Source organism: Trichosurus vulpecula, chromosome 4 (assembly GCF_011100635.1).
Source record: "Trichosurus vulpecula isolate mTriVul1 chromosome 4, mTriVul1.pri, whole genome shotgun sequence".
Lineage (NCBI taxonomy): Eukaryota > Metazoa > Chordata > Mammalia > Diprotodontia > Phalangeridae > Trichosurus > Trichosurus vulpecula.
This window is the reverse complement of record NC_050576.1, coordinates 152,915,764-153,059,942: the sequence shown is the minus strand read 5'-3', so window position 1 is coordinate 153,059,942 and position 144,179 is coordinate 152,915,764. Positions and strand designations below refer to the sequence as shown.

Here is a 144,179-nt window from a genome sequence, read left to right as displayed (position 1 = left end):
GGGTTAAGCAACTTGCCAATGGTCACCCAGCTAGTAAGTGTCTGATGCAACATTTGCACTCAGGTCCTCCTGACTCTAAGGTCATCTCTCTATCCACTGTGCCACCTAGCTGCCCATTTTCCTCTTAGTGTATAATAATATACTGTGTTGAATTGCACTATAATTGTTTTATATGTGGCATTCTTGTTTTATTTGTTAGACTGTAAGCACCCTGAGGTCAGAGATCATGTCATAGGTCTCTTTCATCTCCCACAGTGTTGGGCACATGGTAGTTACTAAGAAATCCTTGTTAATTAATTGATTCATTGTTCAAAAAAGTAGAAGACTGACTCTCAGATTTGGCACACTGGGTTTATGAATCATTCTGACACAGTGGAGAGAAAGTTAGTTTGAGTCATGAATACTTGAGTTCAAATCCCATCTCTGCCACATCCAGGTGCAAGTTATTTCACCTCTCAGCACCCCAGCCAACTCTCTAAGACATACAAGTTGCAAGGAATATTCTGATCCACACTGGTGAAGGTAGTTTCTTACTTCATTGGGAGCTCCCTAGATAGGTGATGAGTCTAGAACTTCCCCTCCCCCACCAATGTGCAGAATATTCTGGGTTCTTCTTTACAAAGTCTCCCTTCAAAGTACTTTTGAACAAAAACATTTAAATCCTATTAAAAACTCACATTTAGCTACCCTAAACTTATTTGTATTTATTCTGTTGTCTCCTCCAGAGGGTAGGGATTGTTTAATTTTTTTATATCCCCTGAACCTAACACAGGGTCCAACCTCTATTAGGCACTTAAGTAAGGATAGTTCATTGAGGATCATCTTTTACTTTGCTCCTAAATGAAAGGGAATGGGATGTGTATGGAGTAGGGGGAGAGCTGCTCCCTTCACTTAGTCTATAATAACATTCTTATCCAACTTGCACCACACAAACTTTCATGGTCCGTGCAAGAGCTCTTGGAAGAAAAAGGGAAAACAGCAAGCAGAGATTAGCAGAATGAAGAAGGATCTCTTCTGCATGGGAACATGAATGGGTGACTGATGTGGCTGGTAAGCCAGATGGTGTGACAAGTGGATGCAAGCTCACCATAGGAGGTGATGGTCGGGTTCTGTGATGGGTGTCTATTTCTTCTTCACTAAGTACAGATCAGAGATGACAGAGCTCCACTCTAGGATGGTGCTGAAGAGGTCAGGGAACTATGTTTTTTAGGGGTGCTCGAGAGCCCAAAATACCAGCATGCCGGGTCCTGCTCAAAAGAATTCGATCCAAGCCTTCTCACAGCCAAAGAGAGACAAAGTTATTACAGGTTGGCCATAATGGGTTGTCTTAAGAAACCTCACCCTTTTTGACACTCCTTTTCACAAGTGGGCCAGATCTGAGGTATGTGGAATCTGAGCACCTTCATGGAGGCAAGATTGTGGGAGGGATTTAGGGTGGTCCTGAGGTGATGGGAGGAGGGTTTTAGGGTCTTGAGGAGCAGTCTAAGGAGGAGCTTGATGGGACTGGGATGAGGTCAGACTCCAGGAACCAAGAGAATGGGATTAAGGGTGGGAAATAGCTGAAGGTTACCTGGAGATAACAGATGACGTAGGGCTAGGCTAGTTTAAGGGTAACAGATTTGGGCATAGACACTTTGATAGCATCAAGGGTGGAAACTAGCCAGACAATGGAGGTTAGAGTAACCTAGCCTAGAGATTTGGGCCTCTAATGAAAGGCTTATGGCCTTAGGCAAATGCCTCATCTAGTGGGAAGATTCAAGGGGAGTTCAAGGGGGCTCCCGCAATCTAAACATCATCAGTGGGAAGAGGTGATTCCTCATCTCCCCTCTGAGGCGCAGCCCCTGGTGACAGAGATAGACCTGAGCAAAATCGAGTCATGTTCACATTTGATGTTTTTTCCATCTCCTCTTTCTGAATCTCACTTCCACCTTTTGCATTGCCCCTTACCCTGATTCCTTTTAAGTAGGTGGTGAAGTGGATAGAATACTGGGCCTCAGAGTCTTGTTTTCCTTAGTTCAAATGTGGCTTCAGACATTTTCTAGCTGTGTGACCTTGGGCAAGTCACTTAACCCGTTGGTTTCAGTTTCCTTATCTACAAAATGAACTGGAGAAGGAAATGGCAGACCACTCCAATACCTCTGCCAAGAAAACCCCAAATGGGTTCACAAAAAGTCAGACAGGACTGAAAGACAACACCCTCGAAGACCACTTAGGTCTTCATGTGAACATCTGGCTAAGTAAAGTTTCTCACAGGGGCATAGCAGCCACACCTATCACGCCCAGGAGGAAAATCTAGCTCCCAAATAACTACTTCCTTCATTCAGGTGCTGACTTCAAGTAGCCAGTCACAAAGGAAAGTGGGCTGGTTAAACTACTTCAAACTCAGGTGTGAAGAACGGGTGGGCCAACTTAATGCCTATCGAACTGGGAGCTAAGGCTTAATTAGTCACCCTCTTAGCAATATTTGCATTTGGAGATAAAGTACCTCAGTTGCCCAGATTTCAACAAGCCTATCAGAGGTGTTAGAGCTATGGGTGGTTGTTTTAAGAACTAGGATCACTATCTCTTTTCAGGCATGCTGCCTTAGGGTAAGTCACTTGTCTGATCACTGCAGGGTCTGAGGGATCCAGTTACAGAATCCTAGTTAGTAACAAGAGCAGCTAGATATGAGGGTGGGGGAGGGGTCATTATATCGGGTATACCAAGGTCATGGCTAAGAAGCAACATATGCTTTAAATTATAACAAGAGTGAGAGAGATAAAGAAGGTAGCCCCTCAATGAAACCTTACTCATAAATCCAGTTTGCTTCCCATTATTCCATAAGCCCCTGCCTCACTAGCAGAATATGCCGATTAGTAGATAGATGGTAATCTATCATTTTCATCTGCAGGAAAGCAATTTTAGGCATTTATTAATTAAAAAAAAAAAACCACTTCTCTGGCTTGCACACATGAAGCCAAACACTCAGAGCCAGAGTTAAATGCCCCTAAACATTGACTTATCATCATTCCCTGTGAGTTGATAAGGTCAAGTTTGATCAGGTAGTCTTTGCCCTCCCTCCTCCAAATCTAATCACTCAGGACTTCAGCCCTCCATCCTTCAGCAACTTTGAAGGCCTTCTTCACCTCCAATTCTATTTTTATAGTTTACAATTCAAGGTTCAGATCAGACTAAAGTTCAGGTGAGTTATTCTCATCATTAGAGTTCAGTTGAGACCCTCTTAATGAGTAGGGTAAATTCTCAGACAATGAAGATTTACCCCAGTATGTAATGCTTTGTTTCCTTCTCAGCTCTCTCCTAGGATTATGTTTCTACTTCACATATGCACCTATCATATTTTACTTTCTATTAAATTAATTTGTGTACTTTAAAAAATCCAGATCTGTGACTTGGTATAAGGAATTCCCAGTGAGGAAATTCTTTAATTATCCTGCAATTTATAGTCTTAGGAATTGCCTAGAACACTGAGAGGTGAAGTGACTTTTTGGTGATCACACAGCCAGGGGTGTCAGAGTCAGGACTTGAACCCAAGTCTTCCTGACTTACAGTCTGCCTTCACTATGCAATGCTGTCTCTCTGTACATATTTTGACTAAATCATAAACTCATTGTGAGCAGGAATGGGGACTTAATTATTTTTCTACCTTCCTCTCCACCTAGCACAGTGCCTGGCCCAGGTAGGCTCTCCTTAACATTTGTTAAATGTTGAATAAATATGTATGAGGGTGGGTACTTCACTTCTGCCTCAGTTCCTCTAATCACAGAATTCTGAGACGCTTTAATTGAATCAATTGGATGTCTACTTTTACAGTATCTCTCATATCTTTCCCTTTCTTTGTACTCAAACAACCACAACCTTAATTCAGACTCTCATCACTCCTCACCTGTATGAAGGAATTAATAAACATTTATTAAGGGCCTACTGTGTGCCAGGCACTATGCTATTTCAATAGCTTTTTAACTAGTCCCTCTTCTTCAAGTCTCTCCCCACTCCAATCCATCCTCCACTTATCTGCAGAAGATGATTTTTCTATAAGTGCAGGTGTGGCCATGTCACTCCCCTGATCAATGAATTCCAGTGGCTTCCTATTACCTCCAGAATCAACTATAAACATCTTGGCTTGGCAAGCAAAGCTCTTTGTAATTGATTCTTTTCTACTTTTCCCACTCTTCCTATGCTGTACTATTCTCCATGTAATCTAGGACTCAAACACACTGGCCAACTTGCCATTCCTCGAACGCACCCACCATCTTCCATGTCAGTGCCTTTGCACTGGCTGTCCCCTCTCCTCTGCCCCTTTCTTTTCCTGGCCTCCTTCATGATTCAGTTCAAGTTACATCTTCTTCAGGAGGCTTTTCCTGGTCTCCCTAGCTACTAATGCCTTCTGCTCTCAGATTACCTCCCATTTACCCTGTGTAGGCATACTGTATACTTTTCTGCCTACTTGGTTATTTACTGATTGTTTCCCCATTAGAGGGGAAATTTACTGATTTATGGAAATTTACTGTTTCTCCTTTGAGGGCAGGGACTAGGTATTTGCCTTTCTTTGTTGGCCCAGCACCTAATAGTACACATAGTAAGTGCTTAATAAATGCTCGTTTTGACTGACTGGATGACCTCCTCTGTGAAACCTTCCCTGACCCTTAAAGTATATAATTCTAATTTGTGGGTATGTTGTATCTTCTCAGTAGAATGTAGGCTCCTTGAAGGTAGAAACTATTTTTTGTTTTGTCTTTATAACCTTTCCTACCCGTAACATCTAGCATTAGTGACTTGTGCGTTGGAGGCACTCAATAAATGTCAGAGTTGGAGTTAATTTGATTGAATGTGACCTGGCCAGGGATGTGCTAGTGCCAGCTCTGAAGAGCCAATTGTTTATATATATTCTATTTAATATTTTAGTTTTCAACACTGATTTCCACAAGATTTTCTCCCCATTTCTACCCTCCCCCCCCATTCCGAGATGGCATATATTCTGATTGCCTCTTTCACCAGTCAGCCCTCTCCTCTTTCACCCCACTCCCCCCACCATACCCTTTCCCCTTACTTTCTTGTATGCCCCATTCCCTATATATCTTGTTTCCCAGCTGCAAAAAAACTTTTTTTTATTTTTTTAAGCTTCTGCTTTTAAAAATTTGAGTTCCAAATTCTCTCCCCTCTTCCCTTCCCACTCACCCTCCCTAGGAAGGCAAGCAATTCAACATAGATCACACTTGTAAAACACTTCCACAATGCTCATGTTGTGAAAGGCTAACTATATTTCCTTCCATCCTATCCTGTCCCCCTTTATTCAGTTTTCTCCCTTGACCCTGTCCCTTTTCAAAGGTGTTTGCTTTTGATTACCTCCTCCCCCTATCTGCCCTCCCTTCTTTCCCCTCTTTTAATCCCCTTCTTCTTACTTTCCTGTGGAGTAAGATACCCAATTGAGCATGTATGTTATTCCCTCCTCAAGTTGGATCCCATGAGAGTATGATTCACTTATTTCCCTTTACCTGCCCCCTCTTCCCTTCCAACAGAACTGCTTTTTCTTGCCACTTTAATGTGAGATAATTTACCCCATTCTATCTCTCCTTTTCTCCCTCTCTCAATATATTCCTCTCTCGCTCCTTAAATTTATTTCATTTTTTTAGATATCATCCCATCATATTCAATTCATCCTGTGCCCTGTCTATATTCCTTTCAACTCCCCTAATACTGAGAAAGATCTCATGAATTACATACATCATCTTTCCATGTAGGAATGTAAACATAGCAGTTCAACTTTATTAAGTCCCTTATGAATTCTCTTTCTTGTTTACCTTTTCACCCTTCTCTTGATTTTTGTATTTGAAAGTCAAATTTTTTATTCAGCTCTGGTCTTTTCATTGAAAAAGCTTGAAAGTCCTCTATTTTATTGAAAATCCATATTTTGTCATGGAGCATTATACTCAGTTTTGCTGGGTAGGTGATTCTTGGTTTTAATCCTAGTTCCTTTGATCTCCAGAATATCATATTCCAAGCCCTTCAATCCCTTAATGTAGAAGCTGCTAGATCTTGTATTATCCTGACTGTGTTTCCACAATACTCAAATTGTTTCTTTCTGGCTGCTTGCAGTATTTTCTCCTTTACCTAGAAACTCTGGAATTTGGTGACAATATTCCTAGGAGTTTTCTTTTGGGGATCTTTTTCAAGAGGTGATCAGTGGATTCTTTCTATTTTACCCTCTGGTTCTAGAATATCAGGGCAGTTTTCTTTGATAATTTCTTGAAAGATGATATCTAGACTCTTTTTTTGATCATGGTTTTTAGATAGTCCAATAATTTTTAAATTATCTTTCCTGGATCTGTTCTCCAGGTCAGTGGTTTTTCCAATGAGATATTTCACATTGTCTTCAATTTTTTCATTCCTTTGGTTCTGTTTTATAATATCTTGGTTTCTTATAAAGTCACTAGCTTCTACTTGCTCCAATCTAATTTTTAAGGCAGTATTTTCTTCAGTGGTATTTTGGACCTCCTTTTCCATTTGGCTAATTCTGCATTTCAAGGCATTAGTCTTCTTATTTGCTTTTTAGAGCTCTTTTGCTATTTGGGTTAGACTATTCTTTAAGGTGTTATTTTCTTCAGTATTTCTTTGGGTCTCCTTTAGCAAGTCATTGACTTGTTTTTCATGGTTTTCTTGCATCACTCTCATTTCTCATCCCAATTTTTCCTCTACTTCTCTTACTTGCTTTTCCAAATCCTTTTTGAGCTCTTCCATGACCTGAGCCCAATTCATATTTTTCTTGGAGTCTTTTGATGTAGGCTCTTTGACCTTGTTGACTTCTTCTGGCTGTATGTTTTGATCTTCTTTGTCACCAAAAAAGGAATCTAGAGTTTGAGTTTGAGTCTGAGTTCATTTTCTCTGCCTGTTCATGTTCCCAGTCACCTACTTGACCCTTGAGCTTTTTGTCAGGGTATGACTGCTTGTAGAGTACAGAGTACTTTGTCCCAAGCTTTAGGGTCCCAGCACTGCTGTTTTCAGAGCTACTTCTACTCCATTATCACCCAAGGCTCTGTCACTGCAGCCTCCTCCTCCCCCAAGAACCGCCAACCAGGACTGCAATACAGATCCAAGCAGGGCACAGCAAGAGAATCTGCCCTTGTGCCCACAAGGCACTCCTTGCACCCCTGCTCTGATCTGCTGCTAGATTCCTCCCACCGTGTGAGCCAGGGTCTTAGGAAGCAGCTGATGCTGGAGTTCTGGGAGCAGCCTCAGGAGCTTCCTGCTGCTGCTACCACCACCACTGCACCACCTCCTCCACCCCCAGAGCTGGAGGCCAGACAGCTCTGAACTCGACCCCATAGTTTTCCCCTAACCTGCTCTTTGGTGTTTGTGGGTTGAGAAGTCTGGTAACTGCCACAGCTCACTGTTTCACAGCCCCAAGGCCTGTTCTGGCTGGCTGATTCCAGGTCTGGTCTGTCCCAGGGTGGCCCACACTGGGCTGCCCTCTGCTCTCAGCACCCTTCCCACAACAATCCAGGCTCTCCTGGGCTGGAGACCTGTTTCCCTCTGCCATTTCGTGGGTTCTGCAACTCTAGAATTTGTTCAGAGCCATTTTTTACAGGTGTATGGAGGGATTTTGGGGAGAGCTTAAACAAGTCTCTGCTTTCCAGTCACCATCTTGGCTACGCCCCCCATATCCAGGCCACGCATCATCTTTAGATCACTCCCATCATTCATAGCCTTCACTCCTACACAGGTGCTAAACAAAGGTCAGAAGAGCTCATTGTTAAATTTTCATTGTGAGCATTTACATGTTAGATCAACAAACTTACAAATCAAGGCTTGATTTGCTGTTTTGCTTATTGTCTAGACCCTTGATGTCTAACTCAAATGGAAACAGAGGCCACCAACCCCTCCCTATATAAGGATTCTTGCAGAAAACCACATATTAACAATATTTATGCTTTATTCTATTTTCATTTATTTTGAAAATATTTCCCAATTATATTTTAACCTGTTTTTTGCCACTGTTTGGCATTTCTGCTTTAGACTTAAGAGAGTGATGGAAACAATGTTAATAATGCAGATTAAACTTTAAAATGTGTCATACATATATTTTGGAGGCACAGTTCATTATAAAACATTTATACACACACACACACACACACACACACACACACACATACACACCTTGGGCCCAGGCTGACTCTGAAAGAAGTCATTCTAAAGGAGACTGAACTCTAAAAGAGCTCCTGTTACCACCTATCCCCCTCCACCAGTGCATAGCAAGGAACAGCAGCAATTCATAAACTTTTTGGTCCCTTTACACTCTTAAGAATTATTGGAGGTCCCCCAAAAGTTTTTGTTTATGTGGGTTAGTTTTATTAATATCTACCACATTAGATATTAGAGCATCAGTATTATTATGAAAATAGTTTTGATTAGATGGATCCCCTGAAAGGGTTTTGGGGATCCCCAGGGTTTTATGACCACACTAAAAATTGCTGGCATGGGAGGTCTAAAGCTGTAAGAGCATTCATCTAAAGCACAAAAAGTGGGAAGAGGATGTGCAAAGAAATTTGTGGTATTAGTGACCTTGAGACCAAGCATAGAAGGAGAACTTCAGCGACTGATAGCAGAGGAAGTTTCAGGAATGGTCTGTGACTGTGGATATAGAACTAGCTGTGATTGAGGGTAAGAGAAACAGCTGGAACACCTGAAAGGGGGGAGAGGGAGGAGAGGAGGTCTTGGGGAGGATGAAGTTAGTTCTCTGTCATGTAGGTCCTTTCTACCCAAATGACCGAAGAGGAGGCAAGAAGCTGCCCAGAGAGCCTTCTGGCAGTGACTCAAAGCATCCCTTCCTCTGATCTTCCTGGAGGTGGGTTAGAAAGCAGCAGCACAAAGTAGCCATCCCTTCAGTATCTTTAGAGAAGGAGTTTCTCAATGGGGGTTTGACAGTCTACTTAAGCGCCTCTCAGTAACATCCCTCCAAGAACTGCTAGCATGAAAAACAGTTCACTTAACACATTTATTAAGTGTCTATTATGTGCTAGGTACTGTGCTAAGTGCTGGGGATACAAAAAATGCATAAAACAATCTCAGTCTATGAGGAGCTCATACTCTGATAGAGAAGATGACAGGCAAATAACTGTGTATCATTGAGCTATGGGCAGGATAAAGAGGAAGCTTTCAACAGAGGGAAGGCACTACAATGAATGGGGATTCAGACAGCCTTCCTGGAGAAGGCAGGATTTCATCTGGCACTTGAAGGAAGCCAGGGAAGCTAGAAGGCACAGTTGAGGACAGAGAGCATTCCACACATAGCAGAGCCAGAGGAAATGTCTAGAGTTGAGGAACTTGAAGAAGGCCAGTGCCACTGGATGGCAAAGTACATAGTGGTAGGTAATGTGTTAGAAGAGTGGAAAGGCAAGCAGTGGGAATAAGTTATGAAGGGCTTTAAATGACAGAGGATTTTATGTTTGATTCTCTAAGTGCTAGGGAGCCACTAGAGTTTATTGAGTGAGATGTACGTGTGTGTGTGTGAGAGAGAGAGAGAGAGAGAGAGAGAGAGAGAGAGAGAGAGAGATGTGGTCAAGTTACATTTTAGGAAAATGATTGACAACTGAATGCAAGTTGGATAGGAGTCAGTGGAGACTTGTGGCAGACAGACTTGCTGGTAGGTGATTGCAATAGTCCAGGTGTGAGGAGATGAGGGCATGTGCCAGGTTGTCAGAGGCGATATATTGCAAAGGCAACATCAACAGGCCTTGGCAACAGTTTGAATATAGAGAATAAGAATTAGTGAGGAGTCAAGGATGCTGCTTAGGTTGTAGAGCCTGGGGGACTGGGAGGATGGTGATGCCCTTGACAGAAATAGTAGAATTTGAAAGCAGGGATAATTTAGGCAGAAAGATAATGAGTCCAGTTTTGGAGTTTTACATTTAAGATATGTACAGGATATCCAGTTTGAGTGTCTATAGGCATTTGGAGATGTGAAATTGGAGATCAGCAGAGAGGTTTGGGTTGGATAACAGATTTGAGAATCATCAGCACACAGATGAATCCTGAGCTGATGAGACCATCAAGGAAAGTAATATAGAGGGATAAGAGAAGAGGGCCCAGAACAGAGCCCTGTGGGACACCCATAGTTAATAGGCACAACCAGGATGAAAATCCTGGAAAAGAGATAGAGGAGCAGTCAGATAGGTAGGAGGAGAACTAGGAGTGTATTGTCCCAAAAGGCTGGGGAGAAGAGAGCATCAAGGAGAAGAAAGTGATTATTAAAGTGATTTAGCATTTCTGAAAATCACTGTAATACAGGACTGCAAAAGGAAAATTGATAGAATCAAAGGAGGAATCCAGTCCAAATGCTTTGTTCTTTTTGTCCATTAGCAAAAGAGTGTGTGGGGAAAAGCAGTTTTATTTTCCGCTGGTTTATCAAAGACATATTTTATGATGTGTTTCCTTATTAATTATGTTTTGTTAGTACTCTTCAATTGTATGTTTGACTTCTGGTGATTTGTCTGAACTGAAAGTAGGTGCTGAGTTAAATAAGGGAAGGAGTAGACTACATTTCTCCGCCCCCATCCCCACCCTGCCACTGAACCCAGTAGCATAAAGACCCTCAGAGTGGAAGAGAGATAACCTCATTACATATAGTATATATTTGTATATGAAAATTGTAGCAAATATTATTTTATGAGCATATCTAGGTGTATTATAAGATTCTTGCTTTCAAACTGAGTCTGTTTCATCTTTAATAATAATAATGATGATGGTAATAGCTAGCATTTATAATCACAAAAACCCTGTGAGATAGATGCTATTATTATTAACCCATTATACAGATGAGAAAACTGAGACTGAGAAAGGTTAAATGACTTTCCCAGGGTCACACAGCTAGTAAGTGTTTGTGGCAGGAGTTGAACTCAGGTCTTCCTGGCTCCAGACAGCTAGGTGGCAAAGCGGATAAAGTGCCAGGCCTGAAGTTAAGAAGACTCATCTTCCTGAGTTCAAATCTGGCCTCAGACACTTACTAGCTGTGTGGCCCCGGGCAGGTCACTTAACTTTGTTTGCCTTAGTTTCCTCATCTTTAAGATTGGTGGTAATAATGCTCAGTGGATCTCTTAGGGCTGTTTCCAGTCAGTCTATAAATATTTATTAAGTGTCTCTTATGTATCATACACTGTGCTAGGGACTGGGGGATACAGAGAAAGATAGACTCCCTATTTTCATTGAGCTCACAATTTAATGGGGTAAAACAACACATAAAAAGAAGCTGAAAAGCCAGGAAGGGAAGGGTGCCCCAATACATGGTGAAGTCCAGGGGAATGTAGCCATGGGAAATGATGAGATGGATCCCCTGGGTGCCCTACTTAAACAGGATCTGGGAAGAGTCCTTCACTGTCCAACCTTCACCCTGTCCCTCATCCAGTATATTTTCCTCAATGTTATCACCAATTATTAATGCCTCAATACTACTTAACCTGTTAATATTTCCTTGATATCACTAATAACTAACTAACATCAGTTAGCTTTTACAAAGGGATACATACATGCATACACTGAAAAGATACAGCAAGAACCAAAATAAAACCACCTTTGGAACCGAGGGTAGCATCTCCCATCTACACATCCCATCTTCCCCTGGGGAAAGTAGTAGTGATTGTAAAACATTTCTATCACCAGGTTCACTACTGGGTGTGCATTAGCTGACTGGTGAATCACTTTCTTGCTTCTAGGACGTAGTGGGTATCTTGGCTGCTGGGTTGATAAACTGCTGGACTGTCATTGCTTCTCAAGGTGAGCTCATTCCTGGGCTTGACTCCTGGATCTCTGTTGACTCTTCTGATCTTTTGAAGCTCGCAGGATCATAGATTGGTATGTTCCACCTCCAAAATCTCTTTTATCTAAGAACAGGAAAGAAGAAACACAAAAGAACAAAGGAAACGTGTCTTCAGAGCCCCATGTCAGCTTGTGTATGGAGGGTACACCACTGACACTAGCTATTTCTCCACCCAGAGGCTTATAGCAGTTATTGTCTTACTCACCATCTGGAAAGAGGGAGAGAGAGGGTGAGTTCCTCTGCTGGAGCCTTTTGTACACACGTTATTCTGATGCCCACAGACAATTAAAATGTTTTTCTTTTAAGCAGACAGGAAACAGTTATAGCAAACCAGTACATGCTCCAAAGTCCATGCCCCCATCATCAATCCTCCTTTTTTAAATGTTTTATGGCTACCTCTTGCTGTCACGTCACAGTCATTGTATATGGTATTCTCCTAGTTGTCCATCCTTCACTATGTAACAGTTCATCTACGACTTTCATTATTTCTCTGAATTCTTCATGTTGATCTTTTTTTTTGCTGCACAATAATATTCCGTTGCATTCCTATGCCATACTTCATTGGGCCATCATCCATTTAATTGACAATCACTTTGTTTCTAGAAAGTGCTACTATGAACATTTATGGGCCATTTCTCTCTGTCATTTTCCACCTTGGAGGCATATATACCCATAGTGGAATCTCTGGGTCAAAGGGCATGAGCATTTTAGTCACTTTACTCATACAATTCCACATTTCTTTCCAAAATAGCTGTACCAATCCACAGCTTCCATGAACCTTGTATTACGATGCCTGTCTTCTCATAAACCCGCCAGTATTGACTATTTCAAACATTCATCATCGTCATCTTTGCCAATTTACTAAATATAAGGTGAAGCCTCAGTGTTGTTTTCATTTATTCTTCTTAATATTAGTGATTTAAAGCATTTAAAAATATGGTTATTGAAAATTTGTAATTATTGTATTTGTATTTTTGTATTGTATTTATTGTATTTGTATTAAATTTGTATTTATTGGAGAATGGTCCTTGTTGTACTTTAAATGCAGAACATGTGCTTTAATTTCTTAATGGATTTGGGCATTAATTTTTTTTAAAAAAATGTTTTACATTTTAGCTCTTAAGATTTTGACATTCCCCCCTTTCCATAGCAAAGTTGAATATTACCAAGGAGCAAAGCAGTCATCACTATGAAGACAGGAGTATTGAAGAAATTTTTTAGGGGTGCTTATACTTCCCCCAAAATTTTCTATGCCCCACTAAAGTTAATGTCAAATCTTTTTTTCTTTAGTACCTAAACCCCCTCAATATAATGTTTATTCAAATCATTCAAACACTGTCATTCAGTATTGCTGGCTGACTGATTCCTCAGAGAAATTGACATCATGAAGCCCCAAACTTTTAATCCCTCTCCAAAGTGCATCTGAAAATGTACTTTCATATTATGTAAACCAAGTACCTGAAAAAAGACAAACCCAAATAATTCTTTCCCTTCTTATTTTATGGTTGCATTTTCCACTCTGAAGAGTGGAAATACACAGATGCTTAATCTATTTATAAACATGATAAATGATGTCCCGATGGCTTTGCTAGGTAGATAATACACTGCCATAAATTCAGTCAAGAGGAAATAGATACCCAGTCCTGGTCCTACTGCCCAGTGTAGGTATCATTTACACTATAATCGCAGTGGGCCAATAGCCCAAACACTCCTGAAGCAAAATGGGAGCAGTCATGGTGGGAGTAGGAAAATTAGGTCCCTGAGGACCCCACCTGGGTGAATTTGGAAACACCTGGTTTTGTAGCAGCATATTAATGCAAGAAAGTGTGTGTGCATGTGTGTGTGTGCATGCATGTGTGTGTGTGTGTGTGTGTGAGAGAGAGAGAGACAGAGAGACAGACAGACAGAGACAGAGAGACAGAGACAGAGAGACCTCTGTCTTCTGTTTTCTTTGTATATTGTGTTTCTTCCCCAAAGAAGATTATGTATTTTATTTTTAAAAATAGTAGTAAAACAGAGCTTGCCTTCTTATGGTCATTTTATACTTTTAGGATAACAGAGACTTATCACTAAAGAAACAAGACAGGGGACCATCCCACTCCTAGGTCAAAGGAAGAGACTTTTCTGATCATTAGCTCTTCATAAAAAAGGTGTGTGTATGTGTGTGTGTGTGTGTGTGTGTGTGTGTGTGTGTGTGTGTGTGTGTGTGTGTGTGTGTTAAAGCTAGGTTTGGCACAAAAGGAAAAACAAGGAAAGGATAGATCTGCTGCTTGGGGAAGTTTTGTCACTTACTGACTACAAAACCCCAAGCAAGTCACAGCCTTTCTTGGCTTCAGTTTCTTTAACTATAAAATGAAGAGGTTAAATTAGACAATCTTAAAGTCTACCTTTTATCTCTAAAACAATGATTCTAAGATATGATATGTAACTCAAGTTTGTATAGGGGATACTGAGGCTCATTGGCAGTGGTGAATGCAAAAGGTTTTTGATGCCCATCATTCTCTTGGTTCCAAATTGCTCCCTAGACTTCTAAGTTAGCACCAGAAGGAGTAGGCTCAGGTCTACATAAGGCAACACTGCTGCACGTGTGGGACAGCTGGTTAGGTGTTCAAAAGCTTCTTCCCATTTCCCATCACATTGATTTCCAAATGGATTTTATGGGTTTAAGTGAAGCTGAATTTTTTTTTGTCCTTCAGCTTTTGGTTCTTTTTAATTTTCTATCCTTGAGTGAGATCATTGGATAGTGAGAGCAGCAAAGGTCTTCCCAAATTTGTGGTGGTAAGTGCTCAATCCCAGAAAAGTCCTTAACTCTTCTAGGTGCTTTCAACATGGTCAGCAGAGGAGTATGTGATCTTTGAATTGGTGCTTACTCCTCCCTAACTTAAATCCAATTCACTTGCATGTCATGGTATCACCTCCCTGATGTCACGGTCTCTTTGAGAATGAAGGTCAAATAACAATGACAACTCCTTGCTGAAATAACTATGTGGTCCGCAGACTTGAAAGAGACTCTGCAAAACTGGCATTTGCCAATTGACAGCATTAGAACAGCTTCTTCTGTAACTCAAAAACCTGTGGAACTGAACGTTGTAAACTAAAAATAAAATAATAAAAATTTTTTTAAAAAGAGAACAGATTCTTCTAAATGGTCTAACACTTTTATACCTATTTTCTTATTTTAATCTGTGGTCCTTTCAAAGACAATTATGTCTTCCAAGTACAGCAGTACTTCCATGGGATTCATGTTGCTAACTCCCTTCTCTATAAGATTTTGAAAAATAGCACCTGCTCCTGAGATGTCTTGAGGCATATATATGAATAGAAAAATCCTGCTGAGCAGATGAATGCTATTTTCTTTTTTTCAGTCAGTCAATAAATATTAAGCACCTACTATGTGCCAGGCATCATGTGAAGTGCTACCATCAGAATCTGGTGGTAACCACCGTATAAACCCCAAACAAGATCTAGCCATCCAACATTGTCTACAAAACATTAGTTCACAGCCTCATGGATTCCTGGCTTTCCAATTGAGTCCTCTTGTTCAAAGTCTAGGAGTCTACACACACCCCAATCTTCTGTATTCTTTTGTATTTCTGCTATAATAGGTGGTGTCATTTCCCTTTTTGGGGTCAATATGATGGCTGTGAGATGGAACTCCAGAGTTGTTTTAATTTGCATTTCCCCAATTATTAGTGATTTGGAGCATTTTTAATGAGGTCATTGATAGCTTGGACTTCTTCCTTTCAGAACCACTTGTTCATATCTTTGACCATTTATCTATTGGGGAGTGATTCTTGGTTTTATAAACTTGAGTGAGTACAAAATGTATTTTGGATATGAGACTTTTATCAGAGAAATTATCCAAACATTTTTCCTAGATACCCATTTCCCTTTTAATTTTAACTGCATTAGTTATGTTTGTGCAAAAACCTTTTAAATTTTATATGATCAAAATTGTCCATCTTTTCTCTTGTAATCATTTCTATGCCTTGTTTGCTTATGAACTCTTTTGTTATTGTTCAGTCCTGTCTGACTCTTCGTGACCCCATAGATCATACTGTCCCTGGGGTTTTCTTGGCAAAGATAGTGAAATAGTTTGCCATTTCCTTCTCAGGTAGATTAAGGCAAATAGAAGTTAAGTGACTTGCCCCGGATCTAGATAAGTATCTGAAAACAGATATGAACTCAGGTCTTCCTGATTCTGCACCTAGCACTCTATCCACTGAGCCACCAAGCTGACTCCTCACGAACTCTACCATTATCCATGGATCAGAAAGGCAATTTCTTTATTGATCTCCTATTTTTTTTAATGCAGTTATGTATTTTAAAGAAGAGATACAGCATGGCACAGAGGATAGTGTACCAGCTTGAGAACAAGGAAGATCAGAGATCAAGGCTTGTCTCTGACACTTACTAGCCACATAACCATCAGCAAGTTATTTAACAGCTCTATAATCCAGGAAAATCTCTTTGGCTGTGTTACAGACTAGTTATTACTTGCCACAATCACGGCAGTTTTCACCCTGCAAATTAACCATAACAAGGAAATGACTTATTTAAAAAAAAAAGAAAAGAAAAGAAATGTAACAATTTACAAAGAACATTTTACATCCAGTGCTGTAGTGAGATAAATGCTATTTATGGTGGTCAATCTGATATCACTTCACATATTCAGGCAAAGAAATCTCAGTTAGCTAGGTCTGAAGTTTCTAGTGTTTTGCTGAAGACTATAAAAACTTATTCTGTTAAAATGTAGCATGTGGCAAAAGAAATTGTAGTTGATGATAACACTGTCGAAGACAATCCCAATTCCAGATCTTTAGATTATACCTCAGAGCTAATTTCTGTTTTATTTGAAACTAAATTTCATTAGCACAGACAAAAGTAGAAGCCATCTTGAAGTATTCATGCTTCAGAGGTTCAAAAGTTTTTCCACAGGAAATGAATGAAACGTGGTGTCTAGTTATAAGGATTGTTTCTTTTAACCACAAAAGAAAGGAAGGAAGGAAGGAAAGAAGGAAGGAAGGAAGGAAGGAAGGAAGGGAGGGAGGGAGGGAGGAAGGAAGGGAGGGAGGAAGGGAGGAAGGAAGGGAGGGAGGGAGGAAGGAAGGAAGGAGGGAAGGAAGGAAGAAAGGAAGGAAGGTTGGGATGGAGGGAGGGAGGCAGGGAGAGAGGAAGCAAGGAATGGGGAAGAAAGAAAGAAAAGAAAAAAGTTGTCCTATCTTCATGGATATTTTCGTGGAGCTAATGGTGAAATTCTTGAACTTGGTGTACTGCCAGGTGAGACAAGTAACCAATTAACAGAATATGCTTTCTACTAGTTTAGATGCCTCAGACTTGTAAAATTGTCTTCCTATCAGTTGATAACTTGAATACTAACTTCAATGATTCAGGCCAAACCTCTTTTGGAAGATGTTGAATAACTAGCAGAATATTGATGGGGATCAGCCACACATTTGCAACAGTTGTATTAATCATGCATTGAATGTTCTTTCAGTTAATGTGGGAGTTATAAAAAAAATTTCAATTTTTTTCTCATATTTTTCTGGAAATCACTTTGTGACTTATCATAGAGGAACACAGACACATTCTGTTGTAATGAAACACAGGCTTTGTGAGAATGATGCCTGCTTTTGGAAGACTATATTCATGTTTCAAATTGTGCCACAAGCTTTAAAAAAGTTTACTGATGTATTTTGTTCTTATATCACTTTCATTTGCCAATATATCAATCCTCTCTTCCCCTCCCAGGGAGTCATGCCTTATAATGAATAATAAAAAAGAAAGAGGAAAAAACCTTTTAAGTAAAACTAACAAAAATATCAGCCAAAGCTGACAGTTTATCCTCTGTTCACAGCTATAATCCTCCATCTCTAAAAGGAAAGGTCAGAAGTACATTTTATTAGCTTTTCCTTGTTGCCAATCATGGTCATTATAATTACATAGTATTCAATTTTGGTTTCATTTATCATTGTTCTTTCCATTTCTATTATTGTAGTAATTTGTGCATTTTGTAGTCATGGTTCTGCTTACTTTACTCTGTATCAGTTCAAATAAGTCTTCTTTGAATTCTACATATTTATTGTTTCTTAAGATACCATAATATTCCATCACATTCATAGTGTTGTCTGACTCTTTGTTGATCCCATTTGGGGTTTTCTTGGCAAAGATACTAAAGTGGTTTGCCATTTCCTTCTCCAGCTCATTGTACAGAAGATGAAACTAAGGCAAACAGGGTTAAGTGACTTGCCCGGGGTCACACAGCTATTACATGTCTGATGCCAGATTTAAACTCACAAAGTTGAGTCTTACTGATTCCAGGCCTGGTACTCTATCCCTTGGCCTACCTAGCTGCCCTTTTCATATTCATATACTATAATTCATTTAGCCATTCTTCACTTAATAAGCATCTCCTCCTTCTACACCTCCCTCCCTCCCCCGCCCCACCCCAGCCAAGTTCTTCACTCCTATGCAAAATGTGGCTATAAACATTTTAGTGTACCTGGGAACTTTCTATTGCTGACATCCTTAGGGTATGTGCCTTGCATGGGACTTCCAGGTCAAAGGGTGTAGGACTTCGATCTTTTTCTTAGCATTATTTCAAATTGTTTTCTAGAGGGGGTCCTATTGGGGGAACAATTTCCAGCTTAGTCTATTAGCATGCTTGTTTTCCCACAATGCCTCCAACACTGACTATTCCTATCTTTTGTTCTCTTTATCAATTTGTAGACTGTGAGATGAAACCTCAGAGCTGCTTTGACTTCCATTTTGTTTATTGTTGGTGATTCAAAGTAATCTTTTATACTTAGGTTGAAGTTGACAGTTGTATCGGTTGAAGTTGCCGCTGTTATTTTTATTGACATATTTTGTTTTAACAGAGCAGACAAGTATAAACCAACTCACAAAGCAAAAACAAAGTCTATTCTCCCAAGAACTGTTAAAGTAGAACAATCCCAGTGAGTGATTCTGACTGATCAAACAACCACATACTTCTCTAATTTGTCCTTTTCTATAACAAAGTAACACTGGGTGCATTCATTTCAACCAATACCAATTCAATGTATTAAACTTGAGTTTTGTTGCCATTTTATGTTGTCTTGATTTACATTAAGATATTCATACATACACAGATATATATGTATATTTTGTGTATGCTTTCTTCACTCCACACCACTTTAAATGTCTTCTCGTTTTTATTTCAGTTCTTCATATTTGTCATTCTTTGTTGCAACAATGTATTCCATGTAGTCTTCACCAAGCATTTAAAGGTTTACTGTGTACCAGGTAATGTGCCAAATTCTGGAGATACAAAGGAAGATATATAAAGAATCAGGAACATTCAAGACATATGCAGGATATTTGGAAGGTAATCTCAGAGGGAAGGAACTAGCAGTGGGCAGTGGGAGTGAGGGAAAGGCCTACTGGAGAAGGTAAATTTTGAGCTATGTCTTTTTTAAGAATTTTCTTTTTCTTATGCTTAATAGTATTGTGTTTTTTTTCCAATTGCATGTAAAGATAATTTTCGACATTCATTTTTGTAAGATTTTGAGTTCTAAATTTTTCTTCCTCCCTCTCTTCCCTCTCCTCTCTCCCTTTCCCAAGACAGCAAGCAATCTGATATAGGTTATACGTGGACGGTCTGTTAAACATATTTTTACATTAGTCATGTTATGAAAGAACCACAAAAAAAAAATAGCATGCTTCAATCTGCATTCAGACTCCATAGTTCTTTCTCTGGATGGTGATAGCATTTTCCATCATGAGTCTTTTGGAATTATCTTATAGATCATTGTATTTCTGAGAAGAGCTAAGTGTATCAAAGCTGGTCATTGAACAATATTGTTGTACAATGTTCTCCCGGTTCTGCTTACTTCACGCAGTATCAGTTCATTTAAGTCTTTCCAGGTTTTTCTGAAATCTGTCTGCTTATCATTTCTTATAGCACAATAGTATTCCATTACATTCATATACCACAACTTGTTCAGCCATTCCCTAATTGATGGGCATCCCCTCAATTTCCAATTCTTTGTCATCATTGAGCTATGTCTTGAAGGAAGCCAGGGAAGCTAAGAGGCAGAGGTGAGGGGGAGGAGCATTCCAGGCATGGGGGACAGTCAGTAAAGAGGTACAGAGGAGGGAGATGGGAGATGGAGTTTTGTGTGTCAGGAAGTAAACAAGTGCAGTTGGAACACTGAGTACACGGAGGAGAGTGAAATGTAAAAGGACTGGAAAGGTAGGAAAAGCCAGGTTAAAAAAGGCTTTAAAAGCTTGATAACCTCTATCAATTAACCTGGAATCTATTGGGGGTGGTGGTGATGGGAATCCAAACAACATACCTTGAATAGAATTATTTGGAGAGGACTTAGAATCTTTTTTTGAAAGTACTCTTCTTACTTTGTCCTATAATATTCTTTTTAAGTGATCTTTGAGTTTAAATCTAGCCTCAACCCTCTTTGCCTCAGTTTCCTCATCTGTAAAATGAGCTGGAGAAGGAATTGGCCAATCTCTCCAGCATCTTTGCCAAGAAAACCCCAAATGGGGTCACAAAGAGTCATATGTGGCTGAAATGACGGAATAGCAACAGTTCTTAAATCACTGAAGAATGAAAAATAGCTAACTAAATGAGACATTTTGAAAGTTTCTGAAAGTATTTCTTTTGCTAAGTCTGTATACTTTGAAAGCTTTTCCTTCCATGCATTCTGAAAATTTCAGATACTCAGAATGACATCTGTTTGTAACTCACATTGTCAAGGAGATGAGATGTGTCAGCAGATGCCACCCCAGAATCCACCAACTAGTGATTTTTTGGAACTGGAAGTTTTGGGATTGCTTTGTGAAGATTTCTAGGAGAAAGATGCTAGAAGGAACGGAGCCAAGTTGGAAATTAGAGTTAGGGAGATATTCTCTATCTTGATACCATGTGGATGGGTATTGATGTATCTAGTATCTTGTCCTCCAACTTTCTCCCCCGAAAGAGATTAAAAAAAAAAAACACCTTTGGTCACAATTGCTATTATGGCAGTAGATGAGTTTTTTGCTACATTCACATGGACCATATTTGGTGAGATTATCCAAGGTCCCCACCAGAGGCGTTTTCCATCACCCGTGACCTGGAGAGCCTGGGAAGTGAGCTATTCCCATTAACTGAGTAGTAACTCTTTTGAATTGCCTAGACTAGTCTTCAGCCCCTTGGGGACGGAGCAGGGTGGGGCTAGGAATCTAAAGCAGGAAAGGCCAGTTTCTGCAACTGTTTGCTGGGCTCAAGGTTGAGAGAATAAATACAGAAACTATCCCTCCCTCTTTTGCCCTCTGTTCTTCCTTTTCTATCATTTATTTAACTCTTTATATAAACAAACTAGCAACCACTAATCTTAGTTATGTGGTTATTATTAGCAGCATGGATTGAGGTTTGCAGGAAACTTATGAGTCTAGGTGGGGCAACTAGGTGGTACAGTGGAGAAAGTGCTAGGCCTGGAGTCAGGAAGACTCATCTTCCTAAGTTCAAATCTAGCCTCAGAAACTTACTAGCTGTGTGACCCTGGACAAGTCACTTAACTCAGTTTGCCTAAATTTCTTCATCTGTAAAATAAACTGGAGAAGGAAATGACAAATCACATGAGTCTAGGTATAAAGTGAGAGATAAATTCTTCCTCTGCATGGCAACAAAGACAAAGGTAATAAATCTGACTGAGCTTACAAACACATTCCAGGCAATTTGCAATAGTGTTCCTTTGCCAGTTCAAGCTGATAAGCAGGTGTGATTTTAAGCAGAGATAAAATAATATAAAGTGAGTCAAAACACCTGCATGTAGAATAAACGTGCAAGACAGCTCTGACCTAGGATAGGGAGGTGTATTATATTGTGTACCATGTGGGACCCTTTTGGGTTCCTTGCAAGTGCTTATGTGACTATCTCCCCTTTTTCTAATATACCACCCAGTCATAGTTCCGTGTTTCCTACCCTTATTTCAGGTAGTAATTACTGGGGGGATGGCCAGCATCACTCTGACAGTTTACATGCAAATAAGGATTTATACAAGAGGATAACCTAGACCACCTGCCTTGACCAAGGGTAACCTTTAGGTGCCCCCAGCCATTGTGAGCTTAATAGGATGGTTCTTCAACCTCTATCCCCTCTACAAGTGATCTCTATCACTTCTGTATCTGCTTCCCCATTGAGAACTTTCACTCCATAAAACTATTCACTTACATAATAAAATGTTGTCATTAGATTTTTATGTATCAATGCTATGTCCAAGGCAACTTTAAATGGCAGTTCTGTCTATAATGTTGCTTCAGTTGCATCCTAGTTTATTTGTTGAATTCTCAAGAATATTTTGAGGATTTATATTTGTAGTATGGGAATTTATCACTTTTGAATTTAGAAAGGGCAGCTAGGTAGCTCAGTGGATAAAGTACCAGGCCTGAAGTCAGAAAGATTCATCTCCATGAGGTCAAATCCACCCTCAGACATTAGCTGTGTGACCTTAGGCAAGGCACTTAAGCCTGTTTGTCTCAATTTCTTCCTCTGAAAAATGAGCTAGAAGAGGAAATGGCAAACCATTTCAGTATCTTTGCCAAGAAAATGGGTTCATGAAGAGTCAGACATGACTGAAAGGACTAAACAACAAAGTTTAAAAAGGATAGTGAGTTTCTGGTATGTAATTCTAGTAAACTGGATGTAGCTCTCTAGGTACTCAGTAAATGCTAAAGTCTTGCAACCATTAGTGATATGTTGTACAGTTTCTGCCACTTCATTATACAATCTTTATTAAATTATAAGTCCAGGCTTGTTAAAGGTAATCTTTCTGTAATTTCTGGCAGCAACGATCTTGAACAAATCCTTCCATTTCTAGAAACAAATTTGAACAATTAAACCATTTGTCCATTGTGGTTTTGTCAACATGTTCTTTGAGTTTATATAAATATTGACCACGACTCCTGGATTTCATCTGTTTCACAGACTCCATCCCAAGATGAACCATGTTTGGTTCATTCAACAAATCCTGTGGCATATGCCTGCTGTCAAGTTTTACTATTTCTTTGTGAAGTCTGTTGTTGCAAAGGTATTTCTAGAAATTTTTTACCTGTTGGTTGTTTGGCCTGAGAACATCCATCAGTCCTCTTCCTCTTTTTTGTCAAGGAACAGCATGTTAATCTTTCCTTAGCCCTGTGTTTCATTAACACTGTAAGGGATTTTCCCCCTGTTGCTTTTCATTTTACCATACTAAAAGTATACATCATTTCTGATACTGAGCAGGTGTAAATGGTTTTAAATGTATTTTTTCTGTTGTGCCTCAGGGGTACAGTTAATCTCTTAAGCAACACAGCCTCAATTTGCTTCTTGCTAGCCTCCAGGATGTACGTGCCTTTTGTCTGAAGTTGACCAAGACATTTTATCATCTTCATCCATTATTTCAGTCTGACCTCGGTACTTAAGCTCAGTACCTTCAGCCTCTATCCTTCCTGGGTGACCATTGAGAATTTTATATTTATGGAGTTTAAATAACATTTTGCAATTGTCAGAGAAATTTTCCATGAGATAAAGTAGCTGTTTCATGTGACTTTCAGTGGATATTGTCCATATGTATCAAATGATTATTGTGATATTTTGGTATGATTCCTCTTTGACTTGAAAGTCATTCTCAATTCTGTTCAGAAGTGGAGATCATAAATTTGAGGCTTGGCAGCCCCACTGCAGGCTTAAGCTGTCTCCTTGCATGATGCCACATTTTATGTCGTTTAATCATGACAATATTATATTGATAGCATGTTTTAAATAGAAAACAGTTTTTCCATGTGGACATAAAATACTTTAGTGCTTTGTCAGATACTTGAGTGCCAGAAGTTGTGTTTTGTGCTCTGATGTATGATAAAGCTACATCCCAAGGGCATATAAAGAAAAGAACAAGGCTTATTGCTTTGATTTTGCAAAAGAGCATGGCTTATTTGAATTTATAAATTTGTCCTTGAGGTTGCAAAGGTTTACAAAGAACTTTAAATGATGAATAAAAAATGTGAAAGGTGTAACCTGAGACCCAAGACCCCACAAATGCCCTTGGTTCACATGGACCAGATCTGATCCTGGTGACTGACACATAAGAGTCATTTTCTCTCTCTTGTTTATTGCTCACAACTTCAAGATTATTTTAATTATGTTAATAGTATATCTTGGGTGTAGGTTTCCCCAAATGTAATTAACAATGTCTCCACCTCCTCCAAGTCACTCCAGGTAATAGATGCATAACAGATATGCAGCAGCTTTTGTTACTCCCCAACATAATGCATAAGATGTAGATGATTCATAGGAGCCCAATGAACGATACAGAAAAATGTAAGGCACTCAAAGAGCCCATTTAGAATCCTGCAAAGTAAACATACTTTGGGAATACTACTAAATAAGTAATTTCCTTAATTCCCTTCCCTTTGTACCTGCCAAGTTTGAACAGCTCACTGAAATAGTGGAGAAGGGTGGTAAGGTCCTGATCTTCGGCCCTCCTCTGCCCATGGTGTGGCTCAGTTTTCCAGCTGTGAAGAGGAATCCAAATAATATTTTGATATTGTTGGAGAAAGTTTCCATGAGATGAAGTAGCTGTTGACTTTGATTTTCAGCAGGGCCTATAACCTGATGTCATCCATACATAGCATGCAATTAATGTGCTATCTTGGTATGACTTTCTCTTTAACTTGAAAACCATCCTCAATTCTGTTCAGAAGTGGAGATAATGAATTCTCCAGTTGGTGATCCTCTTCTGTCTATAAGAAATCCAATATTAAAGGCATCTCCCTTTAGGAGATGGATGCCTGAATTTTTAAGCTTTTGATTAGCCATCTGGTTTTCCCATGGAAAAGTATATTCTTGGAATCTCATCTCTCAGGCCATGTACAAGCATTTATCTATGTATTTATTATTTGCTCTCTAAACCAGATGTGTCCAAAACATTGCCTGCAACACTCATGAAAATGCCCAAACCAAATTAAAATGTAATCGGATATTTGACAAAATGAATTAAAATACAATAAAACAGCCAATATTACATTTTAAAACTAAGTCAATATTCAGACCACAAGAATTCTTATGCACATTTTAGTGACACCTATTTTTATTTGAATTTGATACCACTGTGGAGCTCATCAGCTCTCATGGGTTCAATATGCTTATAACTTCTAGACTTATATATAAAGTCCAAGAATCTCTCTTGAGTTCCAGCCCCACATCTCCAACTTGCCTACTGAACAATTTGAATAATTCACCATATAGACATCCCAAATTTACCTAGAACAGAACTCTTTAACTTCTTTCCTCTCCCCCCAAAAAACCCCACCTGTTTTCTGACCTTCTTCATATTTACTATCTCCCATGCCTGGAAAGTTCTCCCTCCTCATCCCTACATTCTGGCTTCCCTGACTTCATTCAATCCCAGCTAAAATCTCACCTTCTAGAGGAAGTTTTTTTGATCCTCCTTATTTCTAGTGTCTTCCATCAGTTGATAATTTCTAATTTCTCCTGTATATAGTATTTTCCTATATAGTTGTATGAATGTTGGCTCCCTGTTAGATTGTAAGTTCCTTGAGATCTGGGCCTAGTTTCTACTTTTCTCTGTATCTCTGTAGCTCTTAGTAAAGTGTTTGACACACAGCAGGAACTTGAGAAATGTTTATTAACGGATTGGCTGACTTTCCTATTACTACTAGGGCACTGTTATCCTCTTAGTCACCTAGGTTTGCAACCTCAGTGTCATCATTGACTCCACACTCTCATTCACCCTATATAACCAATCAGTTGTTAAATCTTGTCAGTTCTACTTTCACAATATCCCTTATATATGTCACCTTCACTGACACAGCCAACACCCTAGTTTAGGCCATCAGTTTTCTCCTAGACCAGAGGTTCCCAAACTAATTTGCCTACCACCCCCTTTTAAAAAAATTACTCAGAATCCCCTTGGAAATCTACTTTCTTTAACCCTTTAATGTTATTTTTTTTAAAAAATGCATCATTTCAAAAAATATATAAAATATATTTTTAAAAAATGATACATCTTAAATTTAATAATTTATTGTAAATTTGTGGATTTTTTCTTGCACTGAAATTTTGGTGATAAAATATTGCATCGTGTAACCATATAGAATCACATTATAAACAAGTCATTACACCCACAAATTCCTGCTGACGCATACTGGACTTTCCGATGATGTGAGACACGTTCACCTGCCAACACTCCTTGTTAAGACCACTGATCGATTATAACTTGCATTTTGTGTGTTTATTTGGAAAATAATGTAATCACTATAACTTTAACTCTGTTACACAACAGATGAAACGTATTTGAATGGTTTTTCAAAATTTTCTTTTCTTCCCTTCTTTCCTTATGCTTCCACTGCCCCCTTATTTTTATTCAACTCTCCCTAATTGCACCCGAGGCTACTATTGCCCCCCCCCATTCATTCTAGCACCCCCAGGGGGCTGTATTGCCCACTTTGGGAACCTCCTTGCTTCATTTCCTCCCACTATAATCTATCCTCTACTTAGCTTCCAAAGTGATTTTACTAATATCATGGCCCTATTCTTTATTACCGTAAGATCAACCATAAACTCCATCTTTGGCATTCAAATTTCCTTACAATTTGGTCCATTCCTACCTTCCCATGCTTATACTTTATCCCCATGCAGGCACTCTCTGATCTAGCCATACTGACCTATTTGCTGTTCCTCACAAATGAATGTCCATGTCTTTACACTGGCTGTTCCCTATGTATAGGATGCTCTTCCTCCTTACCTCTATTATGTATTAGACTCCTTGGCTTACTGCATAACTCATATCAAAGGTCACCTTTTGCAGGGGAACTTTCCTGTCCCCTCCAGCTGCTATAGACCTCCCCCCAAGTTTACCATCTATATATTCCATATGTATCATCTATGAATTATGTATATGTATAAATATACATATATGACTTATGTATCATATATGTATGGTGTGTGTGTATATATGTGTATGTGTTGCCTCCTCAATTAAAATCTTAGGTCCTTGAAGGGGGGGGATTATTTTGCTTTTTCCATGTATCCCTACTACTTAGCACAATATCTGGCACATAGAAAGTGTTTGATTAATTCTTGTTGATGGCTTAGTTTCAACAGGAACTCTATCAGTACCCTGACTGCTGCCATTTCTTGGGTAGGGGAAGTCTGATCTCAACAATCTAGACTCTGAACTATGTTTAAACAAGGAAATTTTAGCAGAAGGCAGCCAGGAACTTGAGGTCCAAGAACTCCTATTAGGCCACCTCATTGCCACTTAACTGCTCCTCCTGCAGTCCAGAAGAAGGTGCAAGGGGAAAGGTGAAGAGCAGTCCTGAACAAAAGAGTGAGCCTCAATTCACTTTATATTCAATTTATATTCAATTCGCACCATGAGTAGAGTTGTGATTCCCTCATGAAAGGTTTATCAAACTGACTGTCCGTCACTAAATCATCTTGGAAAGGACCACAGTTACTGGGTGCTAGTCAAAGGAGTTCCCCATAGCCTTTCAGCAAAGTACCAGCATGCACACTACCCTCCATAAGAAGGTGTCCCTTGGATGCTTCCCTACAAAGTTCATATTCATAATCTTATCAAGCTGATCTCACCTGACTAATCGTGTCCCTTACAAATAGCAAACCAGAACCTTTATAAACTGCCTCATTTTCAAAATGGATTGTTTATATTGAAAATTTCAAAGTATGATCCCTTAGGTACTCTGTTGAACAGGGTTCATCTTTCACTATAATACAAAAAGTCCATGAGACAAATGTTATCTCAACGTTAAGCTGTGTTAAGTGTTAACATGGTATTAAGCTAAGTGTGAACTAAGCACTTAATAAATCAGTACTGAATTGAATTTAACCACATTTTCCCTTTCCCACACCAGTTCTAAAATAAAATTCTATTATATTGTGTTTGTTCCATTTTTAGTAGACTATGTCACTAACCAGCATTCAACTGATCATTTAATCCTTATCCTCTCCTCTCCTGTAGAGAGATTACATAGAAGCAGAGGTTCTTATGAAACAACACAGCTCTGCAGCAGAAGATGGTGGAAAATAAAAGATTGGCATTTGCCCAGGTTTCAAGATCCATCACTGGCCCTCAGGGTTGCATACTCACCATCATTTCAAAATTTCTCTACTCAGTATCAGCACCATTTCCTCTGAATGGTTTTGTTGGCCCATCTATCTATTGCTTGGATAATGGTAATATATCTGAGGATTTACCCTCCCCCCTGCCCCAGTGATTTCATTGGTTTATTGGTAAAGGGAACTCCTGGGCAAGGAAACTCCTTTTACATGCAAGTCAGTGTTTTCTCTGAAATTCGTATATGTTTCAGCGAAACTTATACATACACACACACACAGACATATACATGCACATATAGGTATATTATATATGAACTTGTATACACACATACATACATAACACATGCAACAGGGAGAAGAGAGAGTAGAGGGCTCTACATATGTATGTAATGAGGCCCACGTGTAGTGAGGGGTGCTCTCCTTGTGTGTGTGGCTCCAAGGGAGGCACAATAGACACCTTTAACCTCTTCCTCCCCTACCCTCCTCCCAGGGATACTATTATTCCTGCCAGGAGGGGAAGCAGAATGTTGGGGCCAGAGGCCCCCAGTCTGCTCTCCTCAGAGAAAGGGGGTACTAGGGTGGAAGCATGTCTATCTGCTCCCTTAAATATTGTTCATTTAAGGAATATGATCAGATTCTATTTAACTTTTGAATACTTTATCATTTTGGGAGGAAGGGGGACAACAACTCTATATCCAAAGCTTGACCTTTTTCCACCTAATACCAGTTCCACAATGAACACATAGAGAACAGGGTAAGAAATCATTTATTCAAATCACAGCAAAACAAATTGGAAAAGGAATACATAGGAGAATGGGCCACTAGGTGTCACAGGAGATGAGTGCTGGGACTGGAGTTAGGAAGACTCATCTTTCTGAGTTCAAATCTGGCTTTGGACACTTACCAGCTGTGTGACCCTGTTTGCCTTGGTTTCCTCATCTGTAAAGTAAGCTGGAGAAGGAAATGGCAAATCACTCCAGTATCTTTGCCAAGAAAACCCCAAATGGGGTCATGAAGAGCCAGACAGGACTAAAATGACTGAACAACAAGGACAACAAACACATAGGAGAATATACACCAGACAACATAGAGTGAAGGGACTTTCCCTTTGGGAGCAAACTAACAGCTCAAGAAAGAGAGCGGGTTCTGGATCTTGCCCAAGGGGAAACTCCCCAAAGTCTCTAGAGTAACAAACTGGGAATGATGGAGACTGCCCACTCCTCCCCTGTCATCCCAGAAAATTTTCCTTCAGCAACCTGAAGTAAGGTTGGCCTCTTCTGTCTTCTCTCTAAAAGCTGAAAACCAACTCAATACTCAAAGAAAACTTGAAGGTTGATCAGTCCCAAAGGAGGAACTGGCTCCAGAGTCCCCCAAAAGGTGACTAGCTAGGCAAAACTCTTGCCTCTCAACAACTCTGCTCTGCCCCATTCATAGGGCAGGGCCTTTAACTCCTTGAGTAAGGAGAGAGAGTCCCATAACAATGGGTTTTGGGACAGAGGTTAGCAGTTTAGAACCTTGAGGAGTTCAGTAACTTGCCCATATTCATAGAACCAGTAGTATCCAAGGTAGGACTGGAATCCAGATCTTCCTGGGTTAATTACAATAACTGACATTTATATAGGGCTCACTTTAAAGTCTGAAAAGTGTTTTACACATATTATCTCATCTGAGCCTCTCAACAACCCTAAAGAGTCAATAGTATTGTTTTCCCTATTTCATAGGTCAACAAACTGAAGTTCAGAAAGGCTATGACTTTCCCCATGGAATAATTATCTGAGAAGGAATTTGAACCTTACTCTAAGTCCAATATACTTTCCACTAATACACTTTTCACTGTGTCATGACAATATGTTATTAAGGAGTAGTCTACTGAATTTTCTCTGTGAATCTATATTGGATGGGACCTCTTAGATCTCAGATCAGATTTTTTTCTCTTATGGGTAGAAACAGAAGGCACTGAATTTTGTAAATATGAATCATAGAATAACAGAATTTCATAGTTGGAAGGAATCTGAGAGAACTTGAAGATTAACCCTTAAAGACAGCTATATGGCTGAGGGCTATGGGTTGTATAGGGGGAGGGGCGGTTTCTCACTCAGGCATGTCCATTGGTTACCTATTTCTGATGTCACAAGCAAAGAGATTACAAGGGCACAGCCTAATCAGGCTCCCCAGGAAGGTCTCATTACATATAGCATGGGGCTAGAAGTTTCCAGTACGGATGATTATAGTATAAATAGTTCTAGGAGGGAAGATTTCAGAAAAGGGGCAGGGAGGGTGAGCCAGGCTGAGGAATAGGCATATCATTTATGAGCCTTATGGGTATCAGGGAAGCCCTCCAAATCAGAGGTTTTTGATCCTACCACAACTTGTGTGTGAGAAGTGAGTCTGTAAACATCAACCCGGCCATGTATGTATACCTGGAGAAGAAGGTATATGTGAAGAAGATATATAGTCAAGTAGTGAGACTGAGGATAACAAATGGACAGAGTCATGCTGGCATCCATGAAGCACTGTCAAAAAGCCAGAGAAAGGCTGCCAGGATGTTGGGTGAATCCGCTATATGGTATTTACAGAAAGACATAGTAAAGAACCTCACATGAAATTTCTATGAACTGTTTGAACAGAGGGAGAGTCCACACTGATGTACTAATGTAAGTAAATATCTTCTTATGGCTTTAGCACACTCTTCCAATCTGCTGAAATCTTATGGGATATTACTCAGTCATATAAAGAAAGGATAAATAGGGAGCAATATCCAAAAGAAGATAATAAGGAGGCAGCTAGGTGGCTCAGAGTATTGGACCTAGAGTCAGAAGGACCTGAGTTCAAACTCATCCTCAGACACTTAATAGCTGTGTGACTCTGGGAAAGTCACTTAACCCTGTTTGCCTCAATTTCCTCATCTGTCAAATGGGCTGGAGATGGAAATGGCAAGCCACTCCTATCTTTGCCAAGAAAAACCCAAAATGGCATCACAAAGAATCAGGCATGACTGAAATGACTGAACAACAGCAACAACAAATTATCATTTACTTCTGAAAACCACATCTTGCCCATCAAGAAATCATGGGATACTTTTTGTCAAATGCCTTGCTGCACTCTAAATATTACTAGTTATGGCATTTTTCTCATTTATTAGTCTAGCGACTTTGTTAACAAAGAAAAGGAAATGATGTAAGTGTTCATATGAGTTGCTTAGCACTTGGATATCATTGCTAGATGGATATGAAGTAAAGACGATATCCACACAACCTCAGAACTATGGGGAAGTCCATAAAAGTCCTCTCTGTGGTAGATTTTTATGTTGCTTTCATAAATGCAAAAAGTTTTATTTGAGACCCCAGAATTAAAAGTTATACCACTGATTTAAAGGTCTAGTTGTTATATGCCCTGCCATTGCAGTCTTGGTCAAAGCTGGCAGTGTGGTCTAGTAAAAAGAACACTGAATTTGGAATCAGAGGAAGTAGGTGTGAAGTCCTGGATTTGTTATTTGCATCTGTGACCTTGAATGTTACTAAATCTGTCTGAGTTTCAGTTACCTCACCTATAAAATGACTGGATTGGAGTAGATTATTTCTTCTAGTTCTAAAATTATGACATGCTGTTAAGGAGGGAAGAGAAGGGAACAAGTTTTTATTAAGCACCTACTATGCTACTGTGCTAAGTACTTTACAGATATCTCGTTTAGTCAGGATAGTTTTTATTTCAACTAGTGTCCTCAAAGATACCTGTTGAGAATTTTTAAAATAAGTTTTCTTTCTTACTTGTGGTTGACTCCTCATCATCAACAACAAATCCATATTGAGTACATATTGTGTGCTTGGCAAGTTCCCCTGAGATTAATTTTTGGCATATTCTATAGATGAACCTGATAAAAATGTCTTACACTTTCTGTCTATCTTATAGAATTTGTTGGGGAGTGGCCCACACTGGTGGATACCAGCACCTATAACAGAATGGAAGTAGGTGAAGGCTAGTAGGGGATTTTTGCCATCCAAAGGTTGAAAAGGCAGGCTGAGTTCTGAGTCTGCACTGGTCTCATCTACTCCAAAGTCTCATTCAGTATAGGAATCCCTAATACAATATCCCTTGTAGGTAAGTATCTAGTGTCCTTCTGAACTTACAAGGAAGCCAATTCCATTGTTGGATGATGGTACAATATACGTTTTCACCAAAAATTCTTTTGTCCCTCTGACATTTTAGTGCCTACTATGGTAAGCAGTAAGCACTAATACTTTGTAGTAGGGAGAAGTAGTGCTTGGGGAGTTATAAAGTTTAGATAAGATGCAGCTCCTTAACCTGTATCCAGATTTACTTAACAATATTGTCATTTAGCTTTCATTGCTACACCAAGAAATCATCGTGGATTATAGTAGGAGGATAGTAGAGGCAAGTGAAACAAACATAGGTAATTGTAATACATAACCTTATTGTTAATTAGTTGATGTGAAATTTGTAAAACAGGGAACTATTATTAGTTTAGAGGAGGAAGGTCATTAACGACAGAGTATCCAAGAGGGCTATTGGAAGAAGTGATTTTTGAGTTGGACTCTATAGGATGGTTAGGAGTTTAAGAGGCAAAGTGGGGTGGGGGATAGGAAGGAAAGATTCCAAGCATAGGGAACTGCATGAGCAAAGATAAAGAGGTGGGAAACTGAAGGGGTACTAAGCTCAACTTCATTATTTCTGTCAGAGGCACTACCTTTTACCTAGGCTCCCATATATGACCTGAACAACTATTCAGTTTTGATGGACCACCGAATATGTAGCATAATAATAGCTAAATTTTATGTAGAGCCTTAAAGTTTACAAAACACTATATGTATATTTTCTTATTTGATCCTTCCAACAACCATTCAAGGTAGATGTTATTGTCCTCTTTTTATTAGCAGCTGTAGGGAAGATAGATTGAAGCTTAGAGACTATGAGGTGGGAAGACCTGTTGGAACATTATTGAAATAGTCTCTCTGGGCATGAGGGTGCGTATGAGGCTAATGGGAAGTGAGGAGACTCTAATGCAAGAGATATTGCAAAGGGAGAATTGGCAAGAGTTGGTCACAGGTTTAATAGAAAGGTAGAGGAGAGAAAATTGTTATAGATAATACTAAGATTTTCAGAAGGCAGAAAGAATTAAGAGTAAAGGGTGGCAGTTACAAAAAGGTAAGTTTAGGCTTGTTTGCTAGTTTCCTAACAATTAGAGGTATCCTAAGGTGGAACTGGCTGCTTTTAGAGGTAGTAATCTCCCCTCCCTGGGTGGTCTTCCAGCAGAGGTTAGATGGTTACTTATGTATGTTATAGAGGGAATTCTTTTTCAGGAATTATTTGGAGTAGATAGCCACTGAGGTCCCTTCCAACCTTGAAATTCTGTAATTATGATTTCAAATTGTGGTGCCAATAGAAATAATGACATTAGGAGGATCAAGTTTAAGGGGAAAGGTAAGATTTAGTATGTTGAATTTGGGTTGACAGTGAAGTGCAAAGTGGTCAAGGACCCAGCAAAGGAGAAAGTGATGCTTCTTTACCTAGGAAGTTAAGGGAGGAAATAGTAGGAGGTAGGGATGGGGGGTGAGGGTGGAAGAGGTGGTGGTGATGATGCTCAGCAGGGTCAAACACTACATAGAGAATGAGGCCTGAAAAAAAGATACTGAATTTCCTGATTAGGAGGTCATTAATAATACTGCAGTTATAATGGAGTATAGGATGTAGAGTAGGTGAGTGGGGGTGAGTAGAAGCCGGATTGTCCCTGTAGGGAATAAGATAGAGAGTCAATAACAGAAAAACATTGAATAGCTGCAAGGGCCCTGCTGAGTTTACATGTCATGCATTTGTAGCTAATATGAATAACTTATATTTATACAGGTATTTAAAGTAATAACCCGATGAGGTAGATTGTATAATTATTAGCCACATTGTTCAAATGAGTCTCAGATATTAAATGATGACCATAGCTAATAAGCTGGAAGCTGGGATTTGAATTTGTCTCCTGGCTCCAGGCTTAGGGTTCTTTAAAAAAAAAAACAGTCTTTTAATTCTATGCTGCTAAATACAGTGTTGTGATATAGTGGAAACAGTGCTAGATTTGGAATTAGAGGATCTTGCTTCAAATCATGGCTCTCCCACTACTATCTGTGTGACCTTGGACAAGTCACTTAGCCTCTCTGGGTCTCAGTTTCCTCAACTGTAAATTGAAGGAATTGGATTAGGTGACCTAGAAGGTCCAATCCATCTGTGATCTATGAATTTTTGTCACTTGAGGCCTCCCTCTTCTGTACTTCTTCAATTTAACTTTTGAGCCTAAAAGTATGAATTTACATTGCTCTATGTTAAACTTCATTACCTTGTTTTAAGTCTTGCATTCCAGCCCGCCAAAGTCATTTGGACCTTCCATTCTGTCATCTATATCATTAACTATGTCTACCAACTTGGTGACGTTCATAGGTTTGGTAAGACTTCTATTTCTTCATTCATTAATAAAGTCATAGTGAAACTAAAATCAAGATATTTCAACTTACAGCATTTAGTGTATATACTACTACAGGAAAGCTCATCCCAAATTGATTGATTTTCATTGTCCCCCTCCCCCCGCCCCATCTCAGTTGCTGAAATGAAAAAGGGCAGATGATCAGAGAGATCAATTGTTAATTTGTCCATCTGTTAAACACATACAAAGGCTGGTCTATGACCAGTTATCCCTTTACAAAATGAGAAGTCTCTCCAGTGGAATTAGGTGGGGAGTTTGCACTGGCTGAAGATTGGCCATGCTCTTGGCCACCTTTAGAAAGCAAGCTTGCTAGCTCTGAGAGTCATTTGAGGTCAGAAATAGTTTTGCAGAAAGACTGTTCCTCTACCAGATGGCAGCAGGGAAGAGGGGACTTCTCTCCCCATCCCCCATTGGCCATGGCAGCAGAACTACTCACCTATTAAGAGACACATTATCCAGCATAAAGAGAAGACAGTTGAGCCAATGGAGACAGCTTCATTAAGTATAAACCCTGGCAGCAGATAATAGAGTCAACTATGGATTTAAGGGAGAATTAGCTCTGGGTGTTGAGAGTTGAGTTGCAGAAAGAAGGCCCAGAGTTGCCAGCTGCACAAATCAGCAAAGACAATGAAGCTGCCAGGTGGGGATTAACATGAAAATAATACCATTAGAAGACAAAGGACATTGGGACAATATATGCAGTTCTGGAGGTATGAATTAATTACCTTTGTCACGTGTATTCCCTGTTTGCTTCACTACTAGTACACTCTAAGTTTGTGCCCACTCTTCTTAATGGCACTGTGTATATTTATGTAGGATAATGAAACTGTGTTTATGTGTGCAATGTTATATAGCTACTATTCTTACTATACCTTTGTTTTAAACTAATTGTATCTCCTGGTTGATTCTTAAAAGGTAAGTACACCAGGGTGGGGGTTCCTGAGCTTTGAGAAAGTAGATCCACAAAGTCATCTTTCCCTTTTATATTAGTACATTTTGGAGAAGGAGTAGATACATCAGTGAACCTATTAAATAAAAGAAAAATCATGAAGTCAGCCTGATGTGACTTGGTTTTAATTCATGCTAAGTTTTAATTCTTACTACAACTGTTTCTAAATGCTCATAAATAACATAGTCCAGAATTTTCTTATTGATCAATAACAAGTTTACTTATATTTCTAGTTTGCAATCTTTACTGTAGTTTCTAGAAGAATTTTTTCTTTTAAAAAAATTGGAGCATTTACCCATTTACAGTCTAGTTTCAATCAATAAAGATTTATTAAGTGCCTATAAAAGAATAATGGCTCAGGTGATTAAAAAGTATCTAAAAATTAAAGCGCTGGGTACAAGCATATTGTTTACCTGTTCCATTTGCTGGGGGGAGAGGAGGAAGCATCTCTGCTTAGTATTTTAAGAGACTCTAAAAACCACCAAAAAAAATTTCTTGAGCACCCACTCTGGGTACCATGCAAAATACTAGGTACAAAAAAGAACTTGAAGATCATCTGGTCACTACTGTCTCAGAGCTTTTACTCAAATGGTGGTGGGGGCACAGACATGTAAACACAGTTAAAAAGTATAACTATATTCATAATCAATAACAACTGAGCACAGAATTACAGCTTTGCACAATGGAACCTCCCAACAACTTGGTGAGATGGTAGTGGAAAGGGTGTGGAATTTGGAATCACTGGACTTGGATTCTAATCTAGAATCTGCTACTTACTCCCTGGGTCATTCTAGGTCCATTACTTGAGCTCCCAAGGCCTCAATTTTCCTTATCAATGAAATAAAAGGACAGAACTACATCATTTCTAAGAACAAAGAACAGAGCTATATCTTTTTTTATTTTAAATTTTATCATCCTATAGGGTAGCGGGCAGAATAACCACCACTATCTTAGAAAAAGGAAAATTGTAATGAAGTGATTGTGGAACACTATATGGAAATCCTCTTTTATAGTTTCCTTTCTTTGTAATGGTTGCTTGCATTACTGTTTCAAGTTACCTTAAAAAAAAATCAGCCTTGAGCTTTGAAACTGTTAAGACAAAGTAGCCTTGTATACTTTTATATAACGATTGAAACAATATAACACTAAACAGCCAGGGAATACAGTATTATGAAGAAGTAGGTTTTCACCTGGCTGAGATGGCTCAGTATTACTGCTTTAGTGATCTTTGAATTCCTTAATAAAATGGTAATGATGATACCATTGACTTGGGAGCAGAGAACAAGTAGTTTTGAATGTAATACTGAAACAAAACAAAAAAAAAGACTAATTGTCTTAGTCAATAAGCATTTTATTAATTGCCTTCTACATGTAAAGTACTTTGCTAAGTGTTGGGGATACAAAGAAAGGCAAAAACAGACCCTCAAGGTGTGTTCACATTCTAATGAAAACAAGATCTATATAAGATAAAGATATTCTCAAAGAGGAGACACTAGCATTAATGAGGATCAAGAAGAACTTTTTGCAGAAGGTGGGATTTTAAAGGTGAACATGAGAAGGGACAGCAATCCAGGTAAGGGGATAGTCAATGAAAAGGCCCAAAGTTGGGAAATGAAGGAAATGTGCTAAAAACATCAAGGAAAGCAATGTCATTGGGTCATAGAGTACTTGACAAAGTGTGAGAAGACTAGAAAAGTTAGAGGGAGCCGGGTTATGAAGGGATTTAAAAGCCAAATAGAGAATTTTATATTTGCATATTTAGCTTGGAAGTATGAGGACGACATTGAATTGAGCAGGGGTGGGTGATATGGTCAGATCTGCACTTTGGGAAGATCATTTTGATAGTTGAATGGAGAATAGATTGGAAGGGGGAGAGCCTTGAGGCAGAGAGATCCACCTGCAGGCTATTGAAAGAACCCAGGTGTGAAATAATAAGGACCAGTGGTGGTTGTTGCCTTTAGAGAGGACATGTATATGAAAAATGTTAAGAAGTTAGAATTGGCAGAACAGATTAGATATTGTGGGGTGGAGGAGTATGAGGAGTTGAGGGTGACACCTTGGTTATAAGCCTGGATTTGTGGGAGGATAGGGGTGTCACCCACAGTAATAGGGAAGTTAAGAGGTGAGGGTTTTTGGAGAAAGAGAATTCATTCTGTTTTGGACATGTTGAGTTTAAGATGTGTAGGGAATATTTGGTTGGAGAGGTCTAATAGACAGCTGGAGATATGAGACTAAAGGTGAGGAGGGGATTTGGAGCTCAATAAATAGAGCTGAGAATCGCTTGCATGGACATGATAATTGAATCCATGGGTACTGAGATTAACAAATCAAATAATATAGAGGGAGGAGAGAAGTGAGCTCAGGACAGAGCCGTTGGTTAGCCTCCACTGCCTGGATAAAGACTTAGAAAAGGAGACTGAGAAGAAAGTGGTCAGAGAGGAAGGAGGAGGACCAGAAATGACCTGTATCAGTGAAATCCTAGAAAGAAGACATATCAAGGAGAAGAGGGTAGTTGACAGTGTCACAGGATGCAAAGTGGTCAAGAAGGGTGAAGGTTGAGAAAAGTCCCTTAGATTCAGAAATTAAAAGATCAACACTAACTTTGGAGAAAGCAAGTTCAGTTTGTAAGAGATGCCGTGAATGGGAATGGAGAAGAGATATCAGAGTTCTAGAATGAATCTGCAGTCAGTATTGACTCAACTTAGGTGAAGTAAGCTGAACCTGAAGTCAGGAGAACCTATTTTAATCACACCCCTGACACATTAGCAGTGTGGTATGGGCCAGAACACTAGTTTCCTCATCTGTAAAATGAGGGAGGTGGATTAGAATCTGATGGAATACAATGATTGGTTGAGCTCTAAGGTCCCTTCCATCTCCTCTGAGCTGAGTATTAACTATTTTACAGCTAAGAAAACTCAGAGATTTCGGGTCAGTGACCTGCTCAAGGTCTCACAGCAGGTTCAGTGGCAGAGCTAAGAGGGAGACACAGAATTCCTCACTCCCAATCCTATTCTCTTTCACTGGACTAGGTACTGCAAATCGACATGGAGTAGCACCTCTGGCACACTACTACTAAAATAGGGCTCTGGCCCTATTTTAGGCGGTTACCTAACTCAAAACAGACAAGGTGCTTTTAAATATTTGCACTGAGGAGCTAAGAGAAGGACACTCTCCTAGTCCTGTCATTCACTGAGCCGGCATCATCTAGGTGACTGAGGGAAGGGGTTCTAGTAAGGATGCAGGCAGAGCCGGGAGCTCTCTTTATGGGGTACCCTGGAAGAAGAGGTCAGTGGCCCAGAGCTGGGGCTCCCTGGAATACCATAGAAATATCCATCTCCATATTTCCTGAGCAAACCAGCCATGGATTCACTGCCACCCCCAAAGAGGACGGCAAGGGTGGGGGGTTGGAGGGGGTTGGGGGAAACGTGTGGAAGGAGGCGTTTGTTCCGGGAGGGATTTAGGCGGCGCTTTCGCTTCTAATCTGCTTCGAGAACATCTGCCACCGCTCCACTTGTCGGTGACATCTTGCTATGGTGGAAAGGTTTGGAGGACTGGTTGCTGCGGGGATCCGCCGCTGTTACCACCCAGTTCACTCTGCCTTTGGCAAGAGGGGCTGAGCTCGAGTCGCAGGAAGGGAGAAGATCCAGAAGGGCTCGGGCGAAGAAGGTAAAATGCACTCCCCCTCCAAAGCCTCCCCCAAACCTAAACCCCCCGATCCCATCCCCCACCCCCGCCCAAATAACCATGCCCCACATACCACATCCAAGACCCCTCTGGCCTCCGAGACAAATTTTCTCAGAACCCCGCCGGACACCTGTCTCCCAGAGGTATCAACCGCCTCCCAGTTCCCACCACCCAACCCTGCCACCTCCTCACCCCACCGGGTTTTATGTCACCCCTCCCCCAAGATCCATCTGGGGCATCACCCTCTCGCATCTTCCCTCCAGGCATTCTCTTCACCATAGAATGTTCCTTACCCAAAGCAGCTCCCTTCTCAGGTGGAAGTGACAGCCACCCTCTTCTCCGCTTCCCTGTTTCCTCCCACTCTTCCCTCTCCTTGCTTCCTCCTCCGTACCCAGAAACCCTGACCTTTTCCTCCCCTTCCGTAGATATGTCCTATGCCAGTGAGGTGCCCTTCCTTTCCCCCTCCCTCCCTGCCTCCATTCTCCCCAGCTCCTCCTTTACCCGGGTCAGAGGCGGCCCGGGCAGCCTGCTATAGCCCAGGGTGGCGAACGTCTTTTCCTAGCTCTTCTTCCACTCTGGGGCTCCTCCCCTAGGCCTACTCCGCCATGTCCTCCTCCCCCAGGCCCCGGCCCCGGCCCAGTCCAGCCCTGGTCCCCGCCTCTCCGGGGCGGGGCCCTGCACTTTTAAATGTAGCGGCGGGAGATGGTGGCGAGTCGATCTGGGGGAGGGGCTGATCTGTGCCCAATTGGGACTGGAACTTCACCTTTGGTCCTGGGGGCGGGGGTGCGTCGCAGGTGGACTAAGAGAGCGAGAAAGCGGCTGCCACAAAAAGCTCACCCTGGAATAAACCTGAGGAGGAGGAAGAGGAGGGAGGAGGAGAAGGAAGGAAGGCAGCGGCCTGGGGCCTGCCCGCCCCGCCCCGCTGGCTCTGGTCAGGCCAGGACCATGCATTCGGGGAGCAAGGTGAAGAGCGAGTACATGAAGCGCTACAAAGATCCCAAGTGGGACACGTGTGGCCCGTGCTACCGGGAGCTGCTGCACTATCGCCTGAGCCGGCGGCTCTTGGAGCAGACTCACAACCCCTGGTTATGGGACGGTTGGGGGCCGTCCAGCAACTCAGACGATTCCTCGTCTTCCGGGGGTGGCGGGGCCTCCACGCCGCAGGGCCCCCAGGAAGCTTCGGCCTGGTCTCCACCTCCGACCCCACCCAAGCCCCTAGGAGAGGGAGCGGAGCCGGGAGTGGAGGAGAAGGAGGCCGAAGTCTCTGAGGATGAGGACGCTGCCAGCCTCCCAGGTAAGTGGTTGGTTGGCTCACTCTGGACGAGTGCGCCAACCTTGTCTTGGAAGTTTGGTTGGGTACGCTCATGTTTATCAAGTTGCTGTCTGAGATCCGGGCCGAAGGGTGAGAGGACTTCCCCCGCCCCCCTCCTTACTGCCTTCTCCCTCCCACTATACTCACTCAATCCCTCCAGGACCCCAAACTCATACTCCAACCCCGCTCACCCCCAAGTCCAGTCCCCGCCTCACACTACTTGTTAAGTAGGGGTGCACCCTTGATGAGGAAAATAGGGCGATCAGCTGTCCTCTCTTGTTGCACTAGTAAGGCTGCTGTGCATTGGCGTTTTATTAATTTGGTTGTTGCTTGGCTACCTTCACTAACCTCCTCCGCTGCTATGTTCCTAAAGAACAATAAGAAATTTATTTAAACAGGTCGTTTTGTTCCTTGATCTCTCTCTGTGTTAATGGTTCTGGAGCCTGATTATGAAAAAATATTTTTCTTTATGTCTTGTTTTTTCTTACATCGCCTCCTTTCCAAATATGTCCCTTCCTCTTCTCCTACTCAGACTCATTCCTTGTTGCAGAGAATACAAAAGAAGCGGAGCGAGGGGGGGTGGGGTGGGGGAAGGGGGAACAAAACTGAACTACACTCTACCAAGTCTATAAACAATGATCCACATCCATAAATCTCCATCTCTGCAAAGAAGGGAGAGAGGGTGCGTTGTCTCGTTTCTTCAGGCCAAGCTTGATCATTTATAAAATTACACAGAATTTAGTTTGTCATTGTGAATGTTTTTCTGGTTTTGCTTTGTTTTTAGTTAGCTCATATGCTGTTTCCCCATGCTTCTTTGAATTCTTCATATTCATGTTTCCTAAGGGCCCCAAAATACTACATTAATACGCCACTGATTTGTTTAGCCCTCCCTAATAGATGGGCATTGTTTACTTCCCTAATAGATGGGCATTTATCATTTATCATTACTTGGCGAAGGGCTTTACATGCCGATCAAAAACTGTTCTCTACCCCAAAGGTAAGAGGGAGCCGCTGAAGCTTACTGAGTAAGGGAATGACCTGTGTTTTAGCAATATTAATTTGGCACCTTGGAGAGAGAGGGGATGGGCTGGAGGCCAGGGAGATCGTTAGGAGGATATTGAAATAATCTGGATGGCAGATGATGGATGCAGAGAGGAAGAGGAGGGTCGGGAGAAATGTTGTGGAGAAAGAATCCGCAAGACTTAGTACTTTATTAGATTTAAGGCATAGAGTCAGGAATGATTATTAGATTGCTTACCTGGAAGGAGGTGTAATAATCCACAGAAATGGGGAAGTTAGGTCAAAAACCTTGCTTACAGTTTAGAATAGTGATATTTATGCTTTTCTTTCTTTTGTTTTTTCTTTCGCCCTCCCTCTCTTCCTTTTTACTTTCTCTCTTTTCTAATTTACTCACTTCACTAATGTCATTGGGAGGAAATACTGAATATATTTTCTGCCTGTTTGCTTGTTTTAGGGTAATTGAAGAGAGGAAGGAAGCCTGCTCTCCTGCCTCCTATTTATTTAACAGTTTGAACCATACCATTTTGCGTTGGAATTCAAACCACACCATTTTGCATTGGATTATATTTTTTGTATTGTTCTCTAATAATTTGCTATGTAATTACAGATGAGAATGTTAAGGTCTAAAGAATACAAGTGACTTGTCCAGGGTCAGAGTTAGCATAGCTTGCAACAGAAACCAGGTCTCATGACATTTAAAACCATGTTGTTTGTGTTCAACCAAGAACTCAACCAGATTTTAAACTCCTTAAGGGCAATGACTGATGTCCCCTCCCATTCATATCTCTGGACAGAGAGCTTGAGGCTTGTCACAAGTCCAAGGCTGATTAAATGCCATGTATTTGGGACTGACTGCATTTGTTTTCATTGCTAACAATTCAAAAGAATATAGATGAGCATAAGATCACCTTTGATCTTGAGAAACACACTTTGGAAATCTGAATTTATGTTATAGGTAATTTTGCAAAATTATATTTAATATAAGGCAGCTCTTGGTGAAGTACAAAGAACATTAATCTAAATGTCACGTTTCTATTCCAAGTTATGCTAACTCTGTGACCTTAGGCAAATCAGTTAAACTCTTTGACCTTAACTTTCTCATCTGTAGTAAGAGCATTAGCTTAGATCAGTGTTCTGCCAAGTAGGAGCCAGCTTGAAACCTAGGAGTGTGCGATCAACTAATTGCACAACAGGAAGATGATTTACATCTAATCCTCTCTGCAATAGATAGTTACAGGCTTTGTGACACAACCACATCTACCCTCACTCATTACCACCCGACTCACCCCCAGTCTGCTCCCACCTTCGAAGGCTCACAACCTTCTCCCTTATGGGTTGTGGTGGCCCCTCAGGCTTAAGGTTGTAACTTAAGCCCCATCTGGGCACCTAGAATGAGCACTAGCTGCACAGGTGACTTTAGGAAAATTCCACTCTCCCCACCTCCAGTACCCCAGCATACCCCAAGGAAAACAAATAGAGGTGCTTATTCAAAAAAGCCTAGAGGTTAAATAGGCCTCTAAGCTATACCTTTTAGTCTTAACAGTCTACAAACAGTGTTAACATAATGTAAGAAACCAGCAGGTAAAAAGCCATCATGTAGTGAGTGACACTAGTGAGGCAGATGGAGGCTTTGGGCAAGGATGGGTTTTGTGCTAAATTCTTTTTTTTTTTTTTGTGCTAAATTCTGAAGACCAAATATATTAAATAATCTACATTCTCTGAGTGGCACTTCACAGCATATATTCACAATCTAATTTTGGTAAGCATAAGCTTACCTAGATAAAGACTCACACTTCTTTATTAACTATAATTGGAGAGGGCACATGTCTTGCCTTCCCTCCTCAAGGATCTTCAGTGACTTCCTGTTGCCTCTAGGCAGCTAGGTGAAGTAGGAGATAGAATTCTGGCCTTTGAGTCAGGAAGACCTGAATTCAAATCCAGACTCACACCTTACTAGTTGTATGACTGGGCAAATCACTTAACCCCCTGTTTGCCTCAGTTTCCTTAACTGTAAAATGGAGATGCAGTACCTGCATCAATAGAGTTGTGAGAATCAAATGATATACTATTTTAAAGTGCTTAGCACAGTGCCTGGTACTACATAAATGCTTATTTCCTTCCCCATATAAGATAAAATTACAAATTCTTCATCCTGGCATAAAAAGCTTTCTCCAACCTGGCCCTAACTTATCTTTCCCTCCTGTTTTCGTATTATTCCTGTTTAAGCCAAGCTCTGGCCTACTAGGTGTTTTTCAAACTCAACACTCCCATTTCCAGCTTCCAAGTGTAGTAGGCTTGCTCCTCATGCTAGAATCCTTATTTTCCTTCAAATTTAGCTTATGTACCACTTCTTCCAGGAAGTCTCTCCTGATTCTGATTCCTACCACTGTTAGTGCGCTGTCCCCTCTAAAATTATGTTGTATTTGTTTGTTTGCATGTGTGTTCTTTTCTCTCGTTAGACTGTAAGTTCCTTGAGAGCAAACTGATTGGATGTGTGGGATGATTAAGAGTGAACATTGGAGAGTGACTCAACTGAGGTTTAGGGCCTGGATGGCTAAAAGGATGGTAGTGTTCTTGACATATATGGTTACAGGGAAGTTTGGAAAAGGTGTGGATTTGGATGGGAGGGAATAGTGTACTTTGCTTTGAACATGTGTTTGAAATGTCTTTGGGATGGCTAGTTCCAGATGTCCAACATGCAGTTGGTGATGATGGGAGACTGGAGCTCAGGAGAAAGAACAAGTTTGGCTATCCAGATCTGGGAGTCATTTGCACAGAGATGACCATTGAAGCCATGGAAGCTGATCAGGTCAACAAATTGAGAGAGCATTGAGGGGAAAAAAGGAAGAGGGCCCAGAATAGAGCCATGAGCCACACCTATAATTAGTGGGTGTGGCACGGAAGATGATCCTGAAAAGGAGATTTGAGAATGAATGGTCAGAAAGGAAGGGAATTAGGAGACTGTGGTGCTGGGAAAACACAGAGAGGACACAGTATGTTCAGGAGGAGAGGGTGGTGAATAGTATCAGATGCTGCTACAGAGAAGCCAAAAAGGATGATAATTGAGAAGAAGCCTTTAGATTGGGTAATTGAGAAAGCATTGATGACTTTGGAGATCATTAATAATGAGGTCAAAAGTAAGATTGCAGAAGGTTTAGAAGAGATGAAGTAATGACTTTCTAAGGAGTCGAGGTGAGAAACAGGAGAGAGAGGTATAGGAGGATAGCTAGCAGGGGTAATGGGATCTAGGAAGTCGTTTTTTTTCCTTTCCAGTTTTTGGAATAAGAGGGAGGAGGATCATTTTGTATGGAATACTCATGTTTGTATTAGCAACTTTTGTCTTTGCCCATGTCGGTCACAACGTCAACTTATTAATGTTTAGAGCTTGTCTTTTAAGATAGACTTGAGTGAGAGAATTATCTTGTTTGTCTTTTAAAATTGTAATTTTTATTATTGCTTTGTTATTGAATTTTACTGTGTTTGTCTTAAAGCTGTTTTTAGCAAAAGATGATCTATAAAAATTGTTAAATATTGAGAAAAGAATTCCCCTGTGTAAATTGGATCCACAAATCCTCTAGCTGTTTTCTGTTCTCATTCCAAAAGAAAATGTGTGGGTTGCTCAGAATTGAATGTAGAACATTTTGCCCTTTAGTTTTTCAGCCTTGGGACTGAATCTCACACTCTAAAATTCTCTGTTCCTATGGGACCAGCTAGTACATAAGCATGTTTCTAAGCTTAGTGTCAGTTCAGTTCAACGTACACTTAAGTGCCTACTATGGTCAAGGTGGTTGTTGGGGACACAGTATTTCAGAATAAATCTTTGTCCTCAAGATACTGAGTCTATTGGGGAAAGGGGTAGGGTGGAATATGAAAAGCATGTATACAAGTTGTTGTGAATACAGGTTAGAATGCAAATTTGAGTTGGGAAAAATGCTTTAAAAATTGGAAGAGGGAGACATTGCTTTAATTTTGAATACTACAGGTGTTTTGGAAGGTTTCACAGAAAAAGTAGCACCTGTGTGAGACCTTGAAGGAAGGGAGGGATTAAAAAAACCCCACCAGAGATGGCAAGGAGTCTTATTTCAAACATAGGAAATGATGTGAGCAACAGCAGAAAGAAGGTAAGAGACAGATGGAGAATAGTCCAGTTTGACCTAAAGCTGCATCAGGTAGGTTTGAGTCATATTGTGTAGGACTCTGGATCACCAGGATCAGTATTTTCAACCAAATATGGTATTGATACCAAATATGGTAGGCATTAGGGGGACTCACTGAAAGTAGAGGACCAAGAAGATTATAATGGTGCATTAGGAAAATTACCCAGGCACATATGGAGGATGGACTCTAGGGAGGAAGGCCAGCTAGGATACTCTTCGAGGAATCTAGGTGAGAAGAGCTTAAGGCCTCAGCTGTGGGGATTGCAGTGAGAATGGATGTCTATATAGGGTGTCCCTTTATACCGCCGTTAAGAGACTGAATACTCATTTGGATACACAACGTACCCAATCCCTCATACTCCATTTATTGGAAAATGCTCTGTTATGTAGCTTAGTAGCATTTAGACACAGGATAAACTTTCAACCTGGTATCTTTATTTGGGGAATTCACAGTGGGTTAGTTGAGGTAGTAACCATGGAAATGCATCTATTATTATGATTTGAACAGTTGTAAAACTAAGGAACCAGCAAACCTATGTAAATTTCATTCAGTGATCTTGCAGGAGGAGGATTGAAACTGCAATTAATTTTGTTTTTAATATTTTAAGATGCTAAATAGGTATAAAAGTTTTTTTCTGAAAAAGGGCATTAAAATCAGACATGCTTTTCCTTGAGCAATATCAATATTGATCATGAAGAGTAATTCCTTTCTGGTTTTGTTTTATTTGTATTTGCAAGTGGAATAGCAGTGGGCTGCTTCAATAGAAAAAGCACTGGACTTGGAAGTCAGAAGCCCTGGGTATCAATTCTAGCTCTGATGTTGTGACCATGGGAGATTTGTCTTTTTCCTAAGCTCTGGTTTGCTCATTTGTAAAATGAGAATACTCTAATGTCCATCTACTACTGCACAGGTGTTGTTGTTAGCAAAGTGTTTTTGTAAACTGCAAGTGGTAACTATCTAAATGTGAGCTATTATTGTTTTATACTGGGCTGAGACTTCCCTGTTTCTATCTTGGGTGCCACCATTCAGCCAGTCTTCCATGTTAGAAATACAATACAATATACATATTATATAGGTTTTTGTTTTCTCCTCCTCTTCACCAACCCTCTCCCCTAATCATATTTCTTATTCTACTATATTTTTCTCATCCATTTTTACTGCTACTGCCTTGATTCAGAACTTCATTACTACCTTCATTTTTCAGTAGTCTTCCAACACATTGCCTTCATTTTCTCTCACTTTTAACTCATTCATCTTATATATAGATTTGAGCATGTCCCCTCTGCTTAAAATTCCTTGCTCTTTGGTGACTCCTCATTGCCTTAAATCCATAGCCTAGCATTCAAGGTTCTCCATGACTGTGGTATATAGATTTCAGATTACTTCTCCCCACCATGTATGCTCCAGCCAAACTAGGCTTGTGCTGTCTCTCTTCTGCCTTGGTTCGTATGTTCCCTAAGTCTGTCATGTCCTCCCTATCATCTGTTTGTTGAAGTCCTATCCTTCTTTTAGGACCCAGAACAAATACTATTTCCTCTAGAAGTCTTGCTTGATCCCCGATTTCTTCCCCTCCTTGATTCTCAAACTTGGCTTTCTATCTTTCTTTGTGTACTTTATGTATCATTTTGTATTCTAGCGATTTGTGTATGTTATGTAACCCACTCCCTACTAGATTGTGAGCTCCATGATGACAGTGGGACGGTCTTGTTTTTCTTTGTATCTCTCCTAAACCCTCTAGCATAAGTAGATGGTGCATAATAAATAAATGCTTATTTTAGTTGTTGAAGTTTATTTCATTTCCAGGATTGGGAGTCTAGTTCTCATCCAACATTCATTCTTGCCAGTTCCCTGCATTTAATTCAGAGATTAATACTCCAAACACATCGAATTTATATTATTTGAATATTATTTGAACATACTATTCTATCAGTATATTCCTCAAGTTTTTTTTTCTTTTAAAAGTGAGACAAGCTGGTGTAAAAAATTTTTTAAAATTCTAAATAGCTGTATTTCTTCCCCCCGCATTAACACATTTATTTTCTCTCTCCTACATTTCCTCTCCTCTAGTAAATAACAAAAAAACCAAACCTAAAACCCTTATATCAAGTGCATGTTCAGTCAAGTGAAACTTATTCCATCATTGGCTACGTCCGAACGTGCAAGCCTCATTATTCTGTATTTTGAGTCTGTCATCTGTATGTCAGGAGATGGATACTGTGCTTTATCTTCAGTCCTTTAGAAGTGTGGTTTGTCTTGCATCAAAGTTCTAAAATCTTTCAAAGTTACTTTTCTTTATAATATCATTGTATAAATGGCTCTTTTGGTTCTTCACTTTGCATCACTAAATTTCTTTTTCTAAGAGAAGGTATGAATCTAGCTAAAGTTAACTCAAATAGCTACTTGTTAAGTCACTGGTATACATATTTTTCATCAGATATATACATTTACATGTAATCAATAGGCACAGTGGATAGAGTGCTGGGTCTGGAGTCAGGAAGACCTAAGTTCAAATCAAGCTCCAGATACTTTACTAGCTGTATGACCTTGGGCAAGTCACTTAACTTGTTTATCTCAGTTTCTTCAATTGTATCATAATTGGATTATAATAGCACTTACCTTTTGGGATTGTTGTAAGGATCAAATGAGATAAAATTTGTAAAGTGTCTAGCATAGTGCCTGGCACATAGCAGGCACTGCACAAATGCTAACTGTTATTTTCCTTTTTCTTTAGATCCCTAATTATGATTTTTTTTCCTTTTTAAAGAAACACTTGGAAAAGATGCACAAGAAAAAAGTAAACAGCAGAAGGAAGCAAAAGAACAACAGATAGAAGTGAAAGATACTACTGAGCATCCTCGCCAACGTGCCTTGCTTGCTAAAGCAGATAAGAAACCAGCTAAAAGTCCTCAGAGACCAAGTAAAACAAAGGAAATCAAACATCCATTTGCTCTTTATGGCTGGGGAGAAAAACAGACAGATACTGGGAGCCAGAAAACACATAATGTATGTGCTTCCGCTTCGGCACAACAGGTAAGTTCCTTTGGGTGCTGAGCTCACTTTTCACCTCATCTGGAGGAGGGAGAGGCTGACAACATTTATACCATCAAGCACTGCTTTCCATCCAGCATCCTGGACATTCCCACATTAATCTTTTTGGGTCTTGGGATGCAGCTGGATGAGGCAGGCCAGCAAAGTCCAGGGCCCCAAAGGATGTATGTATAAAGTCTGTATAGCAAAGACTCCTAGTTAAGAAGTCAGTTAATAATTCAGATTTATGCAGTGATTTAAGGTTTGTAGTTTCTTCCCAACAACTCTGTGGGGTTAGGTAGAACAAGAATTATTTTTCCCACTTTAGAGGTGAGGAAACTGAGATTCCCAAGAGATAAGGTGGACTTGGCCATAGTCAATACAGCTAATGAGTTGGGATTCAAGCCTGGGTCTCCTGATTTTGAGTTCATTTTCTTTCTGCTCTACCACATTATTTCTTCCCTTTCTCTTATGCAGTCGGCATAGGAAAAGGATACAGCAATATCAGAAATCAAGGAAAGAAAAGACTCTCTAGGGTTCAGGAAAAAAACCCCACAGGTTATGGATTCCAGGTAGGAAGGCCCGATTAGAATCTGCAGTAGCATAAGCAAGAAGGGCCAAACAAACTGGAATGAGTATTGGAAGAGCACTGTTGACTCCAGAGCATAGAGAGTGAGATTCTCTGCTTTGATTTTATTCTCCTTCCTGAACATAGATAGTCCAAAGGCAGGCAACAAGTGTGTGTACGTAAGAACAGAGAGACCTTTGTAGGTTTCAGGAGCGCCTTATTAGAGGATGGTCTGAAATATAAACTTTCTAAAGATTCAGTTACAGGTAGGTAGTAGCATGTTGTGAAGCTGTCATTGGTGTCACAAAATGGTGGATTTCTTTTATCTCTTTTTGCCCATTTTTTTTTGACCAAGGGGTGGAGATGAAAAGGTGAAGTGTGTGTGTGTGTGTGTGTGCGTGTGTGTGTGCACGTGCATGTGTGCGCGCGCACTTTGTTTCTTACAAAACCAGCAACTATTGTTGTAGACACTGGGAACAGAACCTCCTAGGATATTAATTCTCTCTTTCAGCTTTGCTAAGCTAGCTATCTTGTATGTTGAATCTTTGTGTCACAATGAGAAATAGTATTTTAAATCTCATATCCCAGTAGGCACTGAAACTCATGTAGAACCCTTTTTAGTTTTTGCTTAAATGTCCAGTATCATCATACTCATTTAACCTCTCCTTATATATTATAGCTAAAGTGCAGATATCCTTATGCATTTATAATATATACTGTGACGTCACTAATGCTCACATGTAGTCTAATGCAGGGGGTGTATAAATTGCCATAGTAGAATATTTTCAATACTATTTCCACTAAGCTTCAAGGTAAACACATATGAGGAGAGCTTAAAATTCAGCTTCCTTTACATAGGTCAGCTAGAATTCAATAAATGAGCTTGGTATTGAATTTAACCCTTGAGTGGCAGGGGAAATCATGGAAGAATACTTCTTTTAGGGATCAAGAAAGATGAAGAGTCACATAAACTATATAAATAGAAGAAACCCATATTTCAGATTTTAGCCTGGCAATATAAAAGATTTATTCAAGGAAAAAGCACTTATTTTCTAATGCCTAGTGGTCCAAGAAATGGTATGATTTATTTATTTTTAACTCTGAGTGAACTAACACACTCAGGCATTATTCCCCACCATAGGGCACTAGTCTCGCCATTTCCTGACTTTCTTCATCTTACCTATACTGCTTATAGGCTTTTAAGCCATCTTCCTAATACACATCTCGTCACTCCCCAACTCAGAAAACTTCCCTGGCTCCTCATAACCCACAGAGTAAAACCTCAACTCCTTTACCTGACACTTTATTCCTCTGTGATTAGGCTCTGACCTCATCTTTCCATCCTTCTCCCCATTTCCCCTGCTTCTCTCCTCCAACAAATGTATACCCTTTTCTAGCTATTCCAATACAGCTAAGTGGCACAGTGAATAGAGGGCCAGGCCTGGAGTCAGGGGTTCATCTTCCTCAGATACTTACTAGCTGTGTGGCCTTGGGCAAGTCACTTAACCCTGTTTTCCTCAGTTTCCTCATCTCTAAAATGAGTTGAAGGAAATGGCCAACCACTCACTCCAGTATCATTGCCAAGAAAATCCCAAATGGGGTCACAAAGAGTCAGAAAATGACTGAATAAAAGCTATGCCAATCTCATTGTCTTCAGACAAGCTCAATTTCATTCAAGGGAGGTAAAAAAGATAAAGTGGGTTGACACTGCATTTTGAGAAACACTAATTCTAGGCCATACTTAACCGGAATAGATTCCTTAATTCATCTAATTTTAGCAGAATGTGCTAGAGAAGGAAGTTCTAAAACACTGTAGCATGAGCACTGGCTTTGGAGTCAATGCTCCTGGGTTCAGATCCTGGCTCTGCCACTTTCATGTGCCCTTGTCCAAGTTACTTTACCTCCCTGGGAGGGCTTTAGTTTCTCCTGGAAATGAGGGAGTTGGACTAAATTGTCTCTCTGGGTACAAAAGCTATAATCTTCCTGGGGTGGTTTCTGGGCTGTTCTGCACTAAAGAGTCTATGAAACTATATATATATATATATATATATATTTTTTTTTTTTTGACTTTAATGCTTTACAAAGTCCATTACTTCCTGATAACTTTCCTGTAGAACCTTCTGTCATTGCAAAGAAAAATAAATAAGTAAAACAAACTAATATATCGATTATACCTGACAGTGAGTATATGCTGGATTCCATAGCTGGAGTCCACCATCTCTGAGAGGAGGGAGATAGGTTTCATCATTAGCCTTTTGGAATCAGACAGGTAACTTTATAGGTGGTACAGTGGATAGAGCACTAGACCTAGAGACAGGAAGACCTGAATTCAAACCTGGCCTCAGACACTTGCTAGCTGTGTGACTTTGGGAAAGTCAGTCCCTTAACCTCTGTTTGCCTCAGTTTCCTCATCTGCAGAATAGGGATAATAATAGCACCTATCTCTCAAGGTTGTGAGGATCAAATGAGATACTGATTGTAAAGTACTTAGCAAATGCCAGACATACTATTTAAAGGTGAGCTATTATTATTATCTGCATTATGTCCTTTACTGTTGCTTCCCTTTACATTCTTGTAGTCATTGTATATCGTGTTATCTTGGTTCTGCTTTCTTCAAAGTTACATATTCTCTCTAGCCATTAGAATCCCTGTGTGCTTCATGCATCATTATTAACAACTAGGATTCCTTTCAGTTCTGAAATTCTCTGAATTCATTATAAGACTGACAAATGGGTACAATAACTGCTTAGCAGTTCTATCATAAGTTCACCAAGTTTTTAGTTGCATCTCTAAAAATTGGGCCTGTGAAAATAAGAAATTCTTTGAGTTTTTTGGACTCGACCTATAATTTTATGCATGTGGGGAACTGCCAATGAGGAAACTCCATCTACCAAAGTGATAGGTACCTCCTTTGCAGGTGCCTTAATCTTAGAGAATTTTCTAGAGCACTGAGAAGAGGTTAAGTGACTTGCCTAATGTTATATAGCCAGTACATGTCAGAGGTTACACTTGAACCCCAGGTCTTTGTGACTCTGAGGCTGCCTCTTTTTTTTTAAATGCCTCCTAATTTCTTTCCTTAATTCATTAACTATTTTTTCTTTTCTTGTTTGGTTTAGACCCATGATTTCTTTAGTGGGGAGTATTCTTGGCATGGGAACTCCCTTCACTAATGCAGACCAGCATATTTCTTCTTCAACTTTAAAATAGTCTTAGAGAGATGCTAGTGACCCTGAGAAAAGAGGTTAAATGATTTCCTTGTCCATTGCTACATAACCAGTATATTCCAAAGTCAGGACTGTCCACTACCTTGTGATGCTTTTCCTTCCATTTGTTAAATGCATTTAAATCCTTATTTGACTTTCTTTGTTCTATTTCGTGAATAAGTAGGCTGGCTTCAAGAAAAAAACATAATCTTGACTAAAATGGTATTTTGTCAATGCGAAGACAATTTGATTTATGATACTTTATTTTTTTAAACCTTCCCAGATTCATGAGTCAGCATTACGAGCCAAGAATAGAAGACAAGTGGAAAAAAGGAAACTGGTCATTCAGAGGCAAAGAGCCTATTCTGTTGATGTGCAGAAACCCAGAAGGATCAAGCCTTCCTCTGCAGATAATCCATGGATGACAGAATACATGAGATGCTATTCAGCAAGAGCTTGATGAAAGAAAAATGTACTTAGATAACCTCATTAAAAACAACAGGACATTGGTTTATGAAACCAAATGATTATGTACATTTTTGTTTAGGGGGTTCCCAAGAGTGCTTTTTAAATGTACTCTGGTGACCTACCTCCATAGTAGGGCAGATAGCTGAAGCCATAGACATTTGAAATTATTCATGATGATCATTCCCTAAGTCTTTGGTATTCTTGAGTTTTTGAAGCATCTTAATCTTTGGAGAAAATGACAGCAAATGACTTTTAAGTGGCAGGTTTTTAAGATGCTTAGTAATCAGTATTTCATAACTGTAGAAGGAGCCCATTCTCTTTCTCTCTTGAACATCAGCAAACCCTGTAGAAAGTAAGATGGTTCCATTTTGTACCTAACAAAAGCCTATTTTCAATTATGTGAAATTTTACCCAGTGGAAGAGCTAATAGCAAAAGAGTAGTCATTTGTGATAGCTGTTCTTCTGATCCCTACCAGCTTGTGAAACAAGTTCTGGTAAAAGTTGAACTTACCTCATTTCTTTACCAGTTCATTTACCTTTTCATGTGGACAGTAACATTCGACATTTTTCTAGGGCTGAATTTCACTTTTTTTTTTTTTCCTACTGGTCTGGGCACTTACTATTTAATGCTCCAAATGCATTCCAATTGAGAGATAGATATCCATGCAATAAATATTTTAGGGTAAGACTGAAGTTTCTTTGAGTCAAAGACTGTCACAAGTTCAGTTTTCTGCTGTAGAACTTTTTCTCTCAGAGCACACTCCCAGTGATTTAAGACCTGGTGGCCCTATTTTAATAACGTATTTTGTCACTTGTGTACCCGTTGGCTTTTAAGAATAAATGGGCTTCAGAGCAGTAAATTTTCGAATTTGTACTCAAACTTAGAATAAATTTGTAAGTATTGAGGTTTTGGGACTTATCAGGAATGGGCATCTTGTAGAAATTATGTCGGGACATCAGGGGTATAGCCTCATTTTTACTTTCATTGCTTTCCTTTCCAAAACTAATTTAACAAGTAAACTTTAGCTTTATGCAGTGTTCCTCAGACTTACTAATTCACTGGCATTCCTCATTTGATATTCTTATACCAGGACATAGGCTCTGGGAATGAGTGTATGTTTCCCTGTATATGTGTAAGAATTCAAGGAGAATTTTCTCTCTCTTGCGCTCCAAAATGTCCTTAAAATATTCAGCTGAGTCTGAACATGGCTTCTTTCTCCATTTATTAGGGATGGGGACCTGATTGTGGGATCTGATTCTGAAGATCCTTAATGGAAAAAGGAAAAATCTTGCATTTGTAGCTGTAGCAGCCACATGAACAAAAATTATGTGTTATTATAACAGGTGCTTTTAGATGTGAGACTAAACATTCCCAAGTTTTTATTCTCAGTCTATGAAACAGTGCATACAACTGTAGTGTATATATCTACTCTTCATACTATTTTTTTCCCTATCTTCACCTGGTCTTTAAATGTGTTCTACTTGTTCAGTTATAGATATATTAAACTTTGAAAACTGATTTCTAAATAGTAATAGCCTTTCTACTTAGTGTGATTTTTGACCTTTATATGGTTTTGAAGTTCATTCTTTTGTTCAGAGAGCCATCTGTTCTACTCATTGAACCAAATGATAGGAGTTAAATGAAATCTCTTTATTCCATATTTCACCACCAAAAGCAAATCACCAAATGCATGCCAGCACTTCTGGTGATAATCCTTAAGTCATCATTAGTTTATTAAGCTGTAGACACTGGAAGTACAAGATGTCCAAATGAATGTGGCAATGAGTGGTAGTTGTGTAAATGGATATAAAATTCAGTGTTCTCAAATTCTCACCTGGTTGGATTTAGTAATCAAGCTTAAACTTTTCATATTGCAGCTGACAATCAGAAAGTGGCACTGTGAAGTAAGGTAAGTTTTAAATGTCTATAAATAGCCTTAGAAAATTCATTTTCAATCCAATATTCTTTAAAAACCAGCCTTTTTCTAGTTTAGAAAACTGACTTGCATGTAACTAACTTAATACTCCAGACAAACCCATAGAAAGCCAAAGGCTGAAAATGGTCAAAACAATTTTGTTCAAAAACAAATGGGAGTATAACATAAGTAAGGTTTTAATCCTATTTTTTGATATATATAGATAACTTACATTGATTTCTTTAAAAGTGACTATAATAATCTTGTCACATTTTTTTAAAGGTGTGGGAGAGGGACACTGATTTAACTCTCCTTTCATTAGATTACAACCTATGAAATTTCTTAGGCTGTGAAACAATTCTGTTATCATTCAATTTTTTCCTTTCTTATAAGCAAATATAATTTCTCATAATGCTGTTACAAGTTCTCTGTGATAACTTATTAGAAAATAAGGTAGTATAAATTATTTTATATGGAAGAAGTTTGAGACTGAGAATATGATCTTTTAAAATCTAGAATGAAAAGGCATTTAAATAATGAAATGTGGCTATGAGATTTCTCCTTCCTCAATTTTAGCTTTAATATCTTAGTTAAAATCTTTTGCCATGAATATGCTCCTTCCCTTCTGCCAAGCTCTTTTTTCCTTCACCTTCAAAGTAGTAATAGAATTTTGAAACTGATGGCAACTGTTTGTGTAAATAAAAGTGACTATTGGGGCAGCTAGGTGGCGCAGTAAGTAGAGCACCAGCCCTGGAGTCAGCAGGACCTGAGTTCAGATCTGGCCTCAGACACTTGACACATGTACTAGCTGTGTGACCTTGGGCAAGTCACTTAATCCCAATTGCCCTGCCAAAAAACAAACAACAACAACAAAAAACAAAAGTAACTATTTCCCTCTCTCCACATCCATTAACATTTATTTAAAACAACAACCCAATAAGGTATTAAAAACAGCAGCAACAAACTTCTCATTTAGAAGGTTGTACTTCTGGCACTTCTCTTTTTAGAAATGTTTATGTACTACTTTTCCTATTGCTTTGTTATTTTTCTTGTCCAGTATGTTAATGAATTATATGAAATTTATGCCCTTAATGAAAATACTAATGAATAGAAGACTCAATGGTGTCTTTAACTTGTTTGAAGGTAGAATTACAGACTCAGGATGCTCTATATTGAATCTTCTTAGGTTATATGTACTTGAATTAGATCCAAAATCAGTTGCTAAAACTAGAAGGAGATAGTAGTAGTGTGCCTTGCATGGGACCACTTCCCTGTCTTGGACAACTAAGTCATGTCAAGGAAAGGTTCAGAGTAATGGCACAGCTACTGCAAATTATGAGTGTCTGAAAGGAACTGATCTTGCATAACTTTCCTTAAAAAATAAGTCTTACTACGTTATTTCCTCCCAACTTCTAAGCTGTACCAATTCAAACTCTTGGAGAGCTAGGAACAAAAATTCCTGGTGAAGTGTTGTGATACAGTCATATTTATATGTGCCCAGAGTGTTAATGGACAAAAATAGACACACAAAGTACATGTCAGAAGTGAAAACTTTGTTTAGTGGAATATTTCAGTGAAAAATAAGAGTTTTGCATTTCATTAGATTTAAAAACACACAGAGTGAAATGTGTTTACATAGCTTAAATCTCTAGTTTGCTTGTGTCAAACTGCCAATCTAATACAACCTGTATAAAGACTTTGTTATAATTTGTCTCTGGCACCAGATAAACTGTGTAAAAGAAATTAGCATGCTTGCTTCAAACTTGTGCTTTTGAAAATTGATTTGCTATTGTTTTAAAAATGACACAGGATGATAGCACATTTAAATGCATGACTATGCTCAATATCAAACCATATATGGGAAGTACTGTCTAGATTTAAGACCAACCATGAACCCCCTTAACACTTGTAGAAGAATGTGGGCAGTTCTAGATTCCAAATGGTTATTTTTCTATAATCTATACAGCTTGGAACTTGTTCATGGAATGAAAACATTCTAAGCCCCAATACTCTTTCTAGGAAAGAAAAAATAAATGCTTATACATACTAAACAAGAGGCCTTTTGAATAATTTTATTGTTGGTAATATTGACAAAAAGCTCTTAGCTATTTTAAGGGTACTCCAAGGATATTTATGAACATAACTTCCCATTTCAATTTCAGTAGACCATGCATTGAATGTGGTCTTCTAATGAACAAAACCAGGGTTGGGGAAAATTGCCCCAAGTTGATATCTATGTATATTTCAGCACTGCATTCACTTTAAATTCTAAGAAGTGTAGGCTAGACTAATCATAAAGTTCTGGCAATGTGAATTTCAGGTTTTACTTTTCTAAGAGAATAGTATGTATTGTTTTGAGCTTCTCCAATGTTGTATTTACTTGTACAAATGTGAGTAAAATTAATACCTACAGGTAAAGAAATTATAATTTTGTGAAAAACAATTCTGAGTTGGTGTGCAAATAGTTGGATATTAAATTCCGATCCTTTTTAAAGGATAAAGCTTGTTTATTGATGTTTTATTTTTTATACAACACAATCCTTGACTGCTTTACACCAGTCTTCTTGGCTCTCATCCTTCTCTCCAATTGAATCTGTATAATAGGGCTGTTTGTCTCTGAAGGCTTCATTAGACTATGGAGAAAGATTTTTAAAATCTACTTTCCATATGGAAAGACTTTAGACTTCACACCAATGCAACCCACCCATACCTTCCTATTCTGGGCAATCTTTATGCAACTTCTTACCTGAATCCCCTACAGAGGAACTAGTCAGTATATTTCTTTCCCCTTTAGATATGAGCTTCAGATGTACATGGGTTACACGAGTGAGTTTGTTTTCTACTTTTTTATTTGCCTTTGATTTGCTTCTCTCCCCCACCTCCTTTCCTGGCAGTATACATTTTAAAATGATTTTTTAAAATTAAAAAATTACCCAATTAACAAAAGTTGATTTTCTCTCACCACTGGCAGGGGGCAGGAGGAAACAGAAAAAAAAAACCAACACCCTAGTAACATATAAACAGTTACGCGGAAAAAGAAAATCCCACATTGGCCATGTCTAAAAAATCCATGTCTCTTTCTTCACCCTTTAGTCCCATGACCTCTCTCAGGATGTGAGTAGTGTATTTCATTATTGGTTTTATGGAATCATGACTGGCCACTGTTATCTATCGGTTCTTATGACTTCCACACTTGTTTTTACAGTGCTGTTATTGCACACGTTGTTCTCCTGGTTCTTCTCACTTCACTCTGCGCTGGGTCATACCAGTCTCCTGGTTTTTCTGAAACTTTGCTCTTTATCATTTCTTATGGCACAATAGTATTCCATTACATTCACATACATAATTGCATTCTCCAATTTATGGGCACTCTTTATTTGGAAACCCCTTCAGTTCTTTGCTATACAAAAAAGTTGCTCTATTTTTGTATATATGGGTCCCTTTCCTCTTTCTTTGATCTCTTTGGGGGTATAGGCCTTCTAGTAGTATTGCTGGGTCAAAGGGGATGCACAGTTGAGTAACTTTTGGGGAATAGTTCTAAACCGTTGTTCTAGAGAGTATATTTCTTGCCATCATTTTTAAGACCTGGGTAATGAAGCAGCAGATATTGAGTGCTTATTTATTAGGTACCTATTAAATGCTGGGGATGCATAAAATCAAGACAGACATAGACCCTGTTCTTGAGGGGCTTGTATAATAAGGAAGATAAGACAAAGCTGATACAGGGTGGAATATAAGTCCAGGAAAGGTACTATGAGAAACTGGAGAAGGGAGAGATTACTTTCAGCATGAGGAGAGCAGGCCAGTGGCAGATTTGTGTGGAAGTCTTTTGGCACCTGAATTTTGCCCTAAATTAGAAAATGGGATATTGTTAACAGGCAGAGACGGGATGGGGTTGGACACAGGGAACCTCTTTCAGGCATGGGAGGCAAACAGACATACAGAAGGGAGAAGACAGGAAAAGAATGTGAGAACACTGGGCAGCTGAGTTTGGTTAGAGCAGAGTACTTGACAGGGAATAGTAACAAAAGGCAGGTTGGGGCCAGACTGGAATGCTTTTAACATTCTCCATATAGGATAGTTTATGCTTTATTCAGCAGACAATGAGGATTTTTGAGGAGAGGAGTGGCTGGATCAGTGTAATATTGATTTAGGAGGATTATTCCAACCAAAATGTAAAGTGATGGATTGGGGAGAGGAGAAGGCTTCATCAAAAACAGGTCATGCCAGGCTAAATTAATTTCCTTTTTCATTTAAAAACTCAATAGACTAGTAATCAGTGGAATGTTTCAAATATGGCTTACCTAGTTTTGGGAAAGCATTTAATACAATCTGGTAAACCATTCTTGGGAACATGATTGACAGGTGTAGTATGGAGTTTGGAATTGGTTGGATGGCAGGATGTCCATAGTAGCCATTAATGGTTTGATGTCACCTTGAAAGGAAGTCTCTAGTAGAGTCTCAGGGATGTGTAGTTGGTTTTGTGCTCTTCAACACTTTTATTGATGATTTGGCTAAATGTCCAACCGGCATCCTTATCACACTTACAAGTCACAAAAAGCTGGGAGAGAGAGCTAATCCACTGGATGAAAGTCAGGATCCAAAATGATCTCAACCTTAGGCTAAAATAATAAAATTCAATAAAGAAAAATGTGAAGTCTTGCACGTGAGTTAAAATCCCCTTTTATATATTAAGATGAGGGAAACATGCCTAGCACATTATCTGAAAAACATTTCAGGTAGTGGACTACAAGCTCAGTATTAATCAGTAAGATGAAATGGCAATCAAAAAAGCTAATATAATCCTAAACCCCGTTAAGAGAATACATAGACTAGAATGATGGTGATATTCCTATGATACTCTATCCTACTCGGATACATGAAAGTTAATGTTTAGTTCTTGGTCCTGCATTTTAGGAAAGATACCAATGAGCTCATAGGATTTCTACATAGGATAATCTATAATTTAGGGCTGGAAGGGATCTTACATACCATCAAATTTGACACATTTTTAAAAGTACAGATTTTTTTGGGGAAATCTTTTGTTTTTACATGGTCTATAATAATGACTGCAGGTTCCACTTGTATCCCCCTATTATCCCAACCCCCCAACATCACACTTTATAACAAAGATTTTTTTTTAAGAAAAAAATTCAGTAAAACCAATAAACACATTGAAAAATTCTATATCCATGGACCCCTTTTTCTACAAAGGAGTGGGGGTGGGGGAAGGAGGTATCTTCTTGTCTTTCTTCTTTGGGGCCAAGCTTGGTCTTTTTAATTTTACAATGTTCAGTTTCAGTTGTTTTTGTGGTGCTTTCCATTTACATCATCGTTATGTATATTGTTTTCCTGGCTCTGCTTACTTCACTTTGCATCAGTTCATGTAGGTACTTCTTTGCTTCTCTATTCATTATGTTCATTGTTTCACTGTAATACTGCATTCCATTAATGTAACATAATTTGTTTAGCCATTTCCCGGTCCATGGCTATCTTTGTTTCCCATTCTTTGTTACAACAACAAAAAAATGCTACTATACATATTTTGGTGTATATGCCATTTTTTTATATATGAGGAAACTGTGGCACAGAGAGGTTAAGTGACTTTTCCCTTGTCCCATAGCTTGTAAACTTTTTTTTAAATTTTCTTTTTGGAGTGGGGGAAGGCAGGGCAATTGGGGTTAAGTAACTTGCCCAAGGTCACACAGCTAGTAAGTGTGTCAAGTGTGTCAAGGCTGGATTTGAACTCAGGTCCTCTTGACTCCAGGGCTGGTGTTCTACTCACTGCGCCACCTAGCTGCCCCCTGCTTGTAAATTTCTAAGGAAAGATTTGAACTCAGGTTTCCCAGAAGAGGATGATCAAAATGGTGAGGAGCCTCATGCCATGTGGATTAATTAAGGGAACAGAGGATACTTAGCTTGGCTAAGAGAAGACTTGGGGTAGGGGGGAGGTCTCACAACTATAGCTCAGAGGCTTCAAGTCAGGAAAAACTCATTATTCTAGACTGAGGTTCAACCCTGTGTCCTAATTAAAATTTGCATATCCCTGCTAATCCTAGTATCCATCATTGCCCTCCTCCTGCACACATTGTATAAACATGCACCAAGAGGCACTTATGATTGAGAAAAAGTTTTTTTTTAAAATATGGAAACATGATCCAAAATTAGAAACAGCTTAAATAGGGAAAATAGTATACAAGTAATGTCTTCAAACTTCAGTTAGGAATTAAAAGCTTTTGCACCTTTTTGCTTAACAAGGATTACCAAGAACAGTCCCTAGTCTCAGAATCTTTACAATAAACGGTCAGACTACTCTTGTGCAACTGTCTCTCTGCTTTACTTCTCCCTCAGTTCCACCTTTCCTTCTCAATCACAGACTTTCAAAACTTGCTAGAATAGTGGAACATTCATCCTACCTTCTGAATATTTGAACTTTCTCTTGCAAATGCAAACTCTTTCCCTTTTTGACTGCAACTATTAAAATCGTCTTGAAGATCCCCTTCTCCCATTGGAGGCACATACTTCTCCCATGAGAATGCTCTTCAGTGCGACTTCCTCCTATTAGCTTAAGCCCCCTCCCTTTCATGACTCCAGTTTTGAGCCCCTCATTCTGCCACCTCTCCCACTCTCCTGTAATCCCTTCTTCTTGCTGGGACTTTGCTATTCATCCATGTACTTAATAAGGGCATGTCACTTATGCCCTTCTGTCCTCTATCTCCCCTCTTCTGATTTATGTACCCAAAGCAATTAAACTGAGAACTGACTGAAAACAGGTTTTTAAGTATCAAGAAAGTAAAGTATCATATAACCAAGACATCAGAACACCTACAAACTATATACATCTGAAAAGGGGAGTAAATTGAAATTTTATGGAAAGCAAAGTAGGAGCTGAAGTTCATCTATATCTATCATGATGAATAATTCTTGATTTTTAGGAATGCTTTAATAGTAAAATATTTCCAATTACTGTTCTAGAATCATGCTGCTCTATCTTCACAGCAGTCATGATGTTTGGTTGACCATCCTAAAGGATACTCAAACTTGAGGATGAGGCACCATTTCCTAAAATTGACAACTACTTCTCCCCATGTTTGCAGGACTACTTTAAAATTAATTGAGGGACTAAAATAATATTCACTGATGATAGATCTTAACACTATTTTTGTTTACTCCTTAACTGAACATTACTCAGAATAGGCTCAACTTATTCTAAGATTAGTAATTCTTGAACAAACTCCAGAGGGGCATTTAGGTCTTTAAAGATATTCAAGGTTTTCTGTCAAATGAATTTTTGATCATTTTCAGATAGATCAAAGAAGTTAAAAAATAAGAAATATTAATAGCTACTAGCTATATACTGAGAAACCATATACAAACCAAAAAGTATTGGGGGTGGTGTAGATTTAGAAAATCTAGGAAACCCCCCACCCCCACCCCATCACTGTGTTGTTCTATTTGACTCTAGTGACCCGACTTGGGGTTTTCTTGGCAGAAATACTTGAGTGGTTTGCCATTTCCTTCTCCAGCTTATTTTACAGATGAAGAAACTGAAGTAAACAGGGTTAAGTTACTTGCCCAGAGTCACATAACTAGTAAGTATCTAAGGCCAGGTTTAAACTCATGTCTTCCTCCATGGCCTCCAGGCCCAGTGTTCTATCCACCTAGCTACCTCTCAACATTGTAGACTTTAAATATGAGGATACAGTTCAATCTTGTTGGTTTAAACACTTATCTAAGATCTAAATAGACCTTTTAGAATAAAATGAACACAGAAAGTTTGACAATTTTCTTTCTGCTTTCATAATTATTATGAGTTTGATTCAATTTAAAAAATCTTCCCATAGGTCAGTATAAGTACCCTTCCCTACCCTGTCTTCTCACAAACCACACAACACCCACGCTGACCTTGCACTGTTATCCAATAAGTCATTAAGGAAAGCTTTTATTCTCACAACTAGGTTATGACAGAAGAACTGGCTTCCCGCCACCCCCCTCCCCCAATTCTGCTGGGAGTTCATGTTGGTACTGGAAGTTCATTATATGTTTTGTCTTTCCAGGTATGTACAGAAAGCAGCAAGGTTTTAACACCTGATAAGGTAAAAAATATGCACAGTGGAAGATAAGGAATAGGCTTAGATAATAAGTCAAATGGAAATCAAAAGGACTTTCCCTTTTAGAGGACTTCTATCTTTGTTTGTACAGGCTGTCTCCAAATTCCTTTAAATGGCATTGCATACTTCTAAGTTCATTCCTGAGCTATTCTGTTGTACTTCCCTCCCCCTCCCCCTACTGTGTGGACCCCTGAAATCTCAGGCACTAAAAGATCATCTAGTTTAGGATGACTTAGTAGAGAACAGATGGACAAGATTTTTTTGAAAGAGAATGAGTGCTATAGAATATCCAGATAAATGCTATCATTACTGTTAATATTTGGATGACAAATTATTGATGCAAATGCAACTTTAGGTGGTTTGAAGATGGCAATCTATGGGGAAATGAACTGTCAACTCTCCCCTTCTCCCCCCTAACAAGGGATATCATTGAAACACACCAATTCCAAGACCTGCTGAACCCTGCTGGGCGTGCTGGAAGAGCAGAGTGGAAGAACACACTGGCCTAGATCAGGAGAGGGAACGTGCAGAAGTTGGCGGGGACAAGGGAAAGAGGTGGGGATGGATGTAGGGGTGTACCAAACCCCACCTGGAACCTGGCTAAATAGTTCTAATTCCTTCAATCTATACTCTTATGGGCAGGCTCCTGTTGCATCCTCTCTGGGTCTTGGTGTCTCATTCCAAGAGTAGGGGTGGACCATGTGATCCCTTTTAACCCTAAATCTATTAATCCTATGACTCAGGCATCAGAGAAGCTAGTACTGTTGATTATTGATATGAATAAATGGAATGGACTGGATTTCATACGCTGATCAGAACCCAATGGCTCTGTTACTAGCAGTCTTGAATTATCCAGGACACTGCTAATGTCACATGAGGCAATATATTAGAGAAACAAAGCTTGAAAGTCTCTGATTTGGAGGCCACCTTTCAACTCAAGATACTGCCTGTTAACATATGCATGCTATTTGGGATCCTTAAATGGACAAGGGAATTTCTATGACAGTGTTCTAAACTGCTGTAGGAGGAGGTGAGCTCAGACAAACTATGCTTGCCATCAGAACCTCCTTATTAACTCCCTGACCACTTTATTCCAGAAACAGCCCCCCTGTTACTGAAATGGGATTGTTTTCACAAATGAATTTTGCTTGAGTACCCAATAAATCACTTTCTCCCTTTGGTATTATACCTTTTTTGAAAAAATTCATTTTGCAGAATTCACTTCCATTAGTGTTGCATAATCAGCATATTTGCTATAATACATAAAGTAGCAATTTTGCAACGAAGGGTTACTTTACTATATTCACTATAACATATACAATAGCATTTGGCAATGAAGGGTTACTTTATTATTTTTTCCAGCTGAGTGACTGGAAATCTGAGACTGCCTTTCTGAACACAAAGGGCAATAGCAGCTATAAATGTATATTTGTACAGTATATCATGAAAAATAGATCATACATAAATTAGGTATTTAGTTCTTGCTCTTTGGAACTAATAATCTAAGCCATGAAAACTGAGGGGGGAAAAGGTTCTGTGCCATATTGCTCTACATAAATCATGCTGCTTTTTAATTGAGTCAAATAACAAAGTATACTTTCTTCCTACATGATGAAGGTAGAAACGTACTATATAAAATGCCTAGTTACACAATTTATTGCAGGTCCAATCATGGTTTCTAAAATTCAACTGAATATATCAAAAGCTTGATACATTTATCCATAAGATTGATGTCATAGTCTTGAAAAACTTAGGTGTTTCAGGCTGTCTTTCTCTTCCAACAAGCAGTCCAGACACTTTTCTTCCTCCTGTTTTTTAATAGTAATAGTAACCAGGATCATGATGATAACAATAATAGTAATTAATATTTATGTAGTCCTTTAAAGTTTTCAAAGAGCCTTTACATGATATTTCACTTGGTCTTCACAACTTATAGGTACTACTATTATCCCTTTTACAGATGAGGTAACTGAAGCTGAGAGGTTAAGTGAAGCCCCTCCCTTCTGACCTGATCCTTTTCCGAAACCCCCTAGATTTGGATCATTGAGTTTTGGACACTTCCATTCTGGAACTTCCTGTTTCCTGACTAATTTAGTCCCTTCCTGCCCATGGATAACCACGGAGCTTCACCTATGTCCCTTCTCCGTAGAATAACTAAGCTGCCCTGAAGCATGGAGTAGACCCAGGCCTCCTAGCAAGAGTTTAGTGCTTCAGTTCCCAAATTATTCTTGGCAGCTGAATGTGAATTACCAGCTCTAGGTAGTTCATAGCTTCAATATTAGATCATGCTACGTTCCACATTCTCAAATGTTTGATGTTTTTGTTGTCTTGCACTTTTCCCTAGGCCATTAAGTTCTTAAATTTTCCCATTTGTGAAGTTGTAGCTTTGCAAAATGGGGTTGCTGTGATAAAAAGTACCATGAGAAAATCAATGTGGAACAGGAAATAAGGATGGTGGTGTCCTAACTCTAAGGTTTAAGAAGCTGTGTAGTGCCCAATAGGTACACACATCTACTTAGTAAGTAACTGTGGTTAATGAAATAAAACATTTCTTTCATTTTATGTGTATTTTTTCCCCAAATAGCTACTAAGTTGTTAGGACATAAATATCATTTGGCCCTATCTAAAAAACAGAACGGTGAGGTGTTTATTTTGGCCTAAGAGTATCCTGAAAAAATTTATTTAGAATCTAAGGATACAATGAAACCAGAAAGTTTGGGGACTTCTGGCTTAGTGCAATGATGGGCTAAGAGCAGCCTTTGTAAAAACTAATTGGACTCTGTCCTTTCATGGCTTCAAGGCCATTGTGGCCTGTGATCCAGACTCCCTGGTGACATCTCTGATTATATTATTCTCTTATCTTGCTTTCAAGAGAACCATACTAGGCCCAATGCGAGTGTGTGTGTGTGTGTGTGTGTGTGTGTGTGTTGGGGTGAGGGGGAAGTTTTACAGACTGCCTTAGTTTTGAAGAGTTTTGAGGCTGGATATTCCTTCTCTTGATGCCCCTTCCATGCTCCCTTGGAGTCCTCTAGTTAAGCCACTAGGTCTTTTCTTAAATGAGAAAAATAAATGGTTGTATAGCTTTCAGCATTGACTAGATTGCCCAATTCCTGGCAATGGACCTCAGCAACATGGGTCTGCCTTTTCTCTGCCACTAACTATTTGGTATTTGTAAAAATTAAATCTAAGCTGCTAAATAAATGATACATTTAACTTTTAAAAATTAAAATGGTTAGTAACTGTGGTATAGTAGAAAGAACAGGGGGTTTGCAATCAGAGGACCTGGGTTCAAATCCCATCTCTGATGCTTATTGTGTACTTGGGGAAGTCACTTAACCTTCCCAGGCCTCAGTTTCCTCATCTGTAAAATGAGCGAGTCAGGCCTCTGAGGTTCCTTCCAATTCTAGATTTATAAACCTATGACTAAAACTGGATAGAAGAAAAAAAGCTGTTTGAGATGTTGGAAAGTTTTTTTTTTTAAATTTACCATAATGCACATTTTCTTCCTACTCAAAGGGTAAGCAACAAAATGACTTAACTCCTACCATCTTGTTTTTTTTTCCTTAAGCTAGAGATGACAAAGTAGTATAGGCAGGGGCCAGTTCATTGCAATAACTTTATTGGCAAGACATCATACAAGAGTGTTGTTGCCAAAGTTAACACACTAAATGCAGCTGGCTAGAACAGGAATGAGTTTGTATAGAGAGATAAGAATCTGCCCCTATCACTGGAAAAATGGCCTGCAACATGGTCACAAGCAAATACTTACCTTTACAAAATAAAAATTTGTCTCTTAGACAACTTCAGCATTGGGCAGCTTTAAAATTCAAGGACTACACACACACACATGTACATGTATACACATATCCATATAGATATGTATGTATCCATCCATAAAGATATGTATATATGTATGTATACATCCATCCATATAGATATGTATTTTTGATAAATGGTTTCTATAGCAATTCTGATGTGCAAAACTGGTTAATAAACCCCTCTTAAAAAATTTTAAAGACCAATCAAACAAAAGCAGATATCTACACAACTACCTAAGGTGGCTTAGGCATCTCAATTAGAGATAATTTTAAACTAGGAGATCATTTAAAAACCTCTAAGGTTTTTGGTGATTTGGTTTATTCAAAACCTAAAAGATTAACTTCAGTTGATTCACCCATAAGCTTCCATTTTAAAAGAATAATGGAGAATTGCTTTACAAGGAAAAAAAAACAAAGAAACAGTGACTTGGAAAGAAGAATGATGTTTATACTTTCATACTGGGTCAGAAATTTGTTGAAAAAAGTTTCTATTTATCACAACTATGAAGATTCCCAAGCTAAGATTGCTTTAATGGTAAAAGAAAAAATATGACTACATATGGGTCAAATCTGAAAAGAACGATTAAAAAATGTGTGATCAACCTGATTATATTTTAAAAAATTACTTAGTGTAACTCAATTGGGTATCTTACTCCACAGGAAAATAAGGGGAAGGGGATAAAAAAGGGGGAACAATAGAAGGGAGGGCAGATGGGGGAGGAGGTAATCTAAGGCAAACACTTTTGAAAAGGGACAGGGTCAACGAAGAAAACTGAATTAAGGGAGACAGGATAGGATGGAAGGAAATATAGTTAGCCTTTCACAACATGAGCATTGTGGAAGTGTTTTACATAATGATACATGTGTGATCTATGATGAATTACTTGCTTTCTTAGGGAGGGTGGGTAGGAAGGGAAGAGGGGAGAGAATTTGGAACTCCAATTTTTAAAAGCAGATGCTCAAAAAAAAAGTTGTTTGCATGCAACTGGGAAACAAGATATATAGGGAATGGGGCATAGAAATCTATCCTGCCCTACAAGAAAGTAAGGGGAAAGGGGATGGAGGCGGGGAGTGGGGTGACAGAAGGGAGGGCTGACTGGGGAAAGAGGCAATCAGAATATATGTCATCTTGGAATGGGGGGGAGGGTAGAAATGGGGAGAAAATTTGCAACTCAAAATCTTGTGGAAATCAGTGTTGAAAACTAAAACATTAAATAAAAATGATAAAATTAAAAAAAATTAGTGTAACGATTTCATTAAAACATGGGGTTAAGAAGCCATCATTGCTGTCACTATAGTGGTTTGAAGAGGCAGTACCACTTTGTTTGACATGATGCAGGCATTATGGTATATGGTTCAGAGGCCTCGGCAATGAGTCGTTACACTGGTATCTAGCCCAGGTGAAGAGAGGGAGGAGCTCTGTAGCTTTGGGTAAGTCATTTCACTTGTCTGGGTCTCAGTGTCCTCATCTATAAAATGAAAGGGTTGGATGAGATGAGAGTTGTCAAACGCATGGATGGCTACAAATAATTGGGAAATATTTAACAAAATAAGTGGAAATCCACAAATGTTATGTGGTTTCCTAAGTCAATATGTGGCTCAGCAGGGATGTTTCTATTTGAGATTGACACACCTGAACCAGATGGTTGTTACAGTGGTCTGGAGCCAGGAAGGCCTGGCTTCCAATTTTATCACAGACACATAACTATTTGACCCTATCAATTAGCTTCCATGTGCCTCACTTCCCTCATCTTTAACAATTGGGGATTGGACTCCATTACCTCCAAGGTCACTTCCAGCTCTAAATCCTATGGTGTCAGTGACATTTTTGGCCTCTGTCTCAATGTAGAAGCCTGTTATTTCTAATTGAGTGTGTAAAACATCCCAAATTGAGATCTGGATTAATGTCACTCAAAAAGTGCCATAAACTATAAGGAGGGTGCATATATTCAATTAAGACACAGTAGATGTGTAGTGGAGAAGCAGTGCTGGGTGGTAGAGAGGGAGCTGGTCTTGGATTCAACCCCTAACTCTGGCACACTGGCCACTCAAGCCTGGTCAGAGGTGGTCAAGTTCCCCACCTAGAGATTCCTACACTGACAACATCATAGATCTGGTCCATTAAAATTAAAAATAAATTCAAAATGTACAAATGTGAAATTAAGGTTATCTTCCCAAGAATCTCATTTCATATTTTATAAGAGATGCCATTCTAAACGTTAAAAGTCCTGGTCTAATTGTAAATAGAAGCTCTTAAAAAAAAGGGGAGGGGCCCTTCTATGTGAGGTAGTAGATTCCCCGTTAATGGAAGTACTCAAGCAGAGGTTCTCTGGGAGGGAGAAAATGGAGGGATATATCGAAGAAATTAGGTGACATAAAGCAAGAGATATCAATAAAATGTACTTTTGAAAATGATTTATTTAGCGCTATAAGCAGATTTAATTTTTTTATTTCATCAGTTCTCTCTAAATGACGGTATGGAAATTGTGAAGTGAAGAATCAAACCCATAAATGGGTCGAACTTCACAGAATATTTGGAGCACTTAACTGATTGGATTAACAACTTCATTTTCCCTCCCCTTCTCTTCCTAAGACCTCCTAATTGAACATACTAGGCTTATTTTGAAGCTTATTTCTCAAAACCTTAAACAATTTGTGGAAGGAAGATAAGTTGAAGTTAACAAAAGGAGACTGTTATTTCAGTGAAATGTGGCTTTTTTGTGCTGCCTTTGCAGCCTTAGTCTTCAGAAGACTTTTTTTTTTTTTTTTTTTTTTTTTTACTCAGTGGATAAATGTAAGATGCCTCTTAAAAGGACTCAGCTATTCTTTCAGTGTTTTTCCTGCATTGGGGCCAGTGCTCAGAAGAACAAAATACATGGATGGCTGTTTCAATACTATTCAAAATTCATAAAGCTCTCTAGGATTGAAATAAACATGGCATGTTTTAGTGTAGGTCAGAATAAAGGAAAGGAATATTTATGGCCTTGAAAGCCTGACAAACTGAGTACCTACACAGTGGCAATCGTAGAATCTGAACAAATATTTTTGTGAATCTAATATGATGTGACTGAACTCTTGCCTTCAACTGGCTAAATAAGCACATGTTCAAGATATATGCATACCATTACAAAATATCTTTATAAATAAAAATATACAGTAATTACAACAGACAGGAGACACATGAAAACATTCTAACAATTAAGAATACTACTTATTATACAGGAGTTAGGGGAAAAGTCTCTTTAGGCAAAAATGGCATTCACTAAAAATGTAAATGCCTTAAATACAAAACATTTGAACCACGTAGGTTTCCATGAAACATGATACTATTTAATTATTGGGCCAGCAATATGGATACTGTATACTTTTTAAAAAGAATTTTTTTCAGTTCAAAGACCGAAAATATCAGTCTTTTATAATAGCAAGATAAGGGAGGAGGAAGTATTTTAGTTCTTAGCTTTGTAATGATTGCATTAGAAAAAATTCCTATCTAGGTGACTTTATATCAATAAGCAGTATCAATAAACCTTAGAGGGAGGATGTTGAGAGCTTAGAAACTCAGCCACATCCCCCTCACTGTAACTGTGGCAGGACCATTGTTTGGATGAATTCCTTTGCTAGATGTTAATCCAATGTTTAGAGTTACAGAGTAACCAAGGAGAATGTACAGCTGTGTGTATGAGAATAGTTACATTAGCAAAAAGATACTTATTGGTACAGAATGAGTCCAGAATTCATATGAATCTTTTGAACTAGGCAGAAAATAGATGCCGTATATTGCAGTATGAAATAAATCATCTGAGTTTCTAATTCCGGCATCTAAATGCTGGAATACCCCTGTATAAAAATATTGGTTTCCTTACCTAGATTTCTAAGAGTCTAAATATATCCTCTGTGACAACTACATACTTCTTGGAAGCAAAACTACAAGATTCCTATATTAATATTCTTTTATTTTACCAATGAAGAAGTAAATTTTAAAAATTAATCCACAATCCTAATTCAAACAGACCTCAGAATTTTTTTTCCTAGCAAGTATTCTAAAATTTCAATTCTCCTACCATTCAAATAATCCAAAGGGGCTAAAAAAAACCCAAATGCTTCTTGATAGTTTCATAATCAGTATTTGGTTACTAGAATAAGGAACTCAGAACAATTTCTCTCTCCTACTCCTACTTCCCAGAAGCAAGAGTCCTTAGTGAAAATCACCCTAGCTTAGTTTGCCAGAAACTTTCATTGTTGCAAAGAGGCACATAGTAGCCATGGGTTAGCAATACAGTCAATCTACTTTCCACCTCAAAGTTTTAAGTTTAATCAAAATTAAAAGCTCTTGGTTGGCTTTTTTTTTTCATGTTGACATAAGATCTTGTCAAATACATGTATAATTCCATGCAAAAAAGCTACCTAAAAATTAATGAATCCAAGTTAACAGATCATTCAAAAGTGAACGGTTAAAGGAAAAGAATATTTTGAGTGAAATGTATTTTCTTAAATTGTGAAGAAAAATATTAAATTGAGAATCTCATTCAGCATGTGGATTTTTCAAAATAAGATACGGAAGGCACTAACTAAAACAAATACACACTGACTCCTTCACCAAAATCACCATTCATTTGTTTAGCCTCATCCTCTATCTCAGCTCATTAGTGAATCAGCACAGTGGGTGGCTTTTAATGAAAGATCAAGTGAGATGAACTGAGTTGTTCCTATTAATCACTTACAAGAAGGAAAAGTCACCAGAGAAGGAAAGAACAAGAAATATATAAGATGAAGAATACTGTTTGTACTTTTAGTATCAGATTTAAATAATATTGCATTTAACTATAAAGAAACATTCCACTGAATATATATCTATATAAGCATATATGCACAGATAGATTCCTTTAAAGTAATGGTATATTAAAATGTTAGAACAATTTTTTGAAATTGAAAATATAATTTACACTTTGATAATGCTATGTGAATTAAAAATCACAGAAATGTGATAATTGCAATAAGGCATCTTAGACAGCTTGAACTCATGTATGTTTGTATCATGTAGTTTTGACTCATACCTGAGATAAAGAGATAACTCATCATACACCATTACTATAATTTTTAAATGCATGCCATTTGAGAAATAAACTAGAAGAATGGATAGTTTCTGGGGAAACTATCTAAAAATTTCTTTAAATTAGCCCAATGTAATAGTTTTTGAAAGAATAGTCATGAAATAACAATATAACAGAGTAGGGACATTGATGCTATGATGTTGATTAAACAAACAAACCTCCAAACCAAGTAAATGATCCAGATTCTAGTCATCAAGGTAGATGGAAAAAAGAACAGCCTGGAACCATAAATCAAGAGTTCTGAAGATCCAAGGTCAAAAGAATTTTTTCAAAGGAGCATATAATATTTTTGTTTCGTATATTTGGCTAAGTGTGGAAAATACTTCAAAAACCAGCAGAAACCTGTATAGGTGCATTTTCAATGGAAAAATTATTTTCCAATTTTATTTTCTTATATTAGTGAACTTTAAAGTAATGACCTCGTTGTATTTCAAGTGTAAATCACGTAAACATTGTGTAGCATGTGGCAAAAAAAAAAATTAAATAGGAAATGCACTGATCATCAATGCCAGTGGCTTTGAATTTCAGGTCATAAATATAACCAAATGTGCAATACAACACAAACATGATGATAAAAAGCACTCCTCACAATTAACAAATTTTAGTTCATATGATTAAAAAAATTAAACTGCATTTAGTGCAACATTCTATTCTATCGTACATCATATATACCATGCTTTGGAAACTTACTGCACTACAGTATATACAGGCAGGATACAGCAATGTTTAAATGAAAAGTGAAAGGGAAAATGTGGAACAGAAAATTTTTACATCTATGTATACATCTAATTGTATTGTCCATTGAATTAGATTTATTATATAATCTGCTGTGCCATATTGACTATCTTGCATAACACCTTGAAGTACTTTTATTTTTCCCCCAGCAATGGTCTACTTCAGACACAGAGTGGAAAGATCGTGATAAAAACGGCAGAACCTCGAAGCTTCATCAGTTGCTTCTCAAATATCATTTGTATATAGAGCTAGAAAACATTAAGAACAAAACAAATCATGACTAAGCATTTTACAGAAGATTTTGGTTAGCATGTGTCCCATACTAAGTAAGAACTTAGTATGAAGAAACAATTTGTGGCCAACAGCAAAGAAAAAATGGAAAACTTTTGACAAAAAAAATTACATGATTTCCATTTAAAACAATATAAACAAGATTTCTTTTTGCTAAGGAGATTTGATCTTATCAGATTTTCATTAGCCCATGAAAGAGATAAAAGTAAATTTGTGTTTTATCAATGACAGCAATACCAAATTGGCTTAAGTAGGTTTTTTCAGAAGAATCTATGACTTGGAATTAAAACAAAAAGTTTCACTGTTTAATGAAAATCACAAAAACCTCTAAAGTTTTGGTATAGTATGTAGGAACATAAAATGTTAATGGTAAGTTTCCAGGACAAAGCATATCAAGGAAGATTCCTACCTCCCCCCCCCCCCCCGCTTTTTTCACTTAGGGAAACGAACAAACAGGCAGATAAATTTCCCACACATTTACAACATATTTCTATCAGAATAGGATCACAGTATCACAGATACAGAGCTGGAAGGGATCTCAGAGGTCACTTAGTTTGATCCCCTCATTCAAAAGCTGAGGAAGGTGAGGTGCAGTTGAAATAATTTGCTAACGGTAGTAAGTGGCAGAGGTGGGATTCCCTGAGGGTCTCTGGCACCAAGTTCTCTACCATATGACCCCTTCTTTTTCACAATCTAGCTGTAGAAGTTATTACATACTCATGAGCAGTAAACTACATAAAGAGCTATGTAGCTTGCAAATAGACTGAAGTTAAAACATCAAAAGAATGAGCAAAGTTATCTTCTTGCCAAAGCCTACCTTAGGTTTATAGTGTCCAAAATTTTAACAGCCACACTCTTGAGCACTTTGGGCTTGTGCGCGACGTGGTGATCTGAGCTGTCTTAAGGCAGCATCTCCATATTGAATACCTGAGCCCATTCTTTCTGGATCCAGTTCACCTGGGGATCAACCAATATTTGTTTGAAAAATCCTTCAAAATGCAATCTGTCTGTATCTTAATATTGCAGATACAAAGGTGATAAGCAACACAGTCCCTCATACACTTTATAAACTATGAAGAGTTGGGAAGAAACATGTATGCAAATAATTATTATACAAACTAGAATATGACTGAATGCATAATGGCATAAAAGAGTCCAGGAGGAAGGGATCACTTCGAGGTCGGGAGAGAAGAGAGAATAATTTAGGAAGGCTTTATAGAAAGGGTATCATCTGAGCTAGGCCATGAAAGAATAATAGGATTTCAACAGGCACAGATGTGAGGGGAATCCATTTCAAGCAGTATGTGGAAATGTATGGTGGTGGGAGAAGGTGGGATGAAATCAAAGAATGACAAATGGTTTGATTTTGCTAGTGCTACTTTGAAATCACACAGGAGGAGAGAGTTGGAGGCAAACTGTGGAGAGTCTTGAATGTCAGTTTAAGGAGGCTCTATTTTACTTCTTAGCCAATGGAGAGCCACTGAAGATTTTTGAGGAAGTTGAAAATGATGAGATCTGTATATTAGAAAGATTACTTTGGCAACTATAACAAGGATGGATTAGAGAGGGAAGGAACTGGAGGCAAGGAGATCAGTTAACAAACAACTGTAAAATCCCCGGCAAGAGGTAATTTGGTCTTGAAATAGTTATGGTATTGACAGTGGGAGATGAAATTAGTTCCAGATACAAGAAGTATCGTGGAAGTAAAACCAGTAGTATTCTAAGGCAGCTGATTAGACAGGGGTCAAAGAGAAGGAGGAAGGGAAGCAGGGAAAGGAAGAAAGACTGAGAGAAAGAGAGGGGAAGAAAGGGGGAGAGATAATGGCTGATGGAACAAGGTCTCTCACATAAAAGGAATAACACTGGTAAATTATGTTTCTGTAATGACTTACCCACTTAACATTTTATCAATAATACTTAAGAACCTTAGATTTTATCTTTACATTTACATACAGAGGTGGTAGCAAAATTCCATTTAATCTTCCAGAAGGAATTAATTTTCAGAGGTGTCTTCAGATAACAAACTTACATGATCTAAGAATAGACTAGTAAAGCAATAAATTATCCTATACAAAATTTCATGTTATGTGTTCAAAGCCATTTAGCGTTAAACTAACATAAGTGCTTACTTTTATAATATGAATGACTAAGATTCAAAATACACGTACACACTAATATTCTACACATTAATAACTCTAGATACATTTCTGGTTTTAAGACTTATTTATAAAAGCTGACTGCATATATATGGGTAGTTTTAATTACAAAGACTGAATAGGAAATCTATTAAAAATACCAGTTTAAAAGACAATCATGCTTTTATGGAAAATGAATATAGATTGAGTAGGCTAAATTTGAATTATTTTTAACTTGATTTGACTGAAGCAACAAATAATGATCAATAAGTTGGTCTATAACACAGTAGGGCAGCCTTATAGGTTAGAAGTTAGAGCTGAAGTGATATATCTATATGTATATATTTATACACATCCACACGCACTCACACTCACACATATACGTAGAATGGCCTCCAGTTAGAAACTGCTCCAATCATACAGAATATGCAACTATTAAACAAAAGGGTTTCCTGACATTGTTTTCCTGCCACAAAATTGCCATACATGACAACTAGTTTTAACAGAATCAGTCCTGATGAGAGAAGAATATAGAAAGTTATTTTCTTCTTCTATCCAACAAGTCTGGCTCTGATTGAAGCAAAAAAAAAAAAAAAACAAAAAAAAAAACCAAAGATTTCGATGGCCTACAATGTCATTACTTTATTTTTAATTTTAAAGTTAAATATTTTTCCAGTGAACAAAATTTTATTTTCTACCTTCCTGTCCCCTATTTAAAAAAAAAGAAAGAAAAATAAAACCTTTCTGAGATCTACATAGTAAAAGAAACAAATTCCCGTATCAGCCATGTCCAAAACATGTTTCATTCTGCACCCTGAATCTATCACCTGTCTGTAGGTGGGTTGTATAATGCTAGTATTTTGCTAATAGCATTACTAATCTCCACAGTTGAGGGGGTTTATTCTCTCTTGACCATAGTTGAAAGCCTTAAGGCACTATAAGAACTGAAAAGTTACTGGGATCAAAATCCTACACATTTCACCAATGAATGGCAATTTCTGTTTGATAGCCCAGGTGGGTATAGTTTGCCTAAATTTCTCCTGAAAATACTAATAAGCAATACTTGTCATATAATATATATGTAACATATATACATACATATAACACATACACATAATAAATAACTCTCTGTAAGGGAAGAGTTATAGAGCCAAATTCATCAAATATTTAATTAACAGAAAATTTTTTTACCTGATTCAATTTTATTGAGTATTTTTCTTGCACACTGAACAAAGGCTTCTTCTACATTCTCCCCTGTTAATGCGCTTGTTTCCAAAAACATAAGTTCTATATTTGATGTAACAAAAACAAAATACAAACCCCAAATTAGAATAATGTCAGTGGCTGAGCCAATATCAAATTTGCATGTGATATTCTCTGAAAAAAGAACAAGAGAAAGATAATTTTCTGGCCTAACATTTAGATTGTCCAAGGATAAAAAAATTTTTAATGAAATTTACATTTCTTTGCTATTTTATTATGAATGTCAAAATCACTATCACCTTAGTTTAGAACATAAGAATTTGTTGACAAAATTTTCTAACAAGTTATACTAGTTTCACAGTCTGGCCCACCTGAAGTTACTAAGCAACAACATGGTCAAAATTACCAAATAACTTAACTTGTATAATTTAAACTTGTTTTTCCTTTAGGTCTTGTATAAGAGAATGCTGAAAGTACAGAGTTAGGTACAAATAGTTTTTATTTCTGAAGGTATACTTTTCATAGATTCATTATTTCACCATTAAAGGTTGTTTCAAAGGTCTTTTCATTTATTCTGTTTGTAGTTAGTGGATTGTGAAAAGGTGAAGAGACCTCGTGTAGTGGAAACCAAACACTGGATATGGAGTCAAAGGACCTCGTTCGAATTTGTACTCTGCCATTATACTGCTTAGTGTGACTTTGGGCAAGTTAGGTACTCTGGGCCTCAGTCTTCTCATCTGCAAAATGGAGCTGGGTTAAACAATCATTAAGGTCTCTTCCAGTTCTAAAGCTATCACCCTATGACTTCAATTAGAAAAGAAATCAAGCAAACAAACCTACCATTCCCCACACTGCTTTACTTTTTACTTATTTTTATCATCATCATCATCACCATCGCCATCATCACTGACTTACTTCATATATCCCTATACTATCTGGTGAAGATCCTGTTGCCAGGCTAAATAATCTAGGCCTAACACCAAACTAACTAGGCCAAGGGTTGGGGAGAGGTGAAGTTTTTTCCTTCTTCACTCATCATTTACCACTGGTTTCAAGGTTTGTTTCAGCTGATGTAGAATGTTTCACACCTCAAATATTAAAGGACCCCTGGAAGAGGTGTACAGCAGGAAGAGTAAGGAGAGGTTACTGCTATGACCTGGAAATGAGTATACTGAAGTCCTGAAGCATATCCTTGTCATAAATGAGTGCATAAGATCCAATATCTAAGAACACAGCTAGGTTGGATATCTTATTCTTCTTATCTTCTTCCTTCCTATTCTTTTCTTCACCTTGTCAGGAAAGGTTATATAACCACCACCTCATTGACTACTACCTCCCTGTAAACCCCAATGGAGAAAGCTGAGGATCCTGAGCCCAAGAAACCTGGGAAGAGCAGGTCACCAGCCCTGTGCAGTCACCATTGAGAATGGACCCACCATCATTCTTGCCAATTGCTGACCAATTGCCAATGACCAGCAGGTAAACCTTGGAAATAGCTGTGTCTCCCAGACCACTAACTGCCCTTCCAGCCTACACCCTGCAACTGCCATCCAGGGTTTTTAACCTTGTGGAGATGTGACAGAGTAGCTGCTTCATTATGAGTTTCAGTTCCTGCTTTCTAAGCAGCAACAGTTACTAAAGACATGAAAAAGAAAGCTATTGTCTGGTCAAATGGTTCAGCACCAGGAAGGGATATAGTTTATCACTGAAAATAACATTAAAGAAGATGCATTACCACCTGCTTTGCTGCTGTACCATAAACACCATGGGGGCCTTTTCATCTGACTTACAGCTGACACCCCCTCTATGTGTTGTCTTTCCCTATTAGAATGCGGGCTCCTTGAGAACAGGGGCTGTCTTTTCCATTTATGGCCCCAATGCTTATGATTTTTTGTTTGTTTGTTTTTGAGACTAGGGCTCCCTATCTTTCCCAGGCTGGAAATGCAGAGGCCCAACTCCACTGATGATTGGTATGGAGGCTTTGACTTGCTTCATTTTGGACCGGAGCCAGTTCACCCCTCCTTAGGCAGCCTGGTGACATCTCCCTCTTGGGGGCCCACTGTATAAATGGGTATCAAACTTAGTGTAGATGCCAATCAGCTTTAGCCCCACTGCAGCTCAGAACATCCAAACTCAAGCTATCTATCATGCATTCTATGCTACTGTTACCGTCTTTCTATCAAATACTTTATTAGATCTGTTCACAAACAAGCTGGTTGAGCATTTCTCCTTTCCCACCAGGCTACTTATTGTTAGTAAGTTTCCTTCTCTTTTGTTCTAACGCTATGCAGCAGAGCTCTGGAGTCAGGAACTTTGGCTCCTCTTCTTACAGTTTCAATAATATAGTAAAAACCTATCACAATTTCAAAATATTATAATAAAAATAGTTCAAGTAGACTCAAACACATATCATATTAATAAAAAATAGAATGGAAATGAAACGATATTTAATAGTTTCACCTACCATTTTCTTGGGCAAACCTAGAAGCTTCTAAGAAAGTAACTTCACGATCTGCATCCAGATCTTTTTTGTTCCCACAGAGTATTATGACAATGTTTTGACTTGCTAGCATCCTTGCATCTGTCAACCAATTAGTAAGTGCATTATAGGTTTCTCGGCTGCAGAATATAAGATCCCAAAATTAATATATAAAGTCTGTAAAATATAATTTAATTTTAAATCAAACATACTATTAAAACATTTAAAAGATGTTACAGTTACTTAACATCCTTATCATATAACAGTATCTCCAAAACATTAGTTAACCATAATAGGAATTTACAAAAACAAAAAAAAAAAGAAAAAAAATCTGATATGTTAATATTCTGTCATCACTAACTAGTTTTTCGTTGGCAAGAAAAGAAATAAGAAGTTGTGCATCTAAGGGTAGAATCTGGTTCACAGGATACTAGACTTAAAGATTGGAAATTTAAGAAAAGCTCAAAAGACCAGGAAAATTTTTGCATCAATTAATGCAATTGATCCTTCTAGCATTAAGGATCTGATTTCTTCTTACTTCAATGCTTTTTTTGCTAATATGTCATTCATAAGTTCAGTCTGGGCCAAAAAATACCACATAAGTCATCAGTACTGGAATATGCTAAAAGAATGATTTTAAACAATGATATTTAATTGTCTCCTTGTGAATACAGTGTTTGGGCAGGTGTACTACCTTCTCTGGTTGGAAATAAAAAGTGAGGAGTCCTAAATGTACAGTCTCTCTACATTACCAATCCTTTTGTTGCAGCATGCCTCACTCAAAAGCAAATTGTGGGAAGTAAACAATAGGGCCCACTTCCTGGTACCATTCAAGTACCTGTTCTGTTCTGTACACTCTCAATAAATCTATGTTATTCACAAAGGAGGACATTTATTATTAGCAAACTACTCACGAAGCCTAATGTGTCAATTTTTTGAACACTTATGGGAAGCATAGAATAGAATGTTAAGAAATATATTAAATAATGTTCACTTTTCTCATCTAAAAGCACATGTATATATGCCTATAGACATTTTATGAATAGTAATTCAGAGAATACCATGTGTACTGAAATAATGCTACATTTCATAGAAAGGCACAGAAATACTGAAAAGGTGATGTAACTTGCCAGAGACTACAGAGGAAGAGTCAAGTATATTTATTAAACTCCAAATCATGCAAATTGAAGTGAAAAAAATGAATCACTAATTTGTAAAAACTGAAGATGAATGAATTTCAGACTATAAGAAGCTGTTGAAAACCACACTCTTTTCCTATAAGTAAATTTTAAATTACCTGGTAATGTCATAGACTAATAGAGCTCCTGCTGCACCTCTATAGTAACTTCTTGTTACAGATCTGAAAGAATTAGATTAGCTTTATTAACAGATTCAAAAGATTTTTCACTATAGTTCTAAACAAGATGTTTCCAAAGAGAAAAAGTATACCTTTTAGCTCTGTGAATTATAAATTATAAAGATATATACTATAGAAGCACTTATTTTTAACTTTTCTAAGAGAGAACCAATATATTTGCTATCAACATTAGGAGGGTGACATGGTTAAATAGCGTCCCTATTCTCTCTAGCTTATGAAATAGACATAGTTGCTTCAAAGCAGCTAGATATTTCAAAAAGCTACATATAGAGAAGCTCTTTAAAGACAGAAAAAGAGCTAGAAGAATGCCTATCATGAAAAAAGGTAAAGAAACATTAATGAGGGAAAATTCTGGAAATAAAATCAATTCTTAAAACATCATAAAGTCTAAGAATTGTTAATAACAACCAAGATGTTTTTCTTGTTAAGAACAAAACATACCAGACCAATTGAAATTCCTTCTAAAATGAATAGAAGACATTATACATAGGCAGAAAGCAAGAATTAATTAGTATCTTGACTTTAAGCAGACATATACTGTAAACTATTTTCAAAATTTGATTAGCTTTATAATAAGTAGTAATCGACTTAATTAGCTAAAATAAGACTCACTTCCTCAATCCCTTTTCAAGAAATCTGTCCCACAACCACAAAGAAAGTGGCTTTAATGTTGTTAATTTATAACTAGAAAAGCTTAATTGCTCATATCATTGCTAATGGGTAAGACCAATGATTGATTCAACGCTCTGACTCAGTCTTCCCTATTCCTAGCTCTAGAGTGCCTGTGAAGTTAAGTCATAGCCATACGACCAAAACTACATTAGAGAATAGTGGCCATCTTTTTCCTCCTAAAACCCTTTCCTCTTCTAAGCTTTGTTAATTCTATTTGGTGATAGCACCATTCTCATAGTTACTGAGGCTTGATACCTCAGAATTATCTGTGACTCTTTCCTCTCCCTCACATCCAATCAGTTTTCAAATTCTATAATTCTGTTAGTGTAGAAATTAAAGGAAAGCTGCTAGTGATCAAAGCATTTGTAGTAGGTAGATCTGGCAAGTTAACCTGAATCAAGTGAAGAGCCAGATGCTGGGTGTGGTCCATAGAATATGTACTACAAAAATACAGTTCAGAATCTTGTAAACAGCCCCCAATCACCTAATTGCTAGGCACCTAAGCCCCAAAACAGGCAGGGAGTTTGGAACTTCTCCCACCTTTCATCTACCATAGAGTCATGTTGGTATGCATTTAAGGTAGAGGGGAAATTAAGTGTCTTTCCTATCCCTTAACTCTACTGTGCTACTGGAGAAGAGATGCCATAGAGAATGGAAGATGGTGGGAGGGTAGAAAAGAGTATTTTTTTCAAAGTTTTCCTTAAAATAACTTCAGAACTATGACAATATAAAGTATTATCCCACCTTTCTCAAGGACACTATCATTCACATTTTGAGAAGAGAGTAAGAAAACTGAATTGAAGAAAATGAATCTAATGAAGAGGAAGAAAGGATTAAAGATAAAAACAAAACATTTTTATTTGAATTGGAAAAGCACTAACTTTACATATATAACATTTATCATATTGCTTACTATTTTAGGAAGGGGGTGGGGAGGGAGGAAGGGAGAAAAAGTTGGAACTCAATATTTTGTAAAAATGAATGTTAAAAATTGTTATATGTAATTGGAAAAAAATACTATTATAACATGGAACAGTGGGGAGAGGGCTGAATTGAGAGTCAAAGGATCTGGTCTCAAAATCCCAGCTCTAATGTTTACTGGCTATGGACCTTGGGCAAGCCTCTTCCCCCCTCTGGGCCACAGCTTCCTTATCTATAAAATGAGGAGTTTGAACTAGATGACCTCTCAGTCCTTCTATCTCTAAACATTTATGATTCTCTGATCCAAGGAAAAGAAGCCTTCTACAACAAACATTTTTATACATAGTTCTATGGAATTATTTTTTCCTAATATGTGGATATATCTTATCCCGTTTTATAGAGATTTCATTTTAGGGGGCATATCCTATATGCCCTATATGCAGCTAAGTGGCATCATAGTGCACAGAGCACTCGGCCTGGAGTCAGGAAGACTCATCTTCCTGAGTTCAAATCTGACCTCAGATACTTACTAATCTGTGTAACCCTGGGAAAGTCTTAACCCTGTTTGCCTCAGTTTCTCATCCTCATCTAAAATGAGCTCTCCTGGAGAAGGAAACAGCAAACTATTCAGTAGCTTTGCCAAGAAAACCCCAAATGGGGTCATGAAGAGTTGGACACGACTGAACAACAAAAATTCTGTACCTAGACCAATGTATTATATAACTTAATCCACTTTTCCACACCAATATATCATACTGAACATAATTTAATCTTTGATGATTTTAGATCTTACAGTTTCTCAGGGCTGGTCAATAATATAAATATAAATTATAATTATATAATACCATAAATGTAGAAAGTTTATGATATCTCAAGGAATCATGACCCTAATACATACCTTGAGGAAAAGGGAATTTTTTTTAATTTTTTTAATTTTTTTTTTTGAAAAGGGAATTTTTACTAAACCCTGAGACTTGACTCTTTAAAAAAGAGTCAAGGAAAAAATGGGTTGAATTTATAGGGGGAAAAAAAGCAATGTATCCATCCTATGTAAAATTAGAATGAAAGATATTCTTCCAGTAATTAAAATCTTCCCTAGGAACAAGTTAGGTCCTTTCAGTGGTGCATTCATTTTCATACCACTAATAGACGCTTTAGTAAATCATTGCTAGAGGAAACAAAATTGAATTTCTGCAGTTTTTTTTTAAGTTAACAGAGTTCTCTAAGGTAGAAATTACTAAACTTACTTCAAGGAAGTTAACTATGCATTGAAAGAATATAGCTCATTACAGGGGTAGATTGGTGAGAGGCTGAAGAAGGAAAAGTAATGGCTTTAATTCTAACAAAAAACACTTTAAATAAAATTTTAAAATACCTGAATCGTTCTTGTCCTGCTGTATCCCATATCTGTAATTTTACATATTTACCACCTACATTTATTATCTTTGAACCAAACTCCACACCTATAGTATGATTTGAATCATCTTTGACTAAAAAAAGAGAAGACAAAAAATTTAAATTTTAGGACATTTAGAAAACACGTTTTGCAGGTTTCACAAAACAAGTAAACATGTTATATTACTTCACCAAGTTCATTCCATGTACAGAAAACTGGTCTTATTCATTGTTATCAAAATAAGTTCTGTTCCCACTTTATGTTAAGTATAGAAAATCAGGCAGCAGATTGTAATAAAACTTGAATATACATAGCCTGCTGATAAAATTCAACAACGAATAAAATGTATCAACTTTCTGCTATGTTTTAAAAAAGAATACACAGTTTGTACCTTCAAAGATTTGATATATCTTTTCCTTAACATTATTCTGACCAAAGTGACTAATCAAATGTTATTAAGTCTAGGTTTTGAGGTGGCTGGCTCTCACCCAATTCTTTATCTACTGAAAAAAGTTAGATATGCTCAAACTGTGGACACATTTGTGAACAAACAAGATGTGACATCTTGTAAAGGTACTTTTAAATCTTCCCTGTATATCTGAGATCTGAGAATAATCCATATTCAGGTGATAGCTGAAGTGACTAGTAATTGTTCTGAAATGAGTACAGAAGGAGAAAACTGGATGCTCCATGACTAAGCCTTGAGGGACTCCTAAAATTAATGGGATAAGAAGGAAAAAAGAGCCACCTTGAGATGGATGTTTGGTTTTCAGGGGAAGTTGTGGTAAATCAGGAAATTTTGGGTATACTCACTAGAGATGCCATTGTTTTCTGTTATTTTTAAATGGCAGGATTAAGTAGAAAAAAAATCTCTAATATAATTTTCAAAGCCATTTGCCAAAGAATCTAAACCAACTTTAACACTGTAGCCTACAACTTCTACTCATTTTAAAAAACAGAACTTAATTTATTAATACATACCATTTCTTTCTTTGAGTTATTGGCAAATTTTACCAAAGATACCACACTTTGCCTACATCCTCAAACCATCATTTAGGAAATTCCAATCCCCCAAAATTTTCATTTCTTCTACAAAACCTGGCCAGATAGGGCCAAAATACAATATGGTTTCCTCTAGCCTCTGTCCCACATCTATTTATTGCAATTTAACTCTAAAATGTAGTTATCTATTAACACACATGAAGTATAAATACTTTATTATATGGTCAACACAATTAATACTGTCTTATGAAACTTCACTATAGAATTGTAATATTTGTTTTGTAAGCCCTCAACCAAATGTCACAACAAATACTATAAATCAAATTTCTTCTTTCATGCAATTTAAAAGAAAAACAAAACAAAATCCCTTTTAGACCATAGTTGTGGTTCCAGGAAAATAAGTTAAAAGTTTTGCTGTAAACAGATATAAATAATTTGTCAGAAAACAGTATATATGTAACACACACATACATGAACAAGTGACATACAGATAATCACTTACATTTCTTTTCAATAAACTGATGAAGTAAGCACGATTTGCCAGTTCCTGCATTTCCAATCACCAGGAACTTAAATAAAAAATCTGAAAGATAAAAAGGATGATATGAAAAAATTATTTCAAAGCAATGACTATCAATTTGTTCTTAGACTATGGTTATATAGTATCAAATCAAATGAAAAGGGGAAAATGTAAATGAAGTTTAATTCCAGCTTCCTTTAACCTAAACATTGTGAAAAATGATGAAATTTGAATGAAATTTCATGAACATAGCATGTAAGATAACATTTTTGAGTATACTGCATTGTTTGTTAATTTTACACTCTACCAGGTAAGGTGGGCAACTGCAAAAATTTCCAGATAAACCCACTTCCCTCTAAAACCACCCCCAAAACAATAAGAAAGGCCCTATATGAAACAAAAAAAATCAACAAAAGAAGTTAACAAAGAATCCACAGTAACATAATTATCATGAAAAACAAAAAAAGTCAAAACAATGCAAAACCACTCTGCTGGCCAGACAGCGATCAATGCCCAATCCTACACTGTTAAATTTTTCTCTCTTAAAAAGATAAACCTGATTTGGTTTGCCCTCTACTCAAAAATCTTCAGTAACTCCCTATCTCTAGGAAAAAATATACACTATTCAGCATAGCATCTATAGCTCTTTAAAATCAGGTTCATACCAGTTCCAGTTTCAATTCATATTACTCTTCTTCACCTATTCTCCACTTCTGCCAAATTGGCTTGGTAGTTGTTGTCCTCCCCTCCAACATTCCATAGCCCAGAGGTGGTGAACCTGGAGCCTTAAGGCCACAGGTGGCCCTCTAGGTCCTCAAGTGTAGCCCTCTGACTAAATTCAAACTTCTGTCTAGTCAAAGTGCCTCACTTGAAGATTTAGGGGGCCATCTGTGGCCTGGAGGCTGTAGGTTTCCCCACCCCTGCCACAGCCTATCTGTAAGCCTTTGCACAGATGATACCCCATGTCTGGAATGTATGCCCTCCTCACCTCCACTTTTTAGTATCACTAGCTTCCTTTAACGCAAAACTCAGGTCACCACTTACATGAAAGCTTTACTGATCTTTCTAGTTGTTAGTATTCTCTCCTTGAAATTTCTTTATAAAACAGCATATATTTTGTATTTACTTATTTGTGAACACACATGTAATATATACATACAATACAATCTAAACTCCTTGGAGTGAATATACCTTCTAGAATTTGTGAGCGAGAAGTAGTCTCGTTATAGTCTGATATTCACCCTGAACTTTGGAAAAGCACACTGTAAGGGAAGTTCTGAGGAAAGAGATGCAAGAAACACTGATCAAAGTGAGAGGAAGTCAGCACAAGAGGGATGATAGATCAAACTGTGAAGAAACAATAGAAAATAATTCCAGTGAGCAGGAAAAAGGAGATTTGTCTGAAGAGAACAATGTGGACACACACAGAATTTACCAATTTACTCAGATTTTTAGAAAGAAGTGTATAGAAGATAGAAGTCAGGCTGGGTGACAAGAGTGATAAAAAATGTGGGGAGAGGATTCTGGAAAGATGGTGGAGTAGGTCAGAAAATTCCTGGCTTTACAAAGTTCCTTCACAAAAATGACAGAACATTGCCTTAAAGTGAACATAGAGTGGCAGAAATAAAGTAGGGGTAAAGCAGTTGTCCTCTAAAGATAACTTGAGAGAACCTCAGGAAAGATTCGACCTCCAGCAATGGAGGTTTGCCCAGAGTGAAGTGCAAACACCTCTAGGCAGACTCCAGGAATCAACAAACAAGCCCTGGGGGCAGCTGGGTTGGGCTGTAGCCTTAGCCTCAGGAACTCTCATCTCACAGATAGTGTGGGGGTCCTACAGCTGAATAGGGGAAGACTAAAGGACCCTCTGCTGTATTAGGATGCCATGCCCAGCTGTGCTGACCAGATGCCCCAGGCTGTGGGAAAGAAGGAGCAAGCACATGCCCGATGAGTGCAATAGCACAGGGACAAGGTCACTGCTGACTGTGAAGAGTCCCTGGTTTCTGCTCCAGAGCAGAGGGGAGAGCAGAAGTTTGGAGGGACCAGGGAACAAGAGCATTTTCAACACAGTATGGCTGGGGGCTCTAGCCTGTGGCTTAGTGGTGGAGTGGAGTGCGTGAGGTTGGGCACCTAGGACAGAGCTCAGAAAATAACAGTAAGGAACTGAAACCTGGTGCACCATTCTCACCACCTCAGGTCTAGAGCCCGATTATAATAATAAGATTCTGAAACAAAAATTAAACAAAATAAAAATAAAAATGAGTAAGCAAAGGAGAAAGAACCCAACCATAGATAGCTATTACGGGGATAGAGAAGATCTGGGTTCATATTCAGAGGAAGATAGTGAAGTTAAAAAGGCCACTTCTACTTCAGAGAGTAATGTCAAATTGTTACAAGCCCAAAAAGAGCTCTTGGAAGAACTTTAAAAGTACTTCAAAAAATCAAATAATAGAGATTGAGGAAAAATTAGGAAAAAAAAAAGCAATCCAAGAAAATCAAGAAAATTATGAAAAGAAAGTCAACTAATTGGAAAAAGAGATCCAAAAACTTAAGGAAAAAAATAAATCCTTGAAAACTAGAATTGGGTGTGGGGAAGCTAATGATGTTATAAGACACCAAGAAATAATAAAACAAAACCAAAAGAATGAAAAAATAGAAGAAAATGTAAAAGATCTTATTAGAAAAACAACTAATCTGGAGAAGAGATGGAGGAGAGACAATAGAAGAATTGTTGGACTACCTAAAAGTTACTATCAAAATAGTCTTGATGCAATTTTGTAAGAAATTATTAAAGAAAATTGCCCTGAAGTTTTAGAATCAGAGGGTAAAGTAGAAATAGAAAAACTCCACTGATCACCACCTGAAAGAGATCCCAGAATGACAATTCATGGGAATGTTATAGCCAAGTTTTAAAGCTCCCAGGTTAGGAAGAAAATACTACAAGCAACAAGGAAAAAAAAAACAACAAACCAATTTAAATACCAAGAAGCTACAATCGGGATCACAAAAAACCTAACCGCTTGCTTCCACATTAAAAGACCACAGGTCTTGGAACATAATATTTTGAAGTGTAAAAGACCGGGGTTGTGACCAAAAATAACTTACCCAGCAAAGTTGAATATAATCCTAAATGAAAAAAAAGGGACATTTAATGAACTGAAAGACTTTCAAGTATTTGTTACAAAAAGACCAGAACTCAATGGAAAATTCAATATATAAGATACAGAGGAAACATAAGGTAAACATTAAAGACCAATTATAAGAGACTCAATAAGGTCAAACTGTTTTATTTCTTATATGTGAAAATGTTATCAGTACTTTTAAGATTGGCATCATTACTAGCATGGTTTGAAAAAAGAAGCAAGTTAGGGTGGAGGGCTGGTAGTGCTGGAACCTTCTTCTCACAGGTTTTAACTGGGTTAAAGAGGAAACAACATACACATATAGAAGGGTATAAAAGACTTCTAAATATGTAAAGAAATAAGAGGGCTAAAGGATAGGATAAGGGCGTGTAGATATTGGGGGCGGGGTGTGTAGATTAAGGATTAGGGGATGAGGCAAAGTGGATAAGGGCGGGTCTCCTGATGAATTCAAGTTACCTAGTCCACATGAACTATATCCTTGGATACAAAAGACCAAACAGACATGATTACTGATCCATTGTCAGTAATTAAAGGACCACAGAAATGAGGAGCTGCATTAGAAGAATGACAAAGATTCTGGTTCTGATTTTCAAAAGAAATGGGAAAACAACCTGCCCATTATAGACCAGTGAGTTTGCCTCTGATTCTTGGGAAAATTCTAGAAAGGCTCCTTAAAGATGCAGTTGGTAGACACCTAGAAAGGGGAACAGGAATGACAAAGAGACAAGTGGCTTCATCAAGATCAGACCATGCCAGACTAAGCTAATTTCCTTTTCTGATAGGATTACTAAAATGTGAATAAGGGGAATTGTGTAGATATACACAATACCTAGATTTTAGCACCCTGGGAACTGATTTTAGAGCCCAAATCTGGTGGCCGCACTGTCATATTATGAAGAAAGTAGTTTTGTTATAGTGGTCTTTACAGATTTCTCCCTCCCCATCTGAGGTTTGACCTTTCTTTTTCATCTTTAAAATGTCCTTGGAATTATCTAGCCTGAAGGATCTTTTGCTAAGCACTCTCTAAACTTATTTTTCCCTTCAGTGTTTCTGTTTTATGAGGGAATGAAACTTTAGCTATCACTGGCATAGGGAATGCCCAGATGAGGATGACTGAAAGTCAACACTGAGAGGATAAGTGGCATGCCCAGCTCGCATAGCCAGTATGTGTCAGGAAGACACTTAATCCCAGGTCTTCCTGGCTCTGAGACCATCTCTCTATCCACTATTCAATATTGGGTGTTATGAGACAATACTCATAAAATTCTACCATCCTCACCTAAGATTTTTACAAACAAGTTTATATTCTAAATTGATGTTGCCCTTGAATGTTTTATCTCTACTTGGAAAAATTAAGTGTTTGCCAGATAAAGCAGTTTCTAAACTGGTTTGGAGTTTCTGCTGTGTTGATTTTTACCATTCTTTGAAGTCAACACTTTATTTAAATAAGTAAGGTTGGAGTTGCCTTACTTAATACATCTTATTATCTTTATTCCCTCTTTGATCTTTCATTTTGATCTTTCCTCTAACAAAAACTAATCAATGGTCTGACCACTTATATTCCTGTATCAGGGCCCAGTCATTTCTTGTCTATAAGAATATAATCATTCTTGTACATATGGGTCCTTTTCCCGCTTGTGTGATTTCTTTGGGATACAACCCTAGAAGTGGTATTGCTGGGTCAAAGGGTATGAACATTTTTATAGCCCTTTGGGCGTAGTTCCAAATTACTCTCCAAAACGGCTGGATCATCTCACAACTCCACCAACAATGTAACAATGTTCCAATTTTCCCACATCCTCTCCAGCATTTATCATTTTCCTGTTTTGTTATTTTAGTCAATCTGACAGAAGAGATGTGGTATCTAAGAGTTGTTTTGATTTGCATTTCTCTAATCAGTAGTGACTTAGAGCATTTTTTCATATGCCTATAGATATCTTTAATTTCTTCCTCTGAAAACTGCCTGTTCATATCCTTTGACCATTTCTCAATTGGGGAATGGCTTGTATTCCTATATATTTGGCTCAGTTCCCTGTATATTTTAGAAATGAGGCCTTTATCAGAGATACTAGTTGTAAAGATTTTCTCCCAATTTTCTGCTTCCCTCCTAATTTTTGTTGCATTGGCTTTTTTTGTACAAAAACCTTTCATTTTAACATAATCAAAATTATCCATTTTGCATTTTGTAATGCTCTCTATCTCTTGTTGGGTCATGAATTCTTTTCTTTTCCATAAATCTGATAAGTAAACTATTCCTTGCTCTCCCAAATTACTTATAGTATCAGCCTATACTCCTAAATCATGAACCCATTTTGACTTTATTTTGGTATATGGTGTAAGATATTGGTCTATGCCCAGTTTCTGCCCTACCATTTTCCAATTTTCCCAACAGTTTTTGTGAAATAGTGAATTCTTAGCCCAGAAGCTGGCCTCTTTGGGTTTATCAAAGAGTAGATTGCTATAGTTGTTGACTTCTCCATCTTGTATTCCTATCTTATTCCACTGATCCACACCTCTGTTTCTTAGCCAGTACCAGGTAGTTTTGATGATTGCTGCTCTCTTTTTGTGGTAGCTAAGAATTGGAAATCAAAGGGATGCCCATCAATTGGGGAATGGCTGAACAAGCTGTGGTATATGAAGGTAATGGAATACTATTGTGCTATAAGAAATGGGGATGATACGGACTTTATAACAACCTGTAAAAACCTACACGACATAATGCTGGGTGAGCGGAGCAGAGCCAGGAGAACATTATACACAACCACAGATATATGGATTGTGTGCGGACCAACACTGACAGACTTCACTCTTCTCAGCAACACAAGGTACAAAGACAACTCCAAAGGACTCACGATGGAGAATGCTATCTACATCCAGAGAAAGAACTATGACGTTTGAATGCAGATTGAGGCACACTTCATGTTTGCCTTTTTTTCCCCCTTTTTTTCCTTCTCTTTTGTTTTTGTTTTTGGTTTTTTTTTGGGGGGGGGGGGTTCTGTTTCTTCTTTCTCATGATTCATTCCATTGGTCATAATTCTTCTCCACAACTTGACTGGTGTGTAAATTAATTCAATGCGAAGTTATACGTGGAAGTTATATGGGATTCCATGCTGTCTTGGGGAGGGAGGGGGGAGGGAGAGGAGAAAATCTGGAACTCAAAATTATGTAGAACCGTGTGTTGTAAACTAAAAATAAAAATTAAAAAAAATATAATCACTCATTTTTAGTGATTTCTTTGGTGTTTATCAAGCTCAGAATCTCCCATCTCTCTTTTTGAAGAAAGTATTCCTGAAATACATACACATATATACGTATGTATATGTATGCACGTGTGTGTGCACAAAGTTTCTATGTATAGGCTTCAAGTCTTTGACTCTTATTTCTTGCTCCTGAGCCATACTTTCCAATACATTTCTCATTGACTTAACCTTTGTCTCAAAGTTCCCGAGTATTAAAGGATGTATTGATTTATTTAATTTAGAGGGTCTTACTGAGTTCTTCATAGAATTTCTCCCTCCTCATTCTCTTTAACAGATGCTAGTGCAAAAACTACAATTATCTTCACGGTGGCTTTTTTTTTTTTGCACAAATCCTTCAATATGAGACTACCAAATCTCCATGGTGTCCTATTATTAAATGATGTTTAATCTTGTTGTCTTTGTATAAAAAAAACCTGTCAACTCCTTTATAGGCTTCTATGAAGAAAACCCATGAACCATGCTTCCATTTGGCTACATCTTCTTGTCTTATTTCATTTCAAACAAGAATGTCAAGCTTGATATGGCTCAGGTCCTCTAGCAATGATCCGCTTGTTGGTCACTAAGTGTCTCACATTTAGAGTACCTATGATTCTAATGGCATTTATAGATTGTCTAAAACTGTGTGATTCCTATCATACTATGTCCTTTTCTATTACTCTGCCATCATTTCTTCAGAAACAGCGTGGAGTCAGAAACGGTGAGTCCTTTTACACTGGTTTTTATTTTTCAGTGTCACGGGTTGTCACGGCCAATGAATTCATCATTACAAGGGCCATATACTGGTGACCAGCATGTACATATTAGGTATGCTGGTCCTTGGAAAGCAAGCTGTTGCCAGAACCATACCCAAAGCCTTTTTAGCATGGTACAACTTGCTCTCTACTTAGCAGCCTCTGAGTTCCCAAGATCATTTGTATGACATGATGAAACAACAGACTTAGTACTTCTGGATATTTCAGTTAGATAACCGATACAGTTTAATCAGTATTCATATTTTAGATAGATGTTGCAAATGGAAAAGTAACTGATCCCAGAACTGAATAAGAGAATGAGCTAGATTGCACTTGAGAAAACTGCAATGCTATTAAGGACCTTATGCCTCTTCCTGAAATAGACAACCATTAAAAAAAAATCAATATTCTTCTAGTGATGTGAGAAATGGAATAATATCACAGGCTCCAAAAAACTGAAGTTGCAGGCCACCCACAAGACAAAGAAGAAGCATATGGTGAACAAGAGTAGGCTAAAACATACCACCACTAAAAAACTTATTACAATGGAAGGAAATAACAAAAAAAAATAAGAAAGAAAAAAAAGGTAGGGTGTCACACAGCAATGGCAAGAAATGACCAATGAATAAGTCTGTATGCCCTACTAGTTACTAAGAGTTTTAAAAGTCACACAGGGGATTTTATATTTGATCCTGGAAGTAATAGGGAGCCACTGGAGTTTATTGACCAGGAAGGTGACATGGACATACTTGTGCTTTAGGAAAGAACACTTAACAGCTGTGTGGAGGATGGATTGGAGTGGGGAGAGACATGAGACAGGGAAGTCAACCAGAGGTCTACTGTAACCATCTAAATGTGGGATGATGAGGGCCTGGACCAGAGTGGTGACAGTGTCAGAGGAGGAAAGGGGATGAATACGAAAGATTTCATGAAGGTCAAATGGCAACTGATTAGAAATGGGGAGAGGGTCAAGGATGACTCCTAGGTTGCATGCCTGGGAGGATGGTTGTACATTCAACAGGAATAGAATATTAAGAAGAAGGGAGGAGGGTTGTAGGTAGAGAAGATCATGAGTGCAATTTTGGACAAAGGGCTAATGAGATCACCAAGCAAAAATGTACAGAGGAAGGATGAAGGCCCAGGACAGAGCCTTGGGGGACTGTTATGATTAGATAAAGATCCTACAAAGAAGGCTGAGAAAGAGCAGTTAGGCAGGAAAGCCAGGAGAGAGTAGTGTCACCAATACTGAAAAAGAAGGATGAAGACTGAAAATGGCCATTAGAATTGGCAATTAAAAGATCATTGGTAACTTTGGAGAAAGCAGTTTCAGGTGACTGATGAGGTGGGAAGTCAGACTAGAGAGGTCAGAAAAGAGGGAAAGTCCAAGAAGTGGAGGCACTGCTTGTAGGATGTCTTCTCAAGTTTAGTCACACAAAGGAGAAGAGAATATAGGATGACAGCTAACAGGAATGGATGGATAAAGTAAGGGTTTTTTGAGAGTGAGGAGACATGGGCCTGTTTGTAGACAGGAGGGAAGTAGCCAGTAACAGGGAAGATCAGTGGGAGAGTAGGGATGATGAGCCAATCTACTGGCGTGAGCAAGATGGAATGAGATCACTTGCGTATGCGGGTTTTTCCTGGGTAGCAATAAAAGCCACATCTTCATGTGAGGTATGAAGGAGTTAGTAGGAGGCATCTGAGTGATGTTAAATGAAGAGGAGGGAAGAGGAGAGAGCTTTTGAGAAAAGGCCCCAATTATTGCAGTGAAATATGAAGCAAGGTTCTCAGCTGAGAGGGTGGAGGAAGAGACAGTCATAGGAGATTTGAGAAGGGGGAAGGGAATAAGCATTTATATAGTGCCTACTATGGGCCAGGCACTGTGTTAAGTGCTTCATAGTAACTATTATCTCACTTGATGGGAGGAGGGATGAAAAAGTCTGGAAAAGCTGTTATGGTGAGTGGGATAGTTAGTTGATTAGGGAGGTATAAAAGAATTGTCTTGCTATTGTGATGGCCCAGTTAGTATTGCATAACATAAATCTGTAGTGGATCCAGCATGGTTTTGTGATTTTTCTCCAGTTTCATTCAGTAAAAGAATGAAAGCAACAGATAGTGAATATAATCCAAAACTGAGGCTTGGAAGGGATAGGGGAGCAAGGGACTGGTGAGAAGATATCAGATAATTGAACTAAATCAACAAATGCATGATAGGGAAAGGAGGAAAGTGTACCCAGCACCAGGGTGACAGTACAGAAAAGAACTCAAGGGCGGAGTCTCTGGACATCGAGGTAAAGATGAACAGTAGGACTGGGGTTGCAAAGCAGATGAAGAGTTGGAATAGTAACCAATAATGATCAGATAAAGGAATTTCAGCATTCATGAACCTGGCAGTGGAACACCTGTGGGAGATGGCAAGAACAAAGGCATGGCCATCTCTGTGTGGCTGAGGCAGAGTGGAGAAATCTCATAGGAAATGAGTTAGTTGAAGAATTGGAAAATTAGAATATCAGAACAAGTATCAATATGGATGTTGAAGTCTCTTTGTAGGAAGGCCAGGAATTGAAAAGGAGAGAGAAAGACTGTGAGCCAGTCACTTAACTCATTGAGGAAGGAAGGATAGTGTCCTGGAGGTCAGCAGATAATAGTTACCAGAATTCTGATAGAGACTGAACGAAGCTTAAAGTAGGAGAGGTTACTAAGGGATGAGTAGTAGAGGGGATAGTCTGGAAGTGGAAATAGGGGTCAACTCTCCCACTATGACCACTGAATTAGGGTATGAAAGTATAACCAGTGCTGGAAAGGGTGGACAGGGAAGTCATGCCAAGGAAGGAGCCAGGTTTCAGTGAATCCAAGATGATGGAAAGAAAGGATGAAAGCAAGTTTGTTACCTATGGAGCAGTGCTTAGGTTTGAGTGTGTGTGTGTGTAGCTTAAGTCAGTGAGGGATGGAGAACAGAATTTGGACAATGACGGATGTTGGTTCAGAAACAGTGGGATGGGTAGGGGATAACAAGGTGGGAATGTATTAATCACTGGGGAACAACTTCAATTAGGTTTGTCATCACCCCCACAGGGCCAGGTGTGGAGGTGGGGCAGGCTGGAAGAGGAAAAGTGAGTAGTGAGGCTAGGTCTTCTCATAATATGGAAGTTTGGCCTCAGGGTGTCAGGCAGTGATGTGTAGCTGATGGGGTGGGGGTGGGGGTGGCGGAGGAGAGCAATATTGCTGTGGTGTTATAGGTAGCTGGAGTGAAAGGAGATGGAATGAATGGAGAGTCCAGGCAGGTAAGGCAGCCTAGGGAATGGGAGTTTCACATACTTTATCATGCTAAATTTTTACCTATGCTTGGATCAATTCTGGAAACCTCTGCTACAGTCCATTTACTTTCGATTTTTTTTTTAAGTATCTTCTTTGGGTTTTTTTGGCAGGGTAATTGGGGCTAAGTGACTTGCCCAAGGTCACACAGCTAGTACATGTGTCAAATGTCTGAGGCTGGATTTGAACTCAGGTCCTCCTAACTCCAGGGCTGGTGCTCTACTCACTGCGCCACCTAGCTGCCCCCTAGTTTCTATTTTTAACTTACTGCTAGGCTGCTTTGAAAATCATTGCCTGGTAATACAAATGTTAAGGTCTACTAGGGTAAACTCCTGTTGCCTATTTTTTTCCATTTTGATATTCTTACCTGTTCATTATGCCACATAAATCTATCATTTCAGCTAAATAAATAACCCCAATGAAGTTTTAATTAATATTGTGTCAAATATATAAACTAATTTGAGGAATATCATCTTTACTACAAATGGTCTGTTCAACTTAGAGCAAATTTAAATCTCTCCTTTTGAATCTTTATTTCTGCCATTAAAGTTTTATATTTCTCTTCATGTGACTTGTTTGTTTTATGTAAAAACTCAAGTTTTTAATGCTTTTGTTCATATTATAAACGGGGTTTTTTAAAAATTATATCTTCTGTTTGTTTTGTTTGTAGGAATTGAACTGGATTTTTTATTTATTTTACAAATGGCAATTTGGTAAACTCATTATCTCTAGTAAAATCTGTTGATTCCCTTAGATTTTCTTGGCATACCTTCTGTTTATCTATTAATAATGCTTTATTAGTTTACTTTCCTATGTCCCTCATTTAAAAAAAAAAGTCTTATTCCAAATGATAACATCTCCAATAGTATGTTAAATAGAAGTGGTGACTGGGCACTCTTGTTTTTGTTCCTGTTTTTAAGAGGAATGCCACTATTTCTTCGTTAAGAATAAAGTTGGCTCTTGGTTTGGACTGAGCACTCTTTATTAGGTTAAAAAGTGACTTTAAAAAAAAAAGTGACTTTATCACTATTTTTAGAGGATTTTTAACAATGACTAGATACTGATTATCAAATACTTTGGGGGAATTCTGATAATGATTAGTATTATTTGTCCCTATGAACTGTTATTCTTTTAAATACTGAAAAATTATTTACAATATATTTCTGTATTATTTGCTAAAATTTTATTTAAAACTCTTTTATCTACATTAATGAGTAGGATTGACCTATTCAGAGTGTCCCATATAAGTGGAACATCAGGAAGTACATACTGAGTCAAATAAATTAAAAGGCTTAAAAATTTAATTCATTCATATGATTGAATCATTACATGGGCCATTTTTCAGTATAATTATGGCAAAATCTGTTTGTGACTAACCTTTAAACTTGAAATTAAAAATATAAATTTTCTATTTAGATGGAATATAACACTTTTTAAAAGTAATTGTGTCAAATTTTAAAAATAAATACTATATTTGCCTCATAACTGGGGATATCTTTTTTCCAAGTGTAGAAATATTTTATCAATTCCAAAGATTTTTTATCCCTTGAAAGTTTTTTTTAATGCAACTCAACATTCATTAAACATCACTATATGCAAAGCACCGTGCTAGATCATAGGGCTACAAAGATGAAAAATTAAATCCATAGCTTCAGTAAGATTACAGCCTAAGAAGTTAAAGTTTAGATATATATACAAAGAAGCAGAAGACAGAATGTGGTAAATGCAAAGGAAAGGATGGCTAGAATTAATGCTCAGAGGTGCAGGGGTGGCAAAGGGTGAGAACAGGTGGGGTGGAGCATAGAACGTAGGGGAGTAGTATGAAATACACTCAGAAAGTCAAGGTGGAGCAACATTAAAAAGGGCCTTAAATGCTAGCTAGGTACAGAAACAAAAAGAAGAGTGCTCAGTCACCACTTCTATTTAACATACTACTGGAAATGCTATCAATTGGGAAAGGGGCTATCAACAGGGTAAGGAATTCATATTTTATTAGTTAGGCAACAGGGAGCCACTAAAGGCTTTGAGGGGCTGAGTAAAGGTGAAATGTGTGCATTAGGGAGATTATTTTGGCAGGTCTATGAAGGATGGTTTCAAGAGGGGAGAAACTAGAGAGAGAGTTACCAGTTAGGAGGTTACTATAATAGTCTAGAAAACAGATAATGAGATTCTAAATTAGGACAGGCAACAATATAAGTGGAAAGGAAAGGATGAAAATGAGATACATGAGAAAAAACAATTATCCCATAAACTAATTTTGTGGGTAGGATCTTAGAGACCAGAATAGACCTGTAATAAAGGTAAATAGAGGGAAAATTATCATTTTACATTGTGTTAGTTTCAACAATTTGGATTTTTTTTTTAAAAAGCCATCCTTTTCACTTAGGATTTCTAATTTATTAGCTTATGGTTATGCGTAATATTCCCCAGCAATTTTAAGAGATTTTTTTTTGTGTTAGCTACGAATGAATAAAAAAGCGTTTACATATTACTCACTATGTGCCAAACACCATGCTAAGTTCTGGAGATACAATAAAAAGGGCAGGTATAAAGTGGAAATTTTTGAGCAAGAGGACAACCCTGAGCATGATGGGGGAATTTAGACAGATGGAGGGCAGAACGAGTGCTCTAGGTTTCTGGGATGAAGGTGAAGAAGAAGAGATCTGAGGTTCTAGGAAAGGTGTTCTAGTTCGGAAGGTGGGAAACTCACCTTTTCCTTAATTTAGCTATCTATACCAAGTCTAGGCCAGTTCAGTTCAGTCTAGGGCCTCACTATCCAATCACAAGGCCCTATACCTTTCTCTCATGGAAGGAAGAAGAGAAGAGGGAGAAAAAGATATAGGTATATCTACTTTCCATTCTCCCTACATCTCTGCATCACCCATCCTTTTTTATTCATATCAGAAAAGAATTTGTGACTTCTTCAGCACGGGGAAACACTTAGGTGAGAATTTTCTCCAAAAGAGATGACAGAAAAGTATTCCTTTAATTCCCTTTAGAATGTTTTTATAGTAATTGCATTTGGTCTGACTTGGAATGCTAAGAACATATTCCCTACCTAGATACTCTTCACGTCACTTCCACTTCCTTCACTGTACCATGCCTCCCTTCTAAGGGAGGCTAGATAGTGGGAAAAGTATGGGGTATGCCTGTGGCCTGCCTTAGGAGGCTTTGGCAGGATATATTACAATAAATATGACAAACTCATGTGAATTTCTGAATTTCATAATAATTACTGTGGCAGAAGAGTATATCTGTGTGTACACATGTATACACACACACAAATATTTCTCTACCTCCCTGGTCCCCTCCCCCCATAAATGGTATGAGGAAGCAGTATGATACAGTAGAAAGAATAATTAATTTGAAGTCTAGGGACCTAGGTTCTAATCCTGGATTTATTTATGACCTGCTCGATCTTGGGAAAATCACTGAATATTTTTGGATCTCATTTCCCTCCTTTCTAAAATGATGGGATTTAATTAGACGATCTCTAATATCACTTCAAGCTATAAACATACAATTAAGGGAGGCAGTGGAAAGAGAGAAGCTAGACAGTGGGTGCTAAGTAGGAAGCACAAGGTGTCAGCTATTATGCAGTTAGAAGACCTCCTCATTTGCTAAGAGTGAGCTTGATATTGCAGGATGAACCAAGGAACTTGACTGTAAATGCCCAGAAGAACCAACCCCAAATCGGAGGGAGCAATACTGGTTGTGGAAAAGAGGGGGATATGGTTGTGTATAGGGGGGTTTCTATCTTCCTGAGGGTCACAGGACAAGCTAGAACTGGGGAAATTTTACTTAAAAGTTTAGGTTAGAAAATTTAGGCACCATCTGGTCTGAGATTGGGTTTTCCTTGTTACATACTTCTACATGCCTAAGGAGTTACATTAGTTTTGAATTTTTATAGTCTCTTTGCCTTGAATATAAGCAATGGAATACCTACTCTTGTGGTTTTTATTATGTGGTAGAAAGGGTTAAGATGGGAAAATGGTACTGGCGGCCAGGACCAGACACCAAGTTTTGGTGGCAGAAAGAATAAAGTTAACTAGGGATTAGGCATAACAGATTTTCCACCTCAAGGTGCACAGCAGTGCCTCTGGATTCAAGTTGGGATTCTGTGAATATAGCAAAAAGTGAAAGCCTTGGAGCCAAAGACCCTTGGATTAATTCCAAGGAAAAGCTGGCACTTCCTGGAAGCTGGCTCAGCAATGCTAAGGGTCCCAGGCTCGATCCTTCACAAGCTAGGAAGAGAATAAATTACCTTTGAGACTAATGAAAAAGATCAATCAGATCCAAACTGGGTTATTCTGCTAACCAAGCTACTGCTTCACATCTTCCCCAGGGGTAAGCAGGCAATTGTTGGAAAGGTGGTCTAATTCAGTGATGTCAAACTTAAATACAAACACAGAAACAGATTCCTGCAGGCTGGATATTGACCTAGAAAACCACCAATCAACATTATCTATGTTGTACTATATTTTTATTTTGTTAAACATTTTTCAATTACCTTTAAACTGTTTTGGACTGTACTGGGGAGGGCAGCTTGCAGCCATTTATTTTAAGCCAAGAAAATTCTTTAGAGTATATGAGAATGTAGAAACACTTGAAAGGAAGAATTCTACCCTGGCTACAAAAAGGTTGCCAATTTCATAGTGCCCACATTTATATAACATTTTACAGGTCACAAAATGCTTTCCTCATATCCACGAAGCAAAAAGCACAATAATTTTCCTAAAAAAAATTGGGAAAGGGAGGCTCACATTAGCAAAGTAGTCAGCAGACAAAGTTATCTAAGATTTTAACCAAGGTCTTCTGAATTCAGGATCAAATGGTCTTTCTACCACTGTAAGAATCAAAGCATCATTGCTTCTAGCAATAATGGTGTGGTAGAAACATATTATTTTACATAAGCAGGGGTAGTTTCCCTGTAAGGAAGAAGGACATCCCTGTGACTTGATCTAGAGAACCAGGGGCATTAAAAAACAAATAAAAAAACCCAGTCCATATGCAATCAAGGTTCTGGAAATTTTAGTGGAATTCTAATTGCCCTAAAAGGGGCAATGGTTGTGAAAAAGGTTGAAGGTGGTAGTGTTTTAAATATATTTAACTAGGAATTGTATTCTTTTTAATCATATCACAAATAAAAATTTTTTATTGCATTTTATGCTCCATACATGGCCTAAGTTAGGCCTGACCCAGAACACTGATGTTTGGTGGGGGTAGTTCTCAATGATCATGGTTAAATTCACTGATGAAGAGAGAGAAGGGTGGTGTAGAAGGAAGGAACCTAGGGTGATTGGATGGCCAGATATGGGACCCTGGCACCTTGTGGCTAGTGTTGTTAGAGGGAAGCCTTCTCAGTGAGATACGACAGAAACTTCCATAATGTCCTATAAAGGCAGCTTAATGGATGCTTAAGGAACTTGACAGGGAAAGTTGGAAACAGCAAAATTAAGGATCCATGGCTCAAACAGTTTTACAAAGGCTGAGTCTCTAACAAAGAATATTAAAACAAAGTGCCTTTGAATATTTGGCAATTAGAGGTAGAAGTGACAGCTTTTTATTTTTAATGACCATGCCTTTAAGGCAGAGGAGAGGCTTAAAGTTCTAGTAACAGTACAGGTGAAAACAGCCATGTTAACAGGGGCAGTGACAGATAGGATGCATATGGGAATCCTGATATCTGATGCAGAGGTTTAGAAGGAGAATGTCTTACACTTTGCTAAAAATCAGGGATATAAGACAAGGGAATAAGAACTGGAATGAAAATGAGGATTAGGAACTGGTGCAGGGTGGGGCAGGTAAGAAAGAAAGCTTTTAGTCTACCATTATTACTTTTCAGTATGCTATTTCCCAGGGAGTGACTTCTTCCGTAGGGGAGTTAGGGTACATGAGCTTTGACTACCAAGGAATTTGGGAAGTTGCAGGAGAAGTTTAAGCAGCAAACTAATGAAACATTAGAACAAAGGCTAATGAAGGTATGGTCCACTGGATTTTTATTTATACTGATTTCTGGGCTATAGGTTTGGATGAGTTGGCTATGTCTTAGAAAGAACAGGACTGGACAATTAAAGTCTCATTCTTTGAGATGAGGACCAATGGAGAAATTTTACTGATGCTTCTAATGGTATAGTTTTTTTTTTTTAAATAGAGTTTATTAGTGCCCATCAAAGACATTATATGCCCTCTGATGAATACAATGTTGAGACTGATGTTCTTATCAGAATGCCAGAAATTGGGAACTAGATCCATTATCAATCTAGATGGGGGGGGGGGCTATGATGTTATATTCTGGTGGGCAAGTGACTATACACTCTCCAAGGATGATGATGTTCTTTGTGCCAATCAGAGCATTCATCTTTGAAAATCAATATGGTATAATCTCATATGACTCTTAACCTGTCTCTGATTGACAATTATTCTGGCCCTCTTTCTCCATCTCAGGGCAAGAGGTTTGTCTTCACTCTAGCTGATACTTATTCAGGATGTGAAATCACAGTAAGTCTACCACTACATCAGCCACTGTCAAAAACTCTTACAGAACATATACTTTCTGGGCCCCAATGCAGTGCTGCCTTTAATCGGGGTCTCCTTTATTGTGAAGAAAGACTGAGACTGGGTGCATCATTAACACATTTAGTGGCATTATTTCTATTTTATCATACTCACACAGCTGTTACTGTTGAACTCTGGAACAGACAGCTCCATCGTCATACCCCAGTTATCAAGAGTTGACTGTCCCATACTCCAGAGACTGTTTCTGATAAATCAATGCTAGCTAGCCCAAGGAGAAGGGCTCCCCTGACCAGGGTACCCTGGATCTGGCCTTTCAGGCAGAGTCACCTAATAAGGATGGACTACTTTTGGGCAAATTCCTAATGAATCTTTTCTATCCCTTCCTTATTCAATTCCCCGTGTTAATTCACCCAGACCTTGAGGTTTCTGCTTTGTACCCTTCCTCTTTACCCACTCCATGTAATCTGGGAAAATGACTGAGGTTCCCCTTAACTGGCAGTTTACTTTCCTCTAGAAAGGTTCTGACAACTCATTAAAAAAAAAGTCTAGAGGGTCAAGGCATGGAGTTATTGGGAGATGTTTTGCTTTTTAACAATAGAAGGGAAATAAAATTATTATAATCATGGTGAATGGGAATTCTGACTTATTGGTAATCTTAAGCCTTTGGATGAAGATGAGGGAAGTTTTCATCTAACCCCCATCGAAAAGATAGTTTCTTGGTAAAGGTCTTTAAAGGGTGTTCAAATTTGGTACCATACTCCATGATGGGTCTCACAAGGAGAGGGAGGTTTTGGCTATTGGGCCAGGGAACACTGGAATTCTGATTCAGTGGCAGCAGAGGCTGAGTCCCAGTATTAAATGAAGCTTTGAGTCAGGTTGCAATTGAAAGGCCTATGACCCCTCAGCATCACTGCTATCACAAGGTTGCTACCTGATCATGACTCAAACCTGTGAAGAGAACTGGTGCTTCAAAAGCATTGGAGCTATTGTCATCTGGACTTTGGATCTGATATTCTTGTTCACTGTGGTTGTTTTTACACCAAGATCCTTGACATTACCCACCCTGTGGGGAATATACTTGTAAAGGACTTTTTATTGTTTTATTTTTTATCTTTTTATTATTTGTAATAAGGTCTTCTTCCGGTGTTGCCTATGCTAGGATTCTGCACAAGGTTAGAGTTATTTTAAAGTCGTTTTAGTGGCAGAGGTGCCCCTGGAGGATTTGGGGATTTTGCCACCAAGGAGAGGGATGTGATAGGAACAATACGAAGAAATGGCCCTTCTCTGCCAAGGCAAACTCCTCTATATGCCCAAGTTATCCCATTCCATCCCATATTCTCAGCAGGTTGCCCCTTCTATTATCCCCTCTCTCACTAATCTTCAATTGCTCTGCTTACTAGCTGCTTCCCTACTGCCTACAAGCGCATGTCTTTCCATCTTCAAAACACCCTCAGTTGGTCCATCCATCCCTGCTAGCTATCCCCCTCCCCCAATTTCTGTTCTCCCTTTCATGCCTAAACTTCTTGAGAAGGCCATCTATAATCAGTGTCTCCACCTCCTGTCTTTTCACTCTCTTCTGAACTCTCTGCAGTATGGCTTCCTATCTCATTCTACTGAAACTGCTCTCTCCAAAGTTATCAATGACCTCCTCTTAATTGCCAATTCTAATGAACTTTTCTCAATCCTTCTTGACCTCTACAGCATTTGATATGTTGTTAATTATCCTTCTCTTTTTGATGTTCTATCATCTCTAGGTTTCTGTGACACCACTCACTCCTGCTTCTCCTATCTGACCATTCCTTTTCAGTTTCCCTTACTGGATATTCATTCAGGCCCTGCCCATTAACCATGGGGATTGCCCAAGGCCTTCTATACCATTTTGCTTGGTGATCCCATGGATTCAATTATCATCTCTATGCAAATGATTTTCAGATCTATTTATACAGCCCTAATTTCTCTCCTGATCTCTAGTCTCCTCACAACTTCAACTGCCCTAGTGGATATTTCAAACTGGCTGTCTAGTAGACATCTTAAACTCAGCATGTCCAAAACTGAACTCATTACCTTTCTCTTGAACACTGCCCTCTCCCCTTTTACTGAACACCATCATCACTCAGGCTTACAACTTAGGTGCTATCCCTGATTCCTCACTCTTTCTCATCTCCCATAACCACAATCAACTATCAAGTCCTGTCCATTTTTTAACATTTCTCATGTAGGTCCCCTTCTCTTCTCTGACACTATCCTCACTCTGGTACAGGCCTTTATCATTTCACACCAGAACTATTCCAATAGCATGATGATTTGTCTTCTTGCCTCAAGCCTTTCCCCACTTCAGTCCATGTTCCACTCAACTGTCAAACTGATGTTCTGAAAGGGCAAGTCTGACCCTGTCACCACTTGGTGCTGCTCCCTGCACTGCCTCCCTCCCCCCCACCCCCATTAAATGCCAAAGTCCCTTATTACTTTCAGGATCAAATATAAAAATCATTTGACTTTTCATGATATGGCTTGCCTTTTCAGTTTTCCTACACCTTCACTTCCCTCCATGTACTCTGTGATCCAGTGACACCAGCCTTCTGGCTGTTCTTCGAACATAACATTTCATCTTTCGATTGGATGCTTTCCCTGGCTGTCCTCCATTCTTGGACCTCTCTCCTGGCTTACCTAGCTTCCTTCAAGTTTCAGTTAAAGTTCTACCTTTGTCAAGGAGCCCTTCCCAGTCCTCCTCAATCTTAGTATCTTCCCTCTGAAATCATCTCTAATTTATCCTATATATACTTCGTTTGTACACAGTTGTGTGCATGTTGTCTCCCCCATTAGACTGTGCACCCCTGAGAGCAGGGACTGGTTTTTTGCCTTTCTTTTTATCCCCAGAGTTTAGCACAGTGCCAGGTATATAGTAGGTGCTTAAGAGATGCTTGGTGACTTAAGTATCTTTCCTTTGAGGAGGCCATCCTCAAGACTTGGTTCATTTAGAGGGCTCTGGGAAGAAACCCAGCCTTTATGGAATCGGAGCACCAGAAGTTTTAGTAGAATTCCCATTGCCCTGCAGAGATGGCTTCAGGTCCCAAGGGTTGCTGATTTTTGTAAGTAGCATTTTATTTGAATAAAACTAGGAACTGGAGTCTTTTTAATCCTATTGCAAGTCTACCACTCCCCCACCCCCACCCCCAAATTTAAGGTCCAGAAATGCCTCATGACATTCTAACGTGTATTCTAGACTGAATCTTGGGTTATTTAGGAAGAATATGACATTAATATCATAGGTTTATTTGTAATGACCAAACCTTCCTTTATTTGGGAAGTTTTAAAGGGAAAACTTTGTCTCTACTTTTTCCTTCCCTTCAATGTTGAGGGGTTAGGCAATCTGACCTTTAAGTTCCTTTCCTACTCTAAAACTATGAGCCTAGAAGCCTTTTAGCCTTTTATTTTTTAATGTACTGAATGTTCTGATAACAGGATGAATAAATTAAAATAGTTTATCTTTTAAAATTTCCTAAAGTCCACTGATAATTTAGTTACATATGACTTAACATTCAACCTATATTTTTGGTTATCCAAAAGCAAATATATGGTGCATTCTTCCAACACATGGAACATAGTTCATTTTTGAGATCAGACTGACTCAGTGAAAGTAGTATCATTTAAAGAAAGTGTTGCTGGAAAAAAGGAAGGGCAGATTTTCAAAGTCTTTAATAGAAACTTGTCAATGTCTCATTTTCTATTATAGATATTAGATATATAAGAAGTACATTAGATTGATTTTTCTAATCTATCAATTAGATTGATAATTCTAAAAGGAGCAATTCAAGTAGCACCATCTGCTTTCCTCATATTATAGGGAGATAACTAGCTGTTTTTCAAGCACATGCTTTCCAATACACTGCCTCAGTTGAATCCTGGCAAATTCAAATCCTTAGCTTTATAACAGGTAACGTGAAATATGAGGTGTTCCTAAAGAAAAAGCAGCTGACATTACTTTTATTTTTAATAGTTTTTTTATTTTAGTAAATTAAAGACAAAAAAAGAGATGACATGCTGTTGAACTGGAAACTCTATAATCCTGAACCTTTCCCCCCACAAATATATAGTAAAAAGAAACAAGGGGATAATATGAGATATACAAATCACTGTCATTTGTCTAAATGGAATCTCAGAGATCAAACTACATAACCTCATTTTGTAGATGAGAAAGCTGAGGCTCAATGAGGCAAAATGACTTCCCCTAAGACCATCAAGGGCAGAGTTAAGATTTAAACCTAAGTCCTCTGACCGTAAATTCACTGCTCTTACCACTAGACTACTTTACCTTACAATAAGACTAAGCTTATAAGCACCAGTAAGTTTGTATTCTTTTAATCTAAGTTTTGCACATGAGACCATTACATAGTCAACAAAGGTCCATCCTTGGAATAAGGAAGACTTGAGCTTGAGTTCTGCCTCTGACACATCAGGTACATGACTAAACTCAATATAATTAACCTCTCAGTGCTCTAAACAACTCTATATAAAACTATAAACGATGAGCTGTAGATATCTATTAAGGATATTTGAACAGTGGGGGTCCTTTTACCAGTTAAATCATAGGTTGCTTTTTAAATTAATTTTTAGTTTTCAACATTCACTTCTATAAGATTTTGAGTTCTAAATTTTCTCCAGCTTCCTCTCTCCCCCTCCCCAAGCAATCTGATATAAATAGGCTTTACATATACATTCATATTAAACATATTTTCACATTAGTCACTGACATTACCTTTAGCTGAAAAGACACTACTACCATTACTACACCATGAGAAACAATAAAACTAGTTAAAACGCCCTATCCTTCAACAGTCCTGCTAAGTGTCCACACTACCTTCTCCAGCCTATAACTCTAAGAAACATCCTCATTATACACTGAAAGGTTTCCCTTTCCAAACTCTGCAGGGGTAGCATAGGTGATAAATGTTGTGATGTAAACCTCAACGAAGTATTGACTGGTACTTTCTTTCAAAGTTCTAGAAACTTAAGATTCAAAACGGTGACTGCTCAAGGAGTCAATCGAAGAGTCAGAAATAGAACCCTGTCTCTTGTCTTTTAGTCTGATGGTCAACAAACTTTTTTGATAGTCCCTCATCAGTAAAAAAAAATTTGCGTATGCACCCCTTAATATATACATATTTACTTACTTAAAATTATATATACATACTACTGTACTAATAATTATATATTATAAAACTTACATAAAAATAGAAACTTAAAAAATGGGATAATGAGGAAATATTGTAGGATATTAAAGTCAACAGGGAACCAGTGGAGTTTGTAGCGTAAAAGAATGAAAAAGTCAGATATGTACATTAGGAAAAATCACTTTGGCAACTGTGTAGAGGATGGTATGATGTGTGTGTGTGTTGGGAGGTGCTGTAGAAAAAGGAGCTTGAGGCAGAGAGACCAATTAAAGAAGCTACTGTCCAGGGGAAAGGCGATAGGGTGGTTTTGTGAATAGGGAAAAGGGGAGCAATGTAAGAGATGTGGAGGCAGAAAAGACAACATTTGGCAACTGATTGGATATGTGGGAGTATAACAAGTTGAATACGACATTAAGGTCATGAACTGCAGTGGCTGGAATGTTGGTGTTCCCCCTGACAGTAATTGGGGACATTTGCCAGAAGGGTGAGCTGGAGGTGGGGGTGGGAAAGGGAAGAGATAATTTAATGAGATCTGAAAGCTGCTGTTCACCCATGTCACTCTAATTGAAATGAGCGGAGGTAGGGTGCCGCCGGTGGCTGTGGTGTCGAAATGGCTGGAGATGGCCGAATGCCTCAGAAAGTGAAAAGAAAACATGGGCCAGGCGGAAGAGTAAAGAACAGCTCCTATTATTAAACTGAGGGACAGGGCTTATGTACCTTTTAGGCAAGCAGAATCAACAAATCCGCATGCAAGGCATTTGCATAATACATGACTTCCTCATGCTTTTGTTCCCCTTTTGCCATAAACAATATTGTGTTAATAGCCCACAGGTGGTCTTTAGCACATGTGTGTGCCCTGGGCGGTATTAGAGAGAGCACGTGTATACCAAGGAGGCTTGAAGAGCCTTCATCCTGAGCAGCACATGCATGCCGAGGTGGGGGATGGAAAGCCTACATGCTGAGTTATCAGCCCAAGGGCAAGAACAAGCCTCTGGCCTGTATCTTATCCCAGAATGGACTATTTCAGAGCTGGCCCTCTACAGTAGGGGGCTCCCACTGTACTCAGGACCTGCTGTAACCATGAGGTGATCTGAAGGTAGAGGCTGAAGAGAGAGGCAAATTTTCTCAATGGCACCTGCATGGCACTAAGGTTATAACTGGTTGTAGGTTAAGTTACAACTACCCTGAGAGGCCAATGCTTCACACCAAAGAGACAGGATGGGAGCTCATGTGAAGCAGAGGGATAGGGTAGAGAGGGGTATTGCTGAGGGATGAGGGTAAGTGTGGTTGTGACGGAAACAAGCAATACAATTGGCTATACTGAAGAGGGTAGGATGAAACCCATCTTCCCATCTTCTGATTGGTTAATTACACAGTATCTGGGGATCAGGCTTGGCCCATCACTTCTCTAGGTGGTTTATTTGGACAGCTCTGATTGTTAAGAAGCTTATCTTGGAGGCAGCTAGGTGGCACAGTGAGTAGAGCACCAGCCCTGGAGTCAGGAGAACCTGAGTTCAAATCCTGCCTCAGACACTTGACACATTTACTAGCTGTGTGACCTTGGGCAAGTCCCTTAACCCCAATTGCCCTGCCTTCCCCCCTCCAAAAAAAAAGGAGCTTATCTTGACATCATACCTAAGTTGATCTCTGCAACTTCCATCCATTGTCCCTGATTCTGCTCTACAAGGCCAAGAAGAACAGCTCTAATCCTTCCTCCGCATGACAGCCCTTCAAATGCTTGAAAAAATTTGTGTGCTCCTTGCTTGGCTCCTTTCTCCAAACAAAACGTATCCAGTTCTTTCAACTGATCCTCTAATCTTGGTCTCAAGAACTTTTATCATCCTGGATTCTCTCCAGTTGCCAATGTCCTTCTTAAACTGTGGAACCCAGAACCGGATACACCATTCCAGATGCAGTCCGAAGAGCTGAGTCCAGTGGACTATCACTACCCTATTCTAGGAAGCCGCGCTCCTTTTAATGCAGTCCTTTACCACATTAGCCTTTTTGGTTGTCATATCACACTGACCTTGCAATCTACCAAACCTCTCAGATCTTTTTCAGAAAAAAAATACTTTCTAACCATGCCTCTCCCATCTCTTGGGAAGTTGATTTTTGTGCCCAAGGACAAGATTTTACATTTATACCTTCTGAATTTCATCTTAACAGATTCAGCCTGATGTTCTTAACTTGGCAGGGTTATCTAGTGTGTTAGCTATACCTCCAAGTTTTATATCATCTGCAACTTGATAAGCGCATCATCTCTGCCTTTATCCAAGTTATTTATAAAAATGTTAAACAGCACAAGTCCAAGTACAAATCCCTAGGGCATTTCACTGGAGATTCCCTACCATGTAGACATTGAACTACTAACTCTGCGTCTGTCCCTACAATGAGTTCCGAATCCATATGATTATTTTATCATCTAATCCATCTCTCCATCTTCTCCTTAAGAATAGTATGAGTAAATTTATCAAAAGCTTTTCTAAAAATCTAGGTATACTATAGCTAGGGTATTCCCTTCATCTATTAGTTTAGAAAGTTTATCAAAAATGAAATTAATTTAGCCTGGCATGATGATGCCACGCTGGCGTTTCATGAACACTGCTTCCCATCACCAAACACCTCCTCAATGATCTATTCTAGAATTTTTCCAATCTAAAACAGGGAGATGGAACCTGCAGCTTCAAAGACACGTGTGGCCCTCTAGCTTCTCAAGTGAAGCCCTTTGACTGAAACCAAACTTCCTGTGACTTTTCAAAGGGCTGCACTTGAGGACCTAGAGGGCCACATGTGGCCTTGAGGCTGCAGATTCCCTACCTTAAGTTTGTATTCTTTTATCTCTCCTTTTTTGAAAGTCAGAACACATTCGTGCTTTTCCAATGTTGTGGTAACTCTCCTATTCTCCATGATTTATCAAGTATCACTGATTAGTCAGTAATCACATCTACTAGCTCCTCCAGGACCTAAGGATACAGTCTATCTGGTCAGGTGACTTAAATTCATCAATTCAGGGGATTAGTTCACTTAATTCGGGGGAACTAAGTATTGTTATTGTCTCCTTACTTATTTTGGGTATCAACCCACTGCCACTTCTGTACTGTTATTTGCAGTATAAAAATCATTTTCCTTTGTATAGAAAACAGAAAAAAAAAAGAGTTGAGCAGCCCTGCCTTCTCTCTGTTGTCGATTATCATGGCCGCATCCACCCCTTCTTTGATCCTCTTTTTTCCCCCCAATATTGTTAAAAAAAAAACAAAAGACCAAAGCCTTTTTTTTTTTTTAGGCCAGTCTCAGCTACTTCTGAGCTTTAGCTTTCCTGACACTATTTTTACAGGACCGTGCTAACCTCGTATATTCATCCTCCATTTCATTTGGCCATTTTTCCATTTTGTACACATTTCTTTTAAAGATTTAAGTTGATTCATGAGTTCTCTCTTCATTCTATTTTTCTTCCAATCTGGAATTGTTTCCCTTTACGCCTTCAGAATTTCATTCTTGAACACCTTTAGTCCATCCTCGTCTGACCTCCCCTGACGCATTTTAATCCATGGAATTGCATGTATCTTTTGTACCTGTGAAATATATTTGCCAAAAACTAGGATGAATGTCAGACTACGCTCAGATTTCCTCTCCTACTTTATCATGAACTTTAAGATGAAATGGTCACTTCTTCTAAAGGTTCCCATAAGTTCCATCCCAGCAACCAGTTCCTCCACGAGAAACAGATTCAGAATGGAATTTCCTCTTGATATGTACTCCAACATTTGAAGGATGAAATTATCCCTAAGGCAAGTAAAGAAGTTATTAGCTCCTCCTTTTCTGACTGAGAGCTCAAGCTAATGTCTACATAACTGATACCCTGCAGCACCCTCATTACTGTATCACACCTCTGTGCTAGGCTTGTGTTGTTTCCAAAACTCCTTATTTATTTCCTCTGTCACTTTTATTTCTCCATCCTCTGAGCTGCACCCTAATACTCATGTACATCACGCTGCCCCTACGAGTTTCCTAGAATTCCTATAAAGCCTGACTCCCTAATGCATATCCCACCCCTCTATCACCTCCTTTTATCTATCCTATTCCTTTTGAATAATGGATACCCATAGGTTTCATCACACTGAGTCTCAGTAGTACCTCTAACACACAATTTGCCCTTTGCATTAAGATCTCCAGTTCCTCTCATTTACCGACTAAACTTTGGGCATTTGTGTATAAGCATCTGTGGCCACTGGCTCCTTTTTTTTGGATTTGTCCTCTGTGAATTTATGGAGCTTAGCAGTGTCTGGCTTACAGAAAGTGCTTAACAAATGTTTGTTGTCTTGACTTGACATATGGGTGTCTCAGTCACTTTTTTGTGGCTGCTCTTAATAATAGTTAACTTGGGAAGTATGCATAGACAGTCTTTTCTTTCCCATTGCTTTTAGTTTAAGAATCTTTTGATTAGATTTGCAAGACACTTGGTAATTATATTCTTACCAGTCTTTGTTAAGTGTACTATATCTCTGGCCAGGAATCTGTCATAGTCTTACAGTGTCTCTGATGGTCCATGAATCAAAATTCCATTCACAGACACTACCTTCTTAGTTAGCTGTTCACTCCCCAAAAGTTCACTCCTCCCCAATCTCTATTTTTCATCTCTTTAATGGTCAATAGTGAGACAAACACAATGAAATGAGTGTCCCTATGGTCTTTAGTTTCTTCTCTTTGACTTCAAAATCAATGGTAATACTTCTCAGGTTTGTCCCAGAAATGTCATTTGTCCTCAAATGAATCACTAAAGTCACTCATTTCAATAAAGTCTTGGAAGATTTTTTTCTTTTTTCAAATTAAATTTTATTTTCAAAGATCTGTCTTCTCTCTCCCACTACCCTCCCCCTATAATTTGCCTTCCCTTCCACTGCAAAAACAAGAAAAACAAAACCCATTACAAGCATGTATATAATAAAGCAAAACCAATTTTCTCACTGGCCATGTCTTAAAAAAAAAGTTTCAGTATGCTGTCAGGAAGTGGACAGCATGTTTCATCCTAAGTCCTCAGGAATTGTGGCTGGTTATTGTGTACACCAAAGTTTCCAAGTTTTCTCTCTGGGTATCTATGTATGCATAGACACACGTATGTGTTTGTTTTAATTAGCCAAGACCTGCCTTTTCACTCTCCCATCCCAACACCACTCCCACCCCTGCCCCCACCCCATGCACATGTATAGTCAATCCAACCAAATTTCCACACTGGCCAAATCCTAAAAAATATTTGTACGCAACTGAGTACTTTACCTCTCTATAAGGAGGTGGGTAGCATGTTTCATCATCAGTCCTCTGCAAGGTTATTGGTTGGTTATTATGAGGATAAGAGTTCAGCACGACAGTATTCTATTACATTTATGTAACATAATTTGTCCACCTATTCCCCAATTCTTTGCCAAAGATTCCCATTCTTTGCCACCTTGAAAAAAGCTATAAATATTTTTGTACATCCCGAGCATTTGTTTTGCTTAGGACTCTCCAACTCCCTCTTCACCCACATTATGTGAGACAATCTCCCCTAACTTTCCACCTTCCTTTTTCTCCCAGTGTATTCCTCTTTACTTCTCTTTCTATTCTTTTCTTAAGATCATCCGGACATACCAGAACCACTTCCAGGCCTTGTCTTACTTGACTCCCTCTATGAAATCTGATGATGATAAGGATCAGAGTGGACATATGTATCATCTCCCCATATCTGAATGTAAGCAGTTTATACTTGTTAGTTTCTTTATGCTCATTTTAATTCTTTATGTTCATTCATGTTTACCTTTTTATCTTTCTCTTCACTCCTGTGTTTGCACTTCAAATTTCTCCACAGCTCTTGCTTTTTCATTCCAAATGCTTGTTAGTCTTCTCTTTCATTAGAGGTCTATTTCCCCCTGTGGCACTATATTCAATTTTTCTGGGTAAGTTATTCTAGGCTATTAAATCATGTGAGATCCTGAAAGTGAGTCTTTCTGGCTGCTTGCAGTATTTTTTTCAGTGACCTGGAAGCTCCGGATTTTGGCTATGATGTTCCTGGGAGTTTTTATTCTGGGGTTTCTTTCAGGAGGTGACCAGAGGATTCTATTTCCACTTTGCCCTCTGCTTTTAAGAGACCTGGGGAGTTTTTCTTTAAGATTTCTTGAGATATGATGTCTAGGCTCTTTTATTGGTAATGGTGTTTTGATAGTCCAATGATTCTTAATTTTGTTTTCTTTTTTCTGGGTCAGTTGCTTTTGTCATGACGTATTTTAAATTTTCTTCCACTTTTTCAGCCTTCTGACTTTGTTTATGTATATATATGTGTATATGTATGGATATATTATTTATTTGTACACACATACATATATGGGGGGCTTATAGAGTCACTGGCTTCTAATTACCGTATTTCCCCATATATAAGATGCACCCTTTTCTGAAAAAATGTGGGGTCTAAAAACTGGGTGCATCTTATGCAGTGGTTATAGATTTTTTTACCTGCATTTCCTGCTTTTTCCCGCTTGTCGTTTTTTGCGCTCATCGTTTCGCATTTGTTACCGGTATATTAGGTTACATTTTGCCACGTTCTACCCAGAAATGGCTCAGAAAAGATTTTCGTACAGTGCTGAATTCAAGTTAAAAGTGATCCAGTTTGCAAAAGTCAATGGAAATCATGCTGCTGGACGTAAGTTTGGTCCTCCTCCAACTGAGAAAATAATCTGAGACTGGCTACAGGAAGAAGAAACCCTACTGAAAATGCCATGGCAGAAGAAGGCCATGAGAGGCAAGAGTGAAGAAACCAACTACAGGAGAAGTTTGTACCTGGGTGAAAAGATCCTGGGATAATATCAAGATTGAGATCATTGTCAAGTTATTTAAGAAGGGTGGCATTTCAAATGCCATAGATGGAACTGAGGATGAGGCAATACATGAAGACAGTGATTCATCATCAAACACAGATGAGGACAAGCTAATAGATGGGAGTTCTGACAGTGATGAGGAGTTGCATGAATTTTATGATGAATAAAAGTTGAGTTCAATAACTTTATGTAATACATTTTTTTTTTTTTACAAATTTCGGGCCCCAAAATTAAGGTGCGTTTTATACATGGGAGCATCTTATACATGGGGAAATACGGTAATCCATTTGAATTTTCAGGGATTTTGTTGCTTGGATAAGGTTTTCTACCTCACACTGTTGCAAGATGTGAATTCCCTTTCCAATTGCTTTTTCTATTGCTCTCGTTTCCATTTTTTCCTCTCAAGTGCTCTCATTCCATTTATTCAAAAAAAAATTTTTAACTTAACCCCCCCCCCCCAAACTCTTGATTCATCTCTTCTAGAAATTCTAGTTGAGTTTGTGACCAAGCTTTTTTTTTTTCCCCCTCAGGCAATACTTACAGAGGTCTGGGAGTCATTCTCTTTGTTTATGTCTTGAGTGTCCCTGCCATTATGATAGCTTATTATGGTGTGGTTGGTTTTTTTTTTTTTTTGGTTTGTTTGTTTGGCCATTCCTGACTTTGGACTTTTGCTGAGGCATTAAGGTCTGGGCTAGTTCTGTTGCTGCTTTCTTGGGGTATTGCTAATCTAGGATCTCAGGGCCAAGCTGGGGACCTGAAAGCCTCTAGTGCTCCCAAAGTTGTCAGATCCAGGGCAAAGTCTGATTGCTGCATATTCTGGTCTGAGCTCTGCAAGGTCCTGACCTGGGTCTGAGCAAGAGTAGGCTGCTGCAGGATTTTACTCCTACTTGCCAGCTGGAAAGTTTTATTGGCTTGTAGTGGTTGAATTGGAGGTTCCTTTTTGGTCTAGGATTCTTACCCTGATAATTCCTCTGCAGCTTAGGCTAAAAGTTATAAGTAAGACTTTACTTTGTGTCTGAGCCACACCGCTGCTGCTGCTGCTGCTGCTGCTGCTACTTACTGGCTTTCGAACTTTTTTCCTCTGTACACTGCCCAGAGCAGGGGGCCAAGGGCTTCCCCACTGGAAATGCCACTGTGGTTCACAGGTCCCCGTGTCACTTTGCTCTGATCTGCAATCAGAGACTGGGTAGTGGGCAACAAAGCTGTCAGTTGGCACCTGATCCCAGTCACAGAGTGGGTCTGTATGTCTGATATTTCCTCCTGCCTTGGTGCACAGCCTCTCCCTGGGAAGTGCATGCTCCTTGTCTGATGCAGTTCCCAGGTCTGTAGACCTCTGTCTCTCTATGTCGAAGGGGGCTGGACAAAGGATTCACTGTGACTTTCTGGATCTCCATCAGGATTCAATCTAGTGCGTTTTCTAGATCTGTTAGAAGTTCCTACAGAGGAGCTTCCTTTAACTCTGTCACCTTGGCTCTAACTCAAGGTTCTTTGTTATGTTTTAGAAACATACCCCAGGAAGACAAGAGATCATCTTCATACTCATCTAATGATCTTTCTCCTATAACACTTCCTCTAATACAAACCTTTCACACCAGTCAAGCTAGTCTTTTTTGCTAATCTACATAACACATGCTCATGGCAGTCTCTATGCCTTTGTTATGATTTTCTCAAAACCTAGTGCTTTCCTCAATTCCTGCTTTCAAGGCCCAGGACAAATGTAACAAATATCCAATGACTCACACACTTAATATTCAGCTCTCTTAATTACACATTTTAAAAAGATAACTTTTTGCAGTGACATAGTGGATAGAATACTGTGCTTGGAGGCAGGAAGAACTGGACTCAAACACTCACCTTTGACACTAGCTATAGGACTTTTTGGCAAGTCACTTAACTTTTCTGTGCCTTAAGTAATTTCCTAGGACTAAGTCACAGAGAAGTTTCAATCAAGGTTGTTGCAGGAATCTCTACATTAAGAGTTTCCTCCTACGTTGAGGAAATAATAGACCCCCTTCTACAACAGACAATAAACTTTTGTTGAAATGAATTCAAATGAACTCAAATTGTTAGTATTACTAAACAATTATAAAAACAGGTCACAAAAAACAATGTAGGAACAGAAGCTACAGCAGCAACAAACATTTCTTTTACACATTATTTCCATACAAAGCAAACTCTAAAATGTAACTACAGATAGCCCTTCCACATCGATGGTGGTTAGGGGTACTGCGCCCCTGTGATCTGGAAAATCTGCATAAAATTTTTTGACCCTGCCTTTGTACCAGAGATGTCTGAATTTCTTCTTCTTCTTTGATGGGGTGTTTACAGTACCTTACTGTAATATCTGGATTATGTATTTGGTCATAGGCTTTGTGTTGTGTGCTGGCCTTTGAGCATCATCTCTGGCTTCTGCAAAACTCTCAAAAAATTCCCATTTAATTTCTTATGCCAACACAATACATCAAAATTGCAATGGGGAAAGTCACAATGTGGAAGGGATAAATGTACACAGACATGTTTAATTTCCCCAACTATTCCCAATCATATACTTATCATTATTATCCCCTTTCTAGACCCTTGGGTCACTTGAGCTATTAGTCTCAATGAACCAGATAATCTCATAAGGTCTCTTCAACCTCTAAGATCTATTATTCTATTACTTACCTGATAAGCATAGGGACCAAAGGTGATCTGAGAACAATCTAGATCCATCTGGATTTCTAGAGGTTTTGATAGTCCTAGAAAAAGTCCAGTCTCAAGGCATTTGACAAAACTAGAATACTCATTTGCTGAGTCTAATAGTGCGATATAGTGAAAGGGTGCTGGATGAGGACCTGAGTTCAAATCCTAGCTCTAACCATGTAACCATGGGAAATTTATTTCCCCTCTCTAGGCAGCTGATGGTGTAGTAGATAAAGTGCTGTATCTGGAGTCAAGAAGAGCTGAGTTCAAATCTGGCCTTATTAGATGTTTTGACTCTGGCTGAATCAGATAAACTCTAAATCCCTTTTCACCTCTAAATCCATAATTCTATGAACTCACCAAGTTTGTTTTTCTGTTGGTTAGCAGTAATTAATGACTCTTATTTTAGGCTAATTATATTCAGACCAGAGAGGCAGTGTGAAAGTAGATAGAGAACTGGCCTCTGAGTGTGGATGCCCTGTGTTCAATACTGGTTGTATATGACTCTGGGCATGTTATTTAGCCTCTCAGTGCTCCAAAGCAGTTTCAGATTTATACTGTTAGAATTTTCTCATCTCTAGCATACTGACTTAGAAGGCCACACATTAACATTATCTAGGTTTTACTGTATTTTTATTTTGTTAAATATCTCCCAACTACACTGTAATCTGGTTCCAGCAGGCACTCTGGAATTCTGGGATGTGGTAGCCTGTTTTGACACCTCTGCTCTATACCAGTTAAATCACTCACAGGATTTAGTCCAATATCCAGATCAAGGCTCTTTCACACATAAACTCTGGCTTTTCAAGACTAATTGTTTCTGTAGTATAATATTATACTAGAATCTACAGCATATAGCATAGTTCTGACTATATCACCCTCTTAATCAAGTCTAGTAGCTCCCGATTACATTCAGGATCAAATATAAAATGCTCTCTTTGGCATTTAAAACCTTTTACAACCTGGCTTCCCTATCTTCCTGGTGGTCTTACACTTTACTCTCCTCCAGTACTTTACAATCCACCAACACTTGCCTTCTTTCTGTCCTCCCACTACATTCCATCTCCTAACTGTGCTTCTGCACTGGTTATTCCCCATGTCTGCAATGTTCTCCTTATTCCCACCTACTGGTCTCCCTAACTTAACCTTTAAGACAGCTCAAATGGCCTCCCCTCCTCTACTCCCTTCATGCCCTGCTAGGGCATTCCTTCAGAAACTGCCTTTCACCACAATGTATGTATCGCATACGTACACAGTTGTCTGAATGCGGTCTTGTCCCACTGGAATACGTCCTTGATGGCAGGGACCTTGTTTTTTTGCATTTCTTTGTATACTCAGTGCTTAGCACAATGCTTTCTACATAGTAAATATTTAATGCTTGTTGACTGCCTCTTGCTCTTTTGGTTAACAGTAATTGCAAAAGTGGCTTCTAAAACAATCACCACTGTTTTAGGCTACAAAAAATGAAAAACTGATAAATTGTTTAAAATAAAATAGATATATCTAAATACAAGGCATTGTAAACAAAATTATTTTATTTTGCAGAAAAATTCTACCATGAAGTTCACAAATGTTCTCATTTTATAGAAAAGACAAAATGAACATACGAGCCAGAATAATTTGCAGTACACTTACATCATACATACCTCCTTCTTGACCAATCCTATACCATGCTGCCTGAACTCTGTCCATCACCTTCATCTCTCCAAAGAACCTCAGACGCTACCTCTGAGATGCAGAGCTATGACTGGTGAGCTTTCAATTTGCCTTGGCAGGAATCAAGTTATCATGCCATTTCCAGGCCAGCTCCACACAGTGCGGCCTTCCCCACTCCATTTCCTAGGAACCTGTTATGTGTTGTCTTTTTGAAGCAGATTGTCATCTCTTTGAGGGCAGGGACTATCTTTCTGGCTTGTATGTATGTCTCCAGTGCTTAGCACAGTGCCTAGCACATACTAAATATTTTATCAATCTATCTACCTAAATGAATACTATCACTGGGAAGGTATCATAGTATAGTGAAAATGTGTAACTGGCTCCGGAGTCAGGAGACCTGGACGCCTGCCCTCATACTAGGGGACTTCAACATACATATTATATTGACGCTCTCTCAAACACACTAACCTCCAAATTCCTCAACTCATTAATTCCTATGACTTACTCCTCTATCCTACTACAGCTACACAAGGAGATGGCCATACCCTCAATCTTGCTCTCACCCACAAATGTGCCACATACATGTTCATGACCTCTGATTTTCTGCTGTCATCATATCTCTCCCGTTACTGTGCAACTCCAAATCCTATTCTTCCTCCTGATTATGACTTCCAATCCCTCCCCTCCTCAGTTTTTCTCACTGCTATACTGGCTATACTCTCTTCCCTTTCTCATTCTGACCACTGTACACTGTAAACTGTCCTTTTCTTTTAAGTCTCTTGTTCCTTTACCCTACTGAAGATCTTGCCTGCTTAATCTCGGATTACTCCCACTAACTGCTGCCTTCTCTCCCATTCACATGGTGGTGAATGGGAGCCAGAGAAAATCATGAAACCATGCTGAATGGGTCCTCTAAAATTCATGTTACATAATCTCAATTGGGTGTCCCTGTAGCAAGACAACCCTCTTGTATCTCCTCCCTGCCCGCAATCGATTTACTATATCACTCATGAAAGCAGCTTTACCAAGTCTTTTACCCCTCCTCAAACTCCCCATGGCTCTCCTCATCCTCTCAGCTGAGAACACTACCTCATATTTCAACTGGTCCCTTTCTACTGGCTGCTTCCTGATCTACAAATATGCCCATGCCTTCTCACTCTAAAAAAAAAATCTCACTTGATCCATCGGTCCCTGATAACTATCATCCTATATTCTCTCCTCTCTTTTGTGGCTGAACTCCTTGAGAAGGTTGTTTACGATAGGTGCCTCTACTTCCTTTCTTCTTAGTGTCTTCTGAACTGTTTGCAGTCTGGCTTCCAACCTCATAATTAAACTGAAACTTTTTTTTACCCTTCTCTTAATCTTCACCCTTCTTGACTTCTGCAGCCTTTGACACTATCAATCAACCTCTTCTCCTCCATATTCTCTTCTTCCTAGTTTGCTTCGACCTTACTCTCTCCAAGTTTTCCTCTTACCTGTCTGATGGCTCCTTCTCAGTTTCCTTACTGAGATCTCCATCTAGATCATGCCCCCTAATGTGGGGATCCCCCAAGACTCTGTTCTGGGCTCTCTTCTTCTCTTTTTCTATATCATCTTGCTTGGTGATCTTAATAATTCCCCTGGATTCAATTATCATCTATCTTTTCCCCCAAATGTACCCCACTTCCCTATTACTGGTGAAGGTACTACCATCATCTAGGTTCACAACCTAATATGGTACCCTTGATTCTTCATTTTCTGTCACCCCCCCCCCCCATATCCACAACCAATTACCTAGGCCTGTCCATTCTATCTTCATAACACCTCTCATATATACCCTGTTCTATTCTCTGACACTATCACCATCCTGATATAGACCTTCATCATCTCAGGCCTGGGCTACTGCAATAGCCTGCTGATTGGGTTCCATGCCTCAAATCTCCCCCCGCACCAGCTGTCAAACTGATAACTTTCCTAAAGTACACATCTGTCCATATCACCTTCCCCAACCCCATTTAATAAACTCACTGAGTGCTTTCACTGGCTGTCCCTGGTGCACAGCTTTCTTCCTTCTCAACTCCACCTCCCGGGTTCCTGGGCTTCTTTCAGAAGCCTTTCCCAGTTCTCCTTAAGTGCCTTCCTTATGAGAATATTGCCAACTTATTCTGTATATGTCTTGTTTATACAGAGTTGTTTGTATATTGTCTTCCTCATTAGACTATGAGCTTCTTGAGAGCAGCAACTGTTTTTTTACCTTTCTTTGTCTCCCCAGAATTGAGCACACAGCTTGGCACATAGTAAGCACTTAACAAATCCTAGTAAGCACTTCATGCTTACAACCTTTAGTAACCTGAATCAAATCACTTAACTTCCTCTGGGTCTCAATTTCCTCATCTGTAAAATAAAAGGATGGGAATTCACAGCCAAGGGTCCTTCCAGCTCTAGATCTATGACCCTGTGATGATTTTACCCAGGAAAAAAAAATTCTGTTTTATCTTCTTTGCTTAGTATTATGCCAATAAGGGCAATGTTGAGTCAAGGCAGGATCTTAAACATTTTTTTACTTCCTATTTTTCCAGCTGATATTTTCAACCACCTTATTTTCCCTTTCAAAACTCATTTTCTAATGTAAAAAAGCAAACAGGAAAAGTAAATTATAGATTATAAGGGTGATAGTGGATAAGGAAAATATGAATATGAAATGAAAGATCTGTACATAATTTAAACAGCAAATATTAAGTCTGAATTCAATTAAATGTGACCAGAGTAAAGGAATAGATGTCAAACAGTTATATCATATTTGGAGTACTGTATTCAATTTTTATTTAAGAACAAAAACAAACCCTGTATTTCCTTTGGAACCTCCCTTCTTTCTCCATCTTTGCATCACTAAATCATTCATAATTTGCATTATCATTTCACTTTGACTCTCCTACTCCTAATTTCCTTTGACCCAATCAAAATGTAGTACTTAGAATTAAAAGGAAGTAAATTAAGACTATTTCAAGAGATCTAACATCTCATCCATTCAAGAATGCAATCTACGTCTTCTCATCCTGTGCAATTCTTGTCCATGTCTTTCTGTAAATCCTGCATTGAGGATCTCTCCAATGTAGTGAATGCCTTCCTCTTGGTTCTGCTAAGAACTAATCTAGTTATCATCAGGAGGTTGACCTTTAGATGAAAAAAAAACATTTTGATTGACTACAAGGAGCAATGAAAAGCGATACAGCACCTTAGTTCAAATACCACCTCTGAGGCTTAGTAAATGTGTGAACTTGGGCAATTTATTTAACTGCTCTGGGCTTCAGTTCCCTCTTCTGTTAAAAAAAAAAAAGAAAAAAAAAGGAGGGGGTTGGAGTAGATGATCTGTTAGGCTCTTTCCAATTCTAAATCTTGTGATCCACGAAACAGAAAAATACTAGAGGGCTTTCCAATCCTGTAGTTCCACAGAGAATGTTGGAAGAAGGTACTAAGAATTACAGAACCAATCGATGCTAATTGGCAAAAAAAGAACTTACTTGTGGAATCTACCACTAGCCCGTCACCAAGACTGGATAACCCAGTCACAACCTCTAATAACACCAGAAACTAATACAGAGCAAAGTAACTATCAGATATAAGGAAGAATTCTAAGTGTGGAACATTATACAACAAACTAAAAGCAACTCGGTAATTGGGGAAGGTGCCATTCCAGTATCCACACTAACCTATTAATTCTATAAGACAGCACACTGGTTCCAGAACAGGTCCCCCCTAAACTAACTGACCACGGCAAATTCTGTACTTCTGAACACTATCCTTTTCCCTATGGTGACCAAAATCCAAATCCCAAAGTGTGACGATCTACCTGAATAGGTGATCAATTCATTCAACAAGAGATCAATTCATTCAAGATGCACAACCGAAAGAGAACACTGTTGGCTGGTTTTGGAGACTTGGAGAAACTGGTCGAAGTTTACGAACAGGGAAAGGCTCTGCACATGGATGGGGGTGAAGGGAAGAGTACAAAACATTGAGGGGGGTGTAGAGTCACTCTTCTTGAATAGCCAGGGCACCAGGACTCACTCCCCCATCATGCCCGGCTCAGGTGCCCTGCTGGGGAGGCAACAGCACCAGCGGAGAGTCTGAGTCCTACACCTGCTTCCCAACACCCGGGGGAGCCACGAGCCCGAGAGCAAAACTAGAGTAAACTTAAAAACTCCACATCGGGGAAATCCGGGTAAACCGCTCGCACCCGGGGGTGCAAACCCGAGGCGCGCCGCTCTCGGTGGACAGCCACCCCTTCTCTCACCCCGCGCGCCCAGTCTCTCGCTGGTGCTTCTTGCGGCAGGGCCTCGGCAGCTCCCCACCACGCTGCGCGGTCCGGGGAGGGGTCCCTCGGACGCCCCCGGCCCCAGGCCCGGGGCGCCCTCCGCGCAGCCGCCCGCCGCCCCCCACCTTCCCCCGGCGACAGCGCCGCTCCGAGCAGGAGGAGACCGTCCCAGTGGCGGCCGTTAACGTCCCCAACGACTCGGAGGCCCCGGCCCCGCCGCGAGATGCGCCCCCCGCTCCCCCGGCCTCCCCGTACCGTAGGTCTCGGACATGGCCGTCTGCGACATCTTGGGAAGCGGGCGCCGCCTCTTCCCCCGGTCTCCGGCTGCAGCTCGGGGGCCGGGGGGGCGGGTGAAGGAGAGGGGAGGAGCGGGGGTCAGTCAGCTAGAGCAAGGTCTGACCCGGGCTGGGGAGCGCGAGGAACTGGTGGGGTGGAGTGGGGTGGGCGGGGAAGGAGGGGCGCGGCCCGGGTCCCCACGGCAACCGCCAGCCACCCCGGAGCCGCTCCTGCTCAGGACCGGACCGCGGGGTTCCGCGCAGGCGCACACTGCCCACCCACCTACCTCTCCGCCCTCCCTCCCCTAGAGAGCGCGGGGAGGGGAGGGGACTGGCTGGGGCGGGGAGGAGGAGAGGAGGGCTGAAGGGAAGGTAGTACTCGGAGACCCGCAGCTGGGGGGCCCCGACCTCCCACCCTCTCTAGCGCCTGCGCTCCAGGCGCGAGAGGGCCGGGGGCGGCGCGCGAAAGCCCTGGATCACCAAAACAAAGAGCACGTGCACGGAACTCCATCCGGGGCCGAATATCCGCGGGAGACCCCGGGAAAGGGAGGGAGGGAGGGAGGGGCGGTGGATTGCACCCGCCCCGAACGGAAGTTCCGAGTGTAGGAGGTTAGAGGTGGAGTCTTAAGAGGGAGTGACCCATGCCTTGGTGGGTTACTGACCGGAGGAGAATAACCTGCTAGGAATGGTTAGGCTCCCCTTGGGGGCAGTGCTGAGGTGGGAAGGAGGCTTCTGTTAAGGTGAGGCTTATGCTAGATGAGGGCAGGGACCCTACCTTGTTTCACTCTGTATCCTATTTATTTTGCATTGACTGGGACACTCAAAAAATGTTTGTGCAAGGTGAAGGCAGGTACCCTGCCTTGTTCCACTTTGTATCCCGTATATTTTGCATTGACTGGGGCACTCAAAAAAAAAATTTGCACGTTCTGGCCTTTACTGTGCTGCTCTGGAAGCCACGCAGCTGTACTTCAGTTGTAGCAGAAAGATACCAACACGTATTTATTGCCTACAGTGTGCCAGGCACTGTGCTGTGCATTGACAATAAAAAGATACCAGTGAAAAATAATCCCTATCAAGGATCTTATGGAGGGGGGCGGTGTGGAGGGGAAGAGAAGCAACATGCTCATATATAGTTATATTAAAATACATAGATACAAAATTATTTTGGTGAAGAAGGATCTAACAGATGGGGAGGTGGATCCAGAAAAACCTCTTGTAGAAGATGGTACTTAAACTGAGTCATGAAGGAAGCTAGGGATTCCAAGAGGTAGCAGTGAAGAGAGAGTGCATTGGAGCAAGTGCAAAAGTAGGGTGATATGTAGTGTACAAAGATTGTCCATTTTGCCTCTTAGAATGACATAGAGGCCACAATGTAAGTAAAGGAAAGTAAAAGTAGAAAGTTAGTTTGGGGCTAAGTTGTGGAGGACTTTCAAGGCCTTTTAGGGAGCCATTCAAGTTTATTAATAGGTTCCATGTAGGTGTCCTAAAAGCAGAGATGCCCCCAGGTGTCAGTCAATATGATCTGTGAGGCTAGCCCTCCTCTGCAGAAGGCCCTGCCTGCTCGGCCCCAAAGCTAGCTGAGAAAGAAGCAGGCATGGTCTGAGACAGCTGGTCACTTTCTCCTCTGGTCTCCAAGAGAGGCATGAAGCTAGAATCATCTTTATTTGCTACCCTCTCAAATATCAGGTACGTGAGTCTGGGTTTAAAAAGAAAACTGATTTCCTGGTTCCCTTTAAGGCAGACTATAGCCCTTAGCTTATATTCACCAACTTCTCACCAAATACTCATTGCACAAAACACCATCACAGATAGCAAACAGTGAGTAAATCTGTTTATCCAAGTAAACAGCAAATAGAAATTGGAGAAGTTATATAGATTAAAACATGACAAAGAATACACAAGAGCTAATAAGCTTTTCAGCTGAGCTCAACTTAGACCAGGAGAGCAAGAACAATCTCACCCAGAAAAAGGTCCATTCTATCATTCCCTAGAATTTCAAGCAAGTCCAGAGAAGTGCATGGGGCTGGCTTCCCACGTATGTGCCATATAAATCCAAAGACTCTCTCCTTCTCCATGGAGTGTCTCCTGTTCAAAAGTGACCAGAACCAATTCAGAAATTCCCTTTCACCAATCTGAAACATTATGTTCAGCTTTTTCTAAACCAATTAGGAGCCTCATCAGTAGCCCATATTACAGCCCAGGCTTGGGTGACTGGAAAGATGGTGGCACCTTTGACAGATATAGAAAAAGTTAAAAGGAGGAATAAGTTTAGAGGAAAAGATAAGTTGTGCTTTGGACATCATGATTTTGGTAATGTGGGACCACCACCTCTCTCAGGAGAGATTAGGGCTGGCTATATAGATACAGGAATCATCTGTATAGATGAGATAATTAAATGTTTGGAATCCTATTACAAGAAATCAGACCGAAAACAAGAATTATCCCCATAAAACATTTGACAATTTTTCTTTGTCATCATCACCACTATAAGAGGATATTTGTTTAGTATTTACCATAACAACAAGATGAAGCAAGGCCATTCTGCCTTGTCAAAGTATTTACAATTTAAAATCTGGCCAAATATAAATTGATAGGTAAATATGAAGTGTATCTAAAATCAAGAAGAGCCAAATTCCTGTATTTTTCAGCATAGAATAAACATTTACTGGCTCCTAGAAGCTATAGCATGCATTGAGGCCAAACTACAGTAAAACCATCTAGGCCGAGGGGCTAAACTAGATTGAGAGTAACCAAAGGGCCTCAAACCCATTGGTGTTATTAGGAGATGTCTGCTCTGAGCATGTGAAAACTTCTCCTTGTGGAATGGGAGGATGAGAACAACTTGTTCCAACCGCCACAAAGGCAGTTTAAGCAGGCATTGTGGAGCACTTAGAGCTCAGTCAGATATCGAAGATGCCAAGGTCATCCACTGCATCCTGGGCCATCACTAGTCGTCCTGACTTTTGTCTTGCCACTGGACTTCGATGACTCAAGTAGAGAGGGTGAGGCTGACGACCTTGTGAAACTCTGCCTCACTTCAATCCACTTCACGCATCCGTGACGTTGTTAGTCCTCTTAGAAAACAAAGGATGAACAACAAGATATTTACTTGCTATTTACACGATGTCACTGTGAATATGAATTAGACACTATATTAAGAAAAATCTTAGCCCTTTTGTACTCAGGAAAGATATCATTTAGTAGATGGGGAGTCTTGAAAAAGAAGTTGGCAGTTTAGAGAGTGGAGAAGCAGTGATAGGAGAGTTACTTGTCTAGGAAGTCACAAGTAGAAGAAGTAGATAAAAGATAGGAGAAGGTTGTGATGCCTCAGAGAGCAATTGGTCTGGGGTGAACTGGTAGCAATAGAAGGATGCTTCCAGGGTCTAGATTAGAATCTAGCACACAGCAGATGCTTAATAAAATCTTATTGATTGGATTGGGGAAGTTAGACTAAGGTTTCAGCATAGTACAGTGAAAAGTGGACTAGGTTTTAGATAGAAGATGTGGATTTGAAGCCTGGTTCTGTCTTTGGGCCAGCCTTATAAACTCCCTCACTTTTTTCATCTGTAAAATAAGGGAGTTGAACTAGCTGATCTCTATAGCATTTCAGCTGTGAATGCTATCTTTATCAGAAGTTCCAGAGACAAGCATAGAATGGAGAAGAGCATAAGCAGATAATAATAGCTAACATTTATATGGTGCTTTAAGGCAGGCTGCACAGCATTTATTGCATGCTTCCTATGTGCCAAGCCCTGTGTTAAGGGCTGGGTGTACAACGAAAGATAAAACATAGTCCCTGTCCTTAAAGAGCTTGCATCCTCTAATACCTTACAAATAGTTCTCAGGGATGACCTATCAGTCAGCTGGTGGCAGTATGAAATGCATGGGTATAAAAAATACCCCTTGTGGGTCTTTGATAGGAAGCAGCTTGGTTTCCGTGTGTGTGTGTGTGTGTGTGTGTGTGTGTGTGTGTGTGTGTGTTTTAAGAAGGAGAAGGTGGGAAGGAATGATTAAAACACAAAACTTAATACTGATAAACTGAGTAGCTAAACTAGCAAGAAGAAATTTACTTCCTTGGCAAAGGGAATATAATTGAGAGCTTAGTCTAAGAATGATAAGGATCACAACCATGATTAAATACTTGTATGTGTTTGTGGTGTCATCAATGTGGATATTCTCTTCAACGATGCTGATTACAACTGATCCATGTCTGCCTATCCTCTGAATCTTGTCCATGTCCTCCCATAATTTCAGCCCAGGGGGTTCATCTAATTTGCTGGGGGCCTTCTTTGTTGTCTCTTGCCATCATGAGCCATTAGAGCACATGACTGTCCATCAGTTATCTATCATTGTGGCCAAGTGATCAGACTATTGTTTTTCACTGGACATCCTTTAGTCTGGTTCTCTTTTCTAATTCCTTGTTTGCAATATGTTGCATCCTGTTCATATCTCTCCCATCCTTTAAAAAAACCCCACTTCATTTGGTCCTGCTATCTCTGCTATCTATTTTCCTATATCTTTTCTCCCCACAGGTAAACTACATAAGAAAAGTGTCTATACTAGGTGTTTGCATGTTCTCTGTCACTCTCTTCTAAATACTCCACAGTCTGGCTCCCAACTTCATCATCCAAGTCAGTCAATAAGCATTTTTAAGTGCCTACTCTGTGCCAGGCACTGTGCTAAGCACTGAAAATGCAAAGAAAGTAAAAGACAGTCCCTGTCCTCAAGGAGCTCACAATCTAATGAGAGAGACAAGCTAACAAACATATACAAATGAGCTACATATAGGATAAATAATCAATAGAGGAAAGGCACTAGAATTAACTGAAACTGCTCTTTCTTCAAAGTTACCAAGGATCTATTTGCCAAATCTAATGGCCTTTTCTTAGTCTTCATCCTTCTTGACTTCTCTATAGCCCTTGACACTGCTGATTACTTCCTCCTCCTGGATGCTCTTTTTTTCCCCCTACATGTTTGCAACACTGCTTCTTTCTCAGTTTTCCTTTCACCTGTATGACCACTCCTTGGTGTTCTATGCTAGATCTTCATCCAGGTCATGTGCATTTATGGTGGTTGTCCCCCAAGGCTCAATCTTGAGCTCTCTTCTCTTTTTCCTCTATATCAAGGGTCATTAACCTGGGGTTCATGAATTTGTTTAAAATTTTTTTGATAATTTTGTATTTCAATAAAAGTAGTTTCCTTTGCTATCTTATGTATTTTATTTTATATATTTAAAAACATTCTTCTGAGAAGCATCCATAGGCTTCAACATACTGCCAGAAGGGTCCATGACACACACACAAAAATTAAGAACCCTGCTTTATACTAATTTCTTAGGGATCTCATCATCTCCCATGGATTCAATCATCATCTCTATCCAGACCATTCTCAGATCTATATATTCAACCCTAATCTCTCTCCTGATTTTCGGTCAACAACTGCCTCTTGGATATGTTGAATTGGATATCCTATAGATACCTCAAACTCAGCAACTCTAAAACAGAATTAGTTATCTTTTCCCTCAAATCCTTCCTTCTTCTCAACATTTCTATTATTATTGAGGGCACCACCATCCTCCCAGGCATCCAAGCTTATAACCTCTGTATTACTCTCAAGTCTGCTTGCATTCACCTCATATATCTAACACACTGTCAAATCTTTTCCTTTCTGCCTCCATGACATCTCTTATATACATTTGTATACATCCCCTTTTCTCCACTGACACAACCACCAGCCTTGTATAGACCCTCATCACATCTCACCTGGACTCTTTCAATAGTCTAATTGGCCTCCTGCCTCATCTCTCCCCACTCCAGTCTGTCCAACACTTAGTTGCCAACTGGTCTATGTCACCTCCTTGCCTAGTAAAATCCAATGAATCATTACCTCCAGGAGCAAATATAAAATCCTTTTTGGCATTTCAAGCTTTTGACAACATAGGCTCTTTCTACCTTTATAGCCTTCTTACATTTTACTCCCCAAAGTCTACGATCCAGCTATACCAATCTACTTATTGCTCTTTACATAAGACTCTTCATCTCCCAACTCAGTGAATTTGCACAGGATTTTCCTCATGTCTAGAATGCTCTCTTTCCTTACTTCTACCTCTTAGCTTCCTTGGCTTCCATCAAGACTCAGCTCAAACCTTACCTTCTGCAGGATGCCTTTCCTGGTTTCCCTACTGCTGATAGTGCCTTCCCTCTACAATTACTTTCCATTTGCACTATTTATATCTTTAATATACCTAATTATTTATATGTTGTATCCTCCATTAGAATGTGAACTCCTTGAGAGTAAGGACCCCAGCGCTTAGCACTGTGCCTAGTATACAGTAAGTGCTAAATAAATTCTTGTTGACTGATTGTCCCAACTTACCATCTTACAAGATATCTCTCCATTACTCTCTGGATTCTGTTCATTTTCAGTTCTTTGGAGACAGTAGTGTACATACATGACTTTTAGCTAAACAGCAATACTGGTAGAATATTGGTACCTAAAAAATGCCTTCTATTTTAAGAAAAAGTTGGAGGTAATTAAAAGAATGTTGCAATTTCAGTTGTAGTCTAGCCCAACCTCTTCCTTTTTTTCAGTTCTAAGCCCACTTCATTATTTATTTGCAATATTTGTCCAAGTATGTGTGACTGGCTAAAGGTCACCAGGTTATTTGGTGACAGAGTAAGGATTTGGATCCAGGTCAATAAGATCATAGGATCACAAGTCTAGAGCAAGAAGGGATCTCAGAGGCCATCTAGTCCAAACTGCTTCATTTCACAGATTAGAAGGGAGGACAGAGAAGCTATGTGATTTGCCTAAGGTTACATAGGTGCATCCATCCCAACTCTAAACTTCAGGCTCTAAACTCAGTTCTCTTTTCCACTGTACCTCACTGGCCCTTCTTTACAATTATTGGTAAACAGCTGTCTTTGTTGTCAGATTTCTTTCAGTTTCCTATTTAGTTCCATGATTCCTTTCCCTCTCAAGTGGTTGATTATTTCCCACATCAAATTTTAATCAGCCTTCTAAAGCTTTTACAAGATGGTATGTGATTACTTTGATACTTAGGTGTGTGATTAAAACCCAGTATTGCTAAAAATAAAGTCTTACTTCCCTGAATTCTGTAGTACCTTCTGGAGTCTGTAGCAATGATGTCAAATAGATGACACTTTTAGCAATTTTTTTTTCTAGATTTTAGTTAATATTTATGTGTTTGCTGTCTCTGCCTTACCCATCTGGCAAAAGGGTCCATGATACCAAAAAAGACTAAGAATCCATCTGGTACACCCTAAACTTTCTTTGTCCTTTCTTTGTCCAAGTCTTGCTTTTATCAGTTTTTTCCTCCCTTTTATCCCAGCTTGCTCCATCTAGTTGCCAGGAATTTCCTCCTTAAATCCTCCTAACACAGCAGCCTATTCTTCTCCAAGTCCCTCCTGCCACTCCCTTTGTAAAGTTTCATAAGCTCCTTTCTTTCTGGATAAAGGAGTGAAGATAAGGAGGGAGCAGAAACTGGGGAAAAACAAGTGGTAGGAATCTTGTCCTCAAATAAGCTTTAAAAGATAAATTTAGTTTGGGGGAAGAGGGAGGAAGAAGAGGGCAAGCCTAGGTGGCAGAGAGTTCACTTGGAGGATATATGGAAACTGTCATCTACAAGCTTTTTTTGGTTGGTCTTTTCAGTCCTGTCTGACTCTTCATGACCCCATTTGGGGTTTTCTTGGCAAAGATACTGGAGTGGTTTGGCATTTCCTTCTCCAGCTCATTTTACAGATGAGGAAACTGAGGCAAACAGGGTTAAGTGACTTCTCCAGGGTCACACAGGTAGTATCTGAAGCTAGATTTGAATTCAAGTCTTCCTGATTCCAGGCCAGCACTCTATCTGCTGCATCACCTAGCTGCCCACTATGTAGCAGTCTATCAATCCATGTTGAGTTAATTATCAGTATTTTGTAGTTCTCTCTATATTGCTCTAGTATATTCAATATGGGCACATTTTTCTCTCCTTTGGAGGGAAAGGAATAAGTATTCATATAGTACCTACTATGTACCAGGCACTGTACTAAGTGCTTTATAAATATTATCTCATTTGATCCTCACAACAACTCTTTGAGGTAGGTGCTGGTATTATTTCTGTTTACAGTTGAGGAAACTGAAGCAGGCAGAGATTAAGTGACTTAACCCAGTCACACAGCTAATAAGTATTTGAGATTAGATTTGAACTCAGGTCTTCTTAACTCCAGGCCCAGTGCTAATATCCACTGAGCTATCTTGTTGGCTCTTTGTAGTCCTCTTCTTAAGCCACAAGACTTAAATGAGGCAAACTCTCACAGGGCCTCACATCCTGTATGTATTGCTTTAATGTTTAGCATCAAAAAGGTGTATAGGAAATAGATTCTGGGATCTCCTGGTCCCAATGAAATGCAAACCACTTAGGCTACAAATAATTTAACAGGAAGTCAGGTTTATAGCCATGCCATTTTTCTAACCATAGTAATTTTTAAACTCCTGACAAACTTGTTTTGTTTGTAAGAATAATATTTATATAGTGCTTTCCAGTTTCCAAAGTTCATATTTATATAGTGCTTTACCATCTTCCCAGCAGCCCCATTGTGAAGGCAGTAGTGCAGGTATTTGTTACTATTAACATTTTACAGAAGAGGAAACTGAGTTTCAGATAGGTTAAGTGATATTCCCATTGTCACACAGCTATTAAGTGTAGGAGCTGGGATTCAAAACCAGACTTATTGATTCCTACTCTAGCACTGTTTCCATTTTACCACATTGCCTCAATACAAACCTTCTCTTTACCCCACATTTCCTCCTCACCTCCACATCCCTCCTCTTTTTTTTTTTTTTTTGGTGGGAGGGGGTGGAAGGTGAAGAAAGGTAGTTCTCTGGTTCTTTTGTTTCTTGTTCCCTGTGGACCTTGCCTCATCCAACTGGGTTAGAGAACTCTGCTTACCACTTCTTCCATTTCTGGGAAAGATTAATGAACAGAATATGGAAGCCCTTAGCAATGAAATTAAACCCAGAAGTTCTGTGCCTCATGTAGAACTCATATACTGAATTTAGCTCTTAGTAAACTAAGTATTTTAATTATTCACTATTTTGATACCACTATGCCAAAATATTTAAATGTAGAAAATCTCTTACCATAAATGAAAAGTATATAGCATGTTTTAGTGGACGTGAGAGAGAAGAAAAATGGTCAGGTGTGTTTTCCCAAGGTCCAAAAAGGAGAGATGTATCTTACACGATAGAAGGGTCTTGGAGAAGTAGTTTGAGGTAGGAGGGTCTGGAACAAAAGTGAAAAAGAGGCTTGAGAAATGTGGCCATAGAGCCATCGATGAGAAAGCATTGGAGTGATTATTTATATGTCACCATCCACAAGTTAAAAATAAACCCGGTTGTAAGTCTATCACAGAAAACAGTAGCAACAATTGTAGGTAGTGCTACACCATCAAATGCCAATCTTTGTAGTTTAGTTACAATGTCTAGAAGAGAGTTTCTTTCTCATATCAGTATTGGTTTGTCTAACAGTAGCCACATGTACCTGATGTAATAATATTCTGTATTAAATTAAGCCTAGCATTATGGATGCATTTTTAGATAGGTGACACAGTAATTGCCCATCTTCTCTTTTAAATTTGAAACTTACCAGTAAATCTCCTTTCCATTTAGTTCTAATAAGCACTGCCTCTCTGTCTATCTCTGCACTTAGTAGCATTTTTATTCAAGAATTATTTTATCTGAGACATTTCCCTTTTATCCTGTTTTTAATATGTTTGTATTTTCTGGTTCTGCTTTCTTTTTTATGATATTTGAAAAATAAGACTATCTGGCCAGAGATAACAAAATAAATCTCCCTTTAAAATTTTTGCTTTTGCTCCTAAAAGGACAATATCACACTGTTTTTTTTTAATTCCCTTATTTCTTTTTTTATGTTTTAAATGCAAAATGTAGAAACTTGTTTTCAGCTTTATTTCCTTACTGAAATATGGTTTGCAAAAAAAAAATCATTCAATTTTCCTTGGATATTGACATAAACTCACTCATGCTTACCTAGCAACCTCCTTTCTCATATGTTGATTAGTCTCTCATATACTGATCCTCCCCGGTGGAAATTTCCCCTTGCAAGATTGCCCTGATAAATCCTTCATCGCTTGCCGTACTTATGGCTTGTAGTCATTCTCTTACACCTCCTAGTGTCTAGAATGGAAGACTATTTAGGGCTAAAAGGGGACCTTAGAAACCATCTAGGCTATTTCCTTCATTTTACAGAAGCCCAAAGAGATTAAGGAGACATTTTCAAATCATCCATCCTTCCAAACATAACACTTTATGTAGTAATCCAAACCTGCTGCCCCAGAGTCCACCAAAACATAGTAATAAATGATATTAACAGTAATGCTAAAATAATGTCTTCAATTTGTATGATCTGGGCTGGTGACCTTTCAGAAATGGGGTATAAAAATGTTGCCATCCCTTCTGGCATATTGCATGTGTAACCTCGTGCTGTAGATTAATAGTGGAAATAGGATCTGGTATGAAGCAGCGTAAAGTCATTCTATACAGTTGTATAAGCTGTGGGGTAGGAGAGTAGGGATTCATGCCTGAGGAAGAAGGTTACCCTGCTTGAAATGACCCACCCCACTTATTTCTCAGGTTAGTCATTCATATGAGTTAAGAATTGCCATTTATGAAAATATTAGCCCAACAGAAAGAATCCCAGGCAAGTAGGGTAGCTTTAAAGTTATACATCAAATTTATTGTATACTGTATTTAAAAAGAAAGGCAAGCTCTACCTAATAAAGAGCTGTAGTTCCCTGTACAATCCTTTTTATTCTGTTTAACTGTAAAAGTAAAAAGGGCCATTTTCTTTGTTATTTGTCATGTTCAAAATTAAATAAATAAAGGTGCTGTCACAAAGGCTAGGAACATAAGCTTACTAGTCATCTCCTCCTTAGTTTGAATTTAGGTGAGACAAGGCACCTAGGAATTTAATTTGGGGCAGCTGTTGTTTTGGAACATGTGGCATGACTTGAGAGGGCAGGATTGCAGAGTTTCAAAGGTACAGCAGTGCTAGAGTAAAGTGTTTTAGATTGCCACAGGGAACATTAGAGCTTGAAAGAATGAGGTGGAGAGTGGGCAGAGGGGACTGAAGAGGTGGAGAAGTATAAAGAAAGGGAGGAGAGAGGCTGCCTCAAACAATCTTTGCCTTATTTGTAATTTTTGCCTAGACCCTTGGCAGCCACTGAAAAACCATGCCACATACTACAATTTGCATGATGTTTGTTACTGCGTTTCAGTTTAAATTAATACAAATCAATTCAGCAAACATGTCTTAAATGACACATTCCCTATTCCCAAAGATCTTACTTATAGTCTAGTAGAAAGTGATGCATGAACATAATTATGATTCAAGTAGGAAGATGAAGCATATACATTATTATTTAAGTGAGAATGAGATCAGTAGTTGAGAGGTCACCCATCAGTAGGGTTCGGGGAAGGTCTCATGGAAGAGATGGCTCCTGAACTGGACCTTGAAAGAAAAGAAGAATTTTGGTAGACAAGAGATAGAGGGGGAGTCCATTCCAAACATGAAGGACCAGATGTATGACTCCACAGAAATAGAAGAGTAAGAATGAGATCAGGGAATGGATCACTTTTCCTGGAACAAAATATATGTAAAGGGAAATAGCATAAAACAGTGCTAGAAAGGCAAATGTGAGAGGCCTTAAGTGACAAGATAAAAAAATTCATATTTATTCAGTAGGCAATGGGGAACCACCAAAGGGGTTTTTTTTTAAGCAGGAAAGTGATGTGGTCAGATTTGTGTATCAGGAAGATTATTTTGACAGTGAAATAAAAGCTGGATCATAAAATGGAGAGAGGAGAGAGTGAAGACAGGGGAACACTGTGGTAGTAGCAAAAATATTTGAAAAGAGGGAGAAGCAGGAGATATTTCAGAGGAAGATTTGAAAGGATTGGGCAACTGGTTGAATATGGTGAGTAAGAGAAAAGGAAGAGTCAAAGATGACAAACAGTTAAGCTGGAGTGACTAGGAGGATGGTAGTGTCGTCAGCAGAAATAGGGAAGTCCAGAGGAGGGGCTGATTTTTTTCCCCTTTGGTTTAGGGCAGGATGATGAATTCAGATTTGTATAAGTTGAATTTGAGGTGTCAGGCAGTTGAGATAGAGCTTAAAGAAGAGGTCAGGGTTAGAGATACAGATTTTGGAGTTACCTACATAAAGATGATAATTGAAGCCTTGGGACTGTATGAGATTTTCAAAAGAAGGAGGGTAGAGGAAAGGAAAGAGGCCTGCGCAATGTCTATACATAAAGACCTGGAAGAAGAAGAGGAGCCAGTGAAGGAGACTTAGTAAAAGTGGAAAGTGGGTGAAGAAGAAGTAGAAGAATAATAATGGGCATGTTGTAGATGAAAGAGCTAGAAGTGGCTCAAATTACAGTTTGCTATTTGTTATCTGTGGGACTGTGGCCAAATCCCTTTAACCTTTGGTCCCAGTTTCCTCATATGTGAAATAGATGATCTCTAAAGTCCCTTCCAACCTGTCCTGTGGAAACTAAGGGAGGAGCAGGAAGGGGTTCCTGAGACTGCAAACTCTTAAAGTAAAGTCAAGGAGGATGAGGAATGACAAGAAGCCATTAACTTTGAAGATTAGGAGGTCATTGGTGACCTTGAAGAAAGGAGTTTCAACAGAGGTCAGAAGCTAGATTGCAGTGGGCTAAGGTACAAATGGGTGGTGAGGAAGTAGGGGCAGTGAGGGTTAGTTACTACTTTTTCTAGAAGTTTAGCAGTAAAGAAGAAGAAATAGAAACTTTCCAAAGTAGTTTCACAGACATCCTCCATTCTTTTGATCGCAACCATCAGATCTCAGATACTGAGAGATATCAACCTGTCCCTCAGCAGGTTCTTGCTTGGGCTGACAGACATGCAGGGAGATCACTTATGCTCTCTCAGCCTCAGTTCCCCATTTGTATAATTGAGATGCTCATACCTGTAATACCTACCTCACTGGGCTACTCTAAGGAGCAAATGAGGAAATACTTGTAAGGTGTTTTGCGAACTTTAAAGTGCCATTTAAATTTCAGTGATTATTATTACTTAAAGCCCTCTCTATCAACTTTTTCACTTTAGAGAAGGTCAGAGCTCTGAAGTTTCATTCTGTGGGGTTTCCTTCTCCCTTCTCTTCCAGCCTGCCAGGCACTGCTAAAATTTAAGTGGTAGTCATTCTGCCTCAAGGTAGTTAAAGTGACTAATTAAAAAAAATAGGAAAAATTCCAAGCAAATCCTTCTCAATATTATTTGGAGTGCTGCCTTTCCAAACTTCAAGATCTTGATTCACAGCCACCTTGGTGGCTTGCCATTCCACACTTGCTGTTCCAGGTTTAAGCAAGCCTAGTGTCACATAGATTATTCTCTGATCAGGTGGTGCCCTCTTGAGGATGATGATGATATAGTTACTGAGATCATAAGAGTCAGTGGATCATTACAATGGAGGAAATTGAAAAGGGAACCATTTAGCAACTCAAGTAGTTCCTGAAAATAGTTTCTCCCAGAACTTATTTATGAATTTATGATTTGTGGATCATAAATTTAGATCTGGAAGGAATGCAGCTGCACATTGATAGAGCTCTGCCAACCTTGGACCCCTCCTTTACTCACTGTGCTCCAACTGGAATCCAAGAAAAGGCGCTGTCCATATCTCATTCATCTTGCCCTGTGGCTGGGTCTTCTAAAAGTACTGTGCTGACATATCTTAATGGTGCATTGGGTAGTAGAATCTATATAGTAAAACTTTAACCAAAAAGCAAATCTCCCCAGAATAGGTTTACTATTGATAGCAATAGTAATTGATAGCAAACTCTTTGACAAAACCTCATTAAAAGTATGTTTTCTGCCCTTCAACCCAGCAATACTGCTTCTAGGGCTATATCCCAAAGAGATCATAAAAATGGGCAAAAGACCCACATGTACAAAAATATTTATAGCAGCTCTTTTTGTGGTGGCCAAGAACTGGAAATCAAGAGGATGCCCATCAAGTGGGGAATGCAGAATGGGAAACAAGTTGTGGTATATGAATGTAATGGAATACTTTTGTGCTATAAGAAATGATGAACAGGCAGACTTCAGAAAAACCTGGAAAGACTTACATGAACTGATGCTGAGTGAAGGGAGAAGAACCAGGAGAACATTGTAAACAGTAACAGTGACAGTGTGCGATGACTGACTTTGATAGACTTAGCTCTTCTCAGCAATGCAAGGATCTAAGACAACTCCAAAAGACTCATGAGGGAAAATGCCTTCCACATCCAGAGAAGGAACTATGGAATCTGAATGCAGATCAAAGCATACTATTTGTTCTCTTTTTTGGGGTTTTATTTTGTTTTTTTTTCTTTCTTATGGTTCCTCCCATTCATTCTAATTCTTCTATACAACATGAATAATGTGAAAAGTATGTTTTAATAGGAATGTATTTGTCGAGCCTGTATTGGATTGCATGCCATCTTGGGGAGGAGGGATGGGAGGGAGGAGAAAATTTAAAATTTATGGAAGTGAATGTTAAAAACTAAAAATAAATAAAAAAAAATTTTAAAAAGTATGTTTTCTGTTTTTGAAGTGAGAACTGTCCCATAAAATCTGGAATGGGTGGTAAATGTAACAATTTTAGACAGCCAAAACAATGCTATTGAGAGCTAATTTTTGTAGAACATTTAAAATACTGGTCGTGGACACCAGTCTTCAAGACGAGATATTCTTTCTTAGATGGAATTCAGTGGCTGAGTACAAAACCACAGTGTCTTCCTCTGGCTAAGGCTAGCTTCAGTCTACTCTGCATATATCCTGTCTGTACCTATTAATGTACATGTTGTTGGCTCCATTCGAGTGTAAACTCCTTGAGGGCAGAGACTGGTTTTGCTTTTACTTTTTATCCCTTGTGTTTAGCGCAATGCCCGGCATGTGGTAACTGTAATAAATGCTTGTTGATGAATTGGTTGCAGGGAGAGACAGCTCGCACTGTTGTTATTAAGACTCCATTATATATTTACCTATTTTTAAAATAATTTATATGATACTTGGTCGCTTTGCTTAGAATTCTCTTAAAGTGCTGGATCGCCCCCTCACTCCCCTCCCCACCCCCTATTATCATCATCATCAATCATCATGATGGGCCACACTTTGTAGAAACAATATGACGCGGTGGATAGAGTGAATGCAGCTCTTGGAGTGACTAAGACCTGGCTCCAGAAAGACTTCTGATACTCACTAGCTGTGAGACTCTGGGCAAATCACTTAAGCTCTTTGAGGCCCAATTTCCTCATTTATAAACTGAGGATAATATTACTTGTAGTACCAAACTCACAGGGTTGTTGTGAGAAGCAAATGGAATAGCAGAGAAATACCATCCTTTGCAAACTTTGAAGCAATTCCTCAGCTCACGATGGGCCTTTGAGTCTTTGTACCTTGGAGGGGGCTCAGTAATCACATTTCTAATTTTCCTAGATTGTTGTACTTTACCTCAGCCTTGGGATCTATACTGAACATCCATCCATCTATCCATCCATCCATCTATTACTTTCTCCCAGGATCTAATTCCTCACTCCTGCCCTCTCTTTGCCTTTTCTGCTTCCTTTCTTTTTTTCTCTTTCTAAGAATGTTTTATTGATTTTTTTTCTTATACAACATCTCCTTCCTTTTTAAGTAGTAGAGCCTTAGGTTCTTCTCCTCCCATCCAACTTTCCCTAAGTCAAATCAATAAGCATTTGTTAAGCACCTAATATGTGCAGTGCTGAGGATACAAAGGGAGCCAAATAATTCCTTCCCTCAAGGAGCTTACAGTCTAATGAGGGAAACAACACGCAAACAACTATGTATGAACAAGATATGATGGGATACATTGGACGTAGTCTCAGAGGAAAGGCAGTAAGATAAAGGAGGCTTGGGAAAGGTTTCTTGCCAAAGGTGAAACTTTAGCTGAGACTTGAAGGAAGCCGGGGAAACAGAGGCAAAGATGAGGAGAGAGAGTCTTCTAGGCATGGGTGAAAGCACTCAGATTCCAGAGATGGAGTGTTGTGTGCAAGAAATAGTGAGGAGGCCAATGTCACTGGATTGTAGAGTCTGGATGAGAGTAAGGTGTAAGAAGACAGGAAAGGGAGGAAGGGGACAAGTCAAATAGAGGATTTTGTATGTGATCCTTGAGGTAACAGGGAACCACTGGAATTGATTGTATAGGGGGCAGTGATATGGTCAGATTTGCATTTTAGGAAGATCAATTTGATGGCTAAATGGAAGCTAGACTAGAGTGGGGAAAGACTTGAGGCAGGGAGGCTAGCCAGCTGGCTATTGAGATAGTCCAGGCATGAGGTGTTGAGGACCTGTACCAGGGTGAAGGGTTGTGGGGTCTGTGGAGGTTCCCAGAAGCAGTGACTAGGAGATTCAAACATCACTCCCAGCTTTGGTGGTGGGATAGGGAACAGATCAGGTTTCATTGGAATGGTCACATTTTAGCTGGACCTTGAAGAAGAGGTCAGATTTCAAATGGGAAGAGCTAAGCCACAGTTAGGGCATTCTAGGAGTAGGCAAATTCCATGGACAAAGACATAAATATCAATGATCTTGAGATATGTTTGGGTCATGGTGTTTAGTTAGCTTTGGTTGAAGCCTGTGAGATAAAGTTGGAAAGATAGGTTTCTCCTACTTGTTCTGTTTTATACCTTTTCCCACTCTATCTACTATAGTGAGTGGCACACAGTAAGCATTTTATAAATGCGTGTTCATTGACTGACTGAAGTTCATTATAGTAGTACACAACTAAACATTACTACGATATGAGGGAATTTCAGGGTGTTGAACTAGATACAGTGGAAATAAGTTACAAGTAAAGCCTCACTTTATTTAACTAATTTGGTTTATGTTTGAAGTAGTAAACAATCCTCTCTTTGTACTCCTTGTGTCACTGTGGGCTCGTTTACCAGACCCTAATTCCTGGGATTATAGCCTTTTTGTGCATTAAGAAGGCAGCACAGTGTGGTGAAAGGCAAGGCTGTCTCTAGGGTGTTCAAAAGCCCTGGCAAAAATTTTTTTTTCAGAGTCCTTGCCTATATAAATAATTTGATTAAAAATATATTACAAAATTCATAAGCACATATAAAGTATACTGATTTATCATTACACTCTAATGTCAATTAAAGTAATTATAAGAAATAAAAATCTGATTTTAAAAGTATTTTCAAAAATATTATTTCTTATAAAGTATTTGCAATTCCAGGGGTAGCTAGATGGCACAGTGGATAGAATGCTAGTTCTGGAGTCAGGAGGACCTGAGTTCTACTTTGAATTCAGAGACTAGGTGTGTGACCCTGGGCAAGTCACTTAACCCTATTTGCCTCAGTTTCCTCATCTGTAAAATGATCTGGAAAAGGAAATGGCAAACTACTCCAGTATCTTTTCCAAGAAAACCCCAAATGGGGTCACAAAGAGTCAGACATAACTGAACAGCAACATTCACAATTTTGACATATTTGAGTAATTTCACTAAATGAGATACAGGATAGTTTTAAAGGCCTGAATATAAAGGTATATTTGGTTTAAGTAATGCCCTACTTTTGATAATCAACAACGATTAACTAAACAAATTCAGTCTGCTTCAGAGCTCTCATCTAAAGCAAATTCATATATCATTTGTATTCATATTTGATACTTTTATCATCTCATTAATATGTATTGGCACAGCAAAAGGTATACCAGAAGAGAAGACAGGAAAATCCATAAGGAAAGTCAATATTATAAGGTCTAGCTTACATTACTATGCAGTATGTTTGATAGGGTTTCCATATGAATTTTCATGAACATATCCTCTGTAAGCATCATTACACTCAACTTTTTTGTTTTATTTTTTTTTAACTTTTTTGAGAGAAGTTTGGGGTTTTGGCTTTTGCCAAGAATGACATTCATATTTTTGATAACATTCTTTCAGGGTAATATAGCACAAAATATAAAATCGTGTCATAAATGGTGGTATAATATAGAATTATAGCAGGTAATGAATATAACCACTTGTCAAGTAATTTTTTAGCATGGCCCTCCTTTCATTGTTCAAATATGAGATCAAAATCTCTCAATCTCTTGGTGTCCTTTATACAATAAACACACACCTTTAAAATACAAGAAAATTTTGTGTTCTGAAACAAACTTTTTAAGGGTAGTGGTACAAGATCTTGAAAAGGGGAGTGATTTTGTAAAATACAGGATACATACAAACCCCTTTAACCCTTTAGTGGTCGCTTGGGTAACTTGCAATCCAGGCTTTTTTATGTCATGACTCCAAAGGAAATTTACAAAGACTTGCCATATGCTTCATGGTACCTTTCTTGGACATTCTCTCTTACACAAAAATAGTTGAGTTGGTATCAACTGATGCCAGCTGATAAGTGCTCAAACTTGTATGGGACTTCAGTTATAATCTATGAAACCACTAGAGTTAAAATTTCATGTGACCATTGAATAAGTTAAAGAGTGAATCTCCCATCTAAACTCCAGGCTATTTGCTACACTATTCAACATTATTTGTCAGCTATTTCAGGAAGATAGTTTACACAGTGACAGCCCTCCTTGAAATTTTTTTTTGTTTGTGTGCCTGTGATGAGCAGGATCCTCCAAAACCTAGGGCTAGGGCAGGGGTGCTACTTGCCTGGATCTAACGGTAATGCTGGTGGAAAGAATATAGAATTTAAAGACAGGGGATTCAGATTTGAATCCTGGATCTGACATTTTCTCTCCTTGTGCTCTTGGGCAAATTGTTTAAACTCTCTGGGCTTCAGTAATTTGTTGTTAAAAAGAGCATTTATGGAAGAAATTACCTGTCAGATAGGGGAAGAGTTCATGACCAAAAAAGAGATAGAAAGGTTCATGGGAGGTAAAATGGACAATTTTGATCACTTAAAATTAAAAGTTTTGGCACAAACAAAACCAGTATAACTAAAATTAGAAGAAAAGCTTGCCTGTACATACTTATGACTGATTTTGTTTTTCTCACCTTCTCGGTGGGTGAAAGGAGAGAGAGGTGAGGAGTAGAGAATTAAAAAAAAATAAAAAGAGTGTTTTGGATCAGATGCTCCCTGAGCTTTGGAATTATAATCCTGCTTCATTTTATACACACCATGTTAGGCCAACCTACCGTCCTTTATTCCCCCTTTTTTGTCACTGGAGGTCCTTTCCTACTTGGGTTCCAGGCATACCCCTTGTATTTTCTAGTATAAATGATAATGACTTTGCAGATACCCCTCCAAGGCAATAATAATGACTCCTATTTTTCTAGTGCTTCCTCCTCTCTCCTCTAATCCTGTGAGATAGGTATTGTAAGACAGGCATTCTTATTTTTCAGGTGAAAAAAAAATGAGGCCCAAGGATTTTAATTGACATGAGAGAGGTTATGTTTAGTAAATTTTAGAAGTGGGATATAAATCCAGGTCTCTCTTGACAAAGAGATCAAAGTCTTCTGTCAACTCTTGCCACTGTGTCACATGACCTAACTTCTACTAGTGTCTCTTTGGCTTCTTGCAGTAAACTCTGTCTTCGGTCTATCTTCTCTTTCCAGCCTTCAGTGTAAGCTTTCTTCTATGTTGTGCCTATCCTGCATTAGTATCTGTTCAGTTATTATAAAGGCTGACCTTATTCTGTATGGATTCTGCCATCCAATTTCTCCTCTGTCTCCCTATAGCTTTGTAATAAATACTTTCTAGCTTTTTACAACTCTATCATGGGTTTCACTGACTACTTATACACCAGAAAATATCTTTTCTTTCCATAGCCTGTTACACCTTTTTTTTTTTTAAATAACATCTTCTGTTTGGAGATACACAATAAATATATATGTGTTTAAAATAAAAGATAACCCCTTTTTAACTTTAGTCATTCTCCAGTGACCCCTGCTGAAAACATTTTAAAATATTTAAGACTCTTCATTTACATTTCACATAGAAAACTTGCAGTTGCCCCAGCTTGGGTATGGGGTTACTATATGCATTATATTAGCATGTTTGGCAGGGGGCAATATCTTTTGTGATGCATGGAGAAAACACTTCATATTAATCCATTTCCATAATATGATGTCTCAGAAATCCACATAATGTGGTATATAGTTTTTTTAAACTATCATTGCCTATAAAATAAATAGATTTTCAAGTTGGAAGATCTGTATAACCTATGCTTCAAAAAAAAGCCCCAAACTTTAAAATGCAAAGTTCCTTTGGAAACTAGAAAGGAATTTAAAACAGTTTGCTCCCCTTTTAATGAAGCAAAGACATTTATGAGAATGGTAATAAAATTGAACTGTTATTGGCAGATTTAATTAGATGGAAAAATTCCACAACCATTAGAGCTAGCATTATGAAAACAAATGAGCCTAAAACTAACGAAATCTTCTGGGAATGTCCAAGTTACCTATTTCAGACAGTAAAACTCATTAACTCATCAGAGAGATATGCAGGACTATTGAAAGCAAATCATGTGGACCCATACATAGTATGAGGAACTATTAAGCACCCCTAGCAATGAAGAAGGGGCTCCAGGCTTACTATATGACAAAACTCAAAGGCTAGGCAGATTTCTTTCTTTTTATTTTTCCTTCCTTTCTTCCTTCTTTACCTCCTCTTCTTCCCTCCTTCCCTTCCTTCTCTTCTTCTTTCCTTCCTTCCTTTCTTTATTTTTCTTCCTTTCTTTCCTTCCTTCCTTTCTTTCCATCTTTTACACTTCCTTTTTTTTTACATTTTCCTTTTTTAATTCACCAGAATTTACTTTATTGTCCTTTTACTTCCACCTCCTCACTGAAAAACAAAACAAAACAAAATAAAACCCTTCAAACAAATAGGTATAGTTAAGCAAAACATATTTCCATATCAGCCATGCCCCAAAATATATGTCTCATTCTGTACTCATCTTAAGTACTAGGCAGATTTTCTGTGGGACTCATTATTTTAAAGATCATTTGTATCAACCACAACTTAGAGATGTAAAGCCCTAATATCTAACTCTGGTTCTTTTAAGTCTTTTACTCAGCAGAACCTAGAAATTAAAACAAGCAGATGTCTATATATCCCACAGAACATTTTTTTAAAAAAGGCCTAAACAAATCGGTTGGTAGGCCTATCATAAATTTAATGCTTTTAAAATAAATCCTTTCTAGTAGATTTTCACATGAAAGATACCAAAAAGAAATTGCTTGTTATCAACATGCCACCTTCACATGTCAGATTTCACAATCAAATATTAGGAAACAATAGGACAGATAGAACAACCTGGAATGTATTAATATGAGTTAAGATGTTTTATTCTTATAAAGATGTCAGTCAATATGACAAAATTAAATCTTTGTTTAAAAACCTTACTTTTTCCATTTTTAAAAAATTTTATTGTGGCAGAGATAAGAAGCTCTTTTTCTAAAAGAGCTTGTATGGTGGTAGTAGCCAGGTTATGGGGGGATTGTTCAGGAATGGACATTCAGGAATGGTATGTACCAAATTGGACCTCTGGGGAACATACAACTTGATCTGGAAAAGCAGAATTGATGGACAGAAAATAGCCTTCTAGAACTGGTCTGGTCTGTATGAATATTGAGTTATGGTGTTTGTGTTGTACAATTCCCCTGAAGTATTTCCAGAATTAATTAATTCAGTGTTTCTGTTTGGGCCAGAGGGTGATAGTGTATCTTGATAATATCCTCATCTCTTCTTAGGATCCTGCCAGACTTACAGAATTGGTCCAGGCCAACCTCTGGCACCCACACAAGGACCAGGTTTTTG

General features: G+C 38.9%; 2 protein-coding genes across 2 annotated transcripts; one reads left to right on the top strand and one right to left on the bottom strand.

Moving 5' to 3' along the window:
* The first annotated feature begins 38,868 nt into the window (after positions 1 to 38,868).
* LOC118845951 (centriole, cilia and spindle associated protein) lies at positions 38,869 to 57,206 on the top strand. The gene is made up of 4 exons (XM_036754055.1): positions 38,869 to 39,019; positions 39,832 to 40,331; positions 48,292 to 48,557; positions 52,609 to 57,206. Exons 2-4 carry the CDS (start codon positions 39,983 to 39,985, stop codon positions 52,783 to 52,785), a joined length of 792 nt encoding a protein of 263 aa, XP_036609950.1. The 5' UTR covers positions 38,869 to 39,019; positions 39,832 to 39,982; the 3' UTR covers positions 52,786 to 57,206.
* An 11,832-nt stretch (positions 57,207 to 69,038) lies between these two features.
* RAB4A (RAB4A, member RAS oncogene family) lies at positions 69,039 to 122,875 on the bottom strand. The gene is made up of 8 exons (XM_036754056.1): positions 122,347 to 122,875; positions 84,464 to 84,544; positions 82,939 to 83,053; positions 79,890 to 79,952; positions 78,578 to 78,732; positions 76,102 to 76,197; positions 73,593 to 73,732; positions 69,039 to 72,732 (listed from the first exon to the last, which is right to left on the bottom strand). The coding sequence occupies exons 1-7, from the start codon at positions 122,375 to 122,377 to the stop codon at positions 73,617 to 73,619; spliced, it is 657 nt and encodes a 218-aa protein (XP_036609951.1). The 5' UTR covers positions 122,378 to 122,875; the 3' UTR covers positions 69,039 to 72,732; positions 73,593 to 73,616.
* Positions 122,876 to 144,179: the final 21,304 nt, after the last annotated feature.

Bases quoted from the DNA above. Each gene is read 5' to 3' on its own strand.
- RAB4A (XM_036754056.1), bottom strand. From the start codon at position 122,377: ATGTCGCAGACGGCCATGTCCGAGACCTACG. The intron at 83,054-84,463 runs GTAAGTGATTAT...CTCTTTTTTTAG, and splicing joins TCAGTTTATTGAAAAGAAAT to TCAAAGATGATTCAAATCAT. The intron at 78,733-79,889 runs GTAATTTAAAAT...TATATTCTGCAG, and splicing joins TTAGTCTATGACATTACCAG to CCGAGAAACCTATAATGCAC.
- LOC118845951 (XM_036754055.1), top strand. From the start codon at position 39,983: ATGCATTCGGGGAGCAAGGTGAAGAGCGAGTACATGAAGCGCTACAAA. The intron at 40,332-48,291 runs GTAAGTGGTTGG...TCCTTTTTAAAG, and splicing joins GGACGCTGCCAGCCTCCCAG to AAACACTTGGAAAAGATGCA. The intron at 48,558-52,608 runs GTAAGTTCCTTT...AAACCTTCCCAG, and splicing joins CTTCCGCTTCGGCACAACAG to ATTCATGAGTCAGCATTACG.